Source organism: Aethalodelphis obliquidens, unplaced genomic scaffold (assembly GCF_003676395.1).
Source record: "Aethalodelphis obliquidens isolate GAN/ISIS:26980383/991018 unplaced genomic scaffold, ASM367639v1 scaffold21, whole genome shotgun sequence".
Taxonomy (NCBI): domain Eukaryota; kingdom Metazoa; phylum Chordata; class Mammalia; order Artiodactyla; family Delphinidae; genus Aethalodelphis; species Aethalodelphis obliquidens.
This window is the reverse complement of record NW_020837965.1, coordinates 5641683-5785861: the sequence shown is the minus strand read 5'-3', so window position 1 is coordinate 5785861 and position 144179 is coordinate 5641683. Positions and strand designations below refer to the sequence as shown.

The 144179-nt window shown below is 39.0% G+C and overlaps 1 pseudogene; it reads left to right on the top strand.

The window, feature by feature from the left end:
* The first annotated feature begins 37204 nt into the window (after positions 1 to 37204).
* On the top strand, positions 37205 to 138709 carry LOC113627797 (ferritin light chain pseudogene; annotated as a pseudogene).
* The last annotated feature ends 5470 nt before the right edge of the window (positions 138710 to 144179 follow it).

Below are 144179 nucleotides of genomic sequence, written 5' to 3'. Positions count from 1 at the left end.
TTTTGGAAAGGAATTTAGCTTTTGTTTTGTGTCTGCAAAACCAAGGATGAATATACACCAAAATGTGTGACTTCCTCTTATTTTTCTTTTGCTGAACATAGCACATAATAAGTGTTTAAAATGTTGAGAAAAAAAAAAAGAGTGAACAGATAAATCTGCGGTGACTTTTTTCCTGATTACAGAAATCAAACAGAAACCCGCTGAGTAGTTCTGTGTATTAAGACCACAGCAGACAATTTGGACAGTAACCTTAGGCATGGTTCTACGCAAGAAATTAAATTATTCAACTAAGCCAGCATCCCTTAGCTTTTCTTTCTTTCTTTCCACAATTCCAAACTTCAGATATACCTAAACATGTCTTAAAAATCTAGAAACTGAGTCAACATAAATATTTAATTCAACAGATTTCTTAGAGCTGTCATTGTTCTAAAGATAAGTAAAACCCAGCTCCTGCTTGGAAGGAGAAACAATCCAGAAAGGCAATTTGCAAATGTACCTCACCCTGAAAAACAAAAACAAACAAAAAACTCAAATGAAACCTGATATTCAAGGCACAATATTAAAAATGTCACAAGGAGCATAAAGTGCTTTGGAATGGAATATGATGGTTTAAAGGAGGAAGAGCTCAGCTAGTGATTGGGGAGATTAGGAACAATGAACTGGAAGGGACAGGCTGGATTTCTAGTGTAGAAGGTAGGAGGCAGGCTGTCATTCCAGGCAGAAATCACAAGCAAGATGACCCAGTATGTTCCGGTATTAAAGAAAGGTATTTATTTGAATCATTGGATGCTAAGTGTAGGATGAAAGCAATATTGTATGAGTGAGTGGGATGTATGTATGTATTTTGTATGATGTATGTATGTATTTTGGATGATCTTAAATGTCAGAACAAGGTTAGGGGACCCCCAGTCATGGAAGGTTGTGGGAGCATTCTGTATACTTTCTGGAAGTGACAAGGGCAGCAAGGTAGAGAGAACTTGGAGCTAAATGACTTTGAGTTGTTCAGATGATAAGAAATCTGGGCCCAGATTTGGGTACTTTTAGTGGGAGTATTACAGCAGCTTTCTAGTCATGTTTTGATATTACTTAGAATAGTGAATCTGATTTTTAGATTCGACTTTCATTGTTGTTGTTAATAAAGTACATCTCTGGGCTTCCCTGGTGGCGCAGTGGTTGAGAGTCCACCTGCCGATGCAGGGGACGCGGGTTCGTGCCCCGGTCCGGGAGGATCCCACATGCCGCGGAGCAGCTAGGCCCGTGAGCCACGGCCGCTGAGACTGCGCGTCCGGAGCCTGTGCTCCGCAATGGGAGAGGCCACAACAGTGAGAGGCCCGCATATTGCAAAAAAAAAAAAAAAAAAAAGTACATCTACTTTGACAGTTCCCATAAAAGGAACATGTGTCCATTGCTTCTGTTATAGCATTTTAGATAGTAGAAGATGAGCTTCTTGGTAACATTTTCTCAAACCCTTATAGTTATTAAAATTATTTTGTTTATAAGCTAAAGACATCATCCTTATGATGTTTTCTTTTCATCTGACGTTCATTTTGACCTGACTGCCTTTATGTTGTTTTAGTTTATGAGCTCTGTTTTACTATTGTGATTTCTAGTATGAATTAAATTTTTTAAGTCAATAAGCAGCATGATTAGTACCAAAGCCATGAATTTCATGACCAGAAATCCATCAGATAACTAAGTAGGCACTTTAGTTTAAGGTCCCATAGTGGGTGTCTTTTTCTTTCTTTCTTTTTTAACTGATTCAAAGAAAATTTTTCAACAAAATAAAAGTGAGAAGTACTGAAAAATTAGATTCATGTTTCTTAAACTCCTACACTTAGTGCTGTGCTGGGTGTTATAAAAGTAGTAAACAATAAAATGGAAAAGGAAAAGAAAGATTAGAGAAGCCAAAGAAGTGCCTTTAAAAAAAATTATACCTGAGGCCAAGAATACCACTCTCCCTCTCCGTAAATAAAAGGATAACAAAGTGCTACGTTTTAACATAGCCATGTTCTATAACAGCAGAAGCTTTACAAAGTAAATTTTCATATTTTTATCCACACCCAAAAGAAAAAGTTAACTTTGGTTGGGACACATTTAATCAGAACAATGCTGTATCATAGGTTAGTTAGAAGTTATTTCATGTAAGGAAATGATAAATAAATGCCGTAATTGATTTCTCACTACCCTTCAGGCATTTACTGTGCTAAGGGCTTTATGGGTATCATTTCACTTTACCTTTACCATCATCTTAGGAAGTGTTGTCAAAGTAAAGTTGAACTGTTCATTTTGGTTTTTGAAATTAATAACATCTCATTAAATATTTTTATAAAAGTAACATCATTTGTACTTCTAGTGTTCAATACATTTAAATGCCTATGTAAAGAGATGGCATGGTTCTTACGTATTACTTAATCAGACAATGCTATATCAGAAGCTAGTGAGCTGTTACTTCATGTAAGGATATTATAAACACTGTAATTGAACTCTCACCATCTCTCACTGTGCTGAGGGCTTTACGGCATTCCTATCATCTTCACCATCATCTTGGGAAGTGTTATCATTCTGATTTTACAGGTGAGGAAATTCAAGCCCCAAGAGGTTTAATTCTAAAGATCATTCACTCAGACCCATTCATAAAAATTGTGGGGCCTGGGCGAGAGTATGAATAAAGGGTTTCATGCCATATGGCAACGTACTTAATAGTAATAACTCAAGCTATCACAGTGGTAAATAAATACATCCCATTCCTCTACATTGATACATGTCCTTTCATAAAAACAAACTTGAAAAATATGTGTAAAGCTATGTTTTTTTATATTACTAAAAGTTGACAAAACATTGAAAGTGATTAAACTTAATTATTAATGTGTATCTTTGGGTATTCTGTCTCTGGACTAAAAATGTTTGAAAGAGTAATAACATGAGAAAGTAAGAAATTATTATTATGTACATTCCTCAAAATGTATTTTTCTTGTCTTCATTTCAGCATAATAATTATGCTGTTATAAACAAGATTTTTCACATAATTTGTATTCTATCAGTGTACTAATCTAAAGGATTAAAAAATAAAGCATAATTGTATTGAACGTGTGTAACATTTGCATATATTTTACCAAAATTCAAATATTATGTACCAAATATATTTTATCAAAACTGAAAAGTAAAGAAAATGTGAAGGATCAAAACATTGTGTTTCAAATTTAAATTTATTTTCCTATAAAATATTTTAAATTATTAAATTTAGAGAGCCTAATACAAAGTATATTTTTAAATATTAAAATAATTTAAATAAAGATGAAATGTTTATTTTAGTTTTTGAAAATTTTTTATACATCTTTATTGGAGTATAATTGCTTCACAATGCTGTGTTAGTTTTTGTTGTACAACAAAGTGAATCAGCTATATGTATACATATATCCCCATATCCCCTCTCTCTTGAGCCTCCCTCCCATCCAAACTATCCCACCCCTCTAGGTTGTTGCAAAGCACTGAACTGATTTCCCTGTGCTATGCAGCTGCTTCCCACTAGCTATGTATTTTACATTAGGTAGTGTGTATATGTCCATGCCACTCTCTCACTTCACCCCAGCTTCCCCCTCCCCCACCTCATCCTCAAGTCCATTCTCTATGTCTGCATCTTTATTCCTGCTCTGCCACTAGGTTCATCAGTACCATTTTTTTTAATTCCATATATATGCATTAGGGTACAGTATTTGCTTCTCTCTTTCTGACTTACTTCTCTCTGTATGACAGACTCTGGTTCATCTGCCTCACTACAAATAACTCATTTTTGTTTTTTTTTATGTCTGAGTAATATTCCAGTGTATATATGTGCCACATCTTCTTTATCCATTCATCTGTTGATGGACACTTAGGTTGCTTCCATGTCCTGGCTATTGTAAATAGAGCTGCAATGAACATTGTGGTACATGTCTCTTTTTTAATTATGGTTTTCTCAGGGTATATGCCCAGTAGTGGGATTGCTGGGTTGTATGGTAGTTCTATTTTCAGTTTTTTAGGGAACCTCTGTACTGTTCTCCATAGTGGCAGTATCAATTTACATTCCCACCAACAGTGCAAGAGGGTTCCCTTTTCTCCACACCCTCTACAGCATTTATTGTTTGTAGATTTTTTGATGATGGCCATTCGGACTGGTGTGAGGTAATACCTCATTGTGGTTTTGATTTGCATTTACCTAATAATTAGTGATGTTGAGCATCTTTTCATGTGCCTCTTGGCCATCTGTATGCCTTCTTTGGTGAAATGTCTATTTAGATCTTCCACCCGTTTTTTAATTGGGTTGTTTGTTTTTTTAATATTGAGCTGCATGAGCTGCTTGTATATTTTGGAGATTAATCCTTTGTCCGTTGTTCCATTTGCAAATATTTTCTCCCATTCTGAGGGTTGTCTTTTCGTCTTTTTTATGGTTTCCTTTGCTCTGCAAAAGCTTTTAAATCTAATTAGGTCCCATTTGTTTATTTTTGTTTTTATTTTCATTACTCTAGGAGGTGGGTCCAAAAAGATCTTGCTGTGGTTTATGTCAGAGTGTTATTCCTATGTTTTCCTCTAAGAGTTTTATAGTCTCCAGTCTTACATTTAGGTCTTTAATCAATTTTGAGTTTATATTTGTGTATGGTGTTAGCAAGTGTTCTAATTTCATTCTTTTACATGTAGCTGTCCAGTTTTCCCAGCACCACTTATTGAAGAGGCTGTCTTTTCTCCATTGTATATTCTTGCCTTCTTTGTTTTAAATTAGGTGACCATATGTGTGTGGGTTTATCTCTGGGCTTTCTATCCTGTACCATTGATCTATAATTCTGTTTTTGTGCCACTACCATACTGTCTTGATCACTGTAGCTTTGTAGTATAGTTTAAAGTCAGGTAGCCTGATTCCTCCTGCTCCATTTTTCTTTCTCAAGATTGCTTTGGCTATTCAGGGTCTTTTGTGTTTCCACACAAATTGTAAAATTTTTGTTCTAATTCTGTGAAGAATGCCCCTGGTAGTTCGATAAGGATTGCATTAAATCTGTAGATTGCTTTGGGTAGTAGTATAGTCATTTTCACAATATTGATTCTTCCAATCCAAGAACATGGTATATTTCTCCATCTGTTTATGTCATCTTTGATTTCTTTCATCAGTGTTTCAAAGTTTTCTGAGTACAACTCTTTAGCCTCTTTAGGTAGGTTTACTCCTAGGTAATTTAGTCTTTTTTTTCCAATGGTAAATTGGTTTGTTTCCGCAATTTCTCTTTCTGATTTTTCGTTGTTAGCATATAGGAATGCAAGAGATTCCTGTGCATTAATTTTATGTCCTGCAACCTTACTAAATTCATTGATTAGTTCTAGTAGTTTTCTGGTGGCATCTTTAGGATTTTTTATGTACAGTATCATGTCATCTACAAACAGTGACAGTTTTACTTCTTCTTTTCCAATTTGTATTCATTTTATTTCTTTTTCTTCTCAGATTGCCATGGCTAGGACTTCCAAAACTATGTTGAATAAGAGTGATGAGAGTAGACATCTTTGCCTTGTTCCTGATCTTAGTGGAAGTGCTTTCAGTTTTTCACCATTGAGAATGATGTTTGCTGTGGGTTTGTCATATATGGCCTTTATTATGTTGGGGTAGGTTCCCTCTACGCCCATTTTCTGGAGAGTTTTTATCATAAATTGGTGTTGAATTTTGCCAAAAGCTTTTTCTGCATCTATTGAGATGATCATATGGTTTTTATTCCTTAATTTGTTAATATGATGTATCACATTGATTGATTTGTGTATATTGAAGAATCCTTGCATTCCTGGGATAAATCCCACTTGATCATGGTGTATGATCCTTTTAATGTGTTGTTGGACTCTGTCTGCCAATATTTTGCTCAGGATTTTTGCATCTGTTCATCAGTGATATTGGTCTATAATTTTTGTGTGTGTGACATTTTTTTCTGGTTTTGGTATCAGGGTGATGGTGGATTTGTAGAATGAATTTGGGAGTGTTACTCCCTCTGCAATTTCTTGGAAGAGTTTGAGAAGGATCAGTGTTAGCTCTTCTCTAAATGTTTGATAGAATTCGCCTGTGAAGCCATCTGGTCCTGAGCTTTTGTTTGTTGAAAGACTTTAAATTATAGTTTCAATTTCATTGCTTGTGATAGGTCTGTTTATATTTTCTAATTCTCCTTGGTTCAATCTTGGAAAATTGTACCTTTCCAAGAATTTGTCCATTTCTTCATGGTTGTCCATTTTATTGGCATATAGTTGTTTGTAGTAGTCTCTTATAATCCTCTGTATTTCTGTGGCATCAATTGTAATTTCTCCTTTTTCATCTCTAATTTTATTGATTTGTGTCCTCTCTCTTTTTTTCTTGATGAGTCTGGCTAAGGGTTTATTGATTTTGTTTTATCTTCTCAAGGAACCAACTTTTAGCTTTATTGATCTTTGCTATTGTTTTCTTCATTTCTATTTCATTTATTTCTGCTCTGATCTTTAGGATTTCTTTCCTTATACTGACTGGGTTTTCTTTGTTCTTCTTTCTCTAGTTGCTTTAGGTGTAGGGTTAGATTTTTTATTTGAGATTTTTCTTGTTTCTTGAGGTGAGATTGAATTGCTGTAAACTTCCCTCATAGAATTGCTTTTGCTGTATCCCATAGGTTTTGGGTCATCCTGTTTTCATTGTCATTTGTTTCTATGTATTTTTAATTTCTTCTTTGATTTCATCAGTGATCTCTTGGTTATTTAGTAGCACACTGTTTAGCCTCCATGTATTTGTGTTTTTTACAGTGTTTTTTCTGATATTGATTTCCAATCTCATAGTGTTGTGGTCAGAAAAGATGTTGACATGATTTCAATTTTCTTAAATTTTCTGAGGCTTGATTTGTGACCCAAGATGTGATCTATCCTGGAGGATGTTCCATGTGCATTTGAGAAGAAAGTGTATTCTGGCACTTCAGGTGGAATGTTCTATAAATGTCAATTAAATCTATCTGGTCTATTGTGTCACTTAAAGCTTGTATTTCCTTATTTATTTTCTGTTTGGATAATCTGTCCATTGGTGTAAGTGGGGTGTTAAATTCCCCTACTATTATTGTGTTACTATTTTTCCTTTCATGGTTGTTAGCACTTGCCTTATATATTGAGGTGCTCTTATGTTGGGTGCATAAACATTTATAATTGTTATATCTTCTTCTTGGATTGATCCCTTGATCATTATGTAGTGTCCTTCCTTATCTTTTGTAACAGTCTTTATTTTAAAGTCTATTTTATCTGATACGAGTATTGCTCCTCCAGCTTTCTTTTGATTTCCATTTGCATGGAATATCTTTTTCCATCCCTTCACTTTCAGTGTGAATGTGTCCCTAGGTCTGAAGTGGGTCTCTTGTAGACAGCATATATATGGATCTTGGTTTTGTATCCATTCAGTCAGTCTGTGTCTTTTGGTTGGGGCATTTAATCCATTTACATTCAAGGTTATTATTGATATGTATGTTCCTATTACCATTTTCTAAATTTTGGGGGGGTTGTTTTTGTGGATATTTTTCTTTCCTTGTGTTTCCTGCCTAGAGAAGTTTCTTTAACATTTGTTGTAAAGCTGGTTTGGTGGTGCTGAATTCTCTTAGTTTTTGCTTGTGTGAAAAGCTTTTGATTTCTCCATCAAATCTGAATGAGATTCTTGCTGGGTAGAGTAATCTTGGTTGTCAGTTTTTCTCTTTCATCACTTTAAGTATATCCTGACACTCCCTTTTGGCCTGCAGCGTTTCTGCAGAAAAATCAGCTGATAACCTAATGGGGATTCCTTTGTATGTTATTTTTTGCTTTCCCCTTGTTGCTTTTAATATTTTCTCTTTGAATTTAATTTTTGTTAGTTTGATTAATACGTGTCTTGGTGTGTTTCTCCTAGGTTTGTCCTGTATTGGACTCTCTGCACTTCCTGGACTTGGGTGACTATTTCCTTTCCCATGTTAGGGAAGTTTTCCACTATAATCCCTTCAAATATTTTCTCAGACCCTTTCTTTTTCTCTTCTTCTTCTGGGACCCCTATAATTCAAACATTGTTGCATTTAGTGTTGTCCCAGAGGTTTCTGAGATTGTCTTCAATTCTTTTCATTCTTTTTTCTTTACTTTGCTTCTAGGCAGTTATTTCCACCATTCTGTCTTCTAGCTCACTTATTCATTCTTCTGCCTCAGTTATTCTGTTTTTGATTCCTTCTAGTGTATTTTTCATTTCAGTTATTGTATTGTTCATCTCTGCTTGTTTGTTCTTTAGTTCTTCTAGATCTCTGTTAAACATTTCTTGTATTTTCTCATTCCGTGCCTTCATTCTATTTCTGAGATTCTGGATCATCTTTACTATCATTACTCTGAATTCTTTTTCAGGTAGATTGCCTATTTCCTCTTCATTTATTTGATCTTATAGGTTTTTACCTTGCTCCTTCTTCTGTGACATATTTTTTTGCCGTAGCTCTCTCTTTTTTTTTTTTTTTTTTTTTGATGGGTGGGATTGTGTTCCTGTCTTACTGGTTGTTTGGCCTCAGGATTCCAACACTGGAGTTTTTAGGCTGTTGGGTAGAGATGGGTCCTGTTGCTGAGACGAGGACCTCTTGGAGACATCACTCCAATGAATATTCCCTGGGGTCTGAGGTTCTCTGTTAGTCCAGTGGTTCAGAATTGGAGCTCCCACTGCAGGAACCTTGGCCCAACCCCTGGCTCATGAACCAAGATTCCACAAGCCACACAGGGTGGCAAAAATAAGAAAAGAAAAAACGGAGAACAATAACAAAGAGTAAAAAATAAAATTAGACTAGGAAACTAATAGATATGTTAGAAAGAATATAAAAATATAGATGAAACAACAAATGGAGGGTAAAACAGAACGACAAAGGTAAAAAAGAGAAGGAAAAAAAAAAAGGCAGAAAAGTCCTTGGTTCTGGGGTGCAGGGCTTAGGCAGGGGCAGGGTTTAGGCAGTGTGTAGGACCTATGCTTAAGACCCACATGGCTGGAAAAGGGCCTGAGGAGGCATGTGGGTTGGGGCTTAGGCTCCATAGAGCAGATGGGGCCCCAGCATGTCTCTGGTCTCAGAGGGTGAGGGACCTGGCCTGGGAGCCCAGCAGGCTTCCTGGGCTTGTGTGGGCAGGGAAAACACCCTCCACTCCCCTCTGCTCCTCTTGTCCTGGAGGGCCCCTCCCTCCTACCTCTCCCTGTTCTCCCTGCTTCCCTCCTAAGTCCCCAGGACCAACATGGCCTAGAGGGGGCCTCTGAGGATGGAAGCAGGCTTCTGGGGCTGATTGGGCAGGGGAAACGCTCACTTGGTGTTCCCCCTGGTCTGAGCCCCTGAGGGTCCCTCCAGGCATGGGAACCCCTCCCCCTTTCCAGCCACCCCTCAGGGACACCAATCCTACCTGGCCTCCACTTCTGCACCCCCCTCAGTCCCCCCATGTCCTACTGGTTTGCTGGGGGTTTCCTCCTATCCCCTTGGTCATCAAGGTCCCCCACCAGAGTCTGGCAGGTGCCCTAGTTGTGGGGAGATGTGAACTCTGCATCTTCCCATGCCACCATCTTGACTTTGCCCCTAGTTTTTGAAATTTAATAAAATCTCATTCAATGTTTTTATAAAAACAAAACAAACCCTACTTCTAGTGTTTAATAGCCATTTAAACACCAATGTAAAGAGATGGAATCATATTTCTCACATGTTACATCTCAACCTACCCACATATATGTACAAATTGAATGTAATATGATGCTTAATGTTTGTTACAAAATGTTCCTTAGACATCAACACAACTGTTGCAGAAACTGCTTTAATTAGTAGATGCCTTTGGAGCCATTTGTTTCAGTACAACTTGGAAATGACACTTCATTATGTAAAAATGTATTGCATTTATGCTATCTGAGAGGAAGTTTTGACAAGTTAATTAATTTGCCTTTTATCTAAACGCCTCTGCTGCAGCTCCAATCCTCCTTGTACTCCAAAGCAGTGTTCTTCTTTGATGTACCAATAGCACCACCAGCAAGCTTTCATGGTATTCGAGTGGAGGTGACTTTCCTTTTGAAGACAAGAGGTATGGAGAAGCATTTCTCTGGGTCCTGAATTGTGTTAATTGTGAGGATGGATGTTGACGGTTATGTGCCAGTGCTGAATGCAGGATCCTAAGTAACAGAGGCAACCAGGAGTCCTTTAGTAAATGTAGTTTGTAAGTTTTGGATATGAAGACCCCTTAATCCACAGAGCACAAGGCAGGGGTCCCCTTTTCTGGGTCCAGGAGGCATAACAACACAAATAGATGATGGAGCAACTGACAATCCAATGAGGACCTCTCTGATTCAAGAGTCTACCCCCTCATCACTCTGCTGCTCACTTAACAGCCTCCTGTGTTAGGCACTCAGCCGTTTTGAACCTGACTGAGAAGGAGAACATTTAGCTTCTGTTGCAAGTGATAAGAAAATAGGGCATCAAAACACCCAGTAACCTTTTCTCAAAGCCTTCCTCAAAAATGAAGGGCTAGTGTGTACAGATAAAGTGTATTTCTACAACAGGTTTCTCAACTTCCTTTTACTCCGAATTCATTAATAAAATTAAAAAGCAAAAAAGATTTCCTACCTAAGACTGTAACTTAGCCAAGAAGCTACTTCAAACAATGGATTCTCACTTCTTTAAGTAAAAGGTGTTCTGGAGCCGACTTGAGAAAACAGCGTGGAAGTGGTTTCTGCCACCTGGGGGACCCTCGTCATCACTCTCCTCAAACAAAAGACAGTCTTCCCATTGCTGCCGCGTGCCTGTGTGTGACACACAGGTCTCAGAAGGAAGACAAGGGCACAAAAAGCCTTTCAGTCGCTAAAGAGGCTGAGAGTGGGTTTCAAGTGGGAATGAAGGAGTTGAATTTAAAGTGTTGGTGACGCCTCTAAGCAGAGTTTTCAGAGCCTTAGAATTTTTCTTTTCTGTAGTTGTCAAATTCTCAGAAAAAAAAAAAAATTGAGAGTGAGGATGTCAGTATTAATTTGAGATAAAATTCCTTGTCTTTCCTTAACCTCCCAATATATCTGTATAGCTTTGTATTTCTAACGAAGACATTTTCCTGGTGATATAAATATCATGAAACAATTGTAATAGGTTCTTTTTTCGGGATGAATGAAGGGTGACTGCTGACTCCATGTTGTCCCCTCAGATTTTTTTCTTATTCAGAGTATCTCAAGAATGCTTTTTTTTTCTCACTGGATTCTTTACTGTAAGTACATGATCAAAATTCAGCTAAGGAATCAAGAGAACATTCTCAAAACTAACAAAAATATTCACCTGCAGCTCTTTCCATGCCCCTGGAGCCTTCTCATTTTATTGGAGTGATATCTTTAAAAATAATATTATTCCATTGCAAGTCTCCCAACCTTTGCTGTGATTCTCCAGTTTCCACGCAACTTGCATAAATTCTATTGTGGACAGTGTGCCATGCTATTCATGTACCTGGGTATTCTTGTGGAATGCAGACGTTTTGACTCCATATTCCTCAATGGTGAGTGAGTTCATGGAAGTTTGAGCAGAAAGCAACTTTTCAGGTCATCTGTGCTGTCATGTAGCAGAACACAGGCTGGAGACTAGAGAGGCTAAGTGCCTTTCTGAACTACATGCTGAGCTAGGATCACTTACGGAACAAAAATGTCACATCTAAGACTATGAAGAAGTGAACTGAAAGCTGGAAACTCCTAGCAGCCTTTTTAGAGCTTCTCTCTTACTTCAGGCTACCCTTTTTCTCCCTATTCCAAGTACCCAAGCTACTCTACATTATCCTCCTAATTTCACGGAATCCACAAGAGACTGTCTTCCCACCTTTTCTAGGCAGACCCTTTGCTTTAAGTCTATTTTCCCACACTGTTTCCTATATGCCTATCAAAATATAACTATCCTCTATTCCATACCTGCCCAAATCTCAGCTACCTCTGAGGTACTACTCAGGCAAACATATTTATGATAAGTATATGAACAGTAATAACTGACTGAAAGTCTCCAAAAATCCTATGAGTTATCTCCATTTTATAATAAAAGACCAGAGAAGATCCTTAGCACAAAAAGAACAAATTGCACTTAGTAAGAATATCAAGAATAGGGATAAAGATACAAAGCTGTAGCCCTACTAACATGTAGTTTTGCATTTAAACATAACTGTTCATTAAATTATACATAGTTGATTTGAGAACAGGAATTCAATCATTCTTGGTAAATGTTTTTTGTTTAAGTGAAAAAGAACACCATGAAGGGAAGGCTACTCAGACACAGGTGGACCCAGCTGTCATTTCAATTTAAGATTCCATAGCCCAGGAAAAGCAGTCAAGGTGAGCATCTCCTGAGCGTGCTGCCTCAACAAAGTATGTTGCTGTCTGGGTGAGCTCCGCACTACAATAGGGACCCCCAACTTGGAAAAAAATGAGTCAGATAAGATAAGGCCACGACAGGTACCACTGTGTTTGAATGATGGGATGTTGACTACCACAGGCATATGCTGAAGTAGAAGGGACACTAACCCTGGACTATGGCTGTGTCCTTTAAGGAGAAATTGCCATTTAACTCTTAATTCCACACCCGCTCCCCCCCACCCCCAACACCCAACCAAAGAATGCTTTTAGCTTGTTGTTGCCAGTAACTGTCTTGCTTGGGTTCTGTTTCAAAGAGGATACCACTTTGCATCATAAAGTTGCAAAACTCAGTCAAAATGTTTGTATCACTAAGGATAAAACTTTCATATTCATACCCATATTATGGAATCTGTCTCTACTTTTTACAACAAGTGAAAACAAAGTGTTTTGGTTTTCTTTCAACTTTTGGAGCTCCCCTCTCTTGTAAACATTAGGCACCAGTATCAGCGAGTAGAGAAGGGATAGTGGAGGAGTCCGTTCTGCTTCTTCTGTGACACTCAGATTTGTGGATCTTCTGCCCAAATGCAAAATTCTTTAGCGTTTTAGGGGTTCCGAACAAGCCTCCTCAAAATGTGTCAGTTTTACATGAAGATTATTTTGAGCTAAAGGCAATCAAGACCCTGCAGTTTCAAGGGAAATTACTGCCCCTCCCTTAACTACCTAGAAGAATTTAAATTGAGGATTTTTCCCAGAAAAGAGTTATTACTGGAGATAAATTTTATCTAAGTGGCCTCATCTATACGGCAGGGCAAACATCTAATTACCAAACATCTGCTCGTCCTCCTATTGTCCTGTGAATGACCCTCCTGTCCCGGAAGCCCCCGGTCCCTATCCCATTCCTTAGCTCAGGATGGCATATGTACCTCATTTTACCTTTCTGTCTCTGTACCTCTCACGTATGTGGGATTCCCAGACAAACAAAATTAAAATTGATTTTCTCCTGTTAACCTGTCTTATGTCAATTTAATTTCTAGACCAGCCAGAAGAACCTAGAAGGGTACAGGAAAGTTCTCTTCCTCTCCAACAGTGTCTTGTGCTGTTTCCTATAGTTGAATATATGACTTGGTTCTGATTCTAGTGTCTGAAGGGGAAGATCTCAAGTTTTAAGGAAAGTCATTAAAGACAGCCCCCCACCCCATGTGAAAGCATGTTTTAGGACTGTATTATCTACAACTCAAGGGCTTTGTACTAAAGTCTTCTTTGTATTTGCATAAGCCTCATGAGCTATGAGCGGGGAGGGGGGCAGGGGGCACTATACAAGTTCAACAAAATTGCAAATGTCTGTATACATCGATTTCTTAAGAGAAAAAGAACAGAAAGATTAAATTTCTCTCAGGAATCGGTATTGCTAGATAACTAGGCTTCTCAGTGTGACTATTCAACTTATTTCCCTTTTAAGACTGAAGCAATGCAGGCTTTTAGAAACTCTTGAGAGATGAGTTTGTAATCTTGAACCTATTTGACAATATAGGAAGAAAATGCTGCATATTAATCTGCCCTCCTTGCCAGAAACGATCCTTGGGACCCTAAAATGTTACACATGTGTACTGACTTTACTCATTGATAGACACCAAAATTAGAGGCTTGGCATACAAATCTCATTTAGGTGGGTGTTGTCGTCCCCACTGCTCAGATGAGAGAATTGAGACTCAGGCCTAGCCTTATGGAGTTAGTATATGGTAGGGCTGGGATGTAAATTTTGAACAAACTCCAAGCCCCACATGTTTTCCGTTGGATCACACTGCCTTCTTTGTTCCCGACCCCTTACCATGTAAACAGGAAACAACAAATATTTGTAAATGAGTGTAAAAAAGACTATTGACCTAGATTCCCAAAATGTAAATAATGGATATATGAGATCAAGCTATGTGAAGTAAAAGTGTGTGTTACTCACAGTTCTGGCGTGTAGGAAAGACCGGCTCTGAGTAAACTTAGGACTTGAGCCACTTGACTTTATTACCTTCCACTCTGCCATACGTACCTACCTGGAAGCACCTGAAGTGTCCTCCGAATCCCACCACTAACACACACCCTCCTCTCCCACTTTTCCATCACAGCTCGTTATTAGAGCTAGGAAGAGACTGAGATCTGACAACTTGAAGAGAGCTTAGAGGACACTTCTGACCCACAGAAGTGGCTCTAATAGCAACTAAGACAGAGACAGGGCCATAAGGACAGTCACTTCTCCATCCAGCAGCCAGAGAGTAATCCTGAGGTATGACTCCAGTCACATCTGCTCTTGTTAGAAACCTTCCTGTGGCCATAAGCTCCTTAGGATGCCAGTAAGGCCCTTTGCAGTGAGACCCCTGTCTGCCCTTCAGTCTCATCTAGGTCCCTGTCTGCTGTTTTCAGTGCTTCCCAGTCATATTAGACCCTGTTAGTGCCTTCAACTCACTAAACTCTTCATCTGTGTCTTTTCACATGACGTTTTCTCTGCCTGGTTCATCCACACGACCACCTCCTGAGCATCCTTTGAGTGTTGAATTAAAATCTTCTCGGAGAGACCAACCCTGACCCATCTACCCAATGAAAAACTCCCACCTGCAAACTCTGCTCCTATCCCTGCACCCTGTTCCTTTCCCCTGAGAAATAAAATAATGCCTGCCACATCAGCAACCAAAGGATTGTAGCCACCACATTACAGCCGCCCCCGACAGTGAGCCCTGGGAACGCCCACCATCTAGCAGGCAGCAGACTCCATCCACCCGGGATGGTGCATCCTGAGGAGACTCACGATGAGAAAACACAGGGTACTGGCCCAGATAGCTAAGATGCACATCAGAGGAGTGATTTCAGTGAGCCCAGGCTCCTGCATCTCCCCATACACAGAAAAGTGCTAAATTCCTTAACTTGAGATACCTAGTTTTCTTTTATTAACAGTAGCCTTTTGTTCCGACTACCTGGTGTTGTGGCAAAAACTCCCATATATCCTGGGTTCCCCTCTTCCTCTTCAAAATAGTTTGCTCAGCATTATCTGAGAGTCCTGTCTCGCAGGTTGAAGTCCTAAGAATGTCCACTGAATAAAACATAACTCTAAACTTTTAGGTTGTGCATTTTTTTAGTCAACACCCTTATGGTGGGTATCACCATTTGTAATTATAGATCTTGTTGGGCTTCCCCATGAGGGTGTAAACTTCTTAAAGGCGAACGACATGTGTGTCATATTCACCAGTAAGCACTGAGTGCCAGGCTCACTGCCCAGCACCTAGTAAGTGGTCATTTAATATTTGTTGTATGAATGAGTGAACTGGAGTGTTCTGAGTACAACCCAGTATTCTTTCAATGACACTTTACAACTTGTCTTTCCTCAACCCTAACCCTTGTTTCTTGCCTGTGCTCACTTCTCTACTATTTTCTACTATCTTAAGTGCTTTAAGTGGCACTAATTTACTAAAGTTTTCCTGATTCACAATTTAAAAATGGTTATCCCTAACTTAAGTGAAACACAAACACTTGCGTTCTCAAGAAAGCCACCTATTAAAGGGATGTTAGTGAAGTTCTAGGTTCTCCAGCCAGCTCTCCGACAGAGGTTAATTTTTCCTCTCTCTCTGTTACATAGATGCTCACTCTGCCTACACTTAGGGCTGGGTTTGGTGTAGTACAAATTGTACAACCAGTTTTCCCCCTGTGACCTCACACAGGAGAGTGTAGATCTAGCCCGAGTCGGTGTAAAAGAGCTGCACAGGAAATGTGAGCTTTAAAATCTACGAGGGGTACATGGTAATGTGACCCGGCGAGTGTCATAGACCCCTGCAGGGCTGGATAGAGTGTGGGAGCCGGCTTAGAAGCTGTTTCTTTCTACTATTTCTTTCCATGCAAACTTAGAGACACCGAGAACAGAGACATGGAAGCTGTTTCTGAGTAACTGGCAGCCACAGCAGGAACGTAGCTGAGTTCAATGAAGAATAGATCTCTGTAGGTTTCATTACTGTGGGGATCTGGGAATTTCAGGGGTACGATCTTTACAAGCAGTTTGACGAAGAGCCTGCATTTGGTCTGCATGGACTAGTTACCCCCTTGTACCAAAGACGCTAGGTTAATATAAAGGAAGTTAAGTCTTGCTGCTACAGTTGCTCTAAATTCATACTCACAGAGTGTGCGGAGCTCTCAGTTAGGTGAGGATCATGCTAAATAAGCAGTGAGAGGAGAAGAGCCACACTCTAAGAGGATGTTTCCCCCAGCCCACCTGGCTCATGGCTCACAAATGCCTTGCTGAGTTAAAGTAAAAACCCAGGGACTGCGGCTTATAACACTGGATCAATTTTATGCTTATGTCAACGCACGTCATGGGAAAAAAAATAAGTCTAGGATGAATTTTTTGTGGTCTTTATTAAATCTCAACTTTAAGGAATTTAAATCTCAACTGAGTCTGAGGATATAAGAATATGCCTTTGGGGGGATGGGGTGCTGTATCATCTACCTGATACTTTAACAACTATTTTTATGTTGAATAATAATTTAACAGTAACTATAAATGTGCAAATGAATTTTTAAAAATAAACTTGGGGTAGAGAAAGTCTTTCTTATCATGATGTTAAACCAGAAACCATAAAGGAAAAAACTTAACAGGTCCACAACACTTTTCACAGAATAGAAGAGAGATAGTCAAAATTGAAAATACAGATTAAAAACTGAGGAAATTGTCTGCAATATACAAAAAATTTTATATTCTTAGTAAGAATAAGTGTAAAATTAGTAACCAACATATACAGACATGTATGTGCCAGACATTGTAATAAGCTTAACTAATTTCCTAACAACCTCATGAGGTACAGGCTACTCTTAGACCCATTTTCACAGATGAGAAAACTGAGGCACAGAGAAATTAAAAGAATTACCCAGAGCATGTGCTTATAAGTGGTTGAAATGGGATATAAAGAGCTTTTACAAATAAAAAGGAAAAGCAAACACCCCACTAGAGAAATGGGAGAAGGTCTTCTTTAAAAAGACAACAACAGAAACGAACAAAAGACTACAGTGCTTCTTATCATCATCACAGGAGAGAGTGAGTTTCTTTTCAGGAAAACACTTTGATGGACTTTATGGTCAAAAAGACCCCTCTGGGCACTGTCATCGGATGAATGGATAAAGAAGATGTGGCACATATATACAATGGAATATTACTCAGCCATAAAAAGAAACGAAATTGAGCTATTTGTAATGAGGTGGATAGACCTAGAGTCTGTCATACAGAGTGAAGTAAGTCAGAAAGAGAAAGACAAATACCGTATGCTAACACATATATATGGAATTTAAGAAAAAAAAAATGTCATGAAGAATCTAGGGGTAAGACAGGAATAAAGACACAGACGTACTAGAGGATGGACTTGAGGATATGGGGAGGGGGAAGGGTGAGCTGTGACAAAGTAAGAGAGTGGCATGGACATATATACACTACAAAATGTAAGGTAGATAGCCAGTGGGAAGCAGCCGCATAGCACAGGGAGATCAGCTAGGCGCTTTGTGACCACCTGGAGGGGTGGGATAGGGAGGGTGGGAGGGAGGGAGACGCAAGAGGGAAGAGATATGGGAACATATGTGTATGTATAACTGATTCACTTTGTTATAAAGCAGAAACTAACACACCATTGTAAAACAATTATACTCCAATAAAGATGTTAAAAAAAAAAAAAAAAAGACCCCTCTAGGTTCAGCCTAATTGGAAAGTTCAGGTATAAGGTTGCAATTGCCTTGCATTTCAACTATCAGAACTTTAGGATTTCTGGGAAGATTACAGGATCTGGAATGCTGGAAAGGGCAGAGCCTTCTGAGGAACTTCTCAGGAACTCTGAGAAGGAAAAGAAGGGTCCAAGATGTGAGAAGAGGCTTGCACAAGAGCCGAGAAGATGCAGGCGAGCGGAGGAAGTCTCCCCTTGGTGGGCAGGACAAAGAACCTTGGCAACAGGGAAATCTGATACTTAGTTTTAATTTATTGGCTAGTCTGTGTTGTAAGCCCCTATTATCTTCTAATTTCCTTAAGCATTTACAACTCACAGCAGGCTTAAGACTGTGTTTGGAACTGAAAAGGAGGAGTGGTGTCAGGGTGGAGGACAGCAGCATTGAACAGGCCAGCGGCACGGGGGTGGGGGTGGGGGTGTGAGCCTATGAGCACAACGAACTCCACCACATGCCGACTTCTCAGACAGAAACTATGATTCGTAGGATGTGGGGAGCGAGATTAGCCAGCGGAAAAGAGACTTTCAGAGGTGCGGATGTTGGGAACATCCAGGCAGCTCACATCGGGGCTCCGTGGGCAGAGCACACATAGAGCAAATTTTTAGAAAAATACAGACAGCAATCGGCACAGGAAAAGCTGTTCAACATCGTTGATTATCAAAGAAGTAAAAGAAACTTTAAGTGAGAAATTTTTGCAGATGAGACTGAAGATTTTTTAAAACATGGACAATAAACTTGCATACACTGTTGGTTAGAACAACACTTCCGGAACGATGGTTCAAAAATGGGCTGTGAGAGTACAGATACTCCATCCTTAAAGGTAGCTAGCTGCAGCCCTTGAGCTGGTTGGCCTTGCTGAGAACACCTTCCCCTCTTTACCCTCAGGCCATCCAAATACTATCATTTCCTCTCTGTGCTATTACTTAAAACATGATGGTAAGTACCGGGTTAGCGTCTAGAGTGGTCCACCATACTAGAGTGGCTTGGCAGTACAGATCAACAGTTTAAATGCACATACAGTTAGACTTGGCGATTCTATTTCTGGAAACCCAGAGAAATTTACTGGAAAACTCACAAAGATATATGTTCAAGATGTATTATAGCGCTGACTGCAAAAACACTAAAATAAGCAAAAACTGTATTAGCCTATTTTCTATTGATAGACACTTACATGGGTACTGTACAGTGTAATAGTAGTAGACATCCTTTAAAAGACATGAAGGCAATCTATGTGTAGTGGCCTGGTGTCACATATACAGTGACAAAAAGCAATGTAGTAGCAAAAAAATGCAGTATAGTATTTATAGCATGAATTACTAAAAGTTAAAATATAAGCATTGGGGGTTTATCAAAGAAAGCTGAAAATGATAAAGATTTTTATTTTGGAAAGAAAAATATCCCATAATTTCAAAAAGTTGATAAATATCCAAAGATATTTCAACAGAGTAAGATATTACAGTCAAGGTCTGTTGTATATTCTAGGCAGACAATGAATACAGCCTTTCATATTGGTGCCTAGTGTAGCTTCTTCTTGCCTGGGTGTGTCACAGGGACTCCTCACAAACAAAAGGTAGAAGACAGCTTAACGTCATCCCCTAAGGAGGTTACATAGTTCAGCCTGGCATACAAGTGTAGTACTGCTCTGGAAACAGTAATGCTGGGGGGAAATGCACCTCACTATTTCCAACTTAATTAGAGAAATCTTCAGAGTTAGCTTTGAGAATTGTAAAGCCAGCATCTTGCAAGAATTCTATTCATCTCCCAGTATTTTTCCCCTTTCATAGGATTAAAGAACTAATTTAATAAGATTGTTGAACAGATTTTTATCAGGCTTAGCTTGTGCATATGCCAACATTTGAGTGGGTATATTACACCATACATAAGGAGCAAGTTTTCCTTCTCTCATCTTCTGCCAAAACCCCAAACACTGACAACAAAGACATAAAATGTGATGAAAACAAAGACATAAGTTATCTGGAGTCTGCAAAGGCAGCCAGTCTTCTAGTGGAAGAGCTAAACATGTCTCGTTATAGCTTAAGCTATTAGTGAAACACTTCTATGCTAATTTATTGAGCATCTTCTATGTAGAAAGCATTCTTGAGAGGTTCAAGGAATACTTGAATAAATATATAACCGTGGTTAGAGAGGCTTATAGACTATAGGGGAGAACAGATGTTACATATAAGTCAAAAAGTTATATACTACACTTTGTCATGCAGAAACAGTAGGCTTCTTTGTTTGCTATGAGTATTATCGTCTCCTACATGAAACCTACTCTAACAAGTTTCAAAGGCTGGGTGTGTCCGCTGGAAGAGGAAGTAAGGACACAAACTTGGCAACTTGAGCTACAGCAGATGCTTGACTCCCCATCATTTCTTTCAGGATGATCAGTCTCATTTGAGTAAATATTTAGGCAATTTAATCTTGGACTTCCTGCCAGGGCTGACTCTCCCCTCCACTTTTTACTTCCCAAGGTAGTGTCTTGGTTCAAAGGAGAGCTGACATGACCTGAAGGCTCCAGGGTTTGGCCTGATTTTCATGTTGTCTTCTTCTTATTCTCTCTGATAAATAATCTCTCTCCGTGCTGCTTTTGGTGGTGATGGAACCTGTTCCACTCACTTTGGGAGGACGTCAGTATTTACCACTGACCTTGAATCACAGCCATCACTAGCCTACACAGGGCATTTGTTAGATCGGAGAGAAGTTCCTCCTGCAGTTGGACACAGTCGTGCACCGAGGGCACAACTCTGCAGGCAGAAGTGGGGCTAGATCGCAGCTGCACAGCCCTTCAGTGGGTTCCTTGCACAGGGCCAACCTGCACAACCATTCATGGGGGTCCTGCCATGAGCACTGCCTCTCATAAAGCTTCCCTCTCTGCTCTTTCTGTAGCTCAAAGCCAGGTGTTTGCAGACCCACTGAGTCCTCACAGACCTCCCTCCACTTTGGGAGGTGGGGGGGCATGTGGTGTTTCCAGATCCCTTTCATATCAGAGGCCATGGGGAGCCAGTACTGTGATCTTCAGTCATGGGCTCATCAATCCAGACAGCTGTGAGCTGGATCCTAGGACAGAGGCTTCTTCCTGATGGACTCTAACAAGCATGAGTGCACGGACAGCCCTGTCACCAGAGGGAGAGCTTAAGGCCTGATCAAGCACACCCCAATTTTACCATCTGCCTGTAGGAGCAGGACCTTTTCATTACTTCTATCTGCAGTCTAGTAAAAGTGCTCTCAAACTAAAGCACTTTATTAATTCTGCCAAAGTGAAGCACAAGTAAAATGTTGAAAATAATTCATACTCGGTCGTAGATCTTGATTTAGGCATGTGATTTGGACCCGCCTAGTTCTCAATAGACAAATGGAAGCGATAGCTTATCCCATCTCCACATCTTCCTGATTTATGTCCTATTGTAAAACTTTGTTATATTATTGGGGAATCATAAAGGGTTGACTGCACCATGACTCTTGTTAAGTGGTGAAAATGTGAGAAGCTACCCACACTCTTATGAACTCACCCCCTTGTTAACATACACACAAGACGCCCGCTCTCTGCTATGAGTTTTTGTTTCTTATTGTTTAATGACTTGTGATTTTTAGACAGTCATACCCGTGTGACCATCCTGAGACTATTATCCAAGAACATCCACTGCACTCAAGTGTGCTGCTGCTAGAGGCCTCTTCACAGAGCGATGGAGATTGGGTTTGAAGGAAATCTGTATGCCCCCTCAAACTGTTTGCAAAATGTAGCAGGAAAAAGTCCATAGCTTCCATCACATTTCCTAAAGTTCCATGACAAAAATAGATCAAAGCAAAGCAAACATATAAACAAAAAGCTGCCACCCAGAGTACAATTAGAACTAGCCCTAAAGGAGATTTCATCACACAACTGTATGGTAATAACTTTATTACATATATATGTGTATATGTGTGTGTGTATCTTAGAAGATATTTATATAATTTTTCTTGAATTCTTTAAACCTAAAGCTTAGGTTAGCTATCTTTGTTCTTCAGAGGTTAAGTCACTAGGACTTGTGGGAAGAAAAGCCAGAAAAAGTGAACTTCTCTCACTCCTTAAATCTGCTGTACAAATTTAATATCTGTTAGAACCCCCAGGGCCTACGGTAGAGCAATATATAAGTACAAAAATACATTACCAAAGAACGCTGCCTCATATGCTATTGCAGTCACACATATACAACCGTTTTTTTCTGTCTTCAAGAGGAAAACACATACAACCATTTAAGGTGCACTTCATTTGCATAGAGAAATGAGAATTTTAAGCTGTTGCCATGAAGAGTTGCAAATAGAGCGCAGGCTCCTTTCTCCATTACAGCTCGAGTTCAAATGGCAAAATGAATAAATTTCTCTTTTCAAAAGTATCCTGTCTTGGGGGCCGAAAAAATGTTTGCAGGAATAATTTTCAAAAGCAATATAATTTAGATTATTTTGATTAAGGAAGCCACAACCCCTTTGGAACATCAGAACAATGCACCACAATTACTTCAAAATGGTTCTCTATTTATTTAATCAGAGAGAATTTTCTCATTTGAACTTGCTTGTTTTCTTGCTCCTATTGTCAACCCCGCCTTGCATCCCAAGAGCTGCCAGAACCACAGCATCTGTGCCATCCTTCTTCCTTGTCCACTATAACTACCAAGGCACCCATTGACTCTGACTCTCACCTTGTTCATTGCCATAGACCCTCTACTGGCTTTCTCTCCTCTAGGCCCTCTTTTTGCAATCATTCCTCTAGACTACAATTTAGTCTACAATCTAGATGAACATTCTTAAAGCCCAGAAGGTATCACCTTCCTACCTTCCTCCTAAAACATCTAATGGCTTCTTCATGGGAGAATATAATTCATCTTTAGTCTGGCATTCATTCATTTACCACACACTTTCTGCTCTGACTCAGACTGCAACCAGCTCTTTCAACTTTATATCTTTTTGGTAGATCTGTGATGTCCTAGGGACTGTACATCTTTCTCTATATCTAAACCCTACCTAAGTTGAAAAAATATCTTGATATGTCTTTTGTCCATCCCAGCAAAAAATAATCTATTTTATCTCTTAACCCTGATAGCAGACCTTCCATAAAGGCTCATAGCCTCTTTGTCTAGTACAAAGAGGTCATTGATCAGCCTTGAGTTTGGATTTCTTAAGTCCATGGTGAGATAACAGTCTTTAAAGCCAGACCACATGATATAGAGCAGGGTTTTTCTAAATTAACAATCCCTTAGGTATATCAAAACCCAAACATGAACCACAAATGATAAAAGAAAATAGATAAATTGAACTTCATCGAAATTAAACACCTTTGTACTTCAAAAGATAGCATGAAGAAAGTGAAAAAGCAACTCATGGAATGACAGCAAATATTTGCTAATCATATATCTGATAAAGGACTTATATTTAGAATGTGTTTAAAAACTCTTGTATCTCAGCAATAAAGAGACAACCTAATTGAAAGACAATCCAAGTCTTTGAATAGAATTGCTCCAAAGAAGATACACAAATGGCCAAAAAGCACATGAAAAGATGTTCCACATCGTTAGCCAGCAGGGAATTGCAAATCAAAACTACAATGAGGTGTCACTTCACACACAGTTGGATAGCTTCAAGCAAAAAGATATATAATAAGAACTTTTGACAACAATGTGGAGAATTGGAAATCTCTGTACTGTTGGTCTCAATATAAAACAGTGCAGCCTCCATGGAAAACATTCTGGCAGTTCCGCAAAGGGTTAAACACAGACTTTCCATATAACCTGAGAATTTCAAGAGAATTGAAAACCTATGTCTAAACGAATGTTCATAACAATGTTATTCATAGTAGCCAAAAGGTGGAAAGAACCCATATCTCCATTAATTTAACAATGAATAAACAAAATGTGGTATATCTATACAATGGCAATAAAAAGAAAGGAAGTATCAATACATGCTACAACATGGAAGAAACTTGAAAACATTATGCTAAGTGAAAGAAGCCAATCACAAAAAAACTCACACATTATTTAATCCCATTTATAGGAAATACCCAGAGTGGGCAAATCCATAAAAACAGAAAGTAGATCCAGGGTTTCCAGGGGCTGAAGGAAGGAAGGAAATGGGGAATGACTGCTAAAGGGTATGGGATTTACTTGGGGTGATGAAAGTACTCTGAAATTAGACCGGAATAACTGGACAACGCCATGAATATATTTATAATTACTGAACTGTATACTTTAGAAGACTTAATTTTATGGTATATGAATTCTATAACAATCAAACTTTTATTTTAAAAATGACATTGGGAACAAAGTGTGATTTTAAAAAATCAATCTTGGAGGGCTTGGACCATAGAGTTTTACTAAAATAGTAAGATAGAGCAAATTAAAAAAAGGATGTCAGAGCAACTTTCCTTCAATTTAGAGAGAAAATAAAGTTTTAAACAATAAGCAGGAAGCAGAGAAAGAAAGTAAAAATGAAGATAAGGGAAGGATTATGCCCGTGTCCTTCAGTAACCCCACAGCACTGCGCTCAGGCAAAATGACAGAAGTTCTGATAGGAAACCCAGATAATTTGAGAAAAAATCTGAGACCTTTTGGGCTGGTCTTCTGCTTTGTGGCCATATCCCACAAGGCAGTTCCTCCACTTCAAATGCCTTGACCTTTTGTTTTTTGCAATGATTGACTTCAGAGACCTCCGGCTTTTCCGACTTTCTGAACTTCCATTACGAATGTCACTCTAACTTCAGAATTTCCTCTATTTTCTAAACTATATATGAGTCTATGTTTTTGCCCTGCCACCGCCCAGACCCTGACAGAGATATAAGTAGCACAGAACAGAGTAAGAATATGATAAGGAAAGCTTAAGTTACCCAAGTGGGCCTCTCGCCTGGGATGTCAGCAGTTTATAAGCTACCATGTATGCATATTAAGCCATTCTATTATATCCTTTGATCCTCAGCAGGAGACTAAGGGAGAGTCTTTGAAAGGACACTAGACAAAGACCATCAAGAGAGAAGATTTATGGTCCTAGGGGGACAGTCAGCAGATCCAGATGCTGTTTGTCTCTCTCTGTTCTCTCAAACTATGGAGACAGAATGAACAGTCCCTCAAGTCTGGAGAAGAAAAAACAAATGGGGTCATTGTTTTTAAGGTCAGGAGGATTGCAATATTCACCATGAGACCAATGTAGCCAAAATTATCAGCAGGCCTGGGGAAAATGTGGGTAATGATGTCACTGACCCAGTATTCAAAATTATCATAATGGTAAAATTAGCATGTAACAACCTCTCCTGTTACCCTAGATCCTTTGATATGATACATACATTACACATATATATTTGTAGATTATATAGATGTAGGTGAAATCCAGAATAATACTGAAACAGGGACTTCCCTCGTGGTCCACTGGGTAAGACTCTGCGCTCCCAATGCAGGGGGCCCGGGTTCAATCCCTGGTTGGGGAACTAGATTCCCGCGTACATGACAGAATTGAGTCCGCATGCTGCAACTAAGGCCCAGTGCAACCTAATAAATAAATAAAAGAATAATACTGAAACATAAAAAGGTACCCCCATCAAACCAAAATTTGTGAAGAATCCCTTAAAGATAGAAAGCAGATAGAATCCAATTGACAAGGAGAAAAGGTCAGAAGAATCCATAACCCAAATGCAGCAAAGAAGAAGGCAGCCCTGATGGTGACAATGATTCTGGGGGCTCTTATCTGACTAGGTTAACCAAGGAAACAGGTTGAAACTCTGAGGCGTTAGACAGTGTAACTAAATGGGTAACTACATTCAGAGAACCTGGTTTATTGAGTGAACACCTGGTGGTCTCCACTGCATCAGTCCAAAGCACTGAGTGTGGGCACTAGAGCTAGAAGCAAAGCAGGACATTGCCTAATGTTCACGGGATCTCCAGGAGACAGGGTTTTCAGTCTCGTTTACTGACATCCTGCATGGCAGCCTTATGTTCCACTACTAGGTTGACTGCAGTTCCCTGAACGTGTCTACCGTTCTTAGGCCACTGAGTCTGTACATGCTATGCAGTTTACCTTGAATGCCATCCTAATCCAAGGCATCTGGTAAAGTATTTATTACTCATTAAATAGATGAATATATATGAAGTGCTTGTAACCATGCCTGGTACATAAAAAAGTGCTCAAGGAATCTTTGCTATTTTTCTGTTATTATTATTATTCATCATTTAAGTCTCATTTCAGGAAATCACCTCAGAAAATCATTCTTTTACCTAATGCCTCCAAAGTGGAATTAGGACCTTCTAAAACACTTATTTTCTTTTTGGGAGGGAAGAAATGAGTCCATATGAATCTGCCTCTCTATTGTAATTGTGAAAGGAGGGATTTTTTAAGTGATTAATCTCCATATATTCAGCACCTCACTCACATACTAGCATATTACTAAACATTTTTACTGACAGAGTGAAAAAAATAAATATGACTGTAAAAGTGATCATTCTCTTCAGATAACCTACAAGGGGTGTGCCTGTCAGCAGATCTTTGAACATTAATTATTGTATCCCAGGGGCTGAAAATTGACATCTGTGTGAGCTGCATTACCTTTGACATGACGCAAAATATTTTATGTCTTCAAATTACTTGGCTTGGCCATCACTTTGCCAAAACTTCACAGCATGTCACATTTCTGTGATCCTAGCTTTTGAGAGGAGTGATTGAAAACGTCACCCAGAGAGCCCCTTTTTTGTTAGGCAAGACATAGTTGGAAGATATGGTCTTAAAACATTGGTTTCTTTTCTCCATCAGTGGCCACGAGAATGTGATAGTTAACATTATGTGTCAACTTGTCTAGGCCACAGTACTCAGACATTTGGGCCAAGATTATTCTAGATGTTTCTGTGAAGGTATTTTTAGATGAAATGAACATTTAAGTCAGTATACTTTTAATAAAGCAGCTTATCCTCCGTAATGTAGGTGGCCTCATTCCATCAGTTGAAGGTCTTAATAGAAAAATGACTGACCTCCTCCCAGGAGGAGGACTTCTGTCAGCAGACAACAAGGTCAACCTTTCCTGGGTTTCTAGCCTACCCTGCTGACTTGCCAGGATCCATAATTACATGAGCCAGTTCTCTAAAATCTGTCTATCATCTATCTATCTATCTATCTATCTGTCTATCTATATATACCTATCTACACATACATACACATCCTATTGGTTCTGTTACTCTGAAGAAACCTGACTAATATGGTGAATATGGACTCAGAGGCCACAGCTGACTAACCAGTGTGATATCTATCATATGCTAAAGCTTCAATTCCTGCCTCCTAGCAAATGAGTGGGGGCTTCTCCTGGCCAAATTATTGACGTGAATAAAGTTTGTCCTCAGCCCCATGTTTCTCTTTCTTTTATGTCCTCTTCTAACATACACTGTCATCTTCATCCTCCTGCACAAAGGCCATGTGTTCTACGTGTCCACCGTGGGACCATGCAGAAATTAAAAATGCCATGAGGCTGCCTCTCTCCTATGGAGAAGGTAGCTGCTTAGAGAGAAACTGCTAAGCTCATTTCCTAGGTATTGATGTGTGTTTATGAATGCATTCTGGGATTATTTACTTTTTGTTGTTTTCCTTAGCATTGTCACAAAAAACTTAACTGAAGGTATCACTGTTATGCAGTTTCAGCCTTTGTGTAAAGTTAAGGGCATTTGGGGCATAGAATTGGCTTTGGCACCCCTCAAGTCATGCAAAGTATGTGTCTAAACACACAATGAGTTATGCTGAGCGTGAGGATACACAGCCACATCATGAGGAGTTTGTTTAAAAAGAAACAGTGTGAACTAACATGAATTGTACTAATTGTTGGATCTCTTTGGGCAACTTTACCTTTCCACTGGGGCTGCTATTGACACAGACACTTCCTGTGCAGTAGAGGGCTTTGTGGGAAACTACTGTAATACACTGTACTTCCTCTTTTCTATGTGGGGTCCTTCTCCTCTACTTCTTCCCAGTTGCCATTCTGCTAATCAGATGCTTTGAACGGTGGTGTGAGAGGTAAGAGATCTCTGTAGCATGGGCATTAAGCATCTTCTGCAAAAGAGAGGAGTTTTTAAAACAGTGTAATATTAGCATATCTTTGTAATATTTGTCAACTTTGAGAAAGTTATAGTATAAGTTTGTGACACGTTACTATCAAACTTGGATAAACATAAGAGAACACATGCTATAAAAAGGGCATAGTTAAACATGTATTGGGTTGGCCAAAAAGTTTTTTTGGGTTTTTCCGAATGAAAAACAAATAAAACCAAAATAAAAAAGAAAATTCACCATTTCTGCCAGGTCAAATTTGTCATCTCTTTGTATCTGTCCCCATTTCACTTTGTATGCCTGACAACTGCAGCACCAAAGATATAAAACATGAGTTTGTCAGGTAGGTACTTCCTACAACAAAATTCCAGATAAAATATTTAAATGAAAAAAAAAAAGAAAAGCCTTAAAAAGGAGAAAATAATTTTGCAGTAGTTTTCTACATGTGTCCAGCAACCCATAATTCCACAGAGGAAAAGATTGATAGAGTTGTCTATGTAAAAATTTTAAAGGGTAAGTCATACAGAGTGAAGTAAGTCAGAAAGAGAAAAACAAATACTGTATGCTAACACATATATATGGAATCTAAAAAAAAAATGGTCATGAAGAACCTAGGGGCAAGACGGAATAAAGACACAGTCCTACTAGAGAATGGACTTGATGATACAGGGAGGGGGAAGGGTAAGCTGGGACAAAGTGAGAGAGTGGTATGGACATATATACACTACCAAACGTAAAATAGATAGCTAGTGGGAAGCAGCCGCATAGCACAGGGAGATCAGCTCCGTGCTTTGTGATCACCTAGACGGGTGGGATAGGGAGGGTAGGAGGGAGGGAGACGCAAGAGGGAAGAGATATAGGGATATATGTATATGTATAGCTGATTCACTTTGTTATAAAGCAGAAACTAACACACCATTGTAAAGCAATTATACTCCAATAAAGATGTAAAAAAAAAAAAAGAAAGAAAATAAATCCATATTGTAAGGTCAAAAGACAATAGGAAAACATATAATCTTTGATAACAAAAGGAAGAATATCTTTAATTTTAAAACATTTCAATTAAAATGAACAGATGGGCATTTGACAAAATAAAATGAATCAAATAGCTAATAAACATATGAAGAAAACTCTAGTATCACTAGTAATCAAGAAATGAAAAATTTTATAATGAGATATCTTTTTATGTTTCAAATTGATGAAAAGTTGGCAGTTCTTACTATCAGCTAGGGTTTGAAGAACTAGATATTTCTATCCTACAAAGGAGCCAATGAGTCAGTAAATTATCTTTGTATTTTTTTTCCTCAAGCTAATTTGAATTGGGTTTCTGTCACTTGCAATAGAATGAATCCAAAACTCTCCAGGTAAGATTATTTTCTTCCTTCTTATAACTTTTTAAAAATAGTTTTGTTTACCAAAATGAAAATATGTTATCTCTCTCTCTCTCTCTCTCTCTCTCTCTCTCTCTATATATATATATATATATATATATAAATTCAATCTAAATATTTTAGATCAGCCTTAAAGGGAAAGTAGGGAAAGACTTTAATTTCACCTACGCATAGCTCTCAGTTAACTAGGTCCTACTTCCTCTGCTCTTGCTTGCTTTAGTCTAAAATCTCAGTTTCATCTGGTTTGTGATGAATTTCAAAGAAGAGAACTCTAGACTTGCTTAAAGCCAGTCCAAAATAAGAAAAAACAAATTTATACATGAACATCAAATATGAGACATTTTATTTTACCAAATAGATGCCTTGCTTTTAAAAAAGGTTTCTTGTATAATTCCTTTAGATAACAATTTCCGCTAGTGAGCCTCCAATGTGATTCAATTTATAAGTAACTTTCCAGAAGTAACCATAACGTCTGGCTCAGCACTGATCGATCACATGATGCAGGAGTTCGACCCCATTCTTTACTACTGAAATTAACTTGCAAGAACAGAAACAAGGCCCAGAATAAAGCCAAACAGGGTGGAGCAAACTTTCAGATATCCTCTGAGTAAAATGAATCTTTTTAACATTTGGCACTCTTACTACCTTTAGATGATTTATTTTATTCTTGAGTTGGTATTGTTTCTGTCTGGCAGGGAGCAATTTTTTTTTATGTTTGTGTGTCATTGTAATCAAAAAACTTTGCAGAAAGCAAGTGTTAAAGTAAACAGTCTGATCGTATTGCTTGGTTGATTGAGTTCTCTCTATAGAGTCGTAAATGCAGACATCTCAAGGGCTAGAAAAGTGTCAGCTTATAGACTGCATGAAATTGTGGGGAATTTTGAATATCTGCTTGGGTTGTATAAATCCTCTAATCGCTATGCTAAGACATAAAGTTACTTGCTATCCTGGACTATTAGCTGATTGTGTTTTTAATATTTCAATGAGATATTTTGGTGTGGGAACACAACCATGAATAATATAGATAGAAAAGTTCTGAAAAAGCATAAATAGCAAGCATATTCTAGCCAAAAGAAAGAGCTTCTTTCCTTAGTGAGGCAAAAAAGAAACACTACAGCATGTAATTTCTGTTGTCTAAGGAATAAGTAACTATGGTTCAAGTTATTGGCCTAGAGCCAAGTAGAGCATAGACCTCTAGTTTTCCCCCAAAGTTCTGAGGATGATGACAGATAGAGAATAAAGTCTCAGCTATGCTATTTGCCAATGATTTCCACTTGCAACCATATGGGTCCTGGGACATTATGAAGAAAATAATGGATATTTCAATTAGAAAAGACAACTGAAATGACTTAAGAAATAAGGGAATACATCAGTCATTACTTGAAAAGCCCAAGGGTAGTGCTTCATGCATGCCTGGCTGGATTTAGGAGCTAAAGTCATAGCAGAGGGAACTGGTCTCTATCTCTCTGTGATGATTAGTTTTATGTATCAGCTTGACTGGGTCATGGAGTTCCCAGGTATTTGGTCAAACATTATTCTGGGTACGTCTATGAGGGTACTTTAAAATGAGATTAGCATTTGAATCATTAGACTGAGTAAAGCAGATTGCTCTTTCTAATGTGGGTGGGCCTCAAGCAATCAGTTGAAGGCCTGGATAGAATATAAAGGCTGCTTGAGCTGTGATATCAGTTTTTTCCTGCCTTTTGATTGGAAAAATGGGCTCTTCTTGGGTCTCAAGCCTGCCATTTTGGGATTGGAATTTATACCATCAGCTCTCCCAGTTTTCAGGTCTTCAGACTTAAACTGGAGCTACACTACCAGCTCTCTTAGCTGGAGACCTAAGCCTGCAGCTTGCTGACTGCCGATCTTGTGACTTATTAGTCTCCATTATTGCATGAGACAACTCCTTAGTTCTGTTTCTCTGGAGAACACTGACTAATCTCTCTCCCTCTCCCTCTCCTTCTCTCTCCTGGACATTCCTCCATGAATGGTCACCTTGCATGGTAAGAGAGCTGCTACCAGTGAGCCTAGGCTTCACACACCCAGGTTCAAATTCAATAGACAAAAATATTAAACACAACTAAACTAAACCAGAGTGTCCCTCCCTTTGAAATCTCAACAAAATCCCCATTGTATTTAATTCACTCTGACTTGTACATATGCACAGACCTGAACCAAGCAGCTCGGGCAGGAGAATGTGATGCTCTGATTGACTAGGCCTGAGCCACGTGCCCATCTCTTGAGCTAAACATGGAGTCAGATCCACCCAAAAGACTGAACATAGTGATTTTATGGGTTGCGTTATGCTTCCCCAAAAGATAATGTTAAAATCCTAATCCCCTGTGTCTCAGTATATGACCTTATCTGGAAATAAGGTGATTGTAGATATAATTAATTAAGATGAGGTCATACTAAAGTAGGGTGGGTCCTAATCCAACATGGTGGGTGTCTTTCTAAGAAGACAATGGTGAAGAGAAAGGGGAAGGACATTATGTGATGATGGAGGCAAAGATTGGAATTATGCAGCTGCAATCCAAGGAATGCCAGAAATGGCCAATAAACCACCAGAACGCAGGAAGAGGCAACAAAGTCTTCTCCCCTTCAGGTTTCAGAAGGTACGTGGCCCTGGTGACACCTTGATTTTGGACTTCTAGGCTCTAGAACTTTGAGGCAATACATTTCTGTTGTTTTTAAGCCACCGAGTTTGGTACTTTCTTATGGTCACCCTAGGGAACTAATAAAGGTGAAAAGGTTGTTTATCAAAGGAACTGAAAGATATAGTTATCAGAAAAATGGAAGTTGGGGGAGGGGAGACATAAAAACAAATATCTTGGTATAGGCTTTGCAAATCATTTTCATTGTTTTTAAATGAAAACAAATCCTGTATATTTATCTAAGAAAATGTTACCAGACTAACTAAAAAACAAATATTCTACGTTTAGATGGAATTCTTTCAACCTAGCTGTTGTTCTTACCCAGGCAGAAATTCTCCTTGCCAATTACACATTTTTTTCCTATTTAAATGAGAAAGAAAATTGTTACTTAGAACCAAATATTTCCCAACATGGAATTACGGGCTGTGTAGAAAATAATAAAAGAATCTTTTGTATAAAATACATTTAAACTTTTGGCATCCTACATATAGATAGAATGAGACTATTTTTGAAACCTAGGAATCTGAAGCAGTAATAGCAGTGACACACGATCAGGGCCTATTCAATGTTCCAAAATGATCATCCTTGCCAAGTGTCCCTCCTGGACACAGAATGGATGAAGTACACCTAATATTTTTAGTGAAAAGACATACACTTAAGCAAACAATAGAGCAAGTGACATGAAAAATAGTAATGATGTAATTGAATGAATGTGAAATCCATTTGTCAAATACTCGATAAGGTAAGCACTTGGGATTTAACAATTTATTGCATGATGGTATGCATTTTCAAATTTATTGGTTGCTTGCTTCTTTCATAAAGGTAAATTATATATCATTAATCTTTGTAGGAGGCTGTTGTCCTAGAGTTAATTTAGTGATGATTTTTCAGATAATATACTTGCTAGAGAAGTAGTACGTAATCAATACAAGAAAGTAATCAGGTCAGGAGTAGAATATGCTCCCTTTAAAAAATTTTACAAATAGTGGGATATATACTGTGAGTTTGGGATAAAGAGAAGGATTAAAACAAAAACAGAGATGCAACTTACACTTGAATATCAGAGAGTACTGACACTATTTCTTCGACTCAGGAGTTCCTTCATTTTCTTAGTTGTTTCTTTCATCTCTTAGTACCGTGCCTCCAGTCAAGTTCCTCTGGTACTCTACTGTCACTCTTCTTCCCTAGCCTTTTCTTCTTATTTTAGAAACATCCTCAGTCTCATCCTCAGGGAGCTATATTCGTTATTTTATTATGCATAACAATTTTTGCATCCCATTTGTTGTAATACTCCTTATTCCTTCTAGCTCTGGGCTTAACATTTACATAAGCAAAAGGACCATTAAAGTGTTTCGCAAGAGTTCTTTCTTTCAGAGAAATGCTGCCCTCTTTTCATCAATAGGCACTAATTACAAGCATCTTTTAAATTTTCTGTTTTTCACTGCTTCTGGTAAGGCTAAGTGAGCTCCTACATACTACGTCTTCCCACAGATATGAACTACAAACTCTGGACAAAACGCAACAAAGTACCTGAAAGCACTGAACAATTAAGGAACAGATTCTGGAGGGGAACTGACACTTGGGAGAAGTAAAATGCACTAGATGAGTTTCAAAGTCTATCCTTCTCTTTCCCTAATTCTCCTATTCTTCTTCCTCTTCTTCTTCTTTTTTTTTCACCAGGGTTTAGCTTAGGGCAGGTGGCAGGCAGAGCCAGGCAGGACAGGTGAAAAGCTAACAGAAAACCCACCATCTTTTTGACCTAAAGAGCCAGAGAGGAGGAGCTGCAAATTCTGTGTATAAACTTTGTCCAAAGATCTCAGAAACCAGAATAACAACCTGAGTTTGCAATTTGCATCTGAAGCAGAGAGCAGTCTTCTGGGATGGAGCCCTTAACCTGTGGGATCTGATGCTGTCTCCAGGTAGATAGTGTCAGAACTGAGCTGAATTGTAGAACACCCAGCTGGTGTTGGAGTGTTGTTTGTTTGGATGTGTTGGGAACCCTCCCCCCCGCTCCCTCTGCATTGGAACTGGTTCTAGAGCCTTTCAACTGTAACCTTTATTCAACTGCTATGTGTATGAAAGACTTTTTTTTCATTAAAAGATTTTTATGAACAGCTTGGATAAAGTTAGGTAATACTGGTTAAAACCCAGTAAGAATGGCTGAATGCTAGATAAATAGAAAGAAAAATCTGGAAAAGATGTCTATATAAGTTTCATGGAAGTCTAGTATTATCTATCTGTTTAGAAGTTCTAGGGAGATTGAGATCCAAAGAGAGTTTACAGTCATGGCAAAATAAGGCAAGAACACACTGACTGAGTAGCTAGCATACTAAAGCAATCAAGTTCTTACAAAGAACAGGTAACAAGATTTAATGCTATACCTTTATACAACTCCTCCTAATTCCTTAGATACAAAAATGATGTACAGATTTACACTATGTGTTCTCAACTTGAAAAGCTAGAAATAGTTAGATAGGTTAAAGATTCAAATGTTTAAAAAAAAAAAAAGGAAAGAAGTACTATATAAAAGTCTTAAAAAACAAACAAACACACACCAGCACAAGTTTTGCTTTTTAAAATAATCTCAGAGTACACACATTCTTTCTGTGTAAGATAAAACCCAAGAGCCAAAAAAGAAAAGTGCTAAATTCAGCTACGTGAAAAATTAAATTCCTGCAAGATAAAATCTACCATAAGCAAAGGAAAAAATCAGATGATAAACTGGGAAACACTTTCAGTCCATGTTACAAAGCATTAATTCCCTAATATATATGAGATAAAAATCTCCTACAAACCAATAACAAAAAGACCAATAATCCAATATAAAAACAGAAAAGGATATGAATAGGCATATCACAAAAGGGGAAAATAAGTTATTTTAAAGCATATGAAAAGGTGCTCAGCCTAGGTAGTAATAAAAGAAATGTAAACTTAAACCATACTGAGCCTACACTTTTCACCACCATCTTATCAAAGATCAAAAACAGTGATAATGTCCTCATGGTTTGAGGTATGAGGAAACTGGTGCTGTCATTCACTGGTGTGAGTGCAAATTACCATAACCTCTCTGGAGGGCTATTTGACTGTGGCTAGCCCTAGCCGAGGAAAGGGAATTTTTCTGACTCCTGGGAATCATCACAGCTCTCTGCCTCCCCCTGACTTTTTTTTTTCCTTCCCCTCTTGTAGCTTAGCAATGAGCTAGTTCACCAGGATGGAGTTGGGTCCTTAGGCTTGCACCAGACCTCTGGTTAATAGCAGCATTGGGAGGCAAAGGCGCTAGCTGAGCTCTGACCCCACAAGGACATTTCCCAGTCCAGGAAGCATCACCTGTTACAGAATTAAGGAAGTATTCTTCACTCCAAAAGAGGGGATATATGTATGTGTACAGCTGATTCATTTTGCTGTACAGTAGAAACTAACATAATATTGTAAGGCAACTATACTCCAATAAAAATCAATTAAAAAAAAAGGAAGTATTCTCTCCCAGATCACCCTAGAAATACAAAGAGCAGAATGAGGATAGGGTCATTTTCCTGAAACACTTTCCATGGTACATCCAGCTGTGCCCAGCCCAGAATGCCTCCCTCAGGACCTTAACAGAATAGTCAACATTTACATGCTACTAGCCCTACACCTGTGAGTTTTCCCATTAAACCTGATTTTCTCCCATACCAGGTAACATGAGTAGGAGTGTGTGTGTGTCCATTACCTTTGTGTGGACACTTCTAAATTATAAATGCACATACCCTCTTGTTCAGTAATTTTACTTTGGGGATTTCATCTACAGATGTACTCATACACATATGGGAAACGCCTTCATGCAAAATTATTCATCATATCATTATCTGAGATGCCAGAATGTTGGAAACAATCTAAATGTCGACAAATAGGGAACTAGCTAAATGAACTATGGTACATGCATACAACGGAAAATTACATAGCTATAAAAAGAATGAGAAAGCTCTTTATGTGTGGATAAGGAATAATTTCTAAAATCTTAGGTTAAAAATCAAGGTGCAAAACCCATTATGCAATGTGGGAACTTGTGTGATAGAAAAGGTTATATTTATGTACACACACATTCATTGTTCCAATTCTGTGCTCTGAAAAGATACATGTTAAACTGATAACATCAGTTCCCTTTGAGAAGATCCAGTGGTTGCCTGTGAATAAGGATAAGACAGAAACATTTTAATGTACACCCTTTCGGGCCTTTTAAAATTTTGAACCAAGTAAATGTGTTATATCTCTAAAAGAAAACCTTGAATAAAATAAAATAATTATTCTGGAAGTTCAACAAGTCATTGCAGAAGCTAGGGATCATCAACTGGGAGGGTTAGGATGGGATGGCAGGATAGCAGGCGATGGAGGGGGCTCGTATAGACAACCCCTGAGGCTTCTTTTGATTATAAGATCCTCTAGCACAATGATGTCCCGATGCAATAATGCCCCGATACAGCTAGACAGAAACAGCAGCTGTCTGACGTGCACTCTACTCCTTCTCCGCCAATTTTCTTTCTTTCTTTCTTTCTTTGAGCAGCCCTGTCTATCATTTCATGCTAGTTTTGATGACTGTCTTTTTTAAAGATTTTAGAGGAAAGAGGATGCACCTGAGATTGATTACCTAATGCTCTTTAAGATGAGTGACTTTCAATTTTCAAGAATGTTCAGCTTGAATTATGTTGATTCTTTCCCTTTCCACCCATAAGAAATTGGACAATCATCCTTATAACATAAGTGGAAATATTTGAAAATGCCAGAATGCTATGTGCCCCATGCAACTAGAATTTCAGTGAAATGATTCTCTCAAAAGTGGCGGGGGCTTCCCTGGTGGCGCAGTGGTTGAGAGTCCGCCTGCCGATGCAGGGGACGCGGGTTCGTGCCCCGGTCCGGGAAGATCCCACATGCCACGGAGCGGCTGGGCCCGTGAGCCATGGCCGCTGAGCCTGCGCGTCCGGAGCCTGTGCTCCGCAACGGGAGAGGCCACAACAGTGAGAGGCCCGCGTACCGCAAAAAAAAAAAAAAAAAAAAAGTGATGGAAAATCACTATGATGAACCCAGAAGTCTTCAAAATCCTAGACCATTCGTACCAAGTGTGCAGAGGATTTTTCACTCTGAAAGCAACTGGGGAGTTGCCAGGAAAAGCAATCACTTTCCGCTTGCTCGAGTTCTGCCTGCAGTTTTCAGTTGGATGTACTTCCCATTCCCCATCCTACCGTGCTGACGAGCTGCTAGGAATGACTGCAGACCTTTATTTCAGAGAGGAGCTAAAAAAATTGATGTCCAAAAGGTGAGTTTAATGAGTAGTAGGGAAACAAGTAATAGTCTGGCAAACAAACGTCAACCAATACACTCTTGGGGGCAAGGAAAAAGAGGTTAATTGTGACTGGTGAAAAAAAAAAATAATAGCTACTATTTATAGAGTACTCACTCTGGTAGGCCCAGTACTAAGTGATTTACCTACATAATTTTATTTAGATCCCACATCAACCCTATGATGTAGGAATAATCATTATCCCCACTTTCCAGGAGAGAAAGTTTGCAATGGCTAAGTCCCTTGTCCAAATTCACACAGCTTGTGGGTGGTAGAGCTGACATTTGAATCTAGGTCTTACTCCACAGTGGCACTTTTTTTTTTTTTTTTGGCTGCACTGGGTCTTTGTTGCTGCGCACAGGCTTTTCTCTAGTTGCAGCGAGCAGGGGCTACACTTCATTGCGGTGCATGGGCTTCTCATTGTGTGGCTTCTCTTGTTGCGGAGCATGGGCATTAGGTGTGTGGGCTTCAGTAGTTGTGACACGTGGGCTCAGTAGTTGTGGTGCATGGGCTCTAGAGCGCAGGCTCAGTAGCTGTGGCACAAGGGCTTAGTTGCTCCATGGCATGTGGGATCTTCCCGGACCAGGGATCAAACCCGTGTCCCCTGAATTGTCAGGTAGATTCTTAACCACTGTGCCACCAGGGAAGTCCACACAGTGGCACCTTTAATCATTATGTTTTACTGTCCTTAAAAGAAGACCATCTAGGTATAAACACTACAACTAACAAGTGAGACGTTTTAGAGTATGAGAATAAAGGAAAAAGAAAACACTGCCCCTTTAAAACACCTGTGTAGACTCTTTCTTCCCTAGGCCTTCAGTAAAGGCTGGGGCAGGTCGCATGGCTCTTAGCTAACTAAAAAAAAATTCTCTTGTACTTCTAAATGCAATAACAATCTTATTTCAGAATTAAAATGGCCAGGCCATGGTAATAATCTAGACTCCAAGCTTTATTTGAGGTTAAAGCTCTTACTTCACCCGACTACACTGTTTCCTCTTCCAATTTGGGAGTAGCTTGGGAGGAGGGTAATAATGAGAGGAAGAAGGTATGTTATGGGCAGGAAAGGTTAAACATGGCTCGTTCTGTTACACAGTCATGATCTCACTTTGCTGATCTCTGAGCCTGGCAGATGTCGAAAGCTGACTCATTATCTCTTGGGGAAATGTTATGTGTTTCTCAAAGATTTCCCCAGTGGGAACCTCTGTTGTTAAGGCAATGCTTCTCATTTTGGTGTCTGCTTATAATTCCTCCCCAGACCATGGACATCCTGTGATCTAGTCTGCTGGAGTCCCATCCTGCCTCTAAACAGCCCCCTTGGGTGGTATTCATACTGGCTCCCAGTTTGAGCCCCGCAATTAATCCCTAGGAAACATGGGGTTGAGTGATGCTATCGACCAGTGCAGCCTCCACCACTTCCCACATTTGGACTTTTCTTGAAATGGGTATGGCATCTGTCTGTGCATTTCACAGGCTTCTAGGGACAAAGGTCAAATTTTCTGAGTAGTTTCCTTCATATCCACTTTCGGCTTGCGGTAAGGACTCTGCTCTCTTCCCTCGTGGTGCTGAGGTGTGTGTGAGTCTGACTTGGCAGTGAATTCCATTCCACTCCAATAACTTTCTCCAAAGAAATTCTCTCTAAAAATTGTCCTCTTTCTTAGCCTCTCCAAACTTTTAAATATCCTTGAGGCAGTCCTGATACTAAGGATTGCTGAGGCAAATCCCAGAATACTTCTTTTGCAAGTATTCTTCTCATTTTAGGCTGTAGAGGTATTTTGCACCTATTGTTTTGTTCTTAATCCTTGGAGTCTTAACTGAAACTGAGACAAAAAAAAAAAAAGCCATTTTAACATCCTGTTATAGGTGCTTTTATATATTGGTTAAATGGTTCTTACAGGGAATAGAAGGTTTAAAAATGAATAGTTCCCCTGTACTTTCCAAACATCTAGCTATTTCTATTTTTATGATGAAATTTTCTTCATACCAAACAAGAAGTTGAAATGGGACAGCTCAGATACTAAATCCTTAGACCTCTTCAGCTTTTAACCTGAAATTATCTTTCCATATTGGAAAATAAGCTTATCCTCTACCATCTACATTCCAAAATTTGGAGCTTCTGAACCCTCAGTTAAGTCTAGCTAACTTCATTATCTTAGCTAAGTGTTTCCTTCGCATTCAGTGTACAGTGCATTTATCCCTTCTTGGGATATGAGTCATTATGATAGAGCTATATAACCAATATACTTGTTTGTCAGGAAGTCATTTTAATGTCTTTGAAAGATTGAATTATCACAGTTTATCTGACTTCCATATCAACATAAAATTCAAGCCCAATAAAGTCACCTCTTCTTGGTCTTCATCCTCTTTGACTGCCCTATATCAGTTGCATATTAAAGCTCTTGACCACATCTCATTCCATTGGGCTGCCCCTGACTCTGCCTGGATTGGTGTGTCTCTTAGGAAATGCTCTCTTCCCTTGATTTCTGTGGCTGATTCTCCTCCTACTTCTTGGACTTTCCTCATATCTACTTCTTTGAATCTGTACTTGAACGAGTGTCCTTGGCCATTTTCTTCCTTTCTTTCCCTTAGCAGTTATGTCCATACCTTGGTGGAATGGGCACCCATATGCAGCTAATTTCCCTAGTGTCATCTTTACTTTCTTCTTTGTTCCCTTGCACTGACTTGTGTATTTACTTTTATTGTGGTCCTTATCACATCAAAGTGTAATCATTTTCCTGTAGGACTGTCTTTGCGTCTTGACTATTAGATCATTGACATTAGGGATATGGTTTCTTGTTCACCTACCCAGGACCAGACATATAGAAGGTGCTCAAAAAAGTTTGAATAAATGAAAGTTTTCTGTCTTTACTGTGCTTGTGGGTAACATCTGTATATCTGTTTAGTTCCTCAAACTAAACATGGGTAAAACAAATGGAATCATTGTTTACTACCAATCCTTCCTTCTGATTCCTTAACTTTAGTTATGGGAGTAAACTTAGATTCTTCTGTTGACCTTCTCTAAGTAGTCATCAAGTCCTGTCTATCCACTTGGGCAATATTTTTGCATTTTATCCTTTTTTCATTTCCAAATCTTCATTACCATTGGTCTGGAAATGTATATTAACTTTCTAAATGCTCAGTTGTGCTACAGAGAAAGCATAGTCTTTTTGTTTGTTTGTTTGTTTTTTTGGGTTTTATTTTTGCGGTACGCTGGCCTCTCACCGCTGCGGCCTCTCCTGTTGCAGACCACAGGCTTCGGACGCGCAGGCTCAGCGGCCATGGCTCACGGGCCCAGCCGCTCTGCGGCATGTGGGATCTTCCTGGACCGGGGCACGAACCCGTGTCCCCTGCATCGGCAGGCGGACTTTCAACCACCGTGCCACCAGGGAAGCCCAAAAGCATAGTTTTGAAGTCAGGCAGATCTAGGTTCATAGCTGAGTCAACTAATAGATGAACAGCAGTTTACTTAATGTTTTTGAACTTCCGTTTCTCCACTTATGATTCACATTATAATCATTGATTATCTCCTCCACCAGATATAACCTCCTTTAGGGCAAGAATTATGTCTTACTTGACTTTTTAGTCTCATAAATCACTATAGTTCCTGGCATACAGCTGCTACTCATTGATGCTATTTGCTAAATAACTGAATAAAATAAATGAGGGTGATAATATCTACCTCACAATGCTAAAGTAAGAGACAAATTAAATGTGATAAAACATGTCAGGGAGCCCAAATAGATATGTGGAGGGACCCATGTTAAGGATAACCAAGACCTCCAGTGGACACCACAGATGAGCTATCAACCAACAGCCAGCACCAGCTGCCAGCCATGTGAGTAATGCTATTTTTGACTTCTCATCCATCATGACGCTTCAACCAACAACACAGGAAACAGAAGAGTCAATTGACAGAGTCTTGATATACAGTAAATTTTTATTGCTTTAAGCAACTAAGTTTTGGAACAGTGTAGCAGTGGGGTAAAGCTATAATATAAACCTAAAATACAGAGCATTGGCTTTGAGATTGAACTGTGGGTAGAGGAATGAAGGAGAATAAGGAGACTTAGTAGAGGCTGAAAAGGTAATGAGGAAATCAATATTAGAGGCTGGAGAAAGGCAACCACTCTTCTATAGTGATGGAAGATTTGACAACATTGTCACCTACTGCAATATGGATGATAGAAAAGATAACTAATAAATAAACTTGTGGATTGGCAAAAGTGATTCCAGGCAGAACTTTGAAAGTGTCAATTGGCTTCATTTAACTGCTGATAATGGAGATGAGGAAAGAGAAAGAAGACCTAAAGAAACAGTTTGGATTTCAAGCAGAATTTAGAGAAAAATTTTCCAACCTAAGAGTTTCAAGGATGGAAAATAAAACTGTTTCTCATTCCAAGCCTCTCTAGATGGCAACAAGTTGGCAAAGTAAGAAATAACTCTGGGAAAAGATCAAAGCCAGGATGATGCTACTATACTGTGTTGTCAGGTCAAGGCCAAGTCAAGGATGTGTCTATAAGATTATTAAAACCTTATAAAAATTAAAGACTGTGCCTCTTAGTTGCTCTCAGCTAGACAAAAAAAAAAAAAAAAAAAAGCTTGTAAAAGTTTTAAGGGCATGATTTATAGACCCTTACAGGTAGAGAAATGGACTTGTAAAAATTTCAGGGGCAGTGTTCCATAACACACTAACCCTTTCCCCAAGGTGAAAAGAACCCTATCTTTAAGCATGTATGGCTTTGGTCAAAAGATGCTAACCCCAATAGGTGTGTGTGGCTTATGTCCAAGGATGCTAACCCCAATAGGAGTCATGAGAAACCTGCAAAGTTTCTGAAAGAATTGCTAGACAGAATCTATGCTGGTTTGGACTAAAAAGGACTGAGATTGTTCAAAATTAAACAAGGCTTCCAGATTCCTAACATTCTATGATCAGGAAGCAGGATGAGAAAACTTCTCAACTACAAAAGCAGAACATTTCTTATGGAGAAGAAAGGTTGATTTAGTGGGATAAACTGGAGTTCAGATGGTAGAGCCAAAAACCAAGGAGAATCATTCAGAGAGAGCAGGACTTGGTCCTAATCAATGTCCACTCCTGATTCTGGAGCAGGGAGGCTTAGCAAGATGTGCCTGGCTGGATATCATAATATATAAACAAGTGGCCATGAAGTGCCTCCTGTTTCCTCTTTTTGAATGGGAACATTTATTATGATTATCCTCTCCCCATCTCCCCACTGTTTATTGGGCATAGGAGTGGGGTAGATAGTTCATAGGTTTCTACACCCAAGAAGATTCATTCTCAATTGAACCTAATTTAGATGAAAAAATTTTGGACCTTGAGTCTGAGCCTGATGTTAAAATGGGATGAAATTTTGGAGGGGGTAGGATGGGAATATTTTTCATGTGGGAGGAATATGAATTTTTATGGCTACAGGACAGTGATAGATTGTTTTCACAAAGATGATTGCAACAGTATCTTCCATCCCATATACTTCTCTGCAGTATGACCTTCCTGCTCCCCTATCAAGGCATGGAGTATATATTTCCCCTCTCCTTAAATGTGGCATGCCCCTATGACCTTTTTTGAACAAAAGAATGAGGCAGATATTATGCTGTGCAACTTCTGAGGCTGGTCCTTAAAAGATCTATAGCTTCTGCCTTTGCCACTAGGAACACACGTTAGAATCTCACTACCACGCTGTGAGGAAGCCCAAGAAGCCCCAGGGAGAGGCCCAAGTAGGTGGAAATTGAGGGTCCTGGTGGACAGCCCCAGCTGAGCTCTCAGTCAGCAGTCAGTACCAACTATCAACAACATAAAGGAGATCATTTTGGACTTTCTAGTCTTCTTATCATCCCAGCTGACACCATGTGAATCTTAAGTACCCACAGAATCTTGAGAAATAATATATTGCTACTGTCTTAAGACATTAACTCTTTGGGCGGTTTGCTACGCAGTAATGGATAAGGGAAACAATAGGCATATTTGGAGACAGATTGCAATTATCCTGGTTACTATTTGGGAGCCAGTGGAAGGGTTGGAGCGGTCAGGTCATAGTTGTCTATGACCTTGCACAGCTGACCTTAATGGTATTTACATGCCTGGGTGCCACTGGGTCTTTTTGAGGCTTGGAGTCCTCAGTATCTGATATATTATCTGGCTTAGTAAAGATTTAATAAGTTAAAGCAAGCTATAATGTATGTACTTAGGAATCCTCAGGTCTTATGTTTGTTGTTTCTAAATGTTCACAAACAGGGAATATACATTCCTCGATACATTCTCAGTTTATTTTATTAGGTTTCTTCCACTATTTCCCTATACATATTCCTATTTGGTCAAAATAAACTATTCATTTCCCCAAAATATCCTTCCCTTTTCAGACTCCATTTCTTTGCTTCAGTCATTTACTCAATCATATATGTGGAAGTTCTCTGAAAATTAAAAGGGGCTATAAACTTTTATTACTTTGCATTGGATTTTAGTTATGGGCATATTTTCTCCACAAAATTATACATTCCTTAAGAGCAATGAATGTCAATTTTATTTCTGTTGCATCCTCCGTGCTAAAATAGCCTTAAACATAGTTGATAATCGAATGTGTTATATTTCTGCCTATATGTCTGTCTATCATCTATTATATCTAAGTTCCAGATAAATCTAAATCCAATGCCTATAAAATCCAAACTCTTTGACACGATGCATGAGGCCCTCCACAATCGGGCCTCTGTCCTCTCTCCAGCCTCATTTCTTTTTTTTTTTTTTTTTTTTTTTGTGGTATGCAGTCCTCTCACTGTTGTGGCCTCTCCCGTTGCAGAGCACAGGCTCCGGACGCGCAGGCTCAGCGGCTATGGCTCACCGGCCCAGCCACTCCGTGGCACGTGGGATCTTCCCGGACCGGGGCACGAACCCGTGTCCCCTGCATCAGCAGGCGGGCTCTCAACCACTGCGCCACCAGGGAAGCCCTCCAGCCTCATTTCTTGCCTCTCAATCACTCGCACTAGGTGTTTGCAATTATGGAAACTATTAAAGGAAAAAAAAAGATACTATGTTCAATGGACTTGGGACAGCCATAAATGACAGATCACTGCTGCACAGAACCCAAGGCAGAGACTGCTATTGCTCTCTCCAGATTCTTTCTACCTTCTTCTTTAATAATAGAACCACTGAAAGTTAGCTGGGCAAATGCTCATCCAAACTATGAGCTGCATTTCCCAGCCTTCCTTAAAGCTTGAGGTAACCATGTAACTAATTTCTATCCAATGAGATATAAAAGGCTGTATCATGCACAGATTCTAGGGGCTGTTCTTAAAAGGTGGGGCTAACTTTTACAGGTTTTTCTGCTCCTGAATTGTGGACATCACAGGGCTCAAGAAGTCCTCTTGGACAGTAGGGAGGAAGCTAAATACGTATTGAAGATGGTAGAACAATAAAATATAATGATCACTGAGCTCTGAAATGCTTATCTCCAGATTTCATTTATGTCTGAGAGCAATAAATTTGAAGCTGCTGTTATTTGAGCATCTCTATCACAGCTGAAATAAGTCTTCCCTAACACTATGCCTGAACTGTGGAAGGATTGTTGAATGAGCCATCCTCCAAGTATCGCCGGGTATTCATGTGGGAACAAGATTCTCATTTCAGTTAAGTTTAAGTCTTTGGTTTTCCTTGTCTGGATCAACCCAGCGCATACACGGAGAGAAAATTATCACCTTCATAAATAAAAAGATTTGAGTTCACTTTCAGTGTTTTATTTGCTTTCCATTTAATCTAGTTGAACCTGCCTTTGTTTGGCTTTTGACAATAGCATCACTTCCCTAATACCCATTTCATGTTTAAAATCACTGAAATGTGACATGCAATTTCAGAGAACAAAGAGAGAAAGAAAGAGATGCATTTTCTTCTATAAAAGGATTCTAAGCACTGTCCCTACCCATTCTTTTCTTTCCTCAAATTCCTTCACCCACTTTATTTCCCAGCTCCCTACACAGGGATGGTGAATGGAAAATATTGAGGCATTTTAACTGCTACCATGTTGTCAGTATTTCTAAGATTATCACATGTGGCACATTTAGCTTCTTCTTGGTGCTAAGACAGCCATGGCTGGGTTCCTTGATGCTTGCGACCTGCGCTGATGGCCCTATAATATGTAGTACAGGAGGCGTCAGGTATGAGGAACTCTTGTTATGCAAACATCTAATTTGTTATGCGCAAATTAGGGAATGGGGATAGGGATGCCCCTCTATTATAATTTCTGATTTGGCAAAGGAGGTGGGATATCAAAGGAATATTGTAGGTAGCAAAAGTGACAGATACACTTGCTATTTCAAGAAAAATAGTACTTATTCAGCCAGTTGAAGATCAAGAGGAAGACTAAATCATTAGCTGCCTTTAATAATTGAAATATTCATTAAATTGGTACATTTTAGGAGTCAAATTCTCTGTGCATGTTTTTATTCCTGTTAAGAGTGTTTTCATTTGTGCTTACCTTGTTCTTCATGTCTTTTTTTTAATATAATTTTTTTTTATTGGGGTATAGTTGTTGTACAATGTTGTGTTAGTTCCTACTGTGTTCTTCAAGTCTTAAATGTCCTTCCTATTCTTCTCTATTACATCGTGTTCTTCACTTCACTTGAGATTCGATTAAAGATTTACCTTTTACAATAAAAGAGGTGCATAATCAACTAGCCACCTCAAAATCGGGGTACCTGGTGGCTATACTCCAGATGCATAGAGACATTGAAGAGAAAATCAGGATGGTGGTGATGATGAGTAGATGGGGCTGTTGTTTTCAAAATTAAAAGTTTTAAAATAAAAAAATTCATGTATGATTGTGGGGGCAGAAATTCAAGGAACTCTCTTGGAGTATTGGAACAAGGGGATGGAAAGCCATCTTAAGGGATATTCTTTATCTTACTTCTGCTTCTGTTGGTCATGGCTGCTTCATTCTATCTCTTCAAAACCAACTTTTTTTTCACTTCCACCTCTATGTAACAGAAAGTGGGAAAATTGCCATTCCTAAGTTTTAAAATCCTCTCCATTTATGAGTACAAGGTAAAACCGAAATTTCCTGATCTCAACTCCAAATACTACAGAAGGGTTGGGCCCAGCCTAAGTCATCCACCTACTCCTGGTACAAACAGTTATTGCCAGAAAACTGAATTACACAGTACCAACAAGGAGCATTTTCCTGGGAAAGGAGAATGGTTTGGGACTAAGTAGACATAACAAAAAGTTGTACTACAGATACACAAGCAAATCAATTATATTATGTGTTATTGTGATATTATTGAAAGTATATATTTGGTCTTCATTTCTAATTCCTGCCATACAGCTTTAAAATTCTTGGAATTTCCTGAGTGGTAAGGCTGAAAAGAGCATCTTTTGTTATTTATAATTTTCCCTATCAACCATACCTGAGTTTAGGCTAGTAAGGTGGCTTTTGGAAGATGGGGATTGGTTTCCAGAGGAACCGACTTTCACCCTCCTTCCAACCTCTGGAGGGGTTCGAGATGCTGGAGATTGAGTTAATCATCAAGGGCCAAGTGATTTAATCAATCGTGCCTACAAGATGAGACGTCCATAGAAACCTTAAACAAAAGAATTTGGAGAGCTTCCAGTGGGTGAACACATCCATGTACTGGGAGGGTGGCACACCCCAAACTCAACAGGGACAGAAGTTCCTGCACTGGGGATCCTTCTGTACTTCACCCTATTTACCTCTGTATCTGGCTGTTCATTTGTATCCCTTATAATATCCTTTATAATAAACCAGTAATAGTAAGTAAAGGGTTTGCCTGGATTCTGTGAGCTGTTATAGCAAGTTATTGAACTTGAGGAAGAGGTCTAGGAAAACCATGATTTACAGCCAAGTCAGAGAGAAGTATGGGTAACCTGTGGGCCCACTACTTGTGATTGGCATCCAAAGTGGGGCACAGTCCTGTGACACTGAGCCCTTAATCTGCAGGGTCTGCACTAACTCCAGGTGGTGTCAAAATTGGATTAAATGACACTCATTTGGTATCCACAGAGAATTAGAGAATTGCTAGATGTGGAAAACCCATGCATTTGTTGTCAGAAGCATTGTGAGTAGAGGACACAGTTTTCTTTTGCATTAAAATTTAGAAAATGCTACACCACCTGTGCGAAGCATATGCTTTGAGGTATAAGAACTAGATCACTTAACACCTGACTAATACCTGCCACCGCATTTCGTTTTTTTAGTGTTCCTTTGTTGGTGTTCTTGAATGTGATATATACGAATCCTCTCCAGTTAATTCTTAGTTGTGAAGCTGATACCCCACTACAGTGTTGACTCTTAAGGTTACCGGCTCTCTTGCCTTGGTGATCATCTTGCTAAGCTCAGAGGAGATGCTCAGTGGGTGCTTATGCAAGGCTTCTGTATGTATCATTCAGAGTAGGGTGGGTTATAGTCACAGCAACCAATCCTTCTATTGTGGTGGCTTATAACAACAAATGTTCATTTCTTACCCAGGTCGGATTGGCTTTAATCTCAAATTGACAGCACAGAGATGGGGTTTGATGTCTGTTCCATGTCATTATCACAGAAGGACCTAGGCAGAGTGAGCCTCCACTTTGGGAGCTTTGCTGCTCCCTTGGCAATGGGAAGGGGGACATGGAATATTATATACTGGTTCTTAAGGGCTTCCTTACAGATATGACACACATTGTTTCTATTCACTTAATTTTCTTTTGGTGGGGGGAATGCAAGTAACTTGACCATGTCTAGCTCTCAGTGGACAGCAGAAGTGCCAGAAGGAGGAGACCTGGAAAAATTGTTGAACAACCAATAGTCTATCCGACTATAGAAGCTTGGTTTGCTCATGAGCTCCTTGGACAGCTGATCCTTACCTCTCTGAGCAGCACACACGATTTCCCAGTGCCAGCTCACACTCTGTGTCTTCCCCTAGCACTTTCACGGTGGAGTGTGTAATCTCTCTAACAGAGGGTAAGAACTTCCCTAATGGTTCAGTTAGACTTCCATTTGCTCTATGTAAGCAGATGTATAGTGCTTTATTTATTTATGTGAGGTTTTATCATCAAAAGTAAAAGTAGACCTTGACCTTTACAGGTAACCTCATAATAATTCTTTTTCTTGATCCTCAGACACTTTTACTTCCCAAATAAAAGGGTAAAATGATGGCTCAAATAACCTCAAAAGCCTGTCTCCTTCCACCTTATGTCCAGGCCTCTGCCCTGGAGAGGGAAGAAAGTACAAACTTGGACAACACACAGCTCAATGAGTAAGACAGAGACATTGACACAGGTTGTTACAATACAGGGTAGACAGTGAGGTGCTGTAAGAAAGGGACAATGTCTGTGGACTTCAGGGGAAAGAAGTTTTTTTAAGGGAGGATTTCTGTGACCAGGGCAAAGCCTTACGGAAGAAAACATTTGAAGTTGAGCTTGGGGGATCTATGGAAAATGTATATACAGAGAAGGAAAAGAGCCTTGCTATAATAAACTTATATGCTAAATAGTGTGAATTCAAAAACTTTGATTGAATGAATAGATGCCCACTACATTAACCACAGAGTAAAGTGTGGCTGAAGGAGCTGAAAGGCCATGAGAAGAGGTATGTGAGGGCTCTGGAGGGTAGGTGGGAGTGCAATGAGAAGTTAATTTTTTTAAAACAGTTTCTCTACACTAGTGATAACGAAGGTGAGAGACAGATTTCACTTACCTCATTAGGCTGATCCCAATGGAAATTTCCATTTCCAAGTGCTTTACTCTCTAAAACATCATTTAGATTTTTGACCTAAAGGCCATCACCTGTCTCACATCTTATCACTCTGGGACCTAGCCCACAGGGGATTTTGTATTATGCAAGCCAATGGCAGACGGAGAAGTCATACCACAGACAGAATAACTAAGAGTGTTTGTCCTTTGTTGGTTTATTAGATATACCACATTTTTTGTTTTTATTTGTATGCTTCTTTTTGGCGATTGCTCCAGGATTTACAATACTTATCTTTAATTTACTACACCTGACTTTCAAATAACACAATACTACTTCACTATAACATAAGAACCTTGAGTGAAGTCAGTCAGACACAGAAAGACAAGTATTATATGATATCGCTTATACGTGGAATCTAAAAAAAGAAAGGGTACAAGTGAACTTATTTACAAAACTGACGTAGAGTCATGGATGTAGAAAACAAACTTAAGGTTACCAGGGGATAAAGGTGGGAGGGATAAATTGGGAGATTGGGATTGACAATTACACACTATTATATATAAAATAGATAACTAATAAGAAGCTGCTGTATAGCACAGGGAACTCTAATCAATACTCTGTAATAGCCTATATGGGAAAAGAAAAAAAAAAAGAGTGGATATATGTATATGTATAACTGGTTCACTTTACTGTACACCTGAAACTAACACATCATTGTAAATCAACTATACTTGGACTTCCCAGGTGGCACAGTGGTTAAGAATCTGCCTGCCAAAGCAGGGGACACAGGTTTGAGCCCTGGTCCAGGAAGATCCTACATGCCACGGAGCAGCTAAGCCCATCCGCCACAACTATTGAGCCTGCGCTCTAGAGGCAGCAAGCCACAACTACTGAGCCTGCGTGCCACAACTACTGAAGCCTGTGCACCTAGAGCCCGTGGTCCACAACAAGAGAAGCCACTGCAGTGAGAAGCCTGCGCACCGCAACGAAGAGTAGCCCCGGCTTGCTGCAAATAGAGAAAGCCCATGCGCAGCAACAAAGACCCACTGCAGCCAAAAATAAATAAATAAATAAATTTATTTAAAAAATATACACTCCAATAAAAATTTTTTTTGTCCCTCCCTCCCACCCCTCTAGGTGGTCACAAAGCACCGAGCTGATCTCCCTGTGCTATGCGGCTGCTTCCCACTAGCTATCTACCTTACGTTTGGTAGTGTATATATGTCCATGCCACTCTCTCACTTTGTCACAGCTTACCCTTCCCCCTCCCCATTTCCTCAAGTCCATTCTCTAGTAGGTCTGTGTCTTTATTCCTGTCTTACCCCTAGGTTCTTCATGACATTTCTTTTTCTTAAATTCCATATATATGTGTTAGCATACAGTATTTGTCTTTCTCTTTCTGACTTACTTAACTCTGTATGACAGACTCTAGGTATATCCACCTAATTACAAGTAGCTCAATTTCATTTTTTATGGCTGAGTAATATTCCATTGTATATATGTGCCACATCTTCTTTATCCATTCATCCGATGATGGACACTTAGGTTGTTTCCATCTCCGGGCTATTGTAAATAGAGCTGCAATGAACATTTTGGTACATGACTCTTTTTGAATTATGGTTTTCTCAGGGTACATGCCCAGTAGTGGGATTGCTGGGTCATATGGTAGTTCTATTTGTAGTTTTTTAAAGAACCTCCATACTGTTCTCCATAGTGGCCGTACCAATTCACATTCCCACCAGCAGTACAAGAGGGTTCCCTTTTCTCCACACCCTCTCCAGCATTTATTGTTTCTAGATTTTTTGATGAAAATGTTTGATAGAATTTACCTGTGAAGCCATTTGGTCCTGGGCTTTTGTTTGTTGGAAGATTTTTAATCACAGTTTCAATTTCAGTGCTTGTGATTGGTCTGTTCATATTTTCTATTTCTTCCTGATTCAGTCTTGGCAGGTTGTGCATTTCTAAGAATTTGTCCATTTCTTCCAGGTTGTCCATTTTATTGGCATAGAGTTGCTTGTAGTAATCTCTCATGATCTTTTGTATTTCTGCAGTGTCAGTTGTTACTTCTCCTTTTTCATTTCTAATTCTATTGATTTGAGTCTTCTCCCTTTTTTTCTTGATGCGTCTGGCTAATGGTTTATCAATTTTGTTTATCTTCTCAAAGAACCAACTTTTAGTTTTATTGATCTTTGCTATTGTTTCCTTCATTTCTATTTCTGATCTGATTTTTATGATTTCTTTCCTTCTGCTAACTTTGGGGTTTTTTTTTGTTCTTCTTTCTCTAACTGCTTTAGGTGCAAGGTTAGGTTGTTTATTCGAGATGTTTCCTGTTTTTTAAGGTAGGATTGTATTGCTATAAACTTCCCTCTTAGAACTGTTTTTGCTGCATCCCATAGGTTTTGGGTTGTCGTGTCTCCATTGTCATTTGTTTCTAGGTATTTTTTTATTTCCTCTTTGATTTCTTCAGTGATCACTTCGTTACTAAGTAGTGTATTGCTTAGCCTCCATGTGTTTGTATTTGTTACAGATCTTTTCCTGTAATTTATATCTAGTCTGATAGTGTTGTGGCCGGAAAAGATATTGCTACAGTTTCAATTTTCTTAAATTTACCAAGGCTTGATTTGTGACCCAAGATGTGATCTGTCCTGGAGAATGTTCCATGAGCACTTGAGAAAAATGTGTATTCTGTTGTTTTTGGATGGAATGTCCTATAAATATCAATTAAGTCCATCTTGTTTAATGTATCATTTAAAGCTTGTGTTTCCTTATTTATTTTCATTTTGGATGATCTGTCCAATGGTGAAAGTGGGGTGTTAAAGTCCCCTACTATGAATGTGTTACTGTCGATTTCCACTTTTATGGCTGCTAGTATTTGCCTTATGTATTGAGGTGCTCCTATGTTGGGTGCATAAATATTTACAATTGTTATATCCTCTTCTTGGATCGATCCCTTAATCATTATGTAGTGTCCTTCTTTGTCTCTTTTAATAGTCTTTATTTTAAAGTCTATTTTGTCTGATATGAGAATTGCTACTCCAGCTTTCTTTTGGTTTCCATTGGCATGGAATATCTTTTTCCATACCCTTACTTTCAGTCTGTATGTGCTCTAGGTCTGAGGTGGGTCTCTTGTAGACAGCATATATATGAGTCTTGTTTTTGTATCCATTCAGCAAATCTGTGTCTTTTGGTGGGAGCATTTAATCCATTTACATTTAAGGTAATTATCGATACGTATGTTCCTATTACCATTTTCTTAATTGCTTTGGGCTCGTTATTGTAGGTCTTTTCCTTCTCTTGTGTTTCTTGTCTAGAGAAGTTCCTTTAGCATTTGTTGTAAAGCTGGTTTGGTGGTGCTGAACTCTCTCAGCTTTTGCTTGTCTGTAAAGGTTTTAATTTCTCCATCAAATCTGAATGAGATCCTTGCTGGGTAGAGTAATCTTGGTTGCAGGTTTTCCTCCTTCATCACTTTAAATATGTCCTGCCAGTCCCTTCTGGCTTGCAGACTTTCTGCTGAAAGATCAGCTGTTAACCTTATGGGGATTCCCTTGTGTGTTATTTGTTGTTTTTCCCTTGCTGCTTTTAATATGTTTTCTTTGTATTTAATTTTTGAAAGTTTGATTAATATGTGTCTTGGCATATTTCTTCTTGGATTTATCCTCTATGGGACTCTCTGTGTTTCCTGGACTTGATTAACTATTTCCTTTCCTATAGTAGGGAAGTTTTCAACTATAATCTCTTCAAATATTTTCTCAGTCCCTTTCTTTTTCTCTTCTCTGGAACCCCTATAATTTGAATGTTGGTGCATTTAATGTTGTCACAGAGGTCTCTGAGACTGTCCTCAGTTCTTTTCATTCTTTTTTCTTTATTCTGCTCTGCAGTAGTTATTTCCACTACTTTATCTTCCAGGTCACTTATCCGTTCTTCTGCCTCAGCTATTCTGCTACTGATCCCATCTAGAGTATTTTTAATTTCATTTATTGTGTTGTTCATCGTTGTTTGTTTCATCTTTAGTTCTTCTAGGTCCTTGTTAAATGTTTCTTGCATTTTGTCTATTCTATTTCCAAGATTTTTGATCATCTTCACTATCATTATTCTGAATTCTTTTTCAGGTAGACTGCCTATTTCCTCTTCATTTGTTAGGTCTGGTGCGTTTTTATCTTGCTCCTTCATCTGCTGTGTATTTTTTCTGTCTTCTCATTTTGCTTATCTTACTGTGTTTGGGGTCTCCTTTTTGCAGGCTGCAGGTTCATAGTTCCCGTTATTTTTGGTGTCTGTCCCCAGTGGCTAAGGTTGGTTCAGTGGGTTGTGTAGGCTTCCTGGTGGAGGGGACTAGTGCCTGTGTTCTGGTGGATGAGGCTGGATCTTGTCTTTCTGGTGGGTAGGTCCACATCTGGTGGTGTGTTTTGGGGTGTCTGTGGACTTATTATGATTTTAGGCAGCCTCTCTGCTAATGGGTGGGGTTGTGTTCCTGTCTTGCTAGTTGTTTGGCATAGGGTGTCCATCACTGTAGCTTGCTGGTCGTTGAGTGAAGCTGGGTGCTGGTGTTGAGATGGAGGTCTCTGGGAGATTTTCGCCGTATGATATTATGTGGAGCTGGGAGGTCTCTTGTGGACCAGTGTCCTGAAGTTGGCTTTCCCACCTCAGGCACAGCACTGACTCCTGGCTGCAGCACCAAGAGCCTTTCATCCACATGGCTCAGAATAAAAGGGAGAAAAAGTGAAAGAAGAAAGAAAGAAAGAAAGAAAGAAAGAAAGAAAGAAAGAAAGAAAGAAAGAAAGAAAGAAAGAAAGAAAGAAAGAAAGAAGAAAGAGAGAGAGAGAAAGAAAGAAAGAAAGAAAGGAGAGAAAGAAAGAAAGAAAGAAAGAAAGGAAGGAAGGAAGAAAGAAAGGAGGGAGAGAGGGAGAGAGGGAAGAAGGGAGGGAGGGAGGAAGGAGGGAAGGAAGGAAAGAAAGAAAGAAGATAAGATAAAATAAAATAAAGTTATTAAAATAAAAAATAATTAAGAAAAAGAAATTTTAAATAAACAAAACAAAAACAGACAGATAGAACCCTAGGACAAATGGTGGAAGCAAAGCTATACAGACAAAATCTCACACAGAAGCATACACATACACATTCAGAAAAAGAGGAAAAGGGGAAAAAAAAATCATAAATCTTGCTCTCAAAGTCCACCTCCTTAATTTGGGATGATCCGTTGTCTATTCATGTATTCCACAGATGCAGGGTACATCATGTTGATTGTGGAGCTTTAATCCGCTGCTTCTGAGGCTGCTGAGAGAGACTTCCCTTTCTCTTCTTTGTTCGCACAACTCCTGGGGTTCAGCTTTGGATTTGGCCCCGCCTCTGCCTGTAGGTTGCCAGAGGGCGTCTGTTCTTCGCTCAGACAGGACGGGGTTAAAGGAACAGCTGATTTGGGGGTCTGGCTCACTCAGGCCGGGGGTAGGGAGGGGCACGGAGTGGGGGGTGAGCCTGTGGCGGCAGAGGCCGGTGTGACGTTGCAGCAGTCTGAGGCGTGCCGTGCATTCTCCCGGGGAAGTTGTCCCTGGATCCCAGGACCCTGGCAGTGGTGGGCTGCACAGCCTCCCCGGAAGGGAGGTGCGGATAGTGACCTGTGCTCGCACACAGGCTTCTTGGTGTCGGCAGCATCAGCCTTAGCGTCTCATGCCCGTCTCTGGGGTCCACGCTTTTAGCCGCGGCCATGCCCGTCTCTGGAGCTCCTTTAAGCAGCGCTGTTAATCCCCTCTCCTCGCGCACCAGGAAACAAAGAGGGAAGAAAAAGTCTCTTGCCTCTGGCGGGTGAGCAGACAAGCCTCTCGGGCTGGTGAGTGCCGATCAGCACTGATCCTCTGTGCGGGAATCTCTCCGCTTTGTCCTCCACACCCCCGTTGCTGCGCTCTCCTCTGTGGCTCCGAAGCTTTCCCTCTCCGCCACCCACAGTCTCTGCCCGCGAAGGGGCTTCTAGCGTGTGGAGACCTTTCCTCCTTCACAGGTCCCTCCCACTGGTGCGGGTCCCGTCTCTACCCTTTTGTCTCTGTTTATTCTTTTTTCTTTTGCCCTACCCAGGTACGTGGGGACTTTATTGCCTTTTGGGAGGTCTGAGGTCTTATGCCAGCATTCAGTAGGTGTCCTGTAGGGGTTGTTCCACGTGTAGATGTATTTCTGGTGTATCTGTGGGGAGGAAGGTGATCTCCGCGTCTTACTCTTCTGCCATCTTCCCCTCTAGGTCCAATAGAAATTTTTAAAAAAGAAACTTACAGCAGGATATTTCCATTTCCTTCTCCCTTTACAACTTGTACTATTGTTATAAAACATTTTAGTTTTACATGTTATAGATAACTTTCCTGATCATTTTTGCTTTAAAAAATCAGTAAGTTAAATGTGAGATTAAAAAGCTTTTCATACTTGCCATATATCTGTCATCTACAATACCTTTTATTCTTTTTTTTTCTTTTTTAAGATCCATGATCCCATCTGGAACCATTTTCATTCAACCTGGCAAACTTTCTTATCATTTCTTAACATCCAGGTCTGCTGATGACATGTTCTCTCAGCTTTTGTTTGTCTGAATATGTCTTTAGTATGCCTTCATGTTTAAAGATGTTTTTGTTGCTTTTTGAATGCGAATTTGATAGGTTTTTCCCACCACTTTGAAGGTGGTTTTTCATTTTCTTTTGGCTTCTCTCACTTCTTTTGAGGTGTCTGTAGTAATTCTTTTCGTCATTCCTCTCTATGTGCCATGCCTTTTTTTCCTCTGGCAGATTCGAAATTTCCTTATCATGGTTTTCAGGAATTTATTTATGATATGCTTTGGTCTGGTTTTGTGTGTGTGTGTGTGTGTGTGTGTGTGTGTGTGTGTGTGTGTGTGCCTCTATGTTAGTGTTTATGTGGGTATTTCCTGCTTGGGGCTCATTGAACTCCTTTGATCTGTAGATTTAGTAAATTGGGGGGCATTATTTCTTCCTACCCCTCATGCACTTTTCCTATCCTTTTGGGATGCCATATACACACATGCTAGACCACTAGATATTGTCCTGTTGGTCACTGAGGCTGTGTTTATTAGTCCTTCCTGCATTTCAGTTTGGATTGCTTCTGCTGCAATATCTTCAAGTTCACTGATCTTTACTAATGCAGTTATCTAATCTGCTCTTAATCCCACCCACTGAATTTTTCACTTCAGATACTGTATTTTTCATCTTTAGAATTTCCTCCTGGAACTTTCTAATATCTTTCCTTTCCCCTCACATTATATTCATATTCTTTAACTCTTGAACACAGTGAGCATATTCATAATAGCAGTTTTACAGACTTTTTCTGATAATTTTATCATTTCTGTCATTTTCGGGTCTGTTTCTATTGACTGATTTTTCACTTGGTTTTGGGTCATATTTTCCTTCATTTTTTTTTTTTTTGGCGGTATGCAGGCCTCTCACTGCTCCCATTGCAGAGCACAGGCTCCAGACACACAGGCTCAGCGGCCATGGCTCACGGGCCCAGCCGCTCCACGGCATGTGGTATCCCCCCCGGACCGGGGCACGAACCCGCGTCCCCTGCATCAGCAGGAGGACTCTCAACCACTGCGCCACCAGGGGAAGCCCCCTTCATTTTTTATGGTTAATAATTTTGTATTTGAATGTTAGACACTGTAAATTTTATGTTATTTGAGGTATTTTGTGTGTGTCTTCCTACAAAGAGCATTGGAAAATGTTTTGAAAGGCTTCAAAGTTATCTGCAGATTAGTGCCATCATTTCTTAGGCTGTTTTATTAATAATCTACTGTGGTTTTCACTATAGGACTAGTTTTACCCTACTGCTGAGTGCCCCACTCTGGCTGATTGGAATTCAACTGTCCCTCAGCCTTGTTTGAGCTCTGGTGTGGTTCTGCTTATAGCACCCTGAGAATTCTCTGGCTTAATAGATTTTCACTTCAAGCATGCATAGTTTAGTATTCAATAGCAGATTCAATGGTACCCTATGCAGATTTCTGAAGCTTTGTCTCCACGTAGCTGTCTTCTCTCTGGCACTATGTCCACAGTTCTGGCTGTCTCAGCTTCTCTGAACTCTGATCTCTATCTCCTCAATGCAATGACACCTCCATGATCTATCTGTTTCAGTTCCTTCTCTCTCCGTGAAAATCTGGAAGCTGATTCCAATCAGAAAGGCTGATTTGTTTTATTTCTCTCAGGAACCATAGTCCTGTGCTGCCTGTTTTCCAATGATTGAAAATAGTTGTTTTATATATTTTGCTTAATTTACCTGTTGTTTACATCAGAGAGAAACATCTTGTAACAGTTACTTCCACATGTCTGGGAAGCCAAAATCTACATATATTCTTTTGAAAAGTTGCCTTCCACACTTCTAACAAACCAGATAGTTTGTCTCTCTCCTATATGGTGTAAGACATGTAATTGTTACAATCCCTTAAATTTCTGACAGACACACCGATATTTATCTTATTTTAAGTTATCCTAGGTTACTAACTGACCACAGCTACTTAAAATGAGTCCTGGAACTTGTGACAACACCAAAAAAAAATTTTACCTCCACAGTTCCTTTTGAAACCTGCCTTTCCTGGGTTCCAACGCAAAGCACATTTATTTGGTTTAGATTTTGACTGGATGGTGTTTTTTTCTCATTTCCAGTAGCTTGTCAGAGCAATCTATGCCCAGTGGTGGCACAAGCAGTTAGTGTAGTGCTACCCATTGTGATGAACTTATGGAATTTACGTTTAATTTTTAAATTCAGTGAGTAGTTGCCACAAAGAATAGGCACTTCATAAATTGTCAAAATAAATAATGACTGTCTCTTCCAATGAGGTTTCCAGGTTTAGAAAGTTTCAGCCAGAAGAACAATGGAAAGGAAGTGGAAAGAGGGAAGAGAGAAAGTAACAAGTAATTCAGCAAAATGTATTTTTCCTGCTTGTTTCAGGGCCCCCTTTTACAAAATAATGCTCAATGGGGGTTCACAAATCTGCAGTCTTTTATATTGGTCTATACTCTGAGGAGTTACTCTTCCAGCCTCTTTTTATCTAGCAGTAAAAGGATTTCCCTGGTTTCCTTCCTCTCTTCAATTATGAGGCAATTTCAAAATAACTTCTTTTCTTTAAATATATGAGCGTATACATCAAACATAGATTGACAGATTTCTAGGTAAAAATCATTGATAAATAGCAAGCTATGGCAGAATATGGAATGGAAAATGGACAAGGGGGCAGGAAGGTGCTAAAAGAGGAAACTGGAGCTGCTCAGTAGGAGGCCATCAAGATGAATTTGATTAGACACTAAATTATTTAATTTTTTTTGATGACTTGCAAGAAAATTTACAGGTGTTTGGCTTGCAAAATAGAAAACATTAAAGCGGGAGAAAGATCTAATGCTAGACCTATAAAGGGTAGTAAAACTCAAACCCAAAAAAGCAGAAACAGTGAAACACTGAAGAGACACATTGCGTGCAGCATTAACTTAAAAATGAGTCTGTAAAGCATCAGTCAGTTTAAAAATTTGAGGGTTTCTATTCTATTACTGTCCTGAAGATAGATGTCTCCAGTCATTAAGTGAAACGTTTTAATTTTAGGGGCTTTTACTGTTTGTTTCTTGTAGTAATAGGTGATGGATATGTCAGCAAGAAGTGAAATGGGTGTGTGTGTGTGTGTGTGTGTGTGTGTGTGTGTATTTCAGTCCTTCAAATTTAAATTTAGAACTTGCAGACATTATAAACTTTTTAAAAAGTTATTTAACTAGACCAAAACTTTGCATGGATATTTATGCTGCCCTTGACCTCCCCATACTTGTCCAGATGGGAATGCTTTATTTTCCTTCTTCCTTCTTTCCTCTTGAATGTGGGCAAGGCCATGAGACTTACTGGCCCACTCCAGCTCATACCGGCTCTCCCCAGCTTGAACTCAGAATATTCATACAGTCTAACAGAGAGTTTGCTTTGAAACAACTAGTCCTTATGGCTCTCAAATTAGCATGTAATGTCAGGCTTCCTTGGAGTAACTGAATTAGCAGCTCCCCCGGGGCCAGCTCTGTTTTCTGTGCTGTTGGGTACAGAGGGCAGTAAAATTTTACCTGGTCGTTCGGGTTCTAAATCTCTCATGATAAGCTTGAAGAGAAGACTCTCTAGTTTTAAGAAATACTTCAATTGGTTACCTGTTTAATCTTGGCCTTCTATGACACTGTACCTATTTCATAGACTTAGGTTTATGGTGGGAAACAAGGACACTGAAAACATTTAAATGTAAATTCAAATACCTTTAGGGACCAGGTATGTAATGAGGCAAGCATTTGAGCCTATGACAAAAGGAAAGCGGGGTGTGTGGAAAACCCAGTAAGTTGCATCCTTGCAACAAACCCTATGAAATAAAAATAGCTTATTAACTCCCATTTACAGATGGGAAGACTGAGGCAGAGAGAGAATAAATAGCTTCCCCAAGGTCACAAAGCTAGTTAAGATGAGAGCTAAATTCAGTCCAGGCTGTCTGGCACCAGAATCTACGCTCTGGGTAGTCTGAGGTGTAGTCTGGCAAACCAAGTAGCAGGAGGTCGACAAGCTGAACGTTGTAGAAACAGAAAATAATCAAAATGAGTTAAATGATCTGGGCCACAGTAAAGGAAATAAGGAGATGTTAATACCAAACCTCACCCCTTTTCTCCTTCAGGAAATGTTCACATCCTTTTTGATAGATGAAGAGTCAGTGCTCAAGTTAGGCCAGGTCAGGCCTTGCAAGAGCAGGTGTCCAGTAGGGGCTCATGACAGGAGTGCCGTGATATAGGAAAAAGGGTCCTGGAAGAGGACAAAGTTGTGTGCAATGGGCAGGGATGCTCAGAGGCAGTCCTGAGGAGCTCATGGAGAAGAGGACTGTCTATTCTGTCAAACATCAGAGAGCTTAGGAAATATAATATTTCAACAGGAAATGCTCACAAAAAAAATATTGAGATTTAATTGAGGCAGACACAAGGAAATCAGCCATTTAGAGATGATTCTTAAAACAGGAGAAAGAATAGCAAATGATTTTGACTTCCTGAAATCTTGCAGTTTTCTTAAATACCTATTAAACATGAATGATATTAATTAATCTTTTCCTTAGGGATAATAGAGTACACTGCTTGAATCCATCATTGTTAAATCCAACTGGTAAAAATGGCCATGAGCAATTCCCACTATATCACTCCTCAATTTTCATGCTCCTTTTTTTTCCACTGCATGTTTTGGAGTGCCCTCCACAATAGGCTTTACAGCATACCTCAAAGTTTAGAGAGCAGAGGTGCCTGAACATAAGACTGTCCTGAATTTTCTCTCTGGTTATACAGACAGTAGAAAAATATATATATAGTGATACAAGGTTCCTACGCATGAATGATTGGGTCAAGTATGTCTGGATAACAGGTGCTTTGTTATCTTCTACAAACCTGTTCTAATGGTATTGATACTTTACAATCCCAATCCTGAAGGTTGAGAGGGAATCTTAATATGTTTCAATCACTGTAAGCACCTTTGATGAAAGGTAGTATATTGCAATAATTCTAAACAATGTTTTCCACTTCTGCAGATTTCCCTGGGGACGCTCTGTTGGCTAGACACAAAAAATCTTTCTGCCTTTTTCTCTTTCATCCACATTTTCTGAAGAAGCTGATTGCAGACTCAGTTAGCTTGTTATACCTGCTGGCCAACTGGAAGAAGGGGAAGAAAGGAAAAACATTTCTAGTTATTTGCTGGGACTCAATGCTAAATTATATGGTTCCTGAGCTTTAACTAAAGGGTTAAAGGTATGTGTGTATGCGTTACTGCTAACTTGGGTCTACATAACTGCAATTTGCTGCTGGCAACAATCGCATGGGAAATGGCTTTCACAGCTCAGTAGCTTTTTAATTTTTCTCAACAAAACATGTACTGGTGTTAGTAAGGCTCTGTTGGTAGTCATGGTTGGCTGCATTATGTGGCACGTTGGCTGGTAATTCCCCTAAGTGTTTCCAAGTGTTTGTGTGACCTAAGACCACATAAGCATCAGGAGAAAGGGGCTGGTCTCCAGTTGGTGCAATATAAATGCTTTAATGTCTGGGTGCTTTGATGAAATGGAGAAGTATGCCAGAACTGTCAAAGCATCTGGGCTGAGTGCTTTGGGCCTCTGAAAAGATTCTCTATTCTAATAGGCAATGTGCCAGAATTGAAAAAGAAGCCAACTTGCTTGGAAATGAACACACCTGTTTGATGGAAAAGGGATTTTCCAGCCTCACGTCTCTGTGATTCTCAGGAAGCTGTCCATGGATGGAATTGATCACATCTCCACTTACTCCCTTTTGTTCTATGTCCGATCAGCATGTCCTTTTCCTTGGAAAGCTACCCATTGCAAATCTGTACTTTAGATCAGCTCTCTTCCATTCCCTTCATTGGGATAACTCAAGATTGTTTTTCTAATTCTCAGCTGAACAAAAATCTTTTTTAGCAATAAACAAAGTTTTAACCCTTCCATACAGTAGGGTCACATGCCCTATTTTTAAGACAATATCTTTATATAGGGGATAATTTTTTATCTGACTGTGGCTAGTATTATTTAGTCTGTGGAAATGTTTTATTATTAGTTTCCTACTCTCTCTATCCCAGCTCCAACCTTATTCCCCATTTCTTAACTCCAGTTATCATCACTATTTGATTAATTGCATAGCTATTGAGTCAATCACAATAGCCATGCCCTCACCCTAGCCACAGGCATCATCAGTCATCGTTTCATATTTTATTGTTTATTTATTCAAAAGGTATTTATTTTTGTGCCTGCTAGCCACAAGCAGGGCACAGTCTCTTTTTTCAATGTCTAATAAAGAAGATGAATGTGAACAAAGTATGGCTACAAGAAAGCACATTTGAGTCAGAGGTCAACCCAGGAAAAGTAAGACTTTAAAGATAATCCATTATCTTCAGGCTGGTGTGTGTGTTGAAAGTGCTGAACTAATTACATAGGATACGAAAATCTAAATTATGTTATTTATTGAGATCATGTATTACTGGACAGCACTAGGTACATTAATTCAGCAAACATTTTAGTACATCTCTGTGCTAAGCACTGAGCTTAAAGACCTTATGGACACCAAGGTGATGCCATCTATCCTCTACTTCAGGGAGGTCACAGTCTAGTGGCCAAGAGAGTGAACAACCATTATATTCATGTGGAAGAAGTGCTATGAAATAGGAGTCACAGCAAGGCCTGGGTACCCGTACGTGGGCACTCAGCCCATCTGGGAGGTGGCAAGTTTCAAAAGAGGGCTTTTCTTCTTTAGGACTGGGCTTTATTCAAGTGGAAAAGGAGAAAGGCATTCCAAACAGAGGAAAGAGCATGTGCAAAGAGTCAAAAACAAAAGCACGGCACGACTCTTTCTACATAGAAATAAACATACACTAATAATATTACTTAGTGGGGTTTTTTTTGTGTGTGTGTGTTTTTCTTTTTTCTTTTTTTGCGGTATGCAGGCTTCTCAATGTTGTGGCCTCTCCCATTGCGGAGCACAGGCTCTGGACGCCCAGGCTCAGCGGCCATGGCTCACGGGCCCAGCCGCTCCGGGGCATGTGGGATCTTCCCGGACCGGGGCGCGAACCCACATCCCCTGCATGGGCAGGCGGACTCCCAACCACTGCGCCACCAGGGAAGCCCAAATTTTTTTTTAGTTAGTTTGTGCTTTCAAAGCACTTGTGATGCATGATGAAATTTAATCTGCATTTTGATTGGAAAAAGAAAAGATAGGTATTGTTTCATCAGTCAAGAGGAAGCAAGAAAAAAATCACTGTCATGATGAGCTGTGTCTGCCCTGGAGCTCAGCTTCCATATTGCTGCCATGTATCTTTCCTCTGAGATGAGAGCTTCACCCTGGGCTTTGCCAGGGCTGGCCTTGACCTGTGAGGGATTCAGTGGAGGCAGCAACACTCTCCTTCATGCCTCACAGACGATCATTTAGATGTTATTTGGAGCTTGGCCATTCAAGAGCATTTTTCTTAAAACAATTTTAACAAACTATTAACCCAGTGGAATCTCAGCTAGCAGCTAAAATGCATGCGTATGGCCCAAGGATCCTTACTCAAGAGACATCCTTGGAATCAGCCTAGGTGAACCCTCAAGATGTGAGTGACTCTCAAGAGAGATTTAAAACTGGAATTGATTCCAGCAAAGCTGCCTCAGCTATGCAGATAAATATCTCCCCATCCAGAAGAGCAGAGCTATCTGAGAATGAAGACAAATGTGAAAATCTTCTTGACATCATAGAAGACCTGAGGAGTACAAGCAATGTAGGACATAACTAGCAATTAATAGCCTTGTCAGTCTCCAGGCCCTCTCTTTGCTCTGATCCATGAATGGTGCTAGTGGAGCATGAAAGTATTGTAAACACTTGCCACATGATGGAACTAAATTACATTGCACATGTTTATTTATTTATTTATTTTTAAATTTTTACTGGAGTATAGTTGATTGACAATGTTGTGTTAGTTTCAGGTGTACAGCAAAGTGACTCAGTTATATATATACATATATCCACTCGTCTCTTTTAGATTCTTCTCCCATATAGGCCATTAAGGAGTATTGATGTTATTTTTACAGTGGGGAAACCTGAAAGACAGGTTAGGCAAGTAGAATCGCCCTAGGCCACTCAGTTTTCAAGCTTTGGGATTGGAAACGTTATTTCAGGGATCCTCCCTCCATTTCTTACTCTGACTATTAGGATGTGCTCCCCGCTGTACTTGGATTAATTGAGCCACTACTGGAAATTCTCTTCGATTTTCCTCTGCTGATTGAAAAAGAGTTCCAATTCTCAAGTTTCCCTGGAGGCTCCATGCAGACATTACTTTGGGAGTCAACATGTAAGAGAGAAAATTGCTTATGTTTCTTATGCTTTCTTCTTGAAAATCGAGAGAAATATTGACCGACAAAATCATAAGCAGACTTTTGGGGCTTGATGTTCTCTTAAGGCAAATGTATATAGCATGTTATTGACTTATGCGCTATTGTATAATTATTCCAGTATCAATCTAAAAAAGAACATGGAAAGCATGATCTTTCTTCCCCCAAAGGCAAACTTATTTATGGTGCATTTTGTAATCCTGACCATCAATATTTTATTAAAAGGTAACCGTTATATTATATTTATTTATAAAAAGTCTGAGTTCGTAACATTTTTGCTAGATCAAGTTTACCTGTATTTTGAAGAATTCAGTCCATTAGAAAATATTTCCCTTCTCTTTCAAATTCTTCTAAATATCATGATTATTAATAATCTTGCCCTTTCTTTTAGAGATAATTATCTATATTTTTTTGGTTAGAAAGGTTAATAACCTGATGGTTTATCTTTTAAAAAATTATAATAAACATCCTTTTATGCTCCACTTTTATTCACTGATATTTAAATCTCTTTGTTAATAATTTGTATCAGTGTCAGAGTCTCTTTTCTCTTAGTTCATATTAAAGCACAACAATTTTTTTGCATGTATTTTAAAAGCTCCAAATGTTCAGAATTAAGAATATCTAAGGACTTTTAGACACAATTATTTTATTTCATGCTGATTAGATACAATGACTTGATGATTGCTTCGAGAATACCTGGACCTGAAAATACCATCTGAATAGTGAGAACCTGAGAAGGTTACCATGACAAAGTTGTGAAGTCAGTTAAACTGACCCTGGTGTTCCAGAGACACAATAAGCTTTAAATTAGTCAAATTCTTTTTCCACTCTTACCCTTGCCTTTATCTCCCTACCTCTTAAAATCTTAGAGTAAGAGGTTCTCTGAGATGAATGACTGAATTAGATGACTTGCTAGGAATCACTTATTTTCAAAGTAACAAAAATAACAAATTTCTAATTGCTCAAGCAAGGAATGAACCACAGGAGATTTTTTTTCCAGGACAATTATCTCTAAATTTTTGTTCCAGGGAGCAGTTGTACTGATCAGTCCTCTAATTACTGTGGTGATGGGAGAATGAACTAGAGAGAGGATTATAAAATATTTCGATGATGGAGGAAATATTCTATAACATTTATAAGCTTTTGTAAAATTATACACTCCTGACTTACATAGCAACATAAGGTAGCAATCATGGAGCAACCATCACATTTCCAAGACTTTGTAAACCAGAATTCGAAGAGACTCTGGATATAAGAAAGGGAGTCCTGGACTAGTAGCACCTCAGACTTTATTTCTTTCATTATTATCTGATTTTCCATTTCCTGGACTGGGGAAATCTCTGTCACATGGCTAGTAGCATGATGAAGTATAAGGATCTGAATTGCTCAAGGTAAGAGTATAATCTGCCTGATTGAAGGAAGGGTGGTACAGTATGAGGGGCCACATGCAGGGCATAGATGGGGTAGAAGCCAAATGTCATGGCAGAAAGGCACTGTTAGTTATCAGAATAAGGGCCTGGAGTGCTCAAGAAAATGATGATTCCAATAACATGTTAGGAAAATGAATTCCAGCTCAGATGAGATGATAGAGTTCAGGACACAGGCCAGGAATATGTGTGGGGACCTCTGTGCTTGAGATTTGGCCACATGCTGTGGTCAGATTCATTATTTAAAGAAAGTGCAAAGTTCTGATCATTTGGCTTCTCTTGGTGGAGGACTTTATTGGGGTTATATAGTTATCTCAGTGTATAACATGATAAACCTTAAATGTGCTTAAATGCTTGATTTATGCTACGGATGTGGGAAAGAGCAATTTGTAAAAAAAAATGCTATTAACAGTGGCTAAATTCAAGTATTCTCTATTCTTTGAAGGCAGCAGCTTGGTAACATCTCATAAGATATGCAACAATGTCATGGGTGTGACGTTACCTCTGAAGAATCAGGATTGGAAGAGAGCATTGATGTCACCAAGTACAAAGTTCACTACTAACGTATTTTATTAGCCTGCTGATTGTTCTAGGCATGACCATTCAGAATGCAACTTAATTCAAATTATATTCACCACTTCATCACCATGACTGGTCTTTATTTAATTAAAGAGAACTATTTAATTTGTGAAATGCCAACTTCCGATGCCCCAGATGACAAGGAGGCGCTTGTTGCCAAGATATTATCTAACTTTGACATGTGATATTGGGTTAAGAGATATGTGCTTTTTAGAGTACACACAAACTCACAGAATTCACTATCCATTAAGAAATCCACATGTCATACCTCCACGGAACCACCTCAACCTTAGGAGCACTAAAGAAAAGCTGAATGAACCAATAAATCTGATTCAGGCTCATGAAATTTTAACAGGGCTTCCCAACTTCAGCCTGTAAGTGCTCTGCTGGGGAGGCTGAAACTCTCAACTCATAACTCTCTGACTTAGGAAGAGATAAAATCCTAAAGGAGCAACGTAACCACTTCCCTTGCCTGGTGCCTCTGGTATAAGTAAAAATGAAAAAGGACCCATTCAAGCTTTTCCACCCCATGTGCTTAAGTCACTATTGACAATAAGGACTCTCTATTATTTAGATAAGTAAAAGGGCTCATGCAGAGAATAAGGTAAAGCTGATATAGTATTTTAAAAATAAGTTATTCTAGCTGAGTAATGATCCTCAGTAATTTTTTTTTCTGATGAAAACTTTACTCCATTTTCCTGCTTGATTAATTAATATTGAATGTGATCGGGACGGTAGAACATTGTCCTTCAATTTTCTGCTTGGGATCAGGTCTTAATGATACTACAATAACTAAGCTTCATCAAATTGGTCTAACCTACCTGCCAAATATATAATTTTACTTCACAGTAATTATAGGAACTCGTTCAATCACACAACAAATATCAATAGTTATAGAAAACCTACTGTGTATGTTTGAGGCACTGCCACAGACTTGGGATACCACAATTACAAGAGAGACATGTTTCCCACTGTATTAGTTTGCTAGGGCTGCTGTAACAAAACATCACAAACTGGGTGGCTTAAACAACAGAAAAATTGGCTGTCTCATACTTCTGGAGGCTAGAAAAAGCAGCTGTCGACAGCACTTCTAAGAGCTGTGAGGGCAGGGTCTGTTCTAGGCCTCTTTTCTTGGCTTGTAGATGGCCATCTTCTTCCTGTACCCCCTTTTATCACCTTTCCTCTACATGTAGCTGTGCTTCTGTCCAAAATCTCCTTTTTATAAGGACACTAGTCATATTGGATTAGAGACCCACCCTATTCCAATATAACCTCATCTTAACTAATGAGATCTGCAGTGACCCTATTTCCAAATAAAGTCATATTCTGAGTAAGATACCTGGAATTAGAACCTCAACATGTAAATTTTGGAGCGATACAATTCAACCCATAACACCTGACCTACGAACCTTCACTCTAATGGAGGCAGGTGACATTTAAGCCACAAATTACAATGAAGTATAATGAATGTTATACTGGAGCATGGGTCAGGTAGTGGGTGAGCACACAATCATGGTTAAGAAACCCTGGTTTTGCCCTAAGGCGATGGAAATCCATTGTAAAGGTTTTTAAATAGAGTTTTGCTGTAATGAAATTTGCTTCTTAGAAAGATCACTCTGGCTTCCCTGTGGAAAATGTATTGTAGGGGAGACTGGACAAAAGTTGAAGGTAGTCTGGTCTAGCATAGAAGCAGTGAGAATGGCAGAAATGGATGGGTTCAAGAAATATTGGGAACAGACTCCGTAAAGCTTAGTATTCAACTGGATGAGGAAATTGAAGGAAAGAGAGGAGTTAACGGTGACTTCATATTTCTGGCTTGAAAACCTGAGTTTTTCAAATAGCATTGTCATTTGCTGAAAAGGTAACTATAGAGAAAGAAGAGGAGAAGCTGACGTGTTCATTGCCGGCCATGTTAGTATTTAATATCTCCAGAAAATCCAAATGGACCTGTTAGGAGGCACAGTAGTTAGCTTTATGGATCTTGATCTCAGGCGAGAGATATGGACTTGAGATACAGATTAGGGTAATCTCAGCATGTGGGTCAGAGTTTTGGCAGCAAATAGATGGCAACCTGGAAAGAAGTCACTTGAAAAGACTTTAATGAATGAACTATTTACAAAGTTATTGGCTGGGTTCAGGGAACATAGCAAGAGTTGGGGAAGTACTCTGGAATGAACACAACTGAAAGCTGTTACCAGTCTGAGGCTTGAGGGGTAAAGAGAAAGGAAGAGTTACTGGAATCTGCCAGGACCTATCACTAAAGGAGAGGGTTGCCTAACAGGCAGGGTCTCTGGTGAGGGAATGCAACCACTGCTAACCCAGAACCAGGTATGGAAGGAGCCAGAAGAAAAATAATATCTTACATCTCTCTCCTCCCAGGATCCAATTTCCTGCTGGTATCCTTCTTGACAAAAACAAACTACCAACCAAAGGACCGAAGATGCAGTTTAATAGACATCAGCTTCCCAGGGCACAAAACAGGGTGGAGAAGGGTGGGCAACTTGCCTGGAGGGGCAAAGAGGACACCAGCACAAGCCGTATACAGATGATGAGGAACTGGAAGTTTGATAGGGACTTAGACCATCTGGGAAGAGAATATAGATGGAAGGAAGAAGGCATAAGAGCCTCTTGCTAAACATCAAAGGTTTGCCAAACATCAAAATTTGAGGGTCTAGGGCTTCCCTGGTGGCACAGTGGTTGGGAGTCTGCCTGCCGATGCAGGGGACACGGGTTCGTGCCCCGGTCCGGGGGGATCCTACATGCCGCGGAGCGGCTGGGCCCATGAGCCATGGCCGCTGAGCCTGCGCGTCCGGAGCCTGTGCTCCACAATGGGAGAGGCCACAACAATGAGAGGCCCGAGTACCGCAAAAAAAAAAAAAAAAAAAAAAAAAAATTGAGGGTCTAGAAAAAGTGGAGAAATCATCAAAAACAAACAAACAAAAAAGATTTAGAAAAAATGATTAGAAAAGCAGAGAAGTATCACACCTAACACACACACAAAAAAGAATGTTCCAAGAAGGAGAGAGCAGCAAACAACATTAAATGCTGCGGTGAAGCAAAATAAAGAAGAAAAGGGTATGTGAAGTTTAGCTTATGTGGTGGCCATTTGGGAACTCAGTGGGTAGCTTCTATGAAGTGGCAGGGATACTAGCCATATTGCTCCAATTTGAAGAATAAGGAGCATGTGAAGAAATGAAGAGAATAAATACAGGTAATCTATTCCTGCAGGGGAGTAGGTAATACGAAAGCGTATCTCCCCCTCCTTTTGTTAAAGGATTGGAGAGCATGTGTTGTAAATCCCATCAATTAAGCTAATGTGGTCCTGGTCTGCTCTCTAGAGACTGGCCAACCCAGCTTTAGGAAGAGAATGTTGTCTTTGTTCCTTAGGTAGCTGTGGTGTCTCCAAGGCTGGCTGCCTTGAACACAGCTAAGAGTCAGAAGGTTTGAAGAATGGCCACCATTTAAAAGACTGACATCTGGTTCTCTTTTCTGCTCTGGGAATGAACATTATGTGTGGCTTTTCAGGGAGGGTCCAGTGGACTGCTGGGTCTGTTTGTTTAATTCCACTGAGATTATCACAGTTTTCACTGATGCCAGTTTGAGGATAGGAAGAAGACTTTCCAGCACTCCCTTTGCTGCCTCTAACCAAGGCTTTTTATTATCCTACCTATCTTGGGATTTAAACATGGATCTCTAAAGTGCAAGACTTCCTCAGAAGACCAGATGTTGGCAGAGAAAACCACTGGGCTGTTCTACTTTATCACATTCTTGTGTTACTGTGACATATGCTGTGAAGCAAATATTGGTGCATGGAAATATAAAGCATCAGGATGCATCTGAGTTATTCCTCCCGAGTTACATTTGATCTGTGAAAGCTGGGAACACTCCATTTCATAGCCATATTTATCATTCAAAGTAAATCATGCATTTGGGGGGCATAAAATGAGGTGCTTTAGAATGCATACGATTACAACTATTGCATATTTCTCCAAAGAAAGATTGGAATTATATGGTTAATGAGAAGGGTTGCTGCTTTAGAATGTGAGGGATACATTATAATGGATTAACACTAAGCAAATGTTATTTTTCCCTTTCCTTTTCAATCCCAGAAATCAACTCCTACAGGGGTAGTTTTGTGGTGTATTTTTGTTTGTTTTGTTTTTATTACAAAAAATGGAATGACTATAAATGTAATGAATGTAAATGACTTTTATTATAAGTCATTCTTGAAATTTTAAATCTGTCAGATTTTTATAGGTCATATAATATTCTCCAGTAGATTTCCAGTATATTGATATTTTCAGAGAGGAAATTGCATAGACAAGTACATGTTAAGACATTAAAAATTACATTTTAAATAGTTGCTAATGTGAGACAGTATCAAGATATACATCAAGAATCAGTATTAGAGAAGCTGTGTGTAAATGCTAAACCCAGTGTTAGAGGTTAAGAAAAAGCTCAGGAGCAAATTTAAGGTCAGTTTAGTTTCAGGAGGTTAAATGGAAAATGTCAAAGAGTCCTGAGGGTCCAAATTAGGAATCAGCAAAAGCACTGAAGTTGTAGCATTAGAGACGTCTTACGGAGGAAATCCAAAACTACCCATCCTTATTTTGCTGTCTTAGAGCTCCTTCCCTTGCCCTCTGATTTGCACTACAAAACACAAATATTTGAGGTATGGTAAGGATTTTGAAATTTATACAAAAACATTGCTCTGAAAATTGTCAAGTGAATACTCTCTTAAAACTTATTGCCTGACAATGTAAGGGATAGAAGAAGTAGTACTTACAGTTTCATTTTTAGAAACTACTTTTTGATAGCCTTAAGTGGCTATCTTTCCCTGGGAAGATCTTCCTAATTTTATATATTTATATAGTCTTTCCTTGCCACCTCTTCTCTCCCTCCCCACAATAAGCCCACACCCAAGATAGGCCATCATGTCTGCTTTTGACAATCCTGATTATATACATCCCATGAGGAAATCACCTCCTTCCTTTCTAAGATATCATCTTTTCATCAAACTGCTTGGTGCTAGTGATTTTTTTTTAATGTAGTGACCTCATTTTTGCAATGAAGTATTGGGTAACATAAGATCCTTGGCTTCTTAGGGGCAATAATGCTTTTTTTTTTTGTAAGATCCAAATCATTCCTGCTCACCTAACAGGGGAGACTATATGCAATCATTCCTCTTGCTTTTCTCTCTGCCCTCCCCAACGCTTTGTTCTCATGATAGTCTTCTATATATATTTAAATCTTCATTCAAGATTTATATCTTCTGCAATGAATCTGCCTCTGCCCCTCCTGGAAGACATGCTATTCTTCCTCGGCATTCACATAGCATGTTTTTATTAAAGCATATTTCACATTGTATTGTAATTTTACTTTTACTCTCCCCAAACCATAATGCCCTTTAAGTCAAAGCTCTGTCTTATTCTTATCCTTATATCCCCAGCACTTGACATAGTACATGGCATATACCAACAACATTGCTGACAAGGAGATACAGAAATAGAAAAAAACTAAAGCAATGAGAATAACACAAAGCAAAAGATAATATTTATTGAGGCTTACTATGGCCCAAAGCTTGTCTTGGTCAATTTACATGTTAAAATTGTTAGAAGTAGATGGTTGCAAGGAACAGAAAACCCCGAACTAAAAATGAGTTAAAAACGATAGAAGTTTATTTTTCCCTCACACTCAAGAAGTCCAGAGGTAGTAGGTCGGGGCATGATATGTCACTTTACAGTAGCAAGAACCTAGGCTTCTTATATCTTGTGATCCTCCATGGTTGACTTCTACTCTTAAGATCATATCATGCTTCAAGCTGGATGCCAGAGAGCTTCTGGAGCTCCAGCCATCATGCCCAAATTCAGTCAGCAGGGGGAGAGAAAGAGGGCAAACTTCTCCCCCCACCCCACCTGCTTCCTTTCCTATCTCTTCTCAGAAGTTGCAAGTAGTACTTTTGCTTGTGCATTATTGGCTGGAACTAGTCACGTGATTATTCTTACTTGAAAGGCATGGTGGGAAATGAAGTCTTTACTCTGGGTAGCCATGTGCCCAAATAAAAATTGGAGATTATATTAAGAAGGAAGGAGAAATTGACATTAGGAGATAATTAGCAGTCTCTGGCCTAAGTGCATTGTCAAATTTAACCCTCTCAACAACTTTATGAGTACTAACCTTAGGGTACTATTATTATTGCCATTAATTCATTTGCCATATCTGTGCATTACTGTATATTAGATCTAGTTCTAGGACCTTGGTATTTGGCAGGAAACAAGGCATTTAAGCCCCTGTGCTCTTGGAGGCTTTATTCTGGTTGGGAAGGCAGACATTAAACAAATACATAGTAATATAATGTTAGACAGTAATAAGGTTCATGAAGAAAAGTTAATCAGTGTAAGAGAATAGTGTATAATGCAGTTAATTTAAATAGGATGATCCTGAAAGGACTTTGAAGGGGTGGCTTCTGAGCTATGATCTGGATGGAATCATAAGAACATCTGGGAGACGAGGTTTCCAGGCAAAAGGAACAAAAACACCTTCAGTTGGATATTAGGGAGTTAGTAAAAATACTGGTGAATGTGGAAATGAAATCAGAGAAAGAGAGGCAGAACCAGACTACATAGGGTTGTAGACAGTGATAGGAAGTTTGGGTTTTATTCTGAGTTTGACGGGGGCCGCTGGAGTTTTTGAGCTGGTGAGTGGAATGATTAGATTTAGGTCTTAAATAAGCCATGTTGGTTGTTGCATAAATAACGGCTCAAAAAGTAAGAGGCTAGTGGAATAGGAGGCAGAGTGAAAGCAAATAAAACAAAAGGGGATCATTGAGAGAGTTTAGGTGAGAAATGATGGTAGCTTGGACAAGGATGGTTATAATGATGAAGGTGAGAAGTGATCAGAGGCAGGATATATTTTGAAAGTGGAGCTGATATGCAGTGAGAGTGAAAGACATCAAGGATGTCTTGTAGGTTTTTATGATGGTTCATTTTATGTGTCAACTTGGCTAGGCCATGGTACCCAGTTTTTGCAATTGGTTCTTTAATCTGATTAGATTTAAAGTCACTAATGGCTATTTCCATTAACAACAAGAGCACAGATAGTCCATGGTATAATGTGGCAATAGAGATTCATAAAATATCACCATTGGATACTTCTTTTTTTTTTCAATTTTTGAATTTTATTTTATTTATTTTTTTATACAGCAGGTTCTTATTAGTCATCAATTTTATCCACATCAGTGTATACATGTCAATCCCAATCACCCAATTCATCACACCACCATCACCACTCCCTGCCGCTTTCCCCCCTTGGTGTCCATACGTTTGTTCTCTACATCTGTGTCTCAATTTCTGCCCTGTGAACTGGTTCATCTGTACCAATTTTCTAGGATCCACATACATGCGTTAATATATGATATTTGTTTTTCTCCTTCTGACTTACTTCACTCTGTATGACAGTCTCTAGATCCATCCACATCTCAACAAATGACCCAATTCCGTTCCTTTTTATGGCTGAGTAATATTGCATTGTATATATGTACCACATTTTCTTTATCCATTCATCTGTCGATGGGCATTTAGGTTGCTTCCATGACCTGGCTATTGTAAATAGTGCTGCAATGAACATTGGGGTGCATGTGTCTTTTTGAATTATGGTTTTCTCTGGGTATATGCCCAGTAGTGGGATTGCTGAATCATACGCTAATTCTGTTTTTAGATTTTTTAAGGAACCTCCATACTGTTCTCCATAGTGGCTGTATCAATTTACATTCCGATCCACAGTGCAAGAGGGTTCCCTTTTCTCCACACCCTCTCCAGCATATGTTGTTTGTAGATTTTCTGATGATGCCCATTCTAACTGGTGTGAGGTGATACCGCATTGTAGTTTTGATTCGCATTTCTCTAATAATTAGTGATGTTGAGCATCTTTTCATGTGCTTCTTGGCCATCTGTATGTCTTCATTGGAGAAATGTCTATTTAGGTCTTCTGCCCAATTTTGGAATGGGTTGATTGTTTTTGTAATATCAAGCTGCATGAGCTGTTTATATATTTTGGAGATTAGTCCGTTGATTCGTTTGCAAATATTTTCTCCCATTCTGGGGGTTGTCTTTTCGTCTTGTTTATGGTTTCCTTTGCCGTGCAAAAGCTTTGAAGTTTCATTAGGTCCCATTTGTTTATTTTTGTTTTTATTTCCATTACTCTAGGAGGTGGATCAAAAAAGATCTTGCTGTGATTTATGTCAAGGAGTGTTCTTCCTATGTTTTCCTATAAGAGTTTTATAGTGTCCGGTCTTACATTTAGGTCTCTAATCCATTTTGAGTTTATTTTTGTGCATGGTGTTAAGGAGTGTTCTAATTTCATTCTTTCACATGTAGCTGTCCAGTTTCCCAGCACTATTTATTGAAGAGACTGTCTTTTCTTAATTGTATATCCTTGCTTCCTTTGTCATAGACTAGTTGAACATATGTGCATGGGTTTATCTCTGGGCTTTCTATCTCGTTCCATTGATCTATGATTCTGTTTTTGTGCCAGTACCATATTGTCTTGATGACTGTAGCTTTGTAGTATAGTCTGAAGTCAGGGAGTCTGATTCCTCTAGCTCTGTTTTTTCCCTCAAGACTGCTTTGGCTATTCAGGTCTTTTGTGTCACCATACAAATTTTAAGATTTTTTGTTCTAGTTCTGTAAAAATGCCATTGGTAATTTGAAAGGGATTGCATTGATTCTGTAGATTGCTTTGGGTAGTATAGTCATTTTCAAAATATTGTTTCCTCCAATCCAAGAACATGGTATGTCTCCCCATCTGTTGGTATCATCTTTAATTTCTTTCATCAGTGTCTTATACTTTTCTGCATACAGGTCTTTTGTCTCCCTAGGTAGGTTTATTCCTAGGTATTTTATTCTTTTTGTTGCAATGGTAAATGGGAGTGTTTCCTTAATTTCTCTTTCAGATTTTTCATCATTAGTGTATAGGAATGCAAGAGATTTCTGTGCATTAATTTCGTATCTTGAAGCTTTACCAAATTCATTGATTAGCTCTAGTAGTTTTCTGGTGGCATCTTTAGGATTCTCTATGTATAGTATCATGTCATCTGCAAACAGTGACAGTTTTACTTCTTTTCCAATTTGTATTCCTCTTATTTCTTTTTCTTCTCTGATTGCCCTGGCTAGGACTTCCAAAACTATGTGGAATAAAAGTGGTGAGAGTGGACATCCTTGTCTTGTTCCTGATCTTAGAGGAAATGCTTTCAGTTTTTCACCATTGAGAATGATGTTTGCTGTGGGTTTGTCATATATGGCCTTTATTATATTGAGGTAGGTTCCCTCTATGCCCACTTTCTGGAGAGTTTTTATCATAAATGGGTGTTGAATTTTGTCAAAAGCTTTTTCTGCATCTATTGAGAAAATCATATGGTTTTTATTCTTCAATTTGTTAATATGGTGTATCACATTGATTGATTTGTGTATATTGAAGAATCCTTGCATTCCTGGGATAAATCCCACTTGATCATGTTGTATGATCATATTAATATGTTGGTGGATTCTGTTTGCTCGTATTTTGTTGAGGATTTTTGCATCTATATTCATCAGTGATATTGGTCTGTAATTTTCTCTTTTTGTAGTATCTTTGTCTGGTTTTGGTATCAGGGTGATGGTGGCCTCATAGAATGAGGTGGGAGTGTTCCATCCTCTGCAAATTTTTGGAAGAGTTTGAGAAGGATGGGTGTTAGCTCTTCTCTAAATGTTTGATAGAATTCGCCTGTGAAGCCATCTGGTCCTGGACTTTTGTTTGTTGGAAGATTTTTAATCACAGTATCAATTTCATTACTTGTGATTGGTCTGTTCATATTTTCTAATTCTTCCTGGTACAGTCTTGGAAGGTTATACCTTTCTAAGAATTTGTGCATTTCTTCCAGTTTTTCCATTTTATTGGCATAGAGTTGCTTGTAGTAGTCTCTTAGGATGCCTTGTATTTCTGCAGTGTCTGTTGTAACTTCTCCTTTTTCATTTCTAATTTTATTGATTTGAGTCCTCTCCCTCTTTTTCTTGATGAGTCTGGCTAATGGTTTATCAATTTTGTTTATCTTCTCAAAGAACAAACTTTTAGTTTTACTAATCTTTGCTATTGTTTTCTTTGTTTCTATTTCATTTATTTCTGCTCAATCTTTATGATTTCTTTCCTTCTGCTAACTTTGGGTTTTGTTTATTCTTGTTTCTCTAGTTCCTTTCCGTGTAAGGTTAGATTGTTAATTTGAGATTTGTCTTGTTTCTTGAGGTAGGCTTGTATAGCTGTAAACTTCCCTCTTAGAACTGCTTTTACTGCATCCCATAGGTTTTGGATCATCATGTTTTCATTGTCATTTGTCTCTAGGTATTTTTTGATTTCCTCTTTGATTTCTTCAGTGTTCTCTTGGTTATTTAGTAACGTATTGTTTAGCCTCCAGGTATTTGTGTTTTTTACGTTTTTCTCCCTGTAATTCATTTCTAATCTCATAGTGTTGTGGTCAGAAAAGATGCTTGATATGATTTCAATTTTCTTAAATTTACTGAGGCTTGATTTGTGACCCAAGATGTGATCTATCCTGGAGAATGTTCCATGCACACTTGAGAAGAAAGTGTAATCTGCTGTTTTTCGATGGAATGTCCTATAAATATCAATTAATTCTATCTGGTATATTGTGTCATTTAAAGCTTCTGTTTCCTTATTTATTTTCATTTTGGATGATCTGTCTGTTGGTGTAAGTGAGGTGTTAAAGCCCCCCACTATTATTGTGTTACTGCTGATTTCCTCTTTTAGAGCTGTTAGCAGTTGCCTTATGTATTGAGGTGCTCCTATGTTGGGTGCATATATATTTATAATTGTTATATCTTCTTCTTGCATTGATCCCTTGATCATTATGTAGTGTCCTTCATTGTCTCTTGAAACATTCTTTATTTTAAAGTCTATTTTATCTGATATGAGTATTGCTACTCCAGCTTTCTTTTGATTTTCATTTGCATGCAATATCTTTTTCCATCCCCTAACTTTCAGTCTGTATGTGTCCCTAGGTCTGAAGTGGGTCTCTTGTACACAGCATATGTATGGGTCTTGTTTTTGTATCCATTCAGGAAGCCTGTGTCTTTTGGATGGAGCATTTAATCCATTCACGTTTAAGGTAATTATTGATATGTGTGTTCTTATGACCATTTTCTTAATTGTTTTGGGTTTGTTTTCGTAGGTCCTTTTCTTCTCTTGTGTTTCCCACTTAGAGAAGTTCCTTTAGCATTTGTTGTAAAACTGGTTTGGTGGTGCTGAATTCTCTTAGCTTTTGCTTGTCTGTAAAGCTTTTATTTCTCCATCGAATCTGAATGAGATCCTTGCCAGGTTGAGTAATCTTGCTTGTAGGTTCTTCCCTTTCATCACTTTAAGTATATCATGCCACTCCCTTCTGGCTTGTAGAGTTTCTGCTGAGAAATCAGCTGTTAACCTTATTGGAGTTCCCTTGTATGTTATTTGTCATTTTTCCCTTGCTGCTTTCAATAATTTTTCTTTGTCTTTAATTTTTGCCAATTTGATTACCATGTGTCTTGTGTGTTTCTCCTTGGGTTTATCCTGTATGGGACTCTACACTTCCTGGACTTGGGTCGCTATTTCCTTTCCCATATTAGGGAAGTTTTCTACTATAATCTTTTCAAATATTTTCTCGGGTCCTTTCTCTCTCTCTTCTCCTTCTGGGACCCCTATAATGTGAATGTTGTTGCATTTAATGTTGTCCCAGAGGTCTCTTAGGCTGTCTTCATTTCTTTTCATTCTTTTTTCTTTATTCTATTCCACAGCAGTGAATTCCACCATTCTGTCTTCCAGGTTACGTATACATTCTTCTGCCTCAGTTTTTCTGCTGTTGATTCCTTCTAGTGCAGTTTTCATTTCAGTTATTGTATTGTTCATCTCTGTTTGTTTGTTCTTTAATTCTTCTAGGTCTTTGTTAAACATTTCTTGCATCTTCTCCATCTTTGCCTCCATTCTTTTTCCGAGGTCCTGGATCATCTTCTCTATCATTATTCTGAATTCTTCTTCTGGAAGGTTGCCTATTCCACTTCATTTGGTTGTTTTTCTAGAGTTTTATCTTGGTCCTTCATCTGGTACATAGGTCTCTGCCTTTTCATCTTGTCCATCTTTCTGTGAATGTGGTTTTTGTTCCACAGGCTGCAGGATTGTAGTTCTTCTTGCTTCTGCTGTCTGCACTCTGCTGCATGAGGCTGTCTAAGAGGCTTGTGCAAGTTTCCTGATGGGAGGGACTGGTGATGGGTAGCATTGGCTGTTGCTCTGGTGGGCAGAACTCAGTAAAACTGTAATCCGCATGACTGCTGATGGGTGGGGCTGGGTTCCCTCCCTGTTGGTTGTTTGGCCTGAGGTAACCCAACACTGAAGCCGACCTGGGCTCTTGGGTGGGGCTAATGGCAGAATCTGGGAGCGCTCACGCCAAGGAGTACTTCCCAGAACCTCTGCTGCCAGTTTCCTTGTCCTCACAATGAGCCACAGCCACCCCCTGCCTCTGCAGGAGACCCTCCAACACCAGCAGGTAGGTCTGGTTCAGTCTTCCCTGGGGTCACTGCTCCTTCAGCTGGGTCCTGATGCGCATGCTACTTTGTGTGTGCCCTCCAAGAGTGGAGTCTCTGTTTCCCCCAGTCCTGTCAAAGTCCTGCAATCAAATCCAGCTCGCCTTCAAAATCTGATTCTCTAGGAATTCCTCCTCCCATTGCTGGAACCCCAGCTTCAGAAGCCTGAACTGGGGCTCAGAACCTTCACTCCAGTGGGTGGACTTCTGTGGTATAAGTGTTCTCCAATCTGTGAGTCACCCACCTAGCAGTTACGGGATTTGATTTTACCGTGATTGCGCCCCTCCTACCGTCTCATTGTGGCTTCTCCTTTGTCTTTGGATGTGGGGTATTTCTTTGGTGAGTTCCAGTGTCTTCCGGTTGATGATTGTCCAGCAGCTAGTTGTGATTCTGGTATTCTCACAAGAGGGGGGTGAGAACACATCCTTCTACTCTGCTGTCTTTGTCCACTATTGGATACTTCTAAACAATTACTTGTAAGAGGAAAGTTGTGGAGTGACCTTGTATTTGATAACTTAGAACGTTTTTGTCAAAATAATGAGTATGAATTTGGCTAGTTTCTCCTATTTGCCCTGAACAAAGTGGGGAAATAAAAGAATGAGCTCAGGAGTTCCAATTACCAGCTCATGGCTTGCATCAATGACCTAAAAATTTCTATGTCTATCCTGAAAGAAACTCTTATCTCCTGTAGCCAAAGAGCTGAGATTGCTGAAAACCAAACCCAGAGTCTCATGCTGCAAATGGTTGAATGACAATGCAAATTGAATTTCCAACCTCACAGGGTGTCTGCTGTTAAGGCATCGATTGGGAAGGAATGGGATCTTGAAAATTGGAATGGGGATATATGGGAAGACCCTAATGAAGCTAGGGACATTGAACCCTTAAATTCCAGTGAATTTTCTTTGCCATCTGAGGAGATTAACTCTGCTTTGCCTGAGAACATTGTAATGGCCTCCCCTGAAGTAGTTGTCTTGAAAACCATTGCTGATTCTCCTTAGGACCTGCCCTCACCCCTCTTCTTGTTTCTAGACCTATTGCTAGACTCAAGTTCCTGTAGGCCCCTAAATGTGAAGTACAAAGTATGACCCATAAAGAGGCACAGTACACTGTATAAGAACTACATGATTTTTCCAATTTGTATAGACAGAAATCCATGGAACAAGTGGGAGTAACTATTAAAGGTGTGGCATAGTAGTTGAAGGATCATAAAATTGGATCAGGCAGCATCAGGGAGTTAGAAAGAACTCTAACAGTTTGTTTGGTTGTCTGGATGAGACACAAACCAAATGCTGGCCTACCCTAAATGAACTGAAATGCCAGAATTACCTGGATATATTACAGAGGAACAGATTCAAAGGCTTAGGGAGATTGAAATGTTAGAGTGAATTTATCATTTAAGACCTGCTCACCCACCTTAGGAGGGTCCGGAGGATGTCTCTCTATGACTGTGAGAAATAAATTTGTGAGGAGACCCCCAACATTCTTGAAGAGCTCTGTGATTACTCTTCTCTGTAGGTCATAAATTATAGTGAGAACTGCTGTCACTGAATTGGAAAACCTAAATGCAATGGAAGTAACTGGATTCTAGGGTATCAAGAACCAGTTTACAGCCTCAGAACCCCTTGAATGAATGAAGGGGAAGCCAGTTACCCTTCAGGAAGGAGTCCGATATATTGCCAAAAGTGTATACTGTTATTCTTTCTCCCAGTCTCTTCCAAAGGGATCAACAGCTTTCTACCAGAGTAATTGTGCTTTGAGGAAAAGGAAATAATCATATTTTTGAGGATTATTAAACACTAGCTCTAAGTTGTCACTAATTCCAGGAGACCCAAAATGTCACTGTGGTTCACCAGGAGATGCAACAATCACTCCATTGAACTGGATGTTAAGACTGCCAGCAGCTACCTTGGACTCCTCTGGCCTCTGAATCAACAGGCAAAGGGTGAGTTACTGTGCTGGAACAATTGCTCCTGATTACTAAGGAGAAACTGGACTGCTACTCCACAATGGAGGTAAGAAAGAGTAGGTGTGCAATACAGGAAATCCTTTATGATGTCTCTTAGTATTATCCATGCCCTGTGTTTAAAGTCAATGGAAAACTACAACAACTCTATTCAAGCAAGAATACTAATGGTCCAGACTCTTCAAGAATGAAAGTTTGGGTCACCCTACCAGGTAACTAATCATGACCAGCTGAGGTGAATGCTAAGGGCAAAGGAAATACACAATGAGTAGTGGAAGAAGGTAGTTATAAATACCATATGACCAGTTACAGAAATGAGGATTGGGGGCTTCCCTGGTGGTGCAGTGGTTAAGAATCTGCCTGCCAATGAAGGGGACATGGGTTTGATCTCTTGTCCTGGAAGATTCCACATGTCACAGAGCAACTAAGCCCGTGCGCCACAACTACTGAGCCTGTGCTCTAGAGTCTGTGAGCCACAACTACTGAGCCTGCGTGCTACAACTACTGAGGCCCATGCGCCTGGAGCCCGTGCTCCACAGCAAAAGAAGCCACCACAATGAGAAGGCCGCGCACCGCAATGAACACCCAACACTGCCAAAAATAAATAAATAAATTTATAAAAAGAAAAAGAAATGAGGATTGTAATTGTTACAAGTATTTCTTTCTTATTTTGCTATGAATATATTTATAAACATTTATCTTATATATTCTACATATAATATATATATTATAATATCATACATTATATATGTTATATATCTATATTATCTGTGGATTTTTTATCCCTTTATCATATAAGATATACTGACTTTATATCATAGTATTTAATCAAGGAGAAAAGTAAACATTACCTGAGGACTTTGCATTCCATTCTAGGGAAAATATTAGTGCTTTTTGGTTGTACACGGGACATTTGTATCATGTTAGGCAGAAGTATGACCTTGTTATGGCCTTTATTTGGAGATTAAATATGGTTTAAGGAGATGTGTATGAGTGTCAAACGGAGAAGGGGTGAACTGTGATAGCTGATTTTATGTTAGCTTGATTAGATGTTGCTGTGAAGATATTTTAAACATGTGATTACCGTTTAAATCAGTAGGCTTTGAGTAAAGCAAATTACCCTGCACAGTGTGGATGGGCCTCATCCAATCAGTTGAAAGTCTTAAGACAAAGGACTAAGGTTCCTGAAAGACGAAGGAATTCTGCCTCTGGACTGTGTTTGTACCAAGCTGCAACATCTGCTCTTCTCTCAGTCTCCAGCCTGTTGGCCTTCCCTGCAGATTTCAGTCTCATCAGCCCTTACAACTGCATGAGCAGATTTAAAAATACATCTCTCTTTCTATAGGTATACACATCCTATTGGTTATGCTTTCTGGAGAAGCCTGACTAATACAGTTTTGTTCTGAGCAACTGGGTGAATGGTTGTAACACTGACAGAGAAGTGAATTGTGGTGAGGAGGGGAGAGGAAATGGAGAAAAGCATGAGTTTTATTTTAGACATGCTAATTTTGAGAACCTTATTAGACAACCAAGCAGAGATGTTGAGTAAGCAATTGGTAAATGAGTGTAATGCTCAGGGGATAGGTCAGAACTAGAAATCTATCTAAAACTAGGAGTCATCAGCATATAGAAGATGTTTAAAACATTTGAACTAATTAGCTCAACTATAGACAGAATGTTGATAAAGAGCAGAAGATGGCTGAGGACCGAGCCCTGAAGGAGTCCAATATTTAGAGGCCAGGAAGAAGGGGAATCAAGCAAAGCAAACTGGACAAGGACAGACACAAGTATAAGAAGACCCAGGAGAGTCGAGTGATCCAGAAGATAAATAAAGAAGGAGTCTTAAAAACGGGGGATTCATCAACTCTGTCAGATGTTGCTGAGAACTGGGAATTGTTCATTGTATTTGGCATATTGGAGGAACACAGTGACCTTGAGAAGTGGAATATCAGTAAATGGCAGGGACAAAGCGTGACTGGGATGGGTTAAAGAGAAAATAGCTATTAAGGAAGTAAAGATAGCAAGTATAGACAACTTTCTAGGTAGTTTCACTATGAAGATGAGCAGAGAAATGGGGCAGTGCTGCAGGATTTCATGGGATTTAAGAGCAGAGTCAGATTGGTTGAGGCTGCAGAAGGAGGCCAAAAGAAGCCACTTAGAAAACTTTTGATTTCAGCTTTTCATCATTAATACTTTCAAATTATTGAACATTGAATGCACGGATACTTCCTTAGGTTTTTATGCATTACCAGGCAAGTGCTAGCACTGTGTAAGGAAAGAGGGCTGTAATACATTACATAGCACCTGGAACCATATATCCTCACCACAGCAAAGTCCCGGGAGGTTTTTTTTTTTTTAATATGAAAGATATTTCTGCACTTTTGTATGGTGATGTTAGCAATGCAGTAGAGAGAGAAATGGATGCAGGAGAGAAAAAACAATTGCAATAGGAAAGTTATAGAATAGGCAAGAGGGGTTGGGGTTGAATGCAGCCATGGGAGGTTGATATTAAATTAGAGCAGGGAGAGTTAAATAAAAGCAGGGAGGCTGGGTATATGCATAAAAATGCAGACAGTTGAGTGATGGGGAAACAGTGTCGTTTTCTTCTGACTGCTTTGAATCTTCCCCCCACAGTGAAATGAGATGAAGTCATCATATGGTTGTAGAATATTAGGAAGGGGTTTAGAGTTTTGAGGAATAGAAAAGTGTGTGAAATGCCATTTGGGAGAGTGGAAGCAGGAATTGTCTAGGGAAATGTACAAAGATTGCTGGGATCTGCTGAGCCCTACTTGTAAGATTTGCCATCACAAATTCAGAACAGGCCCTGTTAGAACATTGATTGTTTCTCTTCAGCCACACTGAGATACAGTGGTGCTACGGCAGAGGTATCAAGAGTCAGGTTTAAGTAGAGTTGGAGTTTGTCATGTAAAAGTTACACGGGTGGTGCTAAGCAAAATTTTAAAGATGTTCCTCCAAGATTCCCATCCCCTGGTTATTCTTTCAGACACTAATCTATGTCCTACTGTAAAGAGACTTTGCAGATGTAATTAAGGTTATTAACCAGTTGAGTTTAAGATAAAGGAGATTATCCTGTATTATCCAGGTGGCCCAATGTAATCACGAGAGCCATTTAAAAGCAGAAAGGTAGAAGAGAAGGTCAGAGAAATTCAAGGTGTGAGGAGGATCTGACAGGCCTTGTTGACTCTGAAATGTAGTGGTCTACATGCAAGGACCAGAGAGTGGCCTCTCGGAGCTAAGGGTGGCCCCCAGCCAATAGCCAGCAAAGAAATAGGGACCTCAGTCCCATAATTGCAAGGAACTAGGTTGGGCCAACAAATTGAATGAACTTGGAAGTGGATTCTCCCTCAGAGCCTCCAGATAAGAGCCCACTAGACTTCTGACTATAGAATTATGAGATAATAAATGAGTGTTGTTTCACCCAATCCAAAAATGGGCAGAAGACCTAAATAGACATTTCTCCAAAGAAGACATACAGATGGCCAAGAAGCATATGAAAAGCTGCTCAACATCACTAATTATTAGAAAAACGCAAATCAAAACTACAATGAGGTATCACCTAACATCAGTCAGAATGGGCATCATCAGAAAATCTACAAACAACAAATGCTGGAGAGGGTGTGGAGAAAAGGGAACCCTCTTGCACTGTTGGTGGGAATGTAAATTGATACAGCCACTATGGAGAACAGTATGGAGTTTCCTTAAAAAACTAAAAATAGAATTACCGTATGATCCAGCAATCCCACTACTGGGCATATACCCAGAGAAAACCATAATTCAAAAAGACACATGCACCCCAATGTTCTTTGCAGCACTATTTACAATAGCCAGGTTATGAAAGCAACGTAAATGCCCATTGACAGACGAATTGATAAAGAAGGTGTGGTACATATATACAATGGGATATTACTCAGCCATAAAAAGGGGCGAAGTTGAGTCATTTGTTGAGACCTGGGTGGATCTAGAGACTGTCATACAGAGTGAAGTAAGTCAGAAAGAGAAAAACAAATATCATGTATTAACGCATGTATGTGGAACCTAGAAAAATGGTACAGATGAACCGGTTTGCAGGGCAGAATTGAGACACAGATGTAGAGAACAACTGTATGGACACAAAGAGGGGAAAACTGCGGTGGGGTGGGGATGGTGGTGTGCTGAACTGGGCGATTGGGATTGACATGTATACACTGATGTGTATAAAATTGATGACTAATAAGAACCTGCAGTATAAACAAACAAACAAACAAAAAACAACTAATACTAAACTTTCTTTGGGTTATTTGTATGGAAATATGTTAATATAAATGTTTCAGACATTACATGAAATTTCTAAAAATCTTATATGTTCTGGTATAATGTCATAAATCATAATTCTAGTCATTACTTTAAAATGTATATCTCAGAAATAACTAAATTTCCTTGTCAATTGCATTATTATGAACTTTCATCAAATCTTTAACCGTGGTCATTTTTAAGTTTTTTGTCATTTATAGACAGTTCTGGGTGTACTCTGATGCTTTTGCAAAAATGTTCCTATAAAAGGGTTTCATCTTCAAGGAATTCATGGAAAAGACTCTGACAAGTACAAGTTTCTGGTAACTGACTATACTGCTGAACTGAATGAATAAGTATTTTCAGAACTCTAGTTGAAAACTGATGAATTCATAAAAGTGCTAACAAAAGATCAAGATAAAAAAAATTAATTACAAGGGACTGAGTGAACTGATGAGGATGATTATAATTTTTGTGACTTTGTTTGAATAAAAAAAAAATCCCACAAAGACTCAGAGACAAAAAATATACAAATCAATTTTCACTGCAAAGTAAAGGAGCTGTTACAGTGGAGGATTACTGGATTGAATGTCAATATTATGACATAGTATGAGTGTGTTTTGTGTTTGGTAACTGCAATCATTGCTGCTTTTGTTGTGGCCATCCATTTACAATGCTTGGTGTCAGTTTATTTATCTCTTGTAAAAATAAAATACAGTGTGTGTGTGTAAAAAAAAAAATGAGTGTTGCTTCAAACCACTAAGTTTGGTAGTAATTTGTCATGGCACCAATAGAAAACCAACAGGTAGGTGGCAAAGGTCAAATGGTTGATAGAATATGCAAAGGGATGATCACTAATAATGGACTATAGAATCCTTCCTAGGAGGGAAGGGAGGAAGAAGTAACATGAGAAGGATGATGAGAAAAAGTGAATTAAAACTCTTGATGCATTGAATAATTATTGGAATCCAAGTGCTGGATTCAGAATATAGTTATTAGAGTGCATGGTTAAGATGGGATAAAAGACAAGATTGTTGGAAGAGCAAAGGAAAAAATATTGTTAAAAGCCAGGATAGTGGATGGATTATCTATATGTGTGGTGTAGCCACACAACATGGCGACAGGAAGGATAGTAGGGAAAAACCTAGAGAATGAGCCAGGTGCTAAGGTCTCAAATGAAGGGTGAGGAAGGACCAGGGGTACTGATGGAGGATTGTATTATGAAGGCATGATAGACAGTATAGTTTGATGGCATTTGTTTCAAAGGACATTGGGTTTCGGGATGATCAGAGAAGAAATGATTTAGAAATGGTAACAAAGAACAAGAAGACTATTATCCTATAAGAAAAGCCTCATGCTACATGGGGTAGTAGCAGTAACGAAACAGCTATCACAGGAGAGAACTTTAGGGAACCATTCATTTTCCCTTAAAGAAAGGTGAGAGAATCCTTTAGAAAATAGTTCCCCCCCCACCCCACCCCGATGATAGACCATCAACTCCAAAGAGAAAAGTGGAAGAATTTGGTGCTTTGGGGAGGAATGAGAGCTTGAGTTAGATTCAGGTTTCTACAGAACCATAGTAGAATAGGAGTCCTTGTAAAGCAGAATATCTTATAGACCTTGGACCTCTTGAGATATAAGGCATGGCAGTCTTTTTGGAGAAGGTGGGCCATTACTTCTAATTTTACCTTCCTTCTTGGAATTGATTTTTTAAGGCAATGGGGCTGAGGCGGTAGTATTATACAGGTAAAGATTAATGGTCTTATTAGGTGCATGAGACGTTCTCTGGACCTTCCTTAAATCCTGATGTTTTACATTTAATAAAACTGAGGCACGGGAGATTGAAGTTTCATCAGCATGCAAATGGAGGAGGTAGGATGCAAGTTCAAGCAATTGGACTCCAGAGCAGGGAGTTTTAACTATGGTGCGAGAGGCACTCCAGAATGCTTTGCTGACTAATGGATGGATTCAGAGGAATCTGGTATTTGGGAAAACGTCCTTGCTGGGGGTTAAGGTGACGTCAGTTTGCTGAGATGCAGACCTGAGTTTATAAGACTCCCAAGACTGCATCACCATAATGCCATATTCTTCTATCTCGTGCTCTTAGAACACTAGTCCTAGAAGTCCAGGCACCATGCTGTAAGGAAGCCCAGTCTGCCTGGAGAGAAACGGAGGCCCACGGGCCCTGAGACTCAGCTGATCTATCATTAGATAAATAGCACCAACTTTCCAGTCACGGGAGTAAGCCATCTTGGATTTAAACTAAATTGTGCTCCCCAGTTGATACCACGTGGAGCAGACACAAGCCTTCCCTTTTGAGTCTTGCCCAAATCTCATGTTTATGAGAAAAATAAATAATTGTTATTTTAAGTTACAAAATTTAGGAGCTTGTAATGCCGCAATAAATAACTGGAAAATTGAACCACCAAGCTACCCGATATCCCTGAGCGTTTGCTTCCCCAGCTGTAAAATGAGGATCAGACCATCAGACCAGAGGGCTGTCATACATATTCATGATATGTGGAAATATACATATTCTGGCATACATAGGTACTCAATCAAAGTTGGCTTCCCTCCTCATGCCCCCTATAGCCTCCCAGATTAGACAAAGCAGCCAGAAGTGGTTTGTTTGTTTTTTTTAACATCTTTATTGGAGTATAATTGCTTTACAATGGTGTGTTAGTTTCTGCTTTATAACAAAGTGAATCAGCTCAGAAGTGTTTTTTAAGAAAATTATTCCTCTCTGCTGTGTATACAAGTAGGTAAAAAAGATGATAGGGAGAAGAAAGGTTATTCTATCTATTGATTCTCATCCCCCATATAGTTTACTTTCTCTCAGGATTCAAGTCTCTGCTCAAATACCGTCTTCCTAGAGAGGTTCTTCTGCCCCCCTCCCCCATATAAAATATACAATACTCTCCAATTTGTCCCTTTCTACTGTTAATATTCATGACTTTTCTTCATAGTTTTGATCATCACCTGAATCTTATATATTTACATGTTTATTATATTGTCTCACTCAACAAACATGAAATCCCACAAGAGCTGGGATTTTTCACTATTTTGTGCCCTACTGTCTTTGCAGCACTGGGAACAGTGCTTAACATACAGCAAGAATTCCATAAATATTTGCTTAATGGCTAATGAATGAGCTCTTTCTGGTATGGTCCCTCCCCTTGTTTTAATTTACTTCTTTCAGGTAGTATGTGGAAGAACATGTTGAATGGAGCACAGACTTCAAGATTAGAAAGTCAGACAGACTCTAAGAAAGGAAAAGGCAGTCAAATACGCCAATTACTTCCAAAGAGCAATGGCATATTTTGAAATGTGGAGGCTGCAGCATTAAAATTCATTCTGCGCTACATAAAATAAGGAATTGGGAGCCCGACAGAAATGAAACTCAAATAGGCATTCATTTCCTTTATCTTTTTACAAGACAGATCAATTAGTAATTTTATGGTTGAAAAAACTCATTTTTAAATGTTATGTGGGACTTAGTGTAATATCAAATCTGGCCTAGTGTCACCTTTATTAAGACACTGAAAGCACTTTTACATCTGTTCATTGCACTAAAAAAAATACTGAGAAACACAGTTTTTGCCATCTAAAGTTTATAACAGGAGGAGAAAAATGGGCACAGAAATGATCTTGTTGCATAAATAACTCCTGCAAAAAGTTAAGGCAAATGATCAGCCCTGGACTGGAACGTTTGGAGCTGCTCTTACATTTGTAAACCAAGCCATGGAAACTCTCCCAAACAGGTGTATTAGAGTCCAGATGGCCTCAACAAGAGTCCAGGAAGCCAACACCTTCTGCTGTGTTTCTGGCCACTCTCACAGGCTCACTGGGTTTGGCTGCATCAGTGCCCAGCTGGGGGGCAGCCAAGGGGACATGCAGGTGGTGTTGGATGAGAAACAGTGTTTCCAAGCAAGAGACGGCTGACTGCCGTGCTGTGGGAGAATGCCCCCCTTTTCACTACGGGGTTATAAAACTAAGATCCAAGTCATTTACAGCTGATAAAGATCCTGGATACCTTTTAGATAAGAGAGCATAGGTGTTATTTAACCTCACTCTGCCACATGAAATTTTCCCCGTGGGTTCAATCAGACCTGGTCTTTGCCTTTGCTTTTCAGTCCTCTGTAGGGTTGCCCTGCAGCTATTAAACAGCTGCTGAGCTCCACTCTACCCAACACAAAAGAGTGTGTATTCTTTATGAGTTGGACGTTGGTGTGAGGATGTGGGATGTTGGCAAGCCTCCATGCGAATCTAGTTCTGGCAGGATGTTTCGCTGGTGTAATTATGAACAAGGAAACCTCTGGCCCTTTTGAATGCAAGCAGAGTCTGGGGAAAGTGATGCAGATTGATGCATTTGGTCCCTTCCAGTGACGTTGAGGCAGCAAGCGAGTTTTGCAAGTCACAGACCTGATGATGGAATCTCTACCTGGTGGAAGGAAACCTAGGGATGATTACTGTGCAAATAGACCTACCAAGAAAAGCTCAAGGAGCCATATTCAAAGTACTATGAAGGAGGCCTTGTCTTTCTTCTCTCCCTTCAGCATTTCCATCAACTACACTCCATCCAGCATTCATGTTCTAGAAGAGGCTTCTCCATGGAGGTAGAACCAATTTGGAAGAAGGCTGAGAGGTCTCAATTCCCCAAACATCCACCTTCTCATTCTCTCACAGCAGTTTGTTGGGTTAAGACTGCATTTTCAAAAGGACTTGTTAAAACAAGTGTGTTAATTCAGAAATCTATTCATAGCCACCTTTACTATTCCAGCACTTATTTTTCTTAACATCTTTATTGGAGTATAATGGCTTTAAAATGGTGTGTTAGTTTCTGCTGTATAACAAAGTGAATCAGCTACACATATACATATATCCCCATGTCTCCTCCCTCTTGCATCTCCCTCCCACCCTCCCTATCCCACCCTTCTAGGTAGTCACAAAGCACTGAGCTGATCTCCCTGTTCTATGCAGCTGCTTCCCACTAGCTATCGATTTTACATTTGGTAGTGTATGTATGTCCATGCCACTCTCTCACTTAATCCCACCTTACCCTTCCCCCTCCCCATGTACTCAAGTCCGTTCTCTACGTCTGCAACTTTATTCCTGCCGTGCCCCTAGGTTCTTCAGAACCATTTTTACTTTTTTTTAGATTCCACATATATGTGTTAGCATATGGTATTTGTTTTTCTCTTTCTGAATTACCTTACACTGTATGACACTCTCTAGGTTCATCCACCTCACTACAAATAACTCAATTTTGTTTCTTTTTATGGCTGAGTAATATTCCATTGTATATATGTGCCACATCTTCTTTATCCATTCATCTGTCGATGGATACTCAGGTTGTTTCCATGTCCTGGCTATTGTAAATAGAGCTGCAATGAACACTGTGGTACATGACTTTTTTTGAATTATGGTTTTCTCAGGGTATATGCCCAGTAGTGGGATTGCTGGGTCGTATGGTAGTTCTATTTTTAGTTTTTTAAGAAACCTCCATACTGTTCTCCATAGTGGCTGTATCAATTTACATTCCCACCAGCAGTGCAAGAGTGTTCCCTTTTCTGCACACCCTCTCCAGCATTTATTGTTTCTAGATTTTTTGATGATGGCCATTCTGATTGGTATGAGGTGATATCTCATTGTAGTTTTGATTTGCATTTCTCTAATGATTAATGATGTTGAGCATCCTTTCATGTGTTTGTTGGCAATCTGTATATCTTCTTTGGAGAAAAGTCTATTTAGGTCTTCTGCCAATTTTTGGATTGGGTTGTTTGTTTTTTTTTTGTTTTTTTTGTGGTACGCGGGCCTCTCACTGTCGTGGCCTCTCCCGTTGCGGAGCACAGGCTCCGGATGCACAGGCTCAGCAGCCATGGCTCACGGGCCCAGCCACTCCGCGGCATGTGGGATCTTCCCGGTCCGGGGCACGAACCCGTGTCCCCTGCATCTGCAGGCGGACTCTCAACCACTGTGCCACCAGGGAAGCCCCGGTTGTTTGCTTTTTGATATTGAGCTGCATGAGCTGCTTGTATATTTTGGAGATTGATCCCCTTATCAGTTGCTTCGTTTGCAAATATTTTCTCCCATTCTGAGGGTTGTCTTTTCATCTTGTTTATGGTTTCCTTTGCTGTGCAAAAGCTTTTAAGTTTCATTAGGTCCCCTTTGTTTATTTTTGTTTTTATTTCCATTTCTCTAGCAGTTGCATCAAAAAGGGTCTTGCTGTGATTTATGTCACAGAGTGTTCTGCCTTTGTTTTCCTCTAAGAGTTTTATAGTGTCTGGCTTTACATTTAGGTCTTTAATCCATTTTGAGTTTATTTTTGTGTATGGTGTTAGGTAGTGTTCTAATTTCATTCTTTTTCATGTAGCTGTCCAGTTTTCCCAGCACCACTTATTGAAGAGGCTGTCTTTTCTCCATTGTGTAGTATTGCCTCCTTTATCACAAATAAGGTGACCATATGTGCTCTGGGCTTTCTATCCTGTTCCATTGATCTATATTTCTGTTTTCCATTCTTGACAATGGAAAAAACTGTGAATAGCCAAAGTGTCTGTAAGTCCTTTTCCTTATTCTTCTCTTTTTGTAAGTCCATAGTTACAGAGAGAAATTTAACATGCTCATCCAGTACACTTTTCTGTATAAACGTGTGAGCTAGTCCTTCAAAGTCTTAAAGTAAGACATTTCAAGCATTTTTCCCCAAAATAAACCACTTTAATCAATATTAAATTCTGCCAAAGCAGTTTGTGTCACTTAGAATTGTGATGGCTTCATGCAATAGAAAGCTTAACTATGGCTCAAAGAGAGTTTTATCACATAACCAGAACTCCAGAGGTGGGTGGTTCAAAATTGGCACAGTTGCTCTAGGAAGCTTATATTAAAGAGCTAGGCTCCTTCTACCTCCTGGTCCCTCATTCTTAGCTTGTGTCTTTTAACTTCATGATTGTAAGATGGCTGCTATACTCCAGACATTTCATCTTTATTCCAGCAAGAATAAAAGAGAAAATTAAACAGCAAAAGTTTCATACAAGCTCTATGAGCCTTTGGGCAAGAAAGTAATAGTATTTTCAAACTCTCCACTTGGGGACTTCCCTCCATTCACCACAAAGGGGCTATATAATCCCCTTGCTGCAAGGGAGCCTGAGGAGGTAAGTTCTTTCAAATGGCCTAAATAGTTAACCACTGATGCCCTGAATGAAATCTGAGCTGATAAGGAATTAAGGGTTGTGAATAAGACATTCAAGTTATGAATAAGGAAGAGGGGAAAATAGATATTATGTGTTAACAAGCCATGGGTGCCACACATGTCATTAATGAATTCCACAAACCCCTTTGGGTATCCTCATTTTCCTTCTTGCCATTGACCTTGATGATGTGCAGATGCCTATTGCCTTGAGTATGAATCAACATACGGGGTCCCCAGAAAATTTCCATCAGCAGTAAATTTACTACATGTAGGATTTACAGTCTCAAACCTACTCTTGTCCCTCGCCTCTATTGACCTTAGGCATACAGTGTTGAAACTTAACTTCAGGACACTGTTGGGGAGGAAAAACTCTCCCTCTGCCTTCTTACATTCAGTCTTGGAGGTCTGTGAATTAAACTAACAAAAGATAGAATAAGAGGAGAAAAGGCCCAGAATTTTTATTAATAGTTATACATTCGGAAGTTCATAGAAAAGAAATGGCACTTAAAGAAGTGGTTAGACTCAGGGGTTTTTATATCATTTTACCATAGGAAAGGGGGTTTGGGCTTCAAGGGATCACAAATCGTGGGGACGAATTGTGACTAGGAAATATCTGGGGGAACTAACGGGAGATAAGGGTTATTTTAGTAAAAGGATTCTTTATATAAACTCATCCTGGTGTTGACTCTCCATTTCAGGTGATGAAGAGTCACTCTTTTCTTCTTGTGACAATGGGGTCACCTTCACAAAAGGAAATTTATGCTTTGCTTTTAGGCAGATAAGGGGAGGGCAGAGAACTCTTCCTGCATCTGTTGATTCTCAATTGCCTTCAGCTTAAACAATCCTTCGGTCAAAATGGCATAATTTGGGGTGACATATCCTGATCCCCATCAACACCTATCTGCAAGTTCCCCACATATTGCCATTTACTGAGGAGAGGAAAGTTGACAGTTTTATGCTGAAGTTTTATTTGAGTCTATACGATGTCTGAAGTTGAAAGTCCTTAAGAAGGTAAGTCTCTGTATAGGTGTTAAATTAATTATGATAAACCTCACAGTTGATTATGGCCCGGAAATATATTATGACACTGCAGCTGCGCACTGCTGCACTAGACAGTAAGAGAAGTCAACTGTTCTTTACCAGAGGGTTACCATTCAATCTGGTAGCCAAAGTGAGACCCGGGATGCATAAATGTTGACGGCTGGGTAAGAGAGGCAGAGAGAAGAGAAAACAAAATGGTAGCATTGCGGATGCTGCCATGGTAAGTGGTCACCGTAGGGGAGAACATAGCCAGCTGGAAAGGAGAAGGTAACTTTGAAATCCAACTTAACCTTCTCCCTGAACCAGGAGGCCAAATCTGCTTCCATGGCTAGAGCCAGATGCCCTAATTATTACCCAGTTTGCTTTAAACTGAATCCTTTTAGGTTATATTCAACTGAGACACATTAGCAAATTTATGAATTAGGTTTCAGTAGACTCTTTATCTATAAAACAGAGTTTTGTTTGTTTGTAGTTTTTGTTTGTTTGTGGGGTTTTTTTTTGCCTTGATTTCAAGAGTCAGTAGGTGAAATTATTGACCAAAATTGGGTCACCATTATGAAATATAAACTATGGTTGTTGAATTGAATTGAGGTGAGGAATCAGATACACTTGGGAAACTTCAAACTCATTTGTACTCTCCTCTGGTCACTAATGGCCTTGAGGAAGAACTCTTTCAGAAAACACTATAATTAGCATTATATAAACAGAGCCTTTATCTAGGTTCTCAATGGCCCCTGGGAGGTGTCCTCAAGGCCTGACCCAGGCACAGATCTAGGTGGGAAAATTTTTACTCTCTATTACTAGGTGTCTGTTTAAAAGCCAATTCCTCCTCCACTGCTGCTGAGGAATAGAAGAGTTTCTGAACAGTCTGTTAATAGGCAACTGTCTTAAGATAAAACCCAAGGAACCATTTCCAGTAAAATTGTGGGAAGAATTCAAGAAAGCAGAGTGAATTTTCTAATATGGAATTGGGCCAAAACAAAGCCTAACTCACCTCCATCAGGTCGTTAATGGGCACAATTTTAGGGTCACTGCCTCTTCCATTAAAATGTCTCCACTATGGCTTTGAACTCTTCCTCTTCAATGTTGCTGAAACCTGTTGTTAAACTGGCCATTTTGCTTTCCACGTTTCATTGGCTTTTTTTTTTTTTTTTAACCTCAACGCCTCTTTTTTAAATGTTCATCACTCCAACTGGCAGAAGACACCCCTCTCTCCATTTAGTTGTTTCTGTTTGCCATAATTTCTCTCCTTAGCCTAACGTGTGTTTTAATTGAACGAAACCATCATTTTGTTTTCAAGTTGGTTAAAGAGCTCAGAGCCTTACCTTAGGGTGGTTCACCTTATTAAATGGCCTGTACAAGGCATGTTGACCTTGAGTTTGAAACTCCAAGTTCAGAGATGGGCAAATCTCTTGGGATCCTGAAAATAAGGGCACAGGGCAGAGGGCGTCAAGAACTTTCCAATTTTAATGATAATAATAAAAAGATCCTACCTCAATTGGGCCACACTTAACCTGGAAATGGAATGGGAAGCCAGATTGTTTTATAATTGACAGCTCTGTCTCCCAGCAGATGGCTGTAATCTCCTGCATGTGCCAAACACAGACTCTAGGATTTCTGAGTTTGTAGTGAAAACAGAAAAGACAAATATTTATCATAATTACAACATTTGTGCATTGGATATAGTTTCACAGCCTTTTAATCCTCCTTGACTAGAAAATACAGAGTGCCTTTTTTTTCCTTGCCAGTTGAAGAAGTGTATTTACCAACACTTTGAGAAACATTTCAAGTTTTAAAAAATACAAAGCTAGGCCATACAGAAACAGCTCTCTTTTTAGCTACTTCCTAGTGAATCTATACATCAGCCAATTCAGGGAGTTTGGACCAATCAGCAGCTACAGCACTCAAATTTGAGTACGTCATAGTCAATTCCGGATTGATTTGAGGAAATGATCCAGTTTTCAAATTTCTTCCTTTCCATTCATTACTGCTGGTTACTTCTTATCAAGAAGGTCATTTAGGGATCTCTCAAGTTATTTACATAATTATGTCCTGTTTAGTCTATAGAATTTTCTTATGAGACAACATGACCTACGCCTGATTAATCCCATTGGCTTATGGCCACCTCCACTATTAGCAAATCATTAGTCAGCCTCTGCATTATGATCTTTCTGAAAAGTACTGAACTATTTCTAGAGAACTGCAAATTGTAATTCAAATGTAAATTCCTGAACAAAATCAATCCAAATCATACAGCCCCAGCAAGTGTGAGTTTAAAATACACCTCCTCCACTTTTGGTTTTGCTACCTTGGGCAAGTCAATTAACATTTCTTAGACTGTTTCCTGACTTGTCAAATCCTAAACTTTTAAGATGGTGAGTTTGGCAAAAAATGTTCAGAAGTATCATATACCTGGTCACTCAGATTCTTGCCTCTTGTAGTATTTGATTAAAAGTATCCAATGGTGATAGGCTGCATATATTGCCAGATCATGCCATGGACTGTGCTCTCTTTACTGTTGATACTTAAAATAGATGCAGGGCATCCCATTCAGTCTCCCTGAATTGTGGTCCCTGGAGCTATGCAGCGCATGAAACCTGTCTGGATATACAGAGCAGCCTCGGGAATGATTCATTCAGGGAAAAAAAAATCATTTACTGTCCCCTGATTCCCTAATGACATTCTGAGTCATGGAACTACAAAGGCAAAGTAGAGTTGCTCACTACCTGTGATGTGGTTGGAGGCCAGTATGACGTGGCAGATGCTCTGATAGAGTCACTGTGCACAGACAGAGGAGGAGGCAACCAGCTCTGTTCGTTGGAGCTGAGCTGGAGTTTGAAGGCCAATTTGTCATGATTCATTCAGAAAAGGGAAGTGAGGCATTCTGAGAAGAAACAGCCCATTGGAGAAACTGTCACAGTACATGTGGCTATGGTTTAGGTAAAAATTTTGGAGGTGAACGGAAATGAGAGAAGAAAAGTCTGGAAAGTTAAATTGGGGTCATTCAGAAAGATTTCCTATTCTGCCAACGGTTAGGTTTTATTTCTGGAACAAGGATCCTAGAAGCTTTTCAAGCAGCTGTGTTATATTTAAGTTCTATGTTTTAAAGACGTATTAATAGGAGATTTCTATGATATCATAGATAGAAATAAGGATATTAAATCTAAAAGGGGAAGCTGATATATTCAGCTTATCTTTTGATCAGTTTCTGGTTTTAAAAATTATTATTTGCCAAAAATAACTTGAGAGTTAAATTTTGTTAATACTGATTACAAGGATGGATCCAACTCCATCATGGGTGCTCCTTTGCGATTTTATCAACTTGAATGTTAGCTCGAAATACATGGCTATCACTTAGAACCTGGAAATCTTATTGTCATGCAAAGACTGCCTCTGTTGTAAGGGGATTTGATATGTAATCATGCAGAGCTATAAATAATACCACCCAGACCAAGAGAACTTTTTGAGAACTTGTAAAGAGCAGAGGTCACACAATTATATCTGAATTTATAATTCCTCTTGAGAGGAAAGTCCAATTGGATAAGCTTTGTGTCCAATCTTTTTGGTTTTTTGGCTTTTCAGGTTTTCCCTGTGGTGACATTTACCATGATAGATTGCCACCTGTATCATGGGCAATGATTTCTGGTTAACGTTTGGCAGTTCAGGCATTACTACAAAATGCTGGTGTCCAGATCGGCTGCATCATCAAAATTTGAAATAAGACCTTTAGGCATTCTTGCCGTGAGGAAATTATGGCTTTCAGTCCAGTATAGTCCCTTAGACACCTCATTTATAAGTTTTTCAGATATTGAATTCATTGTTAACAGTTTTAACTAATAGTCCCTATGCTTTTTTATCACATAAAGAATGGACAATAAGGAATGTTCTAGTGATGGTGCAAATGATCATCAAGACAGCACAGCTGGTCCCTGGGAATCTTCATCTAACTACGACAATCCACCGAGCTGTAAAGCCTTAATACATTGGGGAGGAATCATTGAAAAAGCATCCTTCAGAGCAAAGAGAAAACCAGGGAGTTATAAATGTCCTTGTGAGACATAGACGTCCAAGTAGTACCAGAGGGTCACATATCCAAAGTCAAAGGAGAACTTGATTTGAATTTTGATTCATTTAAGGAAAAAACATGGTAATTATTGCCTACCCAAGGATTATTGGGCCAGAGACACTACAGAACTGTCTTCTAAATTGAGAAATATTTGTGCTAGGAAATCAGGTGCCTGGCACAGAGTAATCACTCCATTAATATTAGCTATTAACATTAATATTCCACAGAAATGAGAAATAAACTGAAAATTTCAAGTTAACTTAAAATCAAGTACTTTTTTGGCTTTCATACTAATTAACATGTAACCTATAATTCAAACTATACATTTAAAAATGTCTTTTTGCCAAATTCATACTGTGAGGAGATGGTCCCCTGCCCCTTGATCATGCTATACAGGTGGCAACATAGAACAGCTCAGGTCTGATAATATGTACTCCTGAACCATGTTCGATAGAGATATTTTTGAAGATGTGATTTAACTAAAAGAATCTCTGGAACCTTCTCACAATGAGATTAAGCATTTTGCAGCCTCTAAGAACAACTATAGTCACAGTCTTAGGAAAATTCAACGTATTCTAGACACCTCGCTAGATTTCACATTTTACAACCATTATCTCCTTTGATTTTTCTCAGCAGTCCTATGAGGTAGATATTCTTCCTTCTTTTTACATATGAGGAAACTGGGAGTCAGGAACTGGCCCCCATCACACAGCCAATAATTGGTGGGCTGTGGTTTGAACCCAGACTGATTGAATCCAAAGTCTGTATTTTTAATCACTACAATTCATGGCTTTCCCACTAATGCAAGTTCAGTATGAACTTTATTCCTCTCTTTGCATTATTTTATGCATCAAGAGGCTTCACAAATGTGATTCCTTAGACTGTCTGAATGATTGAGTGTACCTCAATGCAAGGATTGTTAGGTTTCTCTGAAACATCCTTTCTGTGATAAATCTCTCAAAGGGAATAGTCCAGGGATTATAAATCGAGGCATCTTGGGGACTCATGGGAATTTACCTCCGTGATTGAGGGAATGAGCTGACTGCAACCTGCATACACAGTAAATAAAACCATGGAAATGCATGAGATTGCCACCTGAAAATTGACATTGGTTTGTTCATTTTCTTACCAGAAGAATATAACTGAAATGAAGGGAGCTAAGGGAAACTGTAAGAGTGATTTATAGAAAGATACAGAGTTTAGGTTAGGAAACTAGAAAAGAGAATGGAAGGTTTTATTATTATTATATTACTATGTCTTCAAAGCATGCCGGCACCCTTTCCTCAGTGCAATCACAAAGTATATAGATAGTACCGTACTATGCACCACGGAAGAGCAAGAGAGAGAGAAAAGTACAGAGAGAGAGAGAGAGAGAGAGAGAGAGAGAGAGAGAGAGAGAGAGAGAGGTGTGCTGTCTGCCCTTAAGGGGCTAATGTTTTAATTAATGGATTAAAAATTAATTTTACTGGGTTGAAGGGCATGCACATGAACAGCACAGGCACTTGTTCATCACCCAAGGCCACTTCGCTGGTCATTTCATGTAATTTGTCTCCAAGTAAATGGTCCTCCTAAGAAAGAAAACCCAAGCTCTCTTGACCAGGAAAGGCTGAGCAAGATGTGAAATGCAGTGTGTTAACCTCATGGAAGCAAGGCATTCTTTAAATAGACAAAGGAAAGGAAACCAAGGCAAAAGACTGTCTTTTATTATATGGCAAAGGAAAGGAGATAATTAATGATCCAAGTGGCAGAGGACCGTGGTTCCTTCACGTACCTCAAATTTTAATAGGGGAAAAGAGAATCGATTACAAAAGAAAGAGACTCACCCAGAGTGATTTAAATATGGCTTTATCAGCCTTATATTTTACCTCAAAAATATACTTATTCTTAATTTGCATGTGGTATAAATTGCAGACATTCTAGTGGGTCTGAGACAATCATCAAGGTACCTTTCAAGAAATGGGAGGGATTTGACCATCTCTTCAGAAATTGTTTAAGTATCAACTTCCAAACCACAGTTACATGGAAATGACAATGGAACAGAGTAAGCATTACATTAGGAGGAAATAACAGGAGGAGAAAAGTTCCAAAAGGGAAGGAAAAATATTTTGTTTAAAATTCAAGAAAATAGGAGGATAGCAACTTCTAACAGACTGTGGGTTTGGGCCTCCGTGAGAAATTGTAAACATTTCCCTTTGAGACACATCAAACCAGGGTGAATCATGTTTCTAGTAAAGTCTTTTCTAATTAAGTCTTCTGTATCTGTTTGTAGAGTGTGGAATTAGCTATGTCCTTGACTCTCAAGCCTTTTCAGAATTTAATTCCATTGGAAAACTTCAGTGTGAAACCACACTTCTTTCCTTTAAAGTCATAGCTGTTAAGAACTTGCTCATGACTGTGGGCTATTGTCTCTTTGGAAGGACAGTTCCCAGAGAATGACGGGCTCAGGGCCAGCATTGCACACAGTGGGCATTCAGCAAGTTTCTGCTGAGAGTTCTTGAAAGAACAGATCCCAACCTCACCATTAGAGACCATCTCTCTCCTACTGAATCTAATACAAAATCTAGCCCCAAGTCACTGTCGTCATGACAAGGGATAGGTTTGGAATCCAAGTTTAGAATTCTGCCAGTGGTCAAGCCCTTTGCCATTTAGACAGCCACCACTCCTCGGCTCACTTGGGTTTTGGAGGCAAAGAATGACTGCCACTAAGGTTTAATGATAGTTTCACTTTGAAGTGTTCAGAAGAATAGACACCCTGAGCACATAATAATGGTCTCCGTGGATTACTATGATCATCCGAGAATAGAAGATAAAAAGGGAAAACTCTTTGGTAGTGTAAGCTATTCATGACATATCAACACACAGCTCATCCTTTCTGGACACAGGATATCAGAGACCTGCCAAATTTGAAGGTTAGGAAGTTCTTGTGGGCAAACAGAAGTGATAGATTATTGCATACACCTCTGCCCAGAGGAAGCTTCAAAGGTTCCTCATATCCTGGGCTACATGAGACCTTTAAAAATCTAACCAAGAAGCATTACATATCTAGGCTGATGTCTTCAAAAATATGCTTTCAACCCAGAAGACTGGATATGCATATTGCCTTTTCATTGATTGGTAAGATTTAAAAGTTCCCATGCATACCCCTTAAGTCTCTCTCTCTCTCTCTCTCTCTCTCTCTCTCTCTTTTTGAATTAGTGTCAGTTAAATGTCTTGGTTTAAAAGTGTCAGTGAAAAAGCTAACAGCACTTCATTTGAAAAGGAAAGGTGCCGAGAGATACAATGACTTAAAATCAACCTCAATCCAGTTAATACTTAGGTTTTCTTCAGAGAATGATTTCAAGTGAAATGGAGCAAAATTCTCGATTAACCACAGATTTAGTCATAATTTCTAGAAAGCTTAAAGTGAGGATAAAAATCACGTTTTTAGACAGCTTAGAATTTAAATACAAATATAAAAACACACGCAAAATTCATTTCTTGGTTAACTAAAAGCTTCAGCATGTCCCTGCGAATTTAACTCTGTTAAATTCAAGGGAAAAAAATCAGAAGTTAAAGTTCACCTGGTTGACTTAATCACTGGTCATTTTTTTACAATAGTTTAGGCACCTGGAAGGGAAAAAAGTCTATATAGTTATCTGTTTCATTTGCTTGTTTTTATTTCTGGCTTTTGTTTTTCTCTTTTCGTTTGCTTTTTGCTTCATGGTTGCCTCAAATCAAACATACTTATCTTGTATTAAACTGAGACTCAAGAAATTCCAAAGACGTACCCAATCATAATATAGTTCCGAAGTGGCAGAGAATGAGTTCAAATCTGACACCAATAATTTTGCTATTTCTACTATGCATGTGACTACGATTTTCTCACCTGTAAAACAGGGCTAATACCTGCTTCACAGAGATTAAGAAGATAACATATGTTCACCTTCTAGAGCAGTGTCTGACATCTGGTAGGTATCCACGAAAATGTGATGATAGTAGTAGTACTGATGGTGTTTACTTCTATTAAAGGAAAAAGTACCAGAAAGACTTGCCCCCTGAATGGCCTAAGAATAATACCCTGAGTTCTTTAAAAGAAAAAGATCTGACTGTGGAATATAAACTAATTATCTGAAAAATCTGCATGCATATATTTCTTGCAAGAACAGATAACTTCACCCTTAGATTTGGTCACACATCATAGATCACAATTAAGTGTTGACTGGGTGGAGGGTATTTTGCAGTGGTGCATAAAAAGAAAGAAAAAAAATTATAGGCACTTCAAAAATTCTATAACAATGCCTAGAAAGCACTAGATTAACTGCCTAATAAATACACCTGGAAAATTCCTTCCATGGCTAGACCATGAAGTACAGCTCAGAACCAGAGAAACCTAGTTTAAACCAAAAATGCATTTCACATGAGCACACGTGTGTGCTTCCAGCCACTTCTATTTTAGCTCACAGTAAATGAAGATGTTCTAGCAACACCCACTATGTTCAGAGGCTCTTACATACATGGTTGTGTCATGACTGCAGGGGAAAGGTTGGAAACAGCCAAAAAGGAAGATTGGTTAAGATGAAAAGCTTATAATGGTCTACTTCTAAAGGGGTGGAAGAAGCAGTGTGACATCTTCTTGTGGGTGGGCTCTGTCCCACCCGTTCAGCTCGACAACTCTCTGAGGGAAACATCCTGAAGTGGACTAGAAAGAAGGTTATCAATAACCCTGGGTAAAAGCCTTTCCTATTTTTATGAATTTCTTTCAGACAACATACTTCTCCGGCCTTTGTTTCATTTGTAAACTGCATACGTATACATACATATACATCCAGACCATAAACAAAGTAGCTGGTAGTAGTAAACATGTCTGGTTTGCAAGACACAATGAGTAGAGTATCAATGCTACATATTTCTCATCTTTAATCATTTTTGGCAATTTTTATTTATAGGGTAGTGATTTAAAAGTAACACTAGACTAATCCAACAAAATTTAAATTATTATTTGATCCTAACACCTCTCTAACATATTCATCTTCAAAATCAGCAGCAGCATCCTATTAACTATGTCTTACCTATGGAAATAAAGGACCAATATCGGTAGAAAGTTTTCCATCAGAGGAACCTAGAAAAGGAATGTCTCTTAGCTGTTTTAGATCCAATCCCAGCAGTGGAATAGAATCTAGCTTCCCAAGTCTTTTTCCTTCCTCCTTCACACAGCCACATTGGATAATTAAAGAAAAAAACAGATATAGAAAATTCCTCTAAAGACATTAAATTAATCCTCTGTGAAATTTCATTATTTAATTCATAAATGGTATGGCAGGCGTTATAAATGGAGTCAGATAGCAATTGTGTTAGGACTAGCTGCAGTGTAAATTTTTTTTAAGTACTAAATTTCATTACCAAAACACATTTGGAGACACCTTAAATGAATGTGGGCTTTAATCTCTGACTGAATATAAACCTCACACTCAACTGTGTGACTATTTTGCACATCAGAAAGAGAATTTCTCATTAGCTGCTACATCAAGCTTTTAGTTCAAGGAAAGAGTCTTGCCCAGTAAAACTAAAAACAAAACCGTATCTTAACCAAATTGATTTCTCTTTGCAGGGTTGACCTCTAGTAAGTGGCCTGGGTAGAGCCCTTACTCCTTTTTTCATAAGCTAAAGGAGAAAGAATCGTTAATAGATGAGCCTAAGGCATTCTGAAATATACTTGCTAAATAATAACCTTATCAATTCCTTCCAAATGAAAAAATTATTAATTCTCATCCAACTCTACCAACAGTGAGGAAATGCAGGTGCCAAGGAAGAGAAATGAATCTCAACAGTGTATCACCTGCCATGGGAGGGTCAAGACTGACAAGTTATTAGATAGGAACCTTGGAGATAATGCCTTAAAACATAGGAAGGCAGTGTTCAATTAAACATTAGGAGAAAGTATTGCAATTTTAAACATTTCCAACTACAGACCAGAGAAAATGCTCAAGGACAGGAAAAGATGCCCACCTGAAACTTTTTTTTTTTTTTCAGTACGCGGGCCTCTCACTGTTGTGGCCTCACCCATTGCGGAGCACAGGCTCCAGACATGCAGGCTCAGCGGCCATGGCTCACGGGCTTAGTTGCTCCGTGGCATGTGGGATCCTTCCAGACTGGGGCACGAACCCGTGTCCCCTGCATCGGCAGGCGGACTCCCAACCACTGCGCCACCAGGGAAGCCCCCACCTGAAACTTTTTAAGATTCATTGCTACTGATCCTCACCTCTAGTAAGAGAATTAATTGCACACTAGAACTAGCATCAGTGATGAAAGGGTATGAGCGTGTCCAGCCCTTTTCACACCTAACATTTTATACATATATTCTCTAATATTTATTTATTTCAATAGCACAAGGCAAGTTTCCCATTTTTCTAAAGGTGAGGGTGGTTTTTCTACTATTCTATTATTGCATAAAAGACTTCCCCCAAATTTAGTGACATAAGCAGCCATTTATTAAAGATTCCCATATTGTTGCCAGTTGCTGCCAGTCTCTGCTCAAAACCCATCAACCCTCACCTTTAGCAAAAGCGCCCTTGCTCAAAACCTGCCAACCTCCCACCTTCAGCAGGAATTAACATAAATCTTTAAGTTAAAGGGTCCAGAGATAAGAAAGGAAGCTACAAACAAACAAACAACAAACAAAAAACAGATGGAACCAGCTGGGACCAAGATGGCAATGAATCTGACCTCCAATGGACTCTGAGTCTTATTATATTGATTTGACTACATTAGCGTATTAAATGACACACCTACTGGTGGCTAAGACCAGACATTAAGGACCAAAAAATGATTAAAAAGGGGGTGGCATCTCACACTCCCTCAGAAAAAGCCCTGCCCTTTCCCCATAGACTAAACCATACGCCTCCCCATCATAGCCTCACTCCTCCTCTCTTTGTCTTTACTCGTTAAAATTAAATCACTCTCACCAGGTGGGCAAGAATTTGATTTGTGAACTTTGTTCCTGCTTCTTCATTCTTTGGCTACTGAATAAAGCTTTTGCTGTGTTGATCTCTTTCAGCTTTGGTTTCATTATTCATCTACTTGAACGTGAAAGGAAAAAAAACCCTCCCCCGCCAAGGCAGAGAGCCTCGCAGGGCCTAGGGCCAGAGCAGGGTCCACAGGACTCAACTCAGTAACACTACATGTAAGGAATTTGAACAGGGCACAGGAGGGATGGATTGTTTCTGACCCATATTGTTTGAAGCCTCATCTGGAAGATACTATGAAGGCTGGGACTGGCATCGTCTGAAGGCTGGTCACTTGCATGCCTGACGATTGATACTAATGGCTATCAGCTGGGACTTGAGCTAGGCTGGTTAGCCAGATCACTGAAGGTGGCCTCTCCACGTGGCCTGATAGTCCTCAAAATATGGTGGCTGGGATCCAAACATGAGTGTCCCTAGAGAGAAAGTGCCAGATGGAAGCTGTATCACCTTTTGTGTCCTAGCCTCAGAAGTCACAGTGTCTCTTCTTTTGCATTCTATTTACTGGGTAGTCACAGAGGCTGACCTACATTCAAGGGGTGAAAATTAGACTCCACGTTTTGATGGAAGAGAAATGTCAAGATTCTGAGATTGTGGGACTGGAAACATGGCTGTGGACATTTTTGGAAAATAAAGTTGGCCACAGTGATTTTTTTTTCCTTCTCTTTTCATTACTTTTTTTATGTTTCACTTTTGCTTTCTTATAGTTTCTGAGGAAAACAGCAAGTCACACGCGGAAAGCACACTTCTAGTAAATTCTAGTGATATTTTGCTCATCTGCTATGAATCAGCTTATGGTATATCAATAACTTTTGTACTTAGGTTTATTCTGGTAGGTCTACCTACCAGAACATGTTTGTGTCAGAATGTTTGCTCAGACACAGGCATTTTGGAGTTTAAACCTGAGGATAAATGAAAGGAACAGAATTTGGAAGTGCTAATTGTTGGAAAGAAGTCCAGAATAGGGGTAAGAAAATGTTTAAAAGTGCAATGAAGACAGATGTTGGGATTTGAATCTCTTGAAAAGGATTTAGGATGTGAAGGAAAGAACTTTTTGCTGAAAAGGATTAAATGTTTCTTGGCACATGTAAAGTTTCTCAGGGTCTTTAGAAATTACTTATTTGACTTTAGGACATTTTATGTTTCTGCATACTGCCAAGTAAACATTTTAGTGAAGAAAAAAATCTTCACTTATTTATCAATAGATATCATAGTGCCATTTTTAACGTTCTGGGAATAAATGAGTGATACTTTTGAATAGCCTCCTCTGTCCTGGTGCTATTTCCCTGACTCAGTTAGGACACTTACGGTTGATGGGCCTGGGCACTTCATTCCCTGGACTGAAATAGGCAGAACGAGGAGAACCTTGAGCTAATGCAATTGGGTGTTAACAAAAACACGGAGAAGAAAGAACTACATACTTCATTGAAAACCACATCCCATGAACATTCCTTTTGACATTACAAATCTATACTCAAAAATCTATTCTACAGAAATAATTTCAAAAACGTATGAGGATGCTTATTGTAGTATTGTTTATTATAGTAAAAATGGAAACAAACTAAAATAGCCATCAATAGTAGAATGTCTATATGGCAAATTCATGTCTACAACACTATTTTAGCCTTCGAATAACATGTATCTACTTTCATGGAAATGTGCCTATGTTTTACTGACACATTTAAAAAAAAATTTGCAAAACATTATGAGTAGCAGAATCCCATTTTTGCTTTTAAAATATAGAACATTTATATTCTAAATGGCAGACTTAGCACTACTATAGTTCTCACTCAGCTGAAGATGGGTGGTCTAGAATGAGCTTACTCACATGTCTGGGCACCTTCTGGAATGTCAGTGATGTTGAGAGTATCCGGAAGAGAGGCAAACCTAAGTGCACAAGTCTTTTTCAAGCTCCTACTTGTGTCAGATATGCTATCATCTCATTGGCAAGCAAGTCATGTGGCCAAACCCAGAGTCAGTATAGGGGGGACCGTCCATTAAAAAAAACAACCAAAAAAGATTATACACCAAGCAGTGAAAAGTGGGTATACCTGGGAGATGGAAATAATGGAGGATGAACAAGGATTTTTTACTTCCTTACATACAAACATACTGTTTCTTTTGTTGCTGTTTACGATGACCATATATTACTTTTGCAAATTACATTATTTTAAAAAGTAAACAGAAGAAAACATTCTTTGGCAGCTAAGGAATCTCTGAGAGTTTTCCCGACCTTGACTTAATTTCCCTGCACCTGCATACATTTACCCTCCCCAGCCACTGAATCTTCATGCCCTTACCTTTGTCAAACATGCCGTTTCCCACAGTGAGACGCTGCAAAATACCCATCTCCTTCTAGAATCCTCACCTCTGCAGTCACCCTAGCATCTGCCGGCACATATGCACAGATATCATGGAAACATGCATAACAAAATAAACAAGGACAAAGGCCTTTTAGAAATCCCAATTGGTGGCAGCTGCCTCAGTCCCCCCAAGGGAGTGGTTAACTTCCCTCTAGAGCCAAAGGCTTTTTGTAAAGCAAAATACCTCCCAGGATATAGTTTAGAAGGATACAGTGTAAGAAAAAATCAAGTTTCTTGTGAGGATGGGAAAATAAAGATGGTCCAGGAAGGGATGAGAAAAAAAAAAAAACAATGGAGAAAAAGCAAAATAGTGGCTTTTGGGTGGTTAAAATTCTTTTAGACTGAAGTATGTTAATTATTAAGTGATTGTCTCCTTTGTTGCCCTTCTATACTCTGCTTTGCTATGCTGATATCTGGATACTGCAGAGTACATCTTCCTTTGTCGGCTGCCTTTGTTAGGTTTTGCCAGAATTAGTCTGGGGGCTTGCTCCTTCCTCTTTGCTTGCTGTTCCTGTCATCGGAGCCCACTTGCCGTTTCTGTAACTATCCCCCTGACAAAGACCTTCACTCTAGCAGAGGCACTCCTTCAGTCTCTATCCTTTGGTGCTTCCAGAACCTGACTCGTTGCACACTCTCAGATGTGCCGGCACTAGAGGGGCAGCATCCTTTCCTCAGAGGGCTCGACCCCGTGGTAAGGCCTACCCTCTGCGAGATCCTGATTTGCTAGCACCAACCACACGGTCTCTACCAACTCTGTGGGGTCTGAGTTTCTGGGTTCTGATATCACCCTTTTTTTTCTCCACCCTTAGGGGTAGTGGCTGCTTGCAGTCACTTTGTATCACCTCAGTGTAAACTCTTTTCTTTTTCTTTCACTGTGGAAATAAAGAACACCCAAAACAAAGAACAAACAGAGGCTATTAATTCAGAACTTTCTACATAGCGAGTCAGTCACCATCACTTGCACATGGCAGAGACTCAAAGGCAGCATTAAGAGTGGGAAATCTTCATAGTGGAAGAAAAAAGGAAGGTTTTCGGCATGCTCTGATTGGAGGTTGTTGGAAAGGGGAAGCTAGAGGCAGGCTGTCTTACATGCGTGTTTGGGGGAGCATATTTGGCTTGGGTTATGCTCCCCAACGGGGACAGTAAGAAAAATGGGGAAGCTGGCAATCATTGGTCAAGTCCTGATCATTCTGGGCTGACTGCTAACAGAGGTTGATGGTCAGAGTTCTACTGTCATATATGGACAGCCCGTTGTTCATTTGTACATTCAGTTGCTCACCTCCAATTCCTGTTAATTTCCTATATTCTGTTCTCTCTGTTAAAATGCCTAGTGTGCTTTCTGTTTTCCTAACTTGACCCTGACTGATACAGGAGTGTCTAATATTCAACTTTCAAAAGTTTCCATTGTGTGTGTGTATATCTATTTTGCCAAATCTTTGCTAAGTCTGATACACAAATGGCTTGTATGAATGGTATTTGGAAATGAGCACGTCTGGAAGAGTGTAGGACAGAAGGAACAGCTGTAGGAGGCAAGGCACTAGTGACACCAGACTTCCACAGAGGTAGGAGGGTGGACCTTGGAGGGAGCTAGAGAACCAGGTCCCAAAGGTATTCCCATCCCATATTCTATCTTAGGAACCGTATGAAGTTGCCCAGTAAACATTTTGGTTTGGTTAACCAGTTCCCAAATTGATAAATCAATTTTATCTATGTGTATTGATAATACTTTTGTGATTCCTTCCTATTTGTTGGCAATTCTCTTCCATTTATCTTTATTGAATTCCTGGTCTGGGCTAGATGTTGTGAGATATTTTTTAAATGGAAATTAACCCAACCTTTGTCCTCAAAGGGTTTAGAGGCTTTCTGGAAAGAGATTAAGTAAGCAGGAGTGAGAAAAACAATATAATGTAAGGTCCAGAATAAGCACTAAAACCAAATGGTACTGTATCATTTTTAAAAAGAGAAGAAAATGCATACAATGTCAGCACTTTGGAAAGATTTTTCAGAGTAGTCCAAACTTGAATCTTCACTTTTCAATAAAGAAAAAGCCAAGATTAAAATGTTTTGAAAAATTGTGGTTGCAAAATTGCTCATAATTCTACCTCACTGAAAGTTCAAATTTTTTGTTTTACCTTTCACACATACACAGTTTAAATAGTCATAATCACAATATACAATTTATTATATTATTTGTGTTTACATTGTCATAAATATTCTTCATGTTTCACATATTTTACATGTTATATTATTACCATTTGAACAGCTTGTAGCATTCCATTGTTTGTGCCGCAAACTATGCAACCTTTTATTTGGGCTGTTTGTTTTTTTTAATTTTGCTACTTTAGACTTATCCATGAAGATATTAATTGTGTCACTAAATTTTTGTTTCTGGCACATTGTTTCTTTTGGATATACTTTTACAGAGGAGATGCTGCGCTATTAGTACATTTACGGCTCTTCCTTTTGAAATATTGCTTTACAAAATGATTATACAGTATTGTTAGTAAGTTATCTTAACCACATCACCTCATGTTATCTTTTTTTTCCGAATTCTCGTTTCCAAGGTGCTATAATTTGCATTTTTAACTACTAATGAGAAAAAGAATTTTTCCATTTTCTTTTTATATTCATTGATGAAGATTATAAAATATGTAGAAGAGAGGAAAACACCTTAAAAAAGACAGAAATGAACAGGGCTGAGTGGTAAATGTGAAGCTAGCTGGATGATAGGAAGATAGATAGAAATATTATTTGTAATATGCATAAATACTTATATATACATATGCACATGTAAACAGATTGCATGTCACCATATTTCTCCCTTCAAGTATTTACTATAAGACCAGCATTATATTAAATGATGCTTTAAATAAGTGTCATATTATCCTCACAACAACCTGATGTTTTTTTTCCCCATTTTTCTGGTGAGAAACTGAAAGTTCATGGAGGTTAAATCCCATGCCTGTAGCCACCAAACTTAGTAGCAGCATGGGATTTTTCCAGTATCTGTCTAACTCTAATACATTTCTAAACACCAGGGGATAACTCTAAATATTTTACTTGATGTGGAGAATTTGTACTGAGAAATAAAGGCACACATGATAGGTTATCATAAATTGGTAATAATGGAATCTTCCTGGGCCCTCGTAGGATTTACGAAAACAAGATCCATACTGGCTGTAAGGACTATATTCATTTTCTGCCGCCAAATGGACTTGGTTTTAGTTTAATTCTCTTTATAGAATTGATGTTTGTTCTTGGCTAACCATCTATGATATCATTATACTGCACACAATGAATTATTCACCCGAATGTGCCTTACAATTAGCCTCAGCAGAGTATTTGCTCCTTTCGTCCAAACATTTTACTTTATCTATAAAGATTAAATTAATCATCTCTGCCAGCAATGAATAACTGAGAGAAATAGTTTTTAATATCTGGAGTAGAGAAGGGGAAATTGCAGGCAGAGCAATACATTTTGCTTGACCAGTGTTCCATGTTTCCTTTTATAATTTGTATTCTATATCGTGTGCAGCATCTTTGCCTGGGGAGAGGAAGAGATAGGATACATTATTTGATCAATGACTGCCAGCCCTTTGGGAGGAAGGCAGCTGGACGAAGATGATTAATTAAAATGCACTTTAATTTGAGTCATACTATTTCAAAGTCCCATTATTAACTTTTACAACAAGTTTATAAATTAGATATTATTAGTTCCCTATTTTACAGACAAGAAAGTATGCACAGCGAACTTAAACGATTAAGCCAGCATATGTGCCTAGGCCATGCAGCATCAGTATTCCAGTCCTGACCACTGTTCTGGTGCTTCCTGTTGGGTTCACAGCTTTGGGTTCACTCCTCTTTCTGTTGCAATCCACCACCCACTTGTAGCATCACAGAGCAATGAAATTCCCCAGAAGGAAAACATCAGGAGGAAAAGCAATATATCCCCCAATACATGTACTATTTGGTAGAGTATCAATTGTTTACATTGATTCATTTTTTTGGCCATGCTGCGCAGCTTGTAGGATCTTAGTTCCCCAACCAGGGATTGAACCTGGACCCTCGACTGTGAAAGCGCAGGGTCCTAACCACAGGCCTACCAGGGAATTCCCAACTGCTGTTTACATTTAACATGGAACAATCAATTTGGAAATGAGTTGTCTTGTTGAAACAGGTTTTCAGGTTGTTTCCACTTCTGTGTGATTGAACATAAAAAAAGAAAAAAATTAGGAGAGCTAAATTCCTTCCGTGACCCCCAAATAAGTCAGAATTTCTCAAAATGCTGTCCATTGACCACTTATGTTGGAATCATCTGGGTCCCACCTCTCACATATTGAGTCAGAATCTTTAGGAGTGGGACCCAATAATCTTCATTTAAGGGTTTAAGATTTACTGATTAAGAAGGTTTTCCACCATAAGTTTGATGGTGATGGTGATAATGATGATAAATGGAACAGTTCTTGGCACCTCCTTAGTGATATAAAGTTATTAAAATTTTTATTTTCATTTATCTTGTTTAAACTCATAAAATCCCTATGAGGCAGTTCCTATTTTTATAGTAAAAATAAAAATAGTAACTTCACAATAGTTCCTTCACATTAGTGAAGGAACTGCAGCTACATAAAGAGAAAGAATCAAATCTAGGTATTCTGGTTCCAGACTTTACTGTGCCTCCTTAACCTCTATATTATATGTGTGTTTCAATTATAGAAAATTTCAGACAGCAATGTCCAAAGCAAAGATAAGCACTGCAATTTACAATGAAACAAAAATTAAATTAAATAAAAAGAAAGCTGAATCTTTCATTTTGAATAAGAAAGTATTCTGCCATTTTCCTAGGAATAACTAATAGAATAACTAGATGAGAAATGGTTGTATTGTGATTATATTTTTTAAACCCTATAGTTTAATTGAAAGATTTAACTAAAATCCTGGCTAAAATTTTATAAAATATTTAAACATTAGCATAAGAAAACCAGACAAATAAAACTGAATAAAAATAAGAACTCTTCTCAACAGTGAGAAAAATAAGACATAAATTACTTTACATAGCCCACAGAGACTAGAAATGGCCTTCAGAGGCTAGTAATAGCAGAGGGGTCTCACTCAGAGCTGTCAGGACTTTCTTTACCTTGACTACATAAACTAGTTGGAATTATATTTCCTGGGGATCTCTACAAAGCTTCCTAATCAGAGAAAATGTTGGGCAATTTCCAAAAGCACTTGTTACCATGCTCAGAAGCAGGGGCACGGGAATTAATTCTTTCTTCTCAATTTTTTCACATATTTTCCACAGCAATCATAAAACACAATGGTATCTTAGAACCACGTTTGGGAAAAAATGAGGCTCAAATATTGATGGTTTGTATCACCATTCTTTTTAAAAATTAGAATGGGGGCATCCTTATTTACTGCTTGTTGAACTGTACAAATTTTTCTGCAGCAATTGGCACTAGGTAAGTTTTGAAAACGTTCTTTGCTCTAATACATGTAGTTACATGAATTTATTGTAAGGCAATGATGGATGATATGAACAGAGATTTTTCCCACAAGGATGCTTGTCATGGTAGTTGTAATTTCTATTAAAATTTTGATATTACAGATAAGTACTACTTGTTATTCCAACACAAAGACATGGCAATAATGAAACATAATGTACTTGCCTTATAGTCATTTTTTATTAATCATGGCTGTACCTAATTGTCATTAATTGTTTATTATGTCTTTTTAAATTTAATATCATGTCAAGCTTTTGCTCATACTGATAAATTGTTATATACATGAATTTTAATGTCTTTAAAATGACTTAAAGAAGTACTGCAAAGGCTAAACATTATTTAATTGCATTATCTTAATGATGTTGCATAAATTAAATAATTTCCTGTTGTTGAATATTTTCTCTATTTTGTTTAATATATAAATAATGATACAAACAATTGAATGCTTACTTTGTTAGCTATAGTTATTCATAACTAGAGTGGTTTTTAAAATCGTAAATATAGATGTTTAAAAACAAAAAAAAAATCAAATCCCACAAAGCACAAATTGGATATTTATTTAAGACATAATAAATGTAATATATATTTATTACCTAAATAACCATTCCCTTTAAAAAATCTGTTTAGGACTTCATATTGTTTCCTTTTGTCTATTAACTTTGCTTAAGGGAAGATTATCCCTACTCAGCTTTTATAATTTCAATTAATATAGTCAGGCATTTATCAGTAAGGATATACAATTAGTATATCTCAAAACTATGTTCATCACATAATGATTGTCAGGAGGTTATGAGGTCATACTTTTTCCTCTAGTTCTATTTCTTCTATTTTCTATTTCTATTTCTGTAACATTTCCTCTATTTTCCAAGTTGAAGAAAAAATATTAACATGTTTTAATGCTTCAAAAGCATGTAAAAAGAAAATAACCTTTATTAAAAGTAATAACTTACAGTCTAAGAATGTTGAATGTTATCCCTGTTGTTGGATAAGAGCTATTACCAATGATGCTTTGGATTGGGGAAATTTTTTTTTTAACCCAGGTACTGTGTCACAAAGGACTTTTACTCTTGGGTTAATTGTTTAGTAACAGGATTTTCTTTCACTGATACTTTTCACTAATGCATCAGCTTTCTCTGAAGGAACGAAAATTCCTTTCTTCCTTGCATGTCCATGAGGAAGTTAAATAGATGATACATATTTGTGTTTCACAAATGAATGGGAATAATTGCTTTGTCTCAAGATAAATGACTAGAAAGTAACTAATCATGCAAATTCATCTTTCTATCTCAGACTTTTTGAAAAATATGGGATACATTAATTTATTAACATTCAAGATGGTTCACAAAACCCCTATAATTCTGCTTAAATGAAAAACCCTTGACAGTGTAAATCTAAACATCTTTTCATTAATAATATTTTCATATATTAGCCAAAGCCTTGTTTTGCTCCCAGTAATGATTTCTTTTACTCCATGGAATTTATGTAATGTCTCAGGAGAGTAAAACTGTGATGAGAAGCTAATAATTAATAATAATAACAACAACAACAACACATCTTAACTGTTTCAGAAACCAAAGCATTTGATTGCAAAAACTTAAAGATTATTTTTCTTTCTTCTTATGGACCTTATATAAACCTTGACTGATGAAACACACTGCCATTAGTTCATACAAGACCCTCATTTGTTTCGTTTTACTTTTAATAGTGTAAAGAGCACCCATAACCTAGTACACACTCCAAGAACAAGAACCTTACCAATAAATTGCAGCTGCTTATATGTTCCTCCTCTATCTTATTCTCTTACCTTCTCCCCAGCGGTAACCCTCTCCCAGATTTTGTATTTATCATTCCCTTGTAATTCGGCTCTTGAACACTCTTGGGTAAGTAGGAGGGGAATTGCTGGGACGTAGCAACTTTGTGAGACATCCAATTGTAATAGATATGCTCAAGGATTTGAAGCATGGTTGTACCAATTTACCTTTCAATGAGCTCTGCAGAAGAAATCCTGTTGATCTCTGTTCTGGAATTGCCTGACTTTTTTTGTTTGTAACAATTAAATGGAATCAAGTCATACCTTGTGTGTGATTTGCTGATCTTTATGGTCTTGATTTCCTTCTACAAAGTACTCATGTGGCTGAGCTCATTGATTAGCCGTATGTGTTTTCTTCTCTGTACATGGCTGTTTCTGCTTTTCCCTTCATTTTTCTATTGGTATGTTTGTTTTTCCTACTGATTAGTAAGATATATATTGATACACATATATAAAAATAAATAAATATATTTAAATTTTTTTCTACTGGTTAGTAAGATATATAGATAAGCAGATAGATAGATAGAAAATAAACTGGGGTATGTATATTTCAAATATGTTCTCCTAGTTTATTGCTTGTCTTTACTTCATTAAGACTAAGACACAGGATTAATTTGGCTATACGTGGCTTTTTTGTTTCCGTATGAATTGTAGAATTTTTTTTTCCTATTTCTATAAAAAAATGACATTGGGAGAGGGTGATGTCAGCAAAGATGGTGAAATAAGAGGTCCCCAGCTTACATTCCCCCTTCAAACAACTATCTGGCAGCCACCCATGAACAAAAGTGCCTTTGTGGGAGCTTTGGGATCCAGGTAGGAGGTTGTGAAATCCCCATTAAGTCCAAGATTGAGAAGAGCTGCTTCGAGAAAGCAGGCCTACATCCTGGTGGCAGGTTTGCTGGACACAGTCCCAGCTACAGAGCAAAAGCATCCCCACTTCTATGGACTCAGCTCCAGAAGCTTGGCTATGCTCTCCAAATCAGCCCCACCTGCCACGGGCCCTGGGAGGAGCTATTTCTCAGAAGAAGACACACAAATGGCCAACAGGTATATGAAAAGGTGTTAAACATCACTAATCATCAGGGAAATGCAAATCAAAACAACAGTGAGATATCACCTCATATCTGTTAAATGGCTGTTATTAAAAAGACAGTTGTTGGTAAGGATGTGGAGAGATCAAAAATCTTGCACACTGTTGATGGGACTACAAATTGGTATAGCCTTTACGGAAAACAGTATGGATTTTCCTTTAAAAATTAAAAATAGAACTACCATATGCTACCAATTCCACTTCTGGGTGTTTTCTCAAAGGAAATCCAATAAGTATCTCAAAGAGGTAACTGTACTCCCAAGTTCATTGCAACACTACTCATAATAACCAAGATGTGGAAACTACCTGCCTACTGGTGAGTGAATGGGTAAAAAGTTAGTGTACACATAAGACGGAATATTCTTGAGCCCTAGAAAAGAAGGAAACTCTGAAACAGCAACAACATGGATGAAACTTGAAGACTTTATGCTAAGTGAAATAATGACAGAATGACAAATACTATATGATTCCACTTATAAGAGGTATTAAAAAGAGTCAAATTCATAGACTCAAAGAGTCAGGGCTAAGGGGGAAAATAGGGAATCAATGGGCATAAAATTTCAGTTAAGGAAGATGAGTAAGTTCTGGACGTTGTACCTATTGTTACCAGTAATGTATTGTATCTTCAAAACTTTGTTAAAGGTATAGATCTCATGTTAAGTGTTCTTACCTCAAGAAAATGACAACAGAAAAATAGAAAAGTTCCCAGATAAGTGTCCATGAATACAGGTATATGCAGGAAAAAAATTATTTTACTTTTAGAAAACTCAGTAGAAATCATGGAGAAATTAAAAAGATTATTGAAATAAGGCACATTCACAAGTGTGTCTAAGCTTTTTAAACTACGAAATCTGATTGAAAATTCATGAGAGTAACTTTCTTAGGAGAAAGTTGAGAGAATCATGGGTGTGTCAGATAGAAACAAGAACAAATATAAAAAATGACAACAAATATAAAAAACAACGAATATTTAAAAATATAAAAAACTACAAATATTAAAAAAAGCAAAAGACCTAAGACACAAATTTTATATTGTAAAGAACAGATTTAGCAAAATGTATGAAACCATCACCATATCTAAGAGTCAGTTTTCCTAGCCCCATAACAGGCCAGAGAAGGAAAATTTGCTGAGACAGTTAAAAAGGAAGCCGTATATTTAGATTATGTTATTTGCCCCTAAGACAAGAGCCTACTACTGCCCCTCTACTAGATAAATCTGGCTGGAGGAGAACAAAACTTAGAGTACAGAACACCTGGATTTAACACCCTGGGGAGAGCCTGAGGAATTTGAAAACCTTAAAGAGATCTCCTATCTGGCATCGTGGGGAAACGTGGGAATTTGGGTTTCCCTGAGGTTAGCATGAAGGCCTTCTTATGTGTAAAGTCTGATTCAAAAGTGGCTGGAGACCTGACCTGAATGGTTTGGCATACGGGAGACAAAGTACCAGTCATCATGGGAAAACAACCAGAGCCAATCAAGGAAAGAAAGGGGGGGGGAGGGGAAGGAGGGAGGAAGGAAGGGGGAGGGAGGGAGGAAAGAAAAAATAGAAATTGCAAAGGGTACCACAGGTTCATAAAAGATAACAACTAAGGTCCAAATGGACCAATCTTATTCCTTGGCAAGGTATGTAGGTTGAACTGCTTAAGGAAATGCTGAATCGGTTGTGACCTCCCTGAATTAACTGAGCTTCATTTCTGTCACCAGGTGGGATGGGTTAGGGTGATGGAAAATCATATAAAGAGTGTTCTCAAACTTTAGCTCATATCAGAATCACCTGGTGGGCTTATACATAAACCACAGATTGGGGAATTCTCTGGCAGCCCAGTGGTTAAGACTCCACACTCAATGCCGAATGCCCAGGTTCGATCTCTGATTGGGGAACTAAAATCCCACAAGCCACGCAGTGTGTCCAAATACATATATACACAAACACCCCCCACACACAGATTGCTTGCCCCCCTCTCTAGAGTGTCTAATTCAGTATGTAGGTAAACCTGGGATGGGGCTCAATAATTTGCATTTCTTTCAAGTTCCTAGGTGGAACTAATGCTGCTGCTCTCAGAACCACATTTTGAGACTCACTGGTATAACAGCTAAACATCCAACATCACAAAGGCTTAGTACAGTAGAAGCATTCTTTATAACATCCACTCAATGTGAGAGTGTATCGTGTGTGGTGGGGGAGTGATATTCTTTCTACATAACTTCCAAGGTCACCTTGGGCATCAATACCAGCAGTCTGACAGTGGAAGAGTGAGTAGAGGACCACATGAGAGGTTTCAATTGGGTAAGACTGGAAGAACCTTCTCTCATTCTGTGGGCCAGAACTCAGACACATGGCCACAGCTAATTGCAAAGAAGACTGGAAAACATTGTCTAGTCACATGTCTAGGAGGAAGGAGAAATAGACTTGGTAGACAGCTAGCCAATCTTTACTGTAGTGCTCAAGATGTTAAAAAAAAAAGTAGCCTGAGTTAAAGTAAAATAGAGTTAGATACATTTCATGTCTGAATTTTATGGCCTGAGGTTTTGTACCATCAACACACAGATGACAAGTATATTCATGACCTGATTCCTACCTTCATCTATAGTCTGATCACTCCTCATTTCCTTCCTTTGCACTCTGCCACAGTTCAACAAAGCTCAGTTCTGTTCCTCAAAGGAGTCGTGCTAATTCCTCTCTGTATCCATTTTTCTTGACCTGTAAGACCATTTCCTACTTCCTTATTGCCTTCCTGTTGTGCCATTTGTCCAGTTAACTCTTATTCATCCTTTAGGTCTCACTCTGAAAGTCACTTCCATAGGGAAGCCTTCCTTGACTAAAGAAGACTTTAGACCACCCAGACCCTAGACTAAATGAGTTACATCTGATGTCTGGATGTACCAGTTTTCCTTGGTTTTTCTTGTTTCAACTTCTGTAATTGCGTGACTTTCCTATTGGACTGAAAGCACCGTATCAACGCCTAACTCTATCTTACCTACTATTTCATCAGCACTGCTCATAGCGTTTAGAATAGTACTCAAGAATTACTTGTGGGGCTTACCTGGTGGAGCAGTGGTTAAGAATCCACCTGCCAATGCAGGGGACATGGGTTCGAACCCTGGTCCGGGAAGATCCCACATGCCACAGAGCAACTAAGCCCATGCGCAACAACTACTGAGCCTGTGCTCTAGAGCCCGCAAGCCACAACTACTGAGGCCTGTGCACCTAGAGCCCGTGCTCAGCAACAGGAGAAGCCACCGCAATGAGAAGTCCACACACCGCAATGAAGAGTGGCCCCCGCTCACTGCAACTAGAGAAAGCCCACATGCAGCAACGAAGACCCAACGCAGCCAAAAATAAATAAATTTATTAAACAAACAAAAAAAAGAAGTACTTGTGGAAGAAAGGAATGAAAGGAGGTAGGAAGGAAGAAGGGAAGGACGGCACTATTTTTTGTAAAATTTCAGAATGCATCGACAATGAGATTGTTGTATTTGTTACATATTGATTGCCCAGATCAAGTAGCTGATTGTCTCAGTAGTTAGGTCTATACCCCTTCCTCCCTCGCTTTTCCACGTGTACTCTCTACACCTGCCTCTCCTACAAGCTGCATGCTTGGCTGAAGAGAATGGCTCCGAGAGAGGAAAGCCCCTCCTGGTCAATCGTCTATGAGTCAGCGTCCTCCTTGGCGTCCCTAAGCACGATTTCATTTCTCCATTTTGGGAAATGTATTTGTAACATCCTGATGAAAATGACTGCCAAGTGCATAAACAATATAGATTTTAACAGACTGCTGAAAAAGAGAGAGAGAGAGAGAGAGAATGATGAAACCTGCTTTGAGTCTTCTAGATTCTTATTGAATGAAGAGCATGAACACACGACCTGGAAGACGTTTATCTAGATCTTGTAAAATGAAATTTTGAAGATAATAGGAATGATTAATCAAAGAAACCCAGTGAATCTGAAGTCAGAAGTGACTCAAGTTGGAAACCTGGTCTGTAGTAGGTTATAGCTCAGCCCAGGTTGTGACTGATAAGGCATCAGCTATACTGGTAAAAAATAACAATGAGAACGGTAAAGTAAAAGTGTTGCAATTTTCCCTAACTTGAGTATAACAAAGAATCCTAGATGCTGGTATTACTGAGGCTAATCGACAGAGGGCAGAAAATAAGGAAAAAAGAACATTTAAAACATAGTCCTACTTTATGGTTACCAAACTAGAAATTATTCATGTTTGTAGTTTGGGGCCTCGCCACCTGGCTCTGCACACACCTTCTCCTAGAGGTTAACTGCTCACTGCTCTTTGAAACGGAATGATGCAAATTCTACGTTGAGTTCTTCTGCAGGACAGGTTCACCACTGGTAGTCTTGTACTGTAAACTGAGTCTGTTTGGAGATCTATGGCTTCTCCTTGAGATTCTGTCCCTTTCTTCTTTCCGTGCTCTGGGCTTTTTCACTGCTTTGCATGGCCTTCCCCAGAGATTGTAGTGGGATAATCAAAGGAGAGGAGACATAAGCCAGACAGTTTAGTAATGATTTGTAGCTCTTATAAAACCATTTCTCTAAGGAAGGAGATGTTAATGAATTGTTACCATAAGGGTTTGGGATCATCTGTGATTCGTAATTATTCCAACTACCCAGATCGTTTTGGCCATAAGAATTAAGACTTGACTACATGATTTGGATAATTGAGATCAGGTTTTTGATTTGCTGAGTAATTAAAAGTACAATTGATCCTTAAATCTCTAATTGCATATGTACCAATCTCCTTTATTAGATATCTTTATACACCTAATGCATATTGTCAAGTTTTAAGTAGGAATCCTGCTACTTTTATTTTTCTCCATAGATCAATGAAACTTTCTAAGTAATAGTATGCTAAGGTCAAATCCTATTTGCATTAATAAAACTGAAGCCAACTTTTTAAAATGCCAGCAGTAGAATGCATATATTTTGACTAGTTTTTATTTTCAACTGGCTGTGTTTAAAAAACCAAAAGCCTTTATTTTTAAATGGCAATTATCTTTGCATTTACATATCACCACTTTGAAAGGGAGTCTGCAGTGATAGGTTATTCTTTCATTGTTATTCATGAGATACTGTCACCAAGTCATAAAATTGTAGAATGAGTTGCCCTAAATTGGGATTAGAATGTAGCAATCAGTCATCGCCTCTTGAATCCAATGAGGCCCCAGTGATGCAAAGCTATAGTTTCTGACAGCACATTTAATTTTTTTTTTTTTTAGATGTTGGGGGTAGGAGTTTATTAATTAATTTATTTATTTTTGCTGTGTTGGGTCTTCATTTCTGTGCGAGGGCTTTCTCTAGTTGTGGCAAGCGGGGGCCACTCTTCATCGCGGTACTCAGGCCTCCCACTATCGCGGCCTCTCTGCTTGCGGAGCATAGGCTCCAGACACTCAGGCTCAGTAGTTGTGGCTCACGGGCCTAGTTGCTCTGCGGCATGTGGGATCTTCCCAGACCAGGGCTCGAACCCGTGTCCCCTGCATTAGCAGGCAGATTCTCAACCACTGCGTCACCAGGGAAGCCCACATTTAATTTTTAAAGAAGTTGGATTGGAGAGGGCAAATGGGAGGTAAGAGGAAAAGTTCACCAAGGCACAACATGGGAACTTACTAAGGCTCTTTCAGGGAGGAAGGCTGGAAACAGTAAGAATCAAAGAAACAAATGGCTCCTTGGACTTCAGAAACATTTAGGGGTCTGGAATCAACTTTTAATCCAAAAAGTAGGTTGAACTAAAATGGTGAAAAGCACTGGAATTCCTATTGGAGCATTCTACACAATCTACCTTAAAAATAAGGAATGTAGGGACTTCCCTGGTGGCGCAGTGGCTAAGAATCCACCTGCCAATGCAGGGGACACGGGTTCAAGCCCTGGGCCGGGAAGATTCCACATGCCGCGGAGCAACTAAGCCCGTGTGCCACAACTACTGAGCCTGTGCTCTAGAGCCCGTGCTCCACAATTACTGATGCCCGCGTGCCTAGAGCCCGTGCTCCACAACAGGAGAAGCCACCGTAATGAGAAGCCCACGCACCGCAACGAAGAGTAGCCCCCGCTCGCCGCAACTAGAGAAAGCCCGGGTGTAGCAACAAAGACCCAACGCAGCCAAAAATAAATAAGTAAATAAAATAAACAGTGGCTTCCAGAGATGTGCAGATGGAAACCCTGCGAGGTCCTGTCTTAAGCTCTGGGGACATAAAGATGAATAATATTAAAAAAATAAAAAATAAGGGATGTTCCCATAATAGAAGACCAAGAATGTAATTGTGTGCTTGGCATCCTGCCTCATTTAAGGCAGGACAACTTTTGCTCACCTTGAAAGACAGTCAGAGCTCATGACTCTACTCTCAGAAAACCAAAGTTCCCTGTTGACAGTTCTGTCTTATTTCCTCCCCCCTTGCCCTAATCTGCATGGTGACCAGCTTTAGCTACTGGAGGAAAGAATTTAAATTATGTGTGAAAATGGAAACAGGTAAATATTTGTGGGAAAATAATATCCCATCTTCCTGAAACCACTGTATATACTGAGTAATAAAAAGGGAGACAAAATAGATATTTATACAAATAAAGGGAAAATAAAATTATGTACTATAAATTTCTTCAAGTAGGCTTTGTTTTTAAAATCCCCTGGACATGCCCAAGAATTCAAAGGAAGCTACTCTGGATACAAAGAGGTGTCCTTTCTGTTTTACACTTACTAAAGTATCCTTACATACATTTATTTTTGTTCTATTTTTTCCTTTTTCCCAGCACTCTAAAATAAAGTGACCCAGTGTCCCAGCTTGGAATCCTTTGGTCATTTCTCTGGAAGTCTCTCTCTTAATAATCAGTTACTCTGCCCTTGTCAAGCTATTGATGGAATAACTAGCCCTCTTCTGAAAACAGGTATTTCCTAGAATTTCTGTATCTACTGGGACAGCCATAATTGGGTATTTCAGTCAGACAGGAAACATATCAGGTAATAGTAATAGCTATCCTGCCTCTCCTGGGAAAGTAGCCCATTGTAGATACAAATGCCTAGATTTGTACATTTTGCATCAAGGTGGCACAAGGTGCAGAGGGATCATCAGTAAGAGGAGTTTCACAAGCTTTGATATGTATTACCAGTGACTGTAGACCCATGCTTGAGCCAGTTACCAATTAATAATAATTAACGTCAACTGAGAATGTATTTCCTGACCTTCTGAATACAGCAACCTAAAACTTTAATGATATTTTAGAACATAAAATGGATATTTGTATGGGAAAAAAATGCTTTTCTACTCCCCAAATGATTTTGATTCTTCACAGGGTTAGCTGTTTGTTGCTTGTGTTCTGGTCCCAGGGCAGAGTGTTGGCTGCTATGGTGAATAAAAAGGACAGTGTAGACGCAGTTTCTATCACTGGCTATAGTCCATGACAGATTTTGCCATTTAAAAAAAAATAAGGTTAATTCCTTTCTTTTGATACTGATTTCAGTGCATTCTCATCTGCAAAGCCAAAATGCTGATGTAGCCATGGGGCGACAGGTGTTGCTATTTTTTTAGGAGGGGGAGATTAGAAAAGAGAATTCAAGGTGAGTGACAATGCCCCGTGCTTGAAAGCTGGCAAACAAAAAGGTCTAAAATTATGCACTCTTACACACAAAAAAGGGAAAATGACATGATGTAATCCACAGTGTCAATCACTTTAACAACATACAAAGCAAATTACACGATGCATGCACTGCTTTCCACCTAAGTTAAGGAATCATGGCAATCTGTTCCCACCTCCACAGAGCAATTACTGCAGTTATTGATTGTGTCTGCCGAATGGTGACAAGGGGAGGGCACCATGTTCCCCACTGTCTTTTGAATAATGAAAATAAGTAGAGAGACGGCACTCTTCGGCAGTCAATTTCCTTTGGGTAAGGGAATGTAAGGTAGGAAAAGTGACCTGTTTCTTCTCCTTCCAGGCACATTTGTGTGTTTTATCTTCAAAGATGGCTTAGAGTCAATTCTGTTAAATTTACCCCGATATGCTTGGCAAATGGATGTTGGCCACATGCTAATAAACACACATAGACTAAATAAGGACACCAACCACCAGCAAGATCCTTTGACTATTAAAATAGCTTAATAAATCAGATGGGTGCACATATGTTGAATATTTTCTTTTCTACCTAGTGCTTAATTCATTTCTTTGCTCATTCATTTAGTCACTTGTCACCATGAATTTATATATCTTCATAAGGGCTAAGTATGAAATGTGGCACAATGATACATTTTCTCCACTTTCCATCTTTTACTGTTACTGTACTGTTATGTATTCCTCTCCCCTTGGTTATCCTCTGGATAAGCAGGACTAGCCAACACATCCTTTATGTGTTTTTTATACATTAATTTATTCAACAAATATTAGCTGATCACCTTATATTCACTATGCTCTGAGCTGAGAACTGCCAGAAATGCAATAATAAATAAAACTTGGTTCTTGTCCTTGAGGAGTTTCAGGCTACTGAGTTGTAGCAAACTGACTACTTATCTTTTATGTCCTTTTGGGGTAGAAGAAATATGGAGAACCTTCCCTCATTGCAAAATCATGGGACATTCCGATTTTAATTTTCGAGTACGTGCCATCAGGAAAATCAATTATATCTCTTAAAAACATGATCCTTCCACAATAGTATAAGTTGTCTTTGTTCATTTTCTTTACTTCCTCACCTCCCATTTAGTCCTCAGTTCCTGGTATTGGACTTCTGCCTCTATTACTACAGAGAGCTTTTCTTACCTGGGCCAACAATGACCTTCTAGCTGTCAAACCCAAGTCAAAGAAACAGAAGTGAGAGAATGCATGGCACGTGCATTTACATTTATTTATTTTACATTTACGTTTATTTATTTTATACTGGGTACCCACCATGCGCCAAGAGCTAGGCGTGTAGGGGGAATTCTAAGTATGTCTCTGTTGAGAGTGGTGTTCCTTACCAGGCTGCGAGTCTCTTGAGGGTGAGAACTCTGTTTTATCCTAGAATTTTACAATACTTTTCGGGTCTTCTCTAAACTGCTATGCTGCGTTTGATGGAAGAATCTTCTCCCTCCTTGAAGCTTCACACCTCCCTAAAGCTTTGGTGATAATGTTCTCATGTGGTTTAATTGTTGCTTTTCTTTTCTTTTTTTTTTTTTTTTTTGATGTGGACCATTTTTAAAGTCTTTGTTGAATTTGTTTCAATATTGCTTCTGTTTTATCTTTTGGTTTTTTGGCTGCGAGGCATATGGGATCTTAGCTCCGCAACCAGGGATCTAACCCTCACCCCGTGCACTGGAAGGCGAAGTCTTAACCACTGGACCACCAGGGGAAGTCCCTACCCTCTAATCTTCTATATATATATATCTCCAGTGAATTTTGTCCATATTCCCAGCTTTAATTAACATAGTATATTAATAATTCTCAAAACATCTCTCTCATGAACTTCTTTATCATCTTGTAGTTATCCTCTTTTCTGTGGCTATCCATTACCATGCTTCCACATATATTTATTTAACAAATATTAAGTATTTGATACAACAATGAATAAGACAGACATAATTCTTGCTTTCATGAAGCTAAGTCTGAAGGGACACCATGCTCTGTATTGAAAGGTCAGTAGTTCCCCCAACATAGCTACAACATAGCTACTGTGGCTACTACATCGTCAGTACTCAATAAAAAACTGCAGTATAAGTGAATAAGTGAATACATACGCCACGTTCTTCTCATCTTGTGCCTTTGATTGTATGCCTTCTTTGTCTGGAATGCCCTGCCTATACCTCTGGTAACTGCTATAGCTCATTTGATTCCTTCTTGGTGCCATCCTTTTTGGCCTTTCCTGAACATCCCAGGCAATCTGGATACTCCTTTCTCTGTGATCCTAACACGTCTCATTCACACTTCATTTGCAGAACTTAGGCACAAACACAAGGACAACACAAGGTACCGTCACATGTGGTAGTTAACTGCTTGAGAGCAGGAACCATGTCTTTTCCAGGTCTCTCTCTAGCACCCAGCACAAGGGCTGGTTCACAGTAGTGAGTTAGTGAATATGAATTAGTAAATGGGAAGAAATGAATGAAGTAAATTACCCCCCTACCAAATGATTTTGCATCCAAGGCTTGACATGCTTTGATCCCAAATTTCCACTTATGTATCTCCCATTTCTCCATGTGTCAACCAGGATCCAGCCAACCTGTTATTCTTGGATGTGCATTTTCCCATCTTTATGCCTTTTACATATTGTTGCCTATAAGTAAATGCATCTTATACCTCTTCTATTACTACTAACCACTCAGACTTCAAAGCCCCTCAAATGCTAACCTCCTTCCCTACTTTTACCACACTCCTCACATCCCTGACTCACCAAACACTCCCTCATTCTTAGCATATTTCCCATCTCCCCATCTGAAATTACCTCATCTTCCCTTGAAGTACTGTCACACTTTTCCTATAATGTCATTATGAATTCTCTCTTAGAGTTTAGGTTCTTATCACATGTGCCATGGTAAATTACAAGCATCCTGAAAGGAGGAATCGTGCCTTGCAAACAGGAAGCACACCATATTTTTTCAAGTTGCCTTTGTGCACTAGCTTCTTATTAAATTCAGGTAGCCCATTTGGACAGGTAGCATCCCTCTCTCTCTCCCTCCTCCTCTCATGGGTGTGTGCATTGTAGGAATGCAGGTCAAAAAAGGGAGAAAGGATTTCTTTTGATAAATTCTGGAGAACACAATCTTTATTCCTTTCTCTGACAAAATCATCAGGTTCATAAATAGCTGACCTGGCAGCAGCCACAAAAGCATGTCATCATGGCATTTCAAATACCAAGAATAAAGAGAAGATTCTGAAAAGCAAGGTCACACACAGAGGACATGGAACGAAAATGGCACTGGTCTACTCAATAGCAACATAATAAGCTAGAAGACCATGGAGGAATAAAATTCTTAGGGAAAAAGAGTTCTCCCTAGAGTTCTGTATTGAAACAAAACTATCAATAATTTGAATAAAGAAATGTCCAAGTATGCAAAATCTCAAAAATTATATACCATGCATCTTTTTGCAGGAAGTTCCTAGAAGATGTGCTTTATTTAATAAGAGAATACCGTAAGCAGGAGAAAGATATGGAACCCAGGAAACAGGAAATCCACCACAGGAGAGAGTGAGAAAATAGCAAGTTGATGACAAAGAATGATAACTGTAAAGGTGACTGAAAAAACAACCAGTTCAGGTTGGAATAAGAAAATAGAGAACTCTCGGAGGGATATCTCCAAGAGTTACAAAAGGAAACTACTAGATGATTGGACAGATTTGGTGACGTAAAATCTTATCTTGGTAATCATTTTTCAAAGCCACTAATGGAACTAAGATTTAGCTGTAGGTCTCAGTGGGTCCAAGTAAATGGAATAAAATAAAGGTTATCAATTCTAGAAAAAGCCAAACTTGTCCAAAAAGTTTATATAGGAAAATTGAAGTAATCATAAGACATTACTCAGCAGAGAATAGTATTTATGTAGTCATACTCAAGAAAGCACCAAATAATAATCAAAACATATAATATAACTACATTGGAAGAATGAAGTAGAGTAAGGGGGTCATATGAGAGAGAAACATCCTAATGCTCCACGTTAGGAACACAGTGAACGATGTTTTAAATTAGTGAATCAAAAGATAGCTGCATGCTGTATTTAGAAATGTGGAGGTGAAAACCAGATGAGCTAGCAAAGAGGAGAAGAGGCTGCCTTTGGCAAGCAGGATGAAGGGGGAGGGGAGGAAAATGGGAGCAGGGGGTATTATTATCTATTATAAAACTATTATCTGTCCTATTAGGCTACATGCATGTAGTTCTTTGATACAAATAAAAATCAATTATAAAAATAAATATACCCTTGGACCCAAAACACTTTTGGATATGGATATAAAATTTGACAATATGTATAAGGTGGTTCATCACAGCATTCTTCTGCTGTCAATGGGGAATCAGTGAATTTTAATTTTGTGGAACCTTCTAGTTACATTAATGTAATAGTTTGTATTTCATATGTGGATTGCCATTAAAGGGTCGAGGAAGGATACTGCTTGATATTAGGGTTTGGTGGTGGTGTATAAACAACGTGAGCTTTAGAATCCTTAGACTTTAGTTCATATCTTGCCAAGCTATATAACCTCAGGAAGATTGCTTAACTTTTCCAAGTTTTCTCAAACATAAAATGAGGATAGTACTACCTATATGGTAGTGCTCTTTAGTACTAATACTCTAATTGCTATCATTACAGTTGGCACTGTTAATATTGCTGTTAGTACTGGTTCTTCTACCATGTCCTATTTGGAACTTCACTTACATATTTTAAATTCTTGTGTATTGGGAAAGGATCAAGTTTTGATTCCACAACCTACTGGAAGTGTGACCTTGGACAAGTCACTTAAACTCTCTTAGCCTGATTTTTCTCAGCTGTGACACAGGGAGAGAAACGGTGCTGATCTCAAAGGATTGTTTTTAGGAATAAATGAGATAATACCTACAAAGTTTAGCAGAGAGCCTAACAAAGCCTCAATTTGCAGTAATCATTTTATTTTTTATGTTATCTTTTGCCTATAATAAATCAGCGTCCTTCTCTGCCATATCAATAGGGATTCAAATAATTGACCAGAGACTCAAAGAATTTTCAAGTTGGAAGGCACCTGAGCTATCAGGCAACTAAAGACTTCAAGTAATGCTTTTTACTTTTGGCTTTTAATTTAATTAGTTTTAAACTTTAAGCTTGAAAAAGTAGACTCAACCAGAAGGTGAGGATGTAGAGAAACGATTTTCCAATTCTTCTCATGTAAAGTCAAATTTTAGATTCTTCTTTGGAGTAAAACAGGTCTTCACTGTTTACAAGGTCATTTCTGAGTTGCAAAAGTTCTCTTCATGTTTTTTTACTGTTATACCATGTTTTTCTTCTATGTTCCCCTATTCAATCTTGGCTGCCTCAATCAGACAGACAGAAAGCAAGAGTGAGAAACTTTTCTCCTTGCATCTGTAATGGAAACCTTAGCAGCAGACAGTAACTGCTCCAAATCTGGCCAATAGCTACAAATCATGCTTTTTGAAATTAGCAGAGTTGAGCACTTCTTTGCCCTCAAGTGTATAATTGTCCTTTCATCACTTTATAGGCAACATGGTTCTCTAAATGCACCAGCAGCACAGCATCACCTTTGTATGTTAGAAATGCAACTTCTCAGACATTACCCTAGACCTCTTGAATCAGAAAGTCTGATTCTGGTGGAGCCCAGCAGCCTGTGTTGTAAAGAGCTCTCCAGGTGATTCTCATACATGCTGAATTTGACAACAGCTGGTCTAGATCTTTCTAAGCCTAATACCAGAAAAAAAAAAAGGAAAATGATAGCAATGTATTTGCACACCCCATGAGTAGCAGGTTAGCAATATTCAATTGTTCCTTCCACAGAAGCTCACTGGAGATCTCTTCCAGGCCAGGCACTGTAATAGTCACTGAGCATTCGAGATGAATTTATCAGGGTATAGCAAACTTTTGCCTCTGTATATCAAACACAGCCTAATGGACCCACGGATTGGCTTTCTTGTAATGTGGATGCATTATCAGGTCCTGTAGAATTATTTCCTGGGCTGTAGCTTTCTTAGTTAAATCATCATGTTTTCTGATGTCTCATGTCTATTCTTGAGAGCTGACATATTGTATATAAACTCATCTGTCTTGTTGAATGTTTTACATAGAATTTGGCTATAAAATAGGTAATCTTCCTCATTATCCAAGTAAAGTAAATACCTGACAGCAAATTATCTTTGCTCTTACATGTCTTTAAATTGTAGATGACTATAGCTAGGGTGTTTGTGATTCTTCACAACATATTATTCCAAATGTACATCCTTCTCTCCAGTCATCGGATATGGTCCCTGAAAATACTTTTTTTTATTGCTCTGTGTTGCTAACCAGGGACTCAGAGCTCCCAAGACCTTAATGAGCTACATCACACGCCATTGCCATTCCCTGGACTCCAAAAAGTCAGAGAGTTTGCAAGGACTCAATTTTGATAAAGGATAAAAATCCAAGTAGATTCATTTTAAAGCAGGAAAATAAAATAATAGAATATGGGTTATGGAAGAGGGAAGACAGGAGGTGGAAGAGAGAGAGGCAAAGAAATAAGCATAATTGGCATTTTAATGGGAATGAGTAAATAGTCTGCACTATAATAAATCTCCTAGACATTTGATCCCAATAAACCATCTTAATCCTTAGGGCTATTCTGGCAGCAAGAGATAACTGCTGTGAAACCAAAATGTATTTAGCATAAAACTCACATTTCGATGTTTACTGTGTATCTGCTTTTAAAAAATAAATTGAAAATCCAAACTTCTTTGAAGTGGTGTAAGGGGAAACAGCCCCTTAGGGCTCCTTCTGTGTGTCATCCAGCACCTGCCTGCCAAAACCAATACTTGAATGCCCACTGGCTGGGGAACCGGAGACCACTCTTTCATCTGAGCATTGTTTGACTGGCTTGAGCTGTGGAAACTTTCCCTTGTGTGTGTACCTGTAGAGGGCTTTTTGGTAAGGGTATAGCTTTCTGGAATCTCATTTTCAGAGATTAACAAAGTTGACTTCAATAGATCAACAGTCTCATCTCAACAGATTTATGTGATGGAAATATCAAAGTCACATGTCAACGCTGACCTGTAAGATCCTTGAATTTTAAAATATAAGAATTTCTGTTTTCAATGTTAACTATGATTAAGGAGTGGTCCAACTTCCCTTTATTTCCCCACAGCCCATTAACATATCTATACCCAGTGTCCTTAATAACACACACTTGGCAGCTACTGCAACATAACATCAAGCTGTCTAATTATAAAAATTATTGCAGGGACTTCCCTCGTGGCACAGTGGTTAAGAATCCATCTGCCAGTTCAGGGGACACAGGTTCGATCCCTGGTCCAGGAAGATCCCACATGCCGCAGAGCAACTAAGCCTGTACACCACAACTACTGAGCCTGTGCTCTAGAGCCCACGAGCCATAAATACTGAGCCTGCGTGCCACAACTACTGAGCCCATGCACCGCAACTGCTGAAGCCTGTGTGCTCTAGGGCCTGTGTACTGCAACTACTGAGCCTGCATGCTGCAACTACTGAAGCCCGTGCGCCTAGAGCCCATGCTCTGCAACAATAGAAGCCACCACAATGAGAAGCCCACGCACTACAACGAAGAGTAGACCCTGCTCGTTGCAACTAGAGAAAGCCTGCATGTAGCAACAAAGACCCAATGTAGCCAAAAATAAGTAAATAATTAATTAAAAAAAAAAAAAAAAACTGTTGCCCAGAGTGATGTCAGTAAGAGACAAAGTAGGTGATTCTCAACTTCAGTCTCCTTCATAGAAAGAGCAACTAGGAACTATCCACAGACAACACACCTTTGTGAAGATCTCAAAACTCAGGGGTGAGATTAAAGCACTCCACTGGACCACAGAAAGAGAAATAAAACACATTAGAAGGGTAAAAGAAGTGGCTTCACTCTGACTGCAAGACCCTTCCCCCAAGCGGATGCAGCACCACACTGAAGCGGTCTCTCTGGATGTATAATTTCTCCGCCGGGAAGAGGAGAACTCAAGATGGACATCAGTGTCTCCAGCATTCTGGGATGCTTTCAGGGAGGCACACTTAGGTACTGCCTTACATTTACCAGTGGGAAAAATCAGCTGGAGAAGAAATGGGCTGGGCCTCACAGCAATGTGCTTGTGGATCTTGGAAGATCACATTACTGCTGCTGGTAGTGCCCAAGTGCAGATCCCAACCCATGGGTCTGCTCTTCTGCAGAGCTGAATTGGTGGCCCCATCTGTCCAGGGAGGTCAGTTGCCAGGTCTGCCTGGATTGGATCCACAGCTGGCAGTTTGTTTTATCCAGAAAGCATACTCTAGAGACCGACATGAACAGGGAAGCAAGACAGTGGCCCAGGCCAACTACTAAGCATAGCTTTCAGCCTTGGTAAACCAGGAAATCTGGCCGGAGATGCCAGGCAACTTCACAGCATATCTACAGGCTGAGCCTGGACAGGGGAGCAAGTCACTGGCCCTGCCCAATTGCCAAGGATATGCTCCAGCCCTACCTAACTAGGAAGGCTGGCCAGAGACATAAAGAAGCTCTGCAGCACATCCTATGTCCCACCAGGGTAGGGAAGGAAGTCAGCAACACCACTCATCTGCTGAGACAGGCTGGAGGAGGAAATTGTTTCTTTAAATATGCAGATAATAATGCAAGTAAGCATGATCAAGAAGGATCAGGTACACATGATGCCACCAAAGGAAACTAACAGAGTTCTAATAACTGACCCTAAAGTAATGGAGATCTATGAACTATCTGACAAATAATTCAGAATAATCCTTTTAAAGAAATTCAGTAAGCTACAAGAAAACACAGATAGGCAACTAGACAAAATTAGGAAAGCAATGCATGAGCCAAGTGAGAGTTCAACAAAGAAACAGAAAGCATTAAAAAAAAAAATTGAAATCCTAGACACAAAGACTGAAGAATGAAATAGAAAGTTTCAATATTAAACTTGGCCAAGCAGAAGAAAGAATGTGTGAACCTGAAGACAGAGCATGTGAAATTATCCAGTCAGAGTAGAAAAAAGAATGAAAGCCTATATGAATTATACGAACCATTAAAAGAAAAATCTACACACTATTGGTGTCTCAGAAGGAGAACAGAGAGAGAAAGGAGCAGAAAGCTTATTTAAAGAAATAATGGTTAAGAACTTCCCAAATCTGATGAGAGATTTGGGCATCTAGGTAGGTTCATGAAACGCATAGGTCCCCCCAACAAATTTCAACTCAAAAATATTTTCTCCAAGACACATTATAAAAAAACTATCTAAAAGCAAAGCCAGAGAGAATTTTAAAAGCACCAAGAGAAAAAAAATTCCTCACATACAAGAGAACAATCATAAGTCCATCAATGGCTTTCTCAGCAGAAACTTTGCAGGCCAGGAGAAAGTAGGGTGGTATGTTCAAAATTCTGAAAGAAAAAAGTGCCAACCAAGAATACTTTACCTGGCAAAGTTGTCCTTCAGAAATGAATGGAGGAAAAGACTTTCCCAGATAAACAAAAGCTAAAGGAGTTCATCACCAAGAGACCTGCCTTACAAGAAATGCTGAAAGGAGTTCTTCAAGCTGAAATATAGGAACACTAACATGAAACCATATGAAAATATAAAACACATTGGTAAGACAAATATATAGTAAAATTTGAATGCTTCAATACTGTAATATGGTGGTGTGGTAATCACTTAACTCTGGTATAAAGGTTAAAGGACAAAAGTATTAAAAACAACTATAGCTTAAATAATTTATTAATAGATGCACAATGTAAAAAGGTGTAAATCATGAGAACAAAAACATGAAATGGAGGGTATTAAAAAGGTAGAGTTTTTGTATGGGATTAAAGTTAAGTTGTTATCAGCTTAAAATAGACTTTTATATTCATAAGATGTTTTATGTAACCTTAATAGTAACCACAATGCAAAAAAACTACAGTATATACACAAAAAATAAACAGAAGTGAATCAAAGCATGCCATTATGGAAAATTATCAACTTACAAAAGAAGACAGCAAGAGAGGAAGAAAAGAACTAAAGGAACTCCAAATAGCAAGAAAACAATAAGATGGCAATAGTAAGCCCTTACCTATTAATGATTACTTTAAGTGTAAATGGATTAAAATCTCCAATCAAAAGGTAAAGAGTGGCTGAATGCATTAAAAAAAAAAAAGACCCAACTACATGCTGCCTACATGAAATTCACATCAGCTTTAAGGATACACATAGGCTCAAAGTGAAGGGATAGAAAAAGTTATTCCATGTAAATGGAAACCAAAAGAAAGAAGAGGTAGCGACTTATATCAGACAAAATAGACTTTTAGCCAAAAACTGTCACAGGAGATAAAGATGGTCATTATATAATGATAAAGGGGTCAATTCATCAAGAAGATGTAACAATTATAAACATTAACCCAACATTGGACCACCTAAATATAGTGAACAAACATGAACAGATCTGAAGGGGAAAAGAGACAACAATACAATAGTAGTAGGGGACTTTAATAATGCACTTCAATAAATAAATCATCCAGACAGAAAATCCATAAGGGAACATTGGACTTGAACTCTCGTTTAGACCAAATGGACCTAACAGACCTATACAAAACATTACATCCAACAGCAGCAGAAAACCCATGCTTCTCATGCACATGCAGAACATTCTCCAGTGACAGATATTACATTCACAAAACAAGTCTTTGCAAGTTTAAAAATATTGAAATCATGTCAAATATCTTTTCCAACTACAATTATATGAAACTAGAAATTAATAAGTAGGAAAACTAGAAAATTCACAAATATGTAGAAATTAAACATCACACTCCTGAGCAACTAATGGATCAAAGAAAAAATTAAAAGGGAAATACAAAAATATGTTGAAACAAACAAAAATGGAAATACAACACTTGAAAATGTATGGGCTGCAGCAAAGTGGTTCTAAGAAGAAAATTTATAGTGATAAATGCCTATTAAGAAAAAAGAAAGGGGCTTCCCTTGTGGCACAGTGGTTGGGGGTCTGCCTGCCAATGCAGGGGACACGGGTTCGAGCCCTGGTCCGGGAGGATCCCACATGCCGCGGAGCGGCTGGGCCTGTGAGCCATGGCTGCTGAGGCTGCGCGTCCGGAGCCTGTGCTCCGCAATGGAAGAGGCCCCAACAGTGAGAGGCCCAAGTACCGCAAAAAAAAAAAAAAAAAGAAAGAAAAAAGAAAGATCTCAAATAAGCAATCTAACGTTACACCTTAAGGAAGCAGAAAAATAAACTAAGCCCAAAGTTAAAAGAAGAAAGGAAATAACAAAGATCAGAGCAGAAATAGAGAACGGGAGAACAATAGAAAAGATCAGCAAAACTAATAGTTTGTTATTTGAAAAGATAAACAAAGTTGACAGATCTTTAGCTAGATTTACCATGAGAAAAGAGAGATGACTCAAAAATATTATAAAGAAGAGATGTTACAACTGATACCACAGAAATGCAAGGGACCATATGAGCCTACTATAAACGATTATATGCCAAAAAATTGGACAACCTAGAAGAAATGGATAAATTCCTAAAAACATACAACCTACCAAGACTGAATCAGGAAAAAATAGAAAATCTGAACAAACCAATAATGAGAAATGAGATTGAATTAGTAATCAAAAACCAGCATCATACTGATACCAAAGCCAGCTGAGGATATTACAAGAAAAGAAAACTACAGCCTAATCCCTGATGAGCATAGATGCAAAAATCCTCAACAAAATACTAGCAAACCAAATTCAATAGCATATTGAAAGGATCATACACCATGATCAAGTAGGATTTATCCCTAGGATGCAGGGATAGTTCAGCATACGCAAATCAACAAATGTGATATTTATGTGATCACAACAAATGTGATATCACATTAATAGAATGAGAGATAAAAATCCTATGATCATCTCAATAGATGCAGAAAAAGCATTTGACAAAATTCTCTATCATTATGATAAAAGCTCTCAACAAAGTAGGTAGAGAAGGGAGGTACCTCAGCATATATGACAAACTCAGTTAACTTCATACTCAATAGTGAAAGTTTAAAAGCATTTCCTCTAAGATCAGGAACAAGACGAATGTGCCCACTCTCACCATTCCTATTCAACATAGTACTGGAAGTCCGAGACAGAACAAATAGGCAAGGAAAAGAAATAAAAAGAATCCAATCAGAAAGAAAGTAAAATTATCTCTGTTTGCAGATAATGTGGTCTTATATATGGAAAACCCTAAAGACTCCAATGGAAAAATGTTAGAATGAACGAAGTCAGTAATGTTTCAGGTAACAAAATCAACATACAAAAGTCAGTTCTGTTTCTATACATTAACAATAAGCTATCTGTAAAAGAAACAAAGAAAAATAATCCCATTTATAATAGCATCAAAAAGAATAAAATACTGGGCTTCCTTGGTGGTGCAGTGATTAAGAATCTGCCTGCCAATGCAGGGGACACAGGTTTGAGCCCTGGTCCAGGAAGATCCCACATGCCCTGGAGCAACTAAGCCTGTGTGCCACAACTCTGAGCCTGTGCTCTAGAGCCCACGAGCCATAAATACTGAGCCTGCATGCCACAACTACTGAAGCCCACATGCCTAGAGTCCATGCTCTGCAACAAGAGAAGCCACCGCAATAAGAAGCCTGTGCACCTCAACGAAGAGTAGCCCCCACTCACGGCAACTAGAGAAAGCCCGCACACAGCAGTGAAGACCCAATGCAGCCAAAAAAAAAAAAACAAAAGAAAAAGAATAAAATACTTAGAAACACATTTAACCAAGATAGTGAAAGACCTGTACACTGAAAACCATAAGATACTGATGAAATAAATTGAAAAAGACACAGATAAAAGGGAAGTTATCCCATGTTCATGAATTGGAAGAGTTTAATATTGTTAAAATGTCTGTACTACCCAAAGCCATGTAGAGATTCAATGCAATCCCTATCAAAATTCCCATGTTATTTTTCACAGAAATAGAGAATATGATCCTAAAATTCATATGGAACCACAAAGACCTTGAATAGCCAAGCAATCTTCAGAGAAAACAAAGCTGAAGGCATCATACTTCGTGATTTCAAACTATATTACATTGTAATATAAAGTTATTGAATATAAAATTATAATAATCAAAACAGTATGGTACTGGCATAAAAGTAGACACATATACCAATGGGACAGGATTGAGAGCCCAGAAATAAACCCACATGTATACATTCAACTAGTATTTGACAAGGAAGCTAAGAATACCCAATGGGGAAAGGATAGTCTCTTCAATAAATGGTTTTGGGAAAACTAGATATTCAAATGCAAAACAATGAATTTGGACCCCTGTTTTTATCACTAACAAAATTAACTTGAAATGGATTGCATACTTAAACATAAGACCTAAAAGTGTAAAACTCCTAGGAGAAAACAAAGAGAAAAAGCTCTTTGACAGTGGTCTTGGAAATGTCTTTTGGCTGTAACACCAAAAGCATAAGCAACAAAAGCAAAAGTTAAGAAGAACTACATCAAACAAAAATTTCTGCACCGCAAAAGAAAAATTCAACAAAATGAAAAGCCAGCCTACTGTATGGGAGAAAATATTTGCAAACTATATCTCTTTTAAGGGGCTAATATCCAAAATATATAAGGAACTCTTTACAAGTCAATAGCAAGAAAACAAATAATATGATTAAAAAATGGGCAAAAAACACGAATAGACATTTTTCCAAAGAAGACATACAAATATAAGTACATGAAAAAGCACTCAATGTCATTAATTATCAGGGAAATGCAAACCAAAAGCACCTCGAGCTACCACTTTACATCTGTTAAAATGGCAATTATCAAAAAGACAAGAGATAAGTGTTGGCGGGAATGTGAAACTAAGGGAACCCTTGTGTCAGTGGGAATGTAAATTGTTGCAGCCACTATGGAAAACGGTATGGGGTTCCTCCAAAAATTAAAAATAGAACTATGGTATGAACCAGCAACCCCACTTCTGGATATATACCCAAAGGAAATGAAATCACCATCCTAAATAGGCATCTGTACCTTCACGTTCGTTACAGCATTACGCATAATAGCCAAGCCATGGAAACAATATAAATGTCCTTTGACAGATGAACAGATAAAGGAAATGTGATATATATATAATACATCTATAATATATAATATAGAAACACACACAATGAAATATTATTCAGCCATAAAAAGAAGAAAATTCTGCTATTTGCAACACATGGATGAAACTCAAGGGCCTTTTGCTAAGTGAAATAAGTCAGACAGAGAAAGACAAATGTTGTATGATCTCACTTACACGTATAATATGAAAAAGCAGAACTCAGAGAAGCAGAGAGCAGACTGGTAGTTGCCAGGGGTGGAGTGGCCGCGGGAAAGGGGAGATGTTGGTAAAAAGGCACAAACTTCAAGTTCTATGATGAATATGTTCTGGAGCTCTAACCAACAACATGGTGTAGTTAACAATACTGTATTGTATTCTTGAAAGCTGTTAAGAATGTAAATCTTAAACGTCACACACAAAAAAAGTCATGTGAAGTGGTGAACATGTTAACTAAACTTGTGGTAATATACACACACATGTATACAATACACATACAATATATACATGTATCAAATCAGCACTTCGCACACTTTAAACTTACACAATATTATATGCCAGCTATACCTAAATAAAGCTAGAAAAAATTAGGATTCATCAAACAAAAACCAAAAAATCTACTGCCCCAGTGCATATAGATCTTATCAAATTGCAGCTTGCACCTGCCAGGTGAGGAAGTCAAGAAAGGCCTGTCCAACTACACAGAGAAGTGACTTATGTCTTCATAATATATGTTAAGGAAATGATGTTTATAATATAACTGTTTAAGGAAGCTTTAAATTTAAAAGAGAAAAGAGATAAAGATACATAAAGACCATCACAAAAGACCAGCACAGTGGTTAAAGCATTTTGCAATTACCATAAAAGTACCTATTTTTTTCCTTTTTTACGAAAGAGTGCAGGCTATGTGTGTGTGTGTAAACTCAGAGCTTATTCGTCAACATCTGACACTATTTCTGGAATGGAGAGGTTGGGTGGGAGAGGGGGAGAAGGAAAGAGGAGGGAGAGACTTAACTGTTTAGATGCTCTAATTCTGGACCTATCTTCTAAGCAATTACAAACCACAGGAATTTAGGAGCAGCTCTTCTACTTCTGCTCTCCTCCTCTTGCCCACATTTCCCTCCTTGTTTGGTTTATAAGGAACAGCTATCCTAGTTTTCCCACTTCAAATTGCACATCAAAACAGGTCTGGGCAGGGTGCTCAGCAGTCCTGCAGATCTGTCTCTTGCTTCAACAGAGTTCGGATGAAACAGACCCAGCGACGCCCCTTGCTCCATCCTCTGACCACCCTCCAACCTTTTTTCCTTTGCAAACTTAGGAATCTGCCACTCAGCTATCCTTGGTCACCCAGACTAGCCAACACCATTTTTTGAGCCTAGCTCCGTATTACCAATAAACCATGAGCTCCTAGATTCGTCGGAATTATTCCACCAAGGTCAACATGCATCTGCGGGCCTCCTCCACCTACCTCTCTCTGGGCTTCTATTTCCACCGCGACGATGTGGCTTTGGAAGGCGTGGACCACGTTTTCTGTGAATTGGCCGAAGAGAAGCGTGAGGGTGCCTAGCGTCTCTTGAAAATGCAAAACCAGCGAGGCAGCCACGCCCTCTTCCAGGACGAGCAGAAGGCGTCCCAAGATGAGTGGGTAAGACCCAGGACACGAGGGAAGCCACCATTCTCATGGAGAAGAACCTGAATCAGGCCCTCGTGGACCGGCATGTCCTGGATTCTGCGCAGGCAGACCCCCACCTCTGTGACTTCCTGGAGAGCCGCTTCCTGGAGGAGCAGCTGAAACTCATCAAGAAGACGTTGACCACCTGGCTAACCTCTGCAGGCTGGCTGGTCCCCAGGCTGGGCTGGGCGAGTATCTCTTCCAAAGGCTCAACTTCAAGCACGACTAGGAGCCGAAGCCCAGCGGCCTCTGAGAAGCCCCGATGGTATCAGGGCATCTGCCTGAAGCCTCTCTCTGCAGCCCCTAGGCAGCTTTGTAACCGCCCTGGAGCCCTCTCCCAAGCCTTGGGCCAAATGGAAACAGTAAAGCATTTTGCAAAAAAAAATCCCAAACAAACAAACAAAAACCCAGATCTGGTTACTCATGCCCATGCGTGCACATAAGCACATTTTCCTGAGTATGTATTAACATCGAAAACTACACCATAATACTAAAGAAATTTTAGTTTTGCAGTTTTAATGCTACCCTTAATTTAAACTACCTTGCACTCCACTTCTCACCCTGCCTGATTGTCCTTCCTTGCAAACCTAGACAACCTTTATTGTTTGTTTGTTTTAAGAAGAATATTTATGTGTGGTCTGCTGGGTTCCCCCAACTGCCGCAAAAAAAATTTTTTTTAATTAAATAAATAGGCAAACGGCTGAGCACAGAGTAGAAACAGGAAAGTGGTTTACTTGTTGAAACCTACTCTTCTACTCTTCATTCTTGGTTTCATTCTCCCCATGAAACCAAGAAGCAAGAGTTGGTGGTGGTTCTATCCATTTTCCCTAACACTTATTTTGACTTTTCGATGGAAAAGAAGACTATCAAATTGTCTATAAATAACTTTCTCTCTCTCTCTCATAATACTTTTATGATGAAAATTCTAGGCCAAAAACTGCAGTGAGTGAGAGCAAAGAAGAGAAAATCATGATTTTCAACCGACAGTGGAGCAGTGATAACATAACTTGAGAACGTGCTTAATGAACTATCTATTCTATGTAGACTCAGGCAAATTCAGTGTACAGTTATTGCAAATACATGAATATAATCCTAGGGGAAAATGCTAGCAGATTTGTGATCACATTTCTAGAGGTAAAACTGAGAAGTTCTTAGCTTCCACAGGTGCAAATAAGTAGTAGTCTCCCTTACCATTCCCTTGAAGGAGAACATGGATTCTAGTCCAAGATGTCACATTTTACAAAAGATTAAGCAGCTGTGTATAATCTATAGACTTCTCTATTCATTTCAAAAAGTGATCGAACACAGTTGAATTGAAATACGTACAAGCTGAAAAATCCTTTCAGTTTTCAGGCAATCTCATTAAATGGTGAAACGTCTACTTAGCTGTTAATCTCGTCTTTCATGTTGTCATTGACTAAAGAACTGGAATCATGCCATTAATTGCCCATTGGAAAGAGTGTTAGGTTTAGTTATTCTGAAACACATTGAACAAGAATAAGACTCAGGTCAAGAGACCCAACAAAAACTATTCTTTTAATGCTTCTTTTGTGTTTCTTAACATTGTGTGGTATTAAAGGACCTTCTTTCATGGAGAGGTGGGCATAGATAAAACAAGAATAGCAAAATACTAATAATTCTTGAAATTAGACAATGAATAAATGGGGGTTTTGTTATACTAGTCTCTTTACTTTTGAAAATATTTGAAAATGTTCACAGTATAAAGTCAAATTAAAAACAAACCCAAAGTACACAGAGATCCCTGGCATGGAAGAGGGGACCGTGGTCCTTTCTGCTTTGGAGATGAAGGTCTGTGTGACTAGGATATCATTTTGCTGATGGACCAGGTGCAGTTAATTACTACATTTATCAGTGTTCATTGACCCATTGGAATACAATTAATAAATTGTGCTACTGGATTAAAGTGAGGGAAAAAGTTCAAATTTATTTAGAAAAATTTTAATTTTTCTTGAATTTGTGATCTTATGCTTTATGTGTATATATAGAAAGATTCAAATTCTGTTCAAGGTGATTAACTGAACAAATTTAGAGCTTAAGAAAGATCATGAACTTTTACGTGTACAACACAGTATTGTTGACTGTAGGTTCAATGTTGTACAGCACATCTCTAGAACTTATTCTTCTTAACTGAAATTTTATACTTGTCGATTAGAGGGTAAATCTCACGTTAAGCGTTCATGATAAAATAAAATATTAAAAAAAATAATGCGTATCACTAAAGGGGCCAAAGGTTCTCTGAAGACCTCTTGGCTTCCTGGTGTTTAATTGACCAAATGTCACAGGAAATCCAAGGACTAGAAACCCACGCGAGGAGTGAAAATCTCAGGATGTGAGCCTTCCCTGGGCATAATCCAAGCTGGACCCTGGACGCAGAGAACTTTAGTGGTAGTAAAGGGGAAACTTTGCCAATGAGCAAGCAACTGCACTTTATATTTTCTTGGCAAAGGAAAGAAGTAGAAAATAGAGTGATTGCCTAAGCCATATATTTATGCAGTTTCTGATGCTGGCTAGCCATGCAAGTAGCAGCTATCTTTGATCCTGCCTGAGTCAGATAAGGAGGCCAAATTGTAACAATGATCAACTTCTATTAAGGTTTATTATGTGTCAGGTATAGGTTAAGCATTTTCCCATGCATTATTTTATTGAACCTTTCCTGACAAACCTACACAATAGGTAATATTATAATTTCCTTTTATAGGAACGAAACCTGAGCCTTATGTAGACTGAGTAATTTATCCAAAGTTACAGCACCAGAATGCATGCCATCGCATTCTGACTCCAGAACCCATGTACCTAAACATAGTCTCTTGAAGCTCACATTATTCATTTAATATATTTCCAAATTTGCCTCTGGCTTCCCTTTAGCTGTTCCTGTCTTCTAGGGCCTCTCATACAACCCTAACACTGCTTTCAAATCCTGGTCCCTATTCCTACGATCCTATTCTGCTCTGTTTAGTCTCTCTTGGATTTATTTGCTCTTCTACCTAGCACATGTACTCACATCAACAAGGCTAGAGTGTCTTCTGGATTCCTTGACTCCTTTGAGCCTTGAAAATTTTCACCTTACCAATTCCCAACACCAGGTACATCTATGGTGGACTGAATTGTGTCTGCCACCCCCCAAATTAATATGCCGAAGTTCTAACCCCCCAGTGTGACTGTATTTGGAGATAGGATCTTTAGGAGGTAAAGTTAAATGAGGTCCTAAGGGTGGGGACATGATCTGCTAAGACTGTGGCCTTACATGAAGAGGAAGAGAGACTTTCTTTCTTGCACATGCACAGAAGAAAGTTCATATGAGTACAGGGTGAGAAGGTGGTCATCTGTAAACCAGGAAGAAGGTCCTCACCAAAAAAGAAGTCCTGCCGGATCTTGATCTGGGACTTCCAGCCTCCAGAACTGTGGGAAAAAAAACTTCTGTTGTTTAAGCCACCCAACCTATGGCATTTTGTTATGGCACCCTGAGTAGACTAACACAACATCTTCTCATGCTCTTCCTTAGCTCCAAATGCTCTGAAGAAGAAGTATAAAATGACTTGTTTCTCTAGAGTCACCATTACATAATTGAAAGAGTTCTAACTTTGGAACCACGAGATTGGATTTCAAGTCATGAAATATAAAAGAAATGTTGCAAAAATATAAAGTATTGCTATTTTTTAAACATTTTTATTGGAATATAATTGCTCTACAATGGTGTGTTAGTTTCTGCTTTATAACAAAGTGAATCAGCCATACATATACATATATCCCCATATCTCCTCCCTCTTGCGTCTCTCTCCCACCCTCCCTATCCCACCCCTCTAGGTGGTCACAAAGCACCGAGTTGATCTCCCTGTGCTATGTGGCTGCTTCCCACTAGCTATCGGTTTTACATTTGGTAGTGTATATATGTCCATGCCACTCTCTCACTTAGCCCCAGCTTACCCTTCCCCCTCCCCATGTCCTCAAGTCCATTCTCTACATCTGCATTAAAGTATTGCTATTAATGCCAGATAAAGACAGCCAACTTCTAACAAACACTTTCATTAGCTGCCTACCTAACAGGTTGTCAACAGACTCCTGCCACGTGCTCACAGCTTCACTATTAGGTACATAACTTTGCCTTTGATTTATCTAGAATATTGAGGTTCTCTGACTATAGCTGTCCCATATTCTGTCACCTCCACCGCAATATGTCAGTTTCTGATTCCATTTTCTCCTTCATTGCTCTATTGGAAGAACAGCTTACCCCCTCTCTGTTCAGAGTAACACCTCTATCTGGAAACTTGATCACTCCAATAATCTTTCATCCTCTCTTGAGAGTGTATCAGTTGTTGCCTTTCTCCTCCTGTGTCCTCTTCGCTCAATGACAAATTAACCCTTGACCTTGAGAACTTCTCAAGACATTCTCTCGTCTCTCTCTTCCCTTTCACTGACAAATTTCGAAAACCTTCTGAGCCATATCTTCCACTAGTGTACTTTATACAATCTGTGATCCATCTAAATTATGGTTTTCACCTACTGCCTCCCACTTCAGTACTTTGCTTGGAATGGCATGCAGCTCTGATCTCTGCCTATCAAATTTTCAAGGTTTACCTAATATGTCACCCCCTCTGTGAAACCTTACCATAAGTTATTTCTTCTGAACCCCCAAAGAGCTTAGTTTGCACTTGAACTTTGACAGCTTGATTGTGCAACCCTTAGTAGATTATAATAGTAGATTATAAACTCATTAACCCTCTCAATTTAAGACATAGTAATCATTTAATAATGCCTAATAAATACATTAATCATCAAACTAATCTCAAACAGTATCAGGATTTCAACTGGGACAAATACAGCTTGGGATATTTTGGGAGAAAAATCAAACTTCAACTTGAATATGGGGGAAGAGAACCTGGGCCTATATGGATCTATACAAGAGTTAAAAAGGCTTAAAATTCCCATTTCCATTTTCTGCTTTCATTGAAACAAAGTGACAATAGCCAATAGTAGATTGGCAGGCACATGAGTGTTCAGTAAATGTTGGTTGAATTATCAAACGAGTAAATGCTTAAAGTGGTTCTCGGATTACACATTAAATAGTGACACTTAGAAAGTCTTTGGAGGGAAAGCTAATACAGAATTTTGAAGGTGTGTCTAAGGCAATAATAACTATGATTTGGGAAGCATGGAAGACTGTCCTTTGAGGTAAATAATAGTTTATCATTTGAAACTTTCTATGGCCTCTATACTGAAGGAGTTGATTGAGGTAAAGAGCTTTACAGGGGTAGGCACATTTCTGGTGGAAAACTCAAGGAGAACTCAAAGAATCAATAAATCGGTGTGATTTCAACTGTAAGAGGAATAAAAACAATTATGATGTTAGGTTACAGAAGTCATATGATTGTTCTGGGGCTCTCCTATATGTATCTTCTGTAGACGTTAAGAAAGAATTTTGTATTACTTTTCTTCTAGGATAATAACAGATGATTAATAAGACAATTTAGGCATCACTGTTTGAGGGCTATTGGCCAGCCACTGCGCTTATAACCAGGCACTTGTATACACATTAGCTCATTTAATTATAGAATAGCACTAAGAGGAGGCGATATCATTCCAGTTTCATGGATGAAGTTAGAGTCACTGCACACTTTACTCAAGGTTTCACAGCTGGTAAAGGACAGACCCAGGATTCAGAGCCAAGATTTGAACTAAGCTTTTCTGATTCCAAAGCCTGTGGCCAAAGTTAAACACACTGGAAAGGGACGGTACCGTCTCAATACTCCCTCATGGAGCTAATAAATTATTTCTGCTCATGGACATTAACCAAAGTATCTGAGCACATGCACTTAGATCCTGATGAAT